The sequence below is a fragment of the Salmo salar genome, chromosome 01, assembly GCF_965601325.2.
Source record: "Salmo salar chromosome 01, fSalSal1, whole genome shotgun sequence".
Taxonomy (NCBI): domain Eukaryota; kingdom Metazoa; phylum Chordata; class Actinopteri; order Salmoniformes; family Salmonidae; genus Salmo; species Salmo salar.
This window is the reverse complement of record NC_138291.1, coordinates 159883858-160028036: the sequence shown is the minus strand read 5'-3', so window position 1 is coordinate 160028036 and position 144179 is coordinate 159883858. Positions and strand designations below refer to the sequence as shown.

At 43.0% G+C, this 144179-nt stretch overlaps 7 protein-coding genes and 2 pseudogenes across 12 annotated transcripts in view; 2 read left to right on the top strand and 7 right to left on the bottom strand.

Moving 5' to 3' along the window:
- LOC106568179 (high affinity cAMP-specific and IBMX-insensitive 3',5'-cyclic phosphodiesterase 8B) overlaps positions 1-2286 on the bottom strand; it is a 99096-nt gene extending 96810 nt beyond the window's left edge. Inside the window, exon 1 of the mRNA XM_014138304.3 lies at positions 2083-2286. Within this exon, the coding sequence (XP_013993779.1) occupies positions 2083-2133 (51 nt within the window). The 5' untranslated portion in view covers positions 2134-2286. The remainder of the gene's footprint in view (positions 1-2082) is intronic.
- Positions 2287-2659: 373 nt separating this feature from the next.
- aggf1 (angiogenic factor with G-patch and FHA domains 1) lies at positions 2660-14393 on the bottom strand. Of its 3 annotated transcripts, XM_082955565.1 has the most exons (16): positions 14310-14393; positions 14161-14222; positions 8339-8547; positions 8127-8226; positions 7785-8012; positions 7391-7518; positions 7110-7310; positions 5758-6190; positions 5425-5536; positions 5202-5253; positions 4982-5083; positions 4727-4898; positions 4488-4567; positions 4024-4151; positions 3779-3878; positions 2660-3556 (listed from the first exon to the last, which is right to left on the bottom strand). In XM_082955565.1, exons 3-16 carry the CDS (start codon positions 8537-8539, stop codon positions 3341-3343), a joined length of 2253 nt encoding a protein of 750 aa, XP_082811691.1. In that variant the 5' UTR covers positions 8540-8547; positions 14161-14222; positions 14310-14393; the 3' UTR covers positions 2660-3340. The 3 variants fall into 3 exon arrangements, with proteins under 3 accessions (XP_082811691.1, XP_082811692.1, XP_082811690.1); XM_082955566.1 differs by lacking the exon at positions 5758-6190 and adding an exon at positions 6597-6666 and having other exon boundaries at positions 14161-14370; XM_082955564.1 differs by having other exon boundaries at positions 14161-14370.
- A 29968-nt stretch (positions 14394-44361) lies between these two features.
- crhbp (corticotropin releasing hormone binding protein) lies at positions 44362-50990 on the top strand. Its single transcript, NM_001173799.1, is given in 7 exon segments — positions 44362-44608; positions 44963-45056; positions 45669-45826; positions 46620-46830; positions 47805-47953; positions 48389-48506; positions 50272-50990. Coding segments are annotated over 7 exon segments (966 nt in total). The 5' UTR covers positions 44362-44527; the 3' UTR covers positions 50427-50990.
- A 15013-nt stretch (positions 50991-66003) lies between these two features.
- On the bottom strand, positions 66004-71090 carry s100z (S100 calcium binding protein Z). Of its 2 annotated transcripts, none has more exons than XM_014138379.3 (3): positions 71008-71090; positions 70619-70794; positions 66004-67084 (listed from the first exon to the last, which is right to left on the bottom strand). In XM_014138379.3, the coding sequence occupies exons 2-3, from the start codon at positions 70757-70759 to the stop codon at positions 66926-66928; spliced, it is 300 nt and encodes a 99-aa protein (XP_013993854.1). In that variant the 5' UTR covers positions 70760-70794; positions 71008-71090; the 3' UTR covers positions 66004-66925. The 2 variants fall into 2 exon arrangements, with proteins under 2 accessions (XP_013993854.1, XP_013993863.1); XM_014138388.3 differs by having other exon boundaries at positions 70619-70791; positions 71008-71025.
- A 5267-nt stretch (positions 71091-76357) lies between these two features.
- ch25hl2 (cholesterol 25-hydroxylase like 2) lies at positions 76358-77278 on the top strand. Its single transcript, XM_014137817.1, has one exon. It carries the CDS (start codon positions 76358-76360, stop codon positions 77276-77278), a length of 921 nt encoding a protein of 306 aa, XP_013993292.1.
- Positions 77279-83932: 6654 nt separating this feature from the next.
- Positions 83933-91292, bottom strand: LOC106567927 (proteinase-activated receptor 2 pseudogene; annotated as a pseudogene). The gene is made up of 3 exons (XR_014392151.1): positions 91087-91292; positions 86052-87022; positions 83933-85832 (listed from the first exon to the last, which is right to left on the bottom strand). The product of XR_014392151.1 is annotated as a proteinase-activated receptor 2 pseudogene (transcript).
- Positions 91293-91906: 614 nt separating this feature from the next.
- Positions 91907-107289, bottom strand: LOC106568208 (proteinase-activated receptor 2-like; annotated as a pseudogene). The gene is made up of 2 exons (XR_014378670.1): positions 107000-107289; positions 91907-95989 (listed from the first exon to the last, which is right to left on the bottom strand). The product of XR_014378670.1 is annotated as a proteinase-activated receptor 2-like (transcript).
- Positions 107290-127214: 19925 nt separating this feature from the next.
- LOC106568234 (proteinase-activated receptor 2-like) lies at positions 127215-136993 on the bottom strand. The gene is made up of 2 exons (XM_014138402.3): positions 136827-136993; positions 127215-133241 (listed from the first exon to the last, which is right to left on the bottom strand). Exons 1-2 carry the CDS (start codon positions 136927-136929, stop codon positions 132115-132117), a joined length of 1230 nt encoding a protein of 409 aa, XP_013993877.2. The 5' UTR covers positions 136930-136993; the 3' UTR covers positions 127215-132114.
- A 2673-nt stretch (positions 136994-139666) lies between these two features.
- Positions 139667-143082, bottom strand: LOC106568217 (proteinase-activated receptor 1). The gene is made up of 3 exons (XM_014138367.3): positions 142819-143082; positions 140669-141562; positions 139667-140527 (listed from the first exon to the last, which is right to left on the bottom strand). The coding sequence occupies exons 1-3, from the start codon at positions 142877-142879 to the stop codon at positions 140106-140108; spliced, it is 1377 nt and encodes a 458-aa protein (XP_013993842.1). The 5' UTR covers positions 142880-143082; the 3' UTR covers positions 139667-140105.
- Between the last annotated feature and the right edge of the window lie 1097 nt (positions 143083-144179).

The window sequence follows — 144179 nt, the reverse complement described above, 5'->3', positions numbered from 1 at the left end:
TTTTTCTTTATTTTTACAATTTTCTACATTGTAGAATAATGGTGAAGACATCAAAACTATGAAAAACCAAAAAAAGTGTTAAACAAATCTAAATCTATTTTATATTTGAGATTCTTCAAATAGCCACCCTTTGCCTTGATGACAGCTTTGCACACTCTTGGAATTCTCTCAACCAGCTTCACCTGGAATGCTTTTCCAACAGTCTTGAAGGAGTTCCCACATATACTGAGCACTTGTTGGCTGCTTTTCCTTCACTCTGTGGTACAACTCATCCCAAACCATCTCAATTTGGTTGAGGTCGGGGGATTGTGGAGGCCAGGTTATCTAATGCAGCACTCCATCACTCCCCCTTCTTGTTAAAACAGCCCTTACACAGCCTGGAGGTGTTTTGGGTCATTGTCTTGTTGAAAAACAAATGATAGTCCCACTAAGCGCAAACCACGTGGGATGGCGTATCACTGCAGAATGGTGTGGTAGCAATGCTGGTTAAGTGTGCCTTGAATTCTAAATAATTCACATACAGTGTCACCAGCAAATGACCCCCACACCATAAAACTTCCTCCTCCATGCTTTACGGTGGGAAATACACATGCAGAGATCATCCGTTCACCCACACCGCATCTCACAAAGACACGGCGGTAGGAACCATAAATCTCCAATTTGGACTCCAGACCAAAGGACAAATTTCCACCGATCTAATGTCGATTGCTCGTGTTTCTTGGTCCAAGCAAGTCTCTTGTTATTATTGGTGTCCTTTAGTAGTGGTTTCTGTACAGCAATTTGACCATGAAGGACTGATTCACACAGTCTCATCTGAACAATTGATGTTGAGATGTCAGTTACTTGAACTCTGTGAAGCATTTATTTGGGCTGCAATTTCTGAGGCTGGTAACTCTAATGAACTTATCCTCAGTAGCAGAGGTAATTCTGGGTCAAACATTCCTATGACGGTCCTCATGAGAGTCAGTTGCATCATAGCACTTGATGGTTTTTGCGACTGCACTTGAAGAAACTTTCAAAGTTCTTGAAATTTCCCGGATTGACTGACCTTCATGTTTTGGACTGTCGTTTCACTTTGCTTATTTGAGCTGTTCTTGCCATAATATGGACTTGGTCTTTTACCAAATAGGGCTATCTAATGTATACCTTGTCACAACACAACTGATTGGCTCAAACGCATTAAGAAGGAAAGAAATTCCACAAATTAACTTTTAACAAGGAACACCTGTTAAGTGAAATGCATTCCAGGTGACTACCTCATGAAGCTGGTTGAGATTTTTTTATTTTTTACCTTTATTTAACTAGGCAAGTGCCAAGAGTGTGCAAAGCTGTCATCAAGGTGGCTACTTTGAAGAATCTCAAATATAAAATATAAATACTTTTTTTGGTTACTACATGATTCCATATGTGTTATTTCATTGTGTTGATTATCCTTGAATGAATATGTGTGTCCAAACTTTTGACTGGTACTGTATATAGATATTAGATCAATGTAGCACAATCATTTTGTTGGACTGATTTAAAGAGTTGAGATGAGACAGATTACATTTTTTTGTTGAGCAATCCAGTGAAAGTGTTGACATTTTCTTGGGTGACATAAAGTGGTTTCTGTGAGAATTACAGGAGGGGGCATTTAACTTCAAGCCACCCTATAACCTGAGCCTAAGGGTCTCCTCTCTGCACCAATAATTAGTTCAGCTGCAATCTCCTGCAAAACTCTTCTCATAGGCTACAGTGTATAACACCAAATCAGGCCAAGGAGAACAATTCTTCCCATCATGACAGATTAATTCGTCAGCCTAGTCATATGGAGCTTTGTCTATGTAAATTATGCATATGGTGCCTATAGTAAAATAGGCTAAATAACATTAGATAAAATACTATACATAAAGTCACCAAATTAATGTCTAGGTCATATCAGCAAAGTTTGTTATCAAGGGCAATTCGTGGTAGGCCTGTATAAAATTCCCGTTATGGGTTGAAGTCGCATGATAAAAATGGCCTAATCAAGTTGTAGTGTTGGAATAGTGTACTTGTACTACATAGTGTTCTCTTCATCATTAATAACTCAAGTTGCCTTACCTTTTGTTGTCCATTGGACAATTCACTTTCTACTGTTGAAATCCGACTCATTTCTTGAACCTGGGTTATGTCCTTTGCGAGTGGTAAAACGTTGGGATGATTAATTTCGGTCTAGAAAAGCGAGAAACTGCATCCGCGGTTCCCGGTCGTTGTCCCCATCGAGTTGAGGAATGGATGGCCCGGGACCCGAGAAATTACTGATTTTGAAGTCGGTTAAACTTCAGAGGAACTTTTTCGGGTCCGCTTCTAGGCGTGCAACCGAAGTACGTCCATGCAGTCCTAGTGCCGCCGGATTTGAAGTTGGTGCTTGTTATGGCCATTAACAAGAGCAAGGTATTGTGTTTCATTTTAAAACAGCATCACATTTTGTAAAAGCAGAATATTTCAGGTCATCCTACCCCCCTAACCTTTGACCCCCTAACAGCTAATTCCATGGGTGAAAGCACATCATTGTTTTTAGACAGACAACATAGCCATGACTCAACCAATCTGAAAAGTGCCCGTGCGTTTATATTAGTTATCTAGCCAGCATGCTCTTCACCCCCTGAAATAAGGACCTTTTGTACTGCAGACAAAATCAAAACAACATTTTATTAAGTATGATTGTACAGTTTCGGTGGATATCACAGGCTGCTCAAAAAACTGTTGTTGCTTTACATTCGTTTTTCTTCAAGAGTAAGACATGTCACACATTTGCAGGAACGAGGTTCTTTGCATATTAAAAAAATGTAATTAAATAAAATAAATTGTGCAGAACCCAATTCTGCTTCCCATCCAATTCAATTCCCCATCCCTCTCTTGGGCAGCAGGTAGCCTAGTGGTTAGAGCGTTGGACTAGTAATCTAAAGGTTGCAAGATGGAATCCCCGAGCTGACAAGGTAAACATCTGTCGTTCTGCCCCTGAACAAGGCAGTTAACCCACTGTTCCTAGGCAGTCATTGAAAATAACAATTTGTTCTTAACTGACATGCCTAGGTAAATAAAGATAAAAATAAAAACCCCACACATTTAATGTTCACACTGCACAGTTCTGAATGACTGGACAGATGGCGCTATGCCACTTTATTGCAGGTTGGAATAAAATCTGAGTACCAGCACCATACTCACTCCACTCCATCCTCATTCCAAGAAGTGGAATCAGGCAGTAAAGATAATGCAATTAGACCACCCTGTGTTTCTGTCTGCAATCAATTACCCACTTCTCCATGGTGGATTGGGCGACTGGCCTTTCTGAGATATAGACTAGAAACATTGGATGTCAATCAGTCACTTCTCCTTTAACCCAGGGTTTGGGTGCTGGGCTCTGCTCCTTCTTGACTGTGGGTGTCTCTGTCTGGCATGTGTCATTAAACCGCTCCCTGGCCTTCTCCCAGTTCCTCTGGGTCTTGGTCCTACTCAGAGACCCAGCCTCGTCCACCGACACAGCAGCTCCCGCCCCAAAGCCTGACTGGGACTTCCGGATCTTCAACTGGATCTACGGGAAAACCAGAATGGTAGGAAATATCAGATGTGTGAGCAAATTGAGAAAGAACTGGGATGAAATCATAACAGGTGGAGGATACTGGTTTGCGGTTTGGTCAACTTAAAAACTATAGCTATTCATTAATCCTAGTTAAATACTGTAGAAAAACTCCCATCTCTGAAAACTGGGAATACTAGGAGAACCCCAATAGAGAGGGGGAAATGTTAAGATTACCGGGTCTTTCATTCCAGCTCCATCTTTGCCCAGGCCTTCTCCTTTCTTCCAGCCCATCTTCTCCAACATCTTCCTTCCCTTGTTGACTTCACTGATCTCACTGGACAAGGAGGGAAACAAGTACAAAAAGAGACAAGACAACTTCAGATCAGTCTAGGACGTGGGAACCACTAGTTCTTACTACATACATGTGCATACGTGGCACACACACTTGCAATGACTCAACCAATCGGATGGCTACGTACACGTGTACAGAGGCGGGTGCATCATCCCGTTGAAAGACTCCCTCGCTGCCCACGGTCTGACGGCGAGACTCGGCCCGGTCCACATACCTGGGGTTCCTCAGGGCTTTATCCTCTTCATACTCAGTGCTCTGTTGGGACAGAGGGAGACAAAGGAGACACTTACTAAACAAAGTAATATACTCACTGCTCTGTTAGCGACAAGGAAAGAAGGTAAACTATGGGACTGCTCAGTCTCTAGCAACTTACATTTCAACAAGACTTGCTTGAGCAAAAACAGAACAGTTTAATTGAATGAAAACTTCTGTCAGATAACATCTTTGTATACACAGAGAAGGTAGGTGGAGATCTGATTGACAAGGACATTTCCAACGAAGGATTACCAATGGACCTTATTCAGCAGTAATAAAACTGCAGATGGGGACAACAGATAAAGTTGTAGTGGTGGTGGAGAACCAGTCACTTACCTTCAGGCCATATTTAACCTTCATCTGTTTCAGTTCTTTCTGTCGGAGCAGCTCCTTGTCCTCTTTGGTTGGAGCTGGACCTGAGGAACAACACATCTGGCTAGTTAGAGACTGGGCCGTGTGTGTGGCATGGGTAACTAGGTGTGTGAGCATTGCATTAGTGTTCGGTCTTATACAGACAACGTTCAAAGATGGATGCAACACATTAGTGTCTGCAAAATAATCAGGTTGTTCGCTACCGGTCTGTAGTGGTTGGTTCCTCTGGTGTTTGCTGAGGTGAGCCATGACCTGTCCAGGTTCACAGCCGTCACAGGTGTCTGTCCCTGCGTGGATGTGAAAGGACAGAACAGTCTCTCCCATCTTCACCTCATCCCCATGGGTCAGAGGGCAAGGGTCACACTTAGCATTGGGCTGATGGGAGGGAAAACAATAGTGTTACTACTTCACTTTCCAACCAAGGTGTGTGTGTGTGAGTGAGTGCGTGTCTGACCCACCTGTAGGATTCGGTTGCCATTGAGGACAGTTCCGTTCTGGCTTCCCTGGTCCACTAGCATGTAGCACTGTTGGTCCTGGTCAAAGTACACCTCTGCATGGAGCTGGAATTTAAATAAAATATATATAACCCATCAATACCATTAAGATTTAATTTGATGGCCTGCAGACTACTAATGCATGTTGCAGAATCTAACAAATAAATGAAATAAGTTGTCATACCTTACTGACTCCCATTTCAGATATACTAATGGCATGGTTCATATCCTTCTCCCTGAAAAGATAGACTTATGTTAAAACAGTATCTCAAAATGCCACAGGTAGTTTAAACTTCCGTTTCAGAAATAATGATCTGAGCTCTCATTCCCCCTGGTGGTTAAATAGATGAACTGACCACGCATGGGCCATTCAATCGAAACAAAGCAGTCTACAGAGCTGTACTGACCTGCCAATGGTGGCTGGAGAGTCAGCTGTGATGATGAAGAGTGTTCCTGTCTGTAACACTGGAGATCTGACAACTGTTACCCTCACACAGGGCGGCCACACCTTCTCAGCAACTGGGAACACACATACACACAATATCACATACACTGACATGGAAATTCTGCTGAGCAATATTTTAACTACAGGAAACATTTAGGAAAACAGATGAAGAAATATCAGGTGATGTTAGACTTTTGTTTCATTTTGCCTTCACCTTTAAAGAAACCCCAGCGAAAAGTGCATAGAAAGCTGACAGGCTGAATAACTCTAAACTGTGTCCGTCCTCGCCTCTCACCTTCCTGACTGTCTATCTCTGACTCTGAGCTGTATTTGGTGGGAGGAGGGGAGGAAGAGGTAGACTTCCATTCTCCCTCCGACTCCGTGATCTCCCCCTCCTCAGGATCATTGTTCCCACTCGAGTCATCACTCCGCGACGCAGACGCTGCTTTAGCCGCCTTCTTTTTCTTGATGAGTTTATCTGATTTAGCCTTCTTCTTCTTCCTCCTCGAGCTGCTCGCATCATCGGAGCGCAACCCGTCCTTCCTCTTCTTCCTCCTCTTCAACGAGCGTTCGGCGCTCTTCGCCTGGCGAGTCTTCAAGGAGCTTTTTTTTTGCAGAGGCGCGTCTGGAGTAAGAGACCGGCCCCTCTGCCTGCGCGAGCCTGCGCCCCTCTTGGGGATTCGCCGCTCCACCCACTCATTAAGGTCCAGCTCCTCCTTTACAAGGCCCTGTCGGCAGACAGGCAATAAATCAGAGGGGAGGATGCACCTGAAGCATCTCTAGAGAACTCCCTTGGCAGACACGGGACACGAGGCTTTCTAGAAATTTGGACAGTGAGCTCTCTGCATCAAAACCTCCCTGTACTGTTTTGAGGTCCTTTTTGGATATGGGTCTCAGTTCTCAAAGACAGTAGGCCTGTACTGCATCACAGCAAAGTACATTTATTGACTCAAGCTGCAATACAATGAAAGTGATCCTCAAAAAAGTACTCTTGACCAGACTAAGCAGCCAAATCCCTGAGGTCTGAAACCTGACTTTTTTTTGCACCAAAGCTGTGGATGCTATACCTCATGTCTGCATGGGGGTCTTTCTGCTGTTAAAGAATTGTTCTAAGTATCTGTGTGAGACATGTACCTCTACGGGAAGCTGAGTTCCAGAAATAGGAAATCTTCATGTTAGCCAGTGAGTTAGTCACGTCTTCTACCTATGACCAGAGGAATAGCATTCAGTCAACTAAACAGCAGCTGCAAGCAATAGCCAAAACCCTGTACTTGACAAATGTATCTGACTCTACAGCAGAAAAAAACTAAACTATAGCTGCTGCAGAAAGTCTATAATCACCCCTGCAAGTATTTGACAACTGAGACCACATAGATCATGGTTAAAATGGATCCTAAGAAGTCAATTACAATCTCTAAACTACTGAAGGTGAGATGCTTCAGGACCATCATCTCTCAGGTCAGCACAAAAACAGTAAGGATAACATTGTTATCAAAGACAATAAGGATACATTGTTGTATACAACAATGAGAAATGTTTAGCTAGTTAAAACATATAAATTATCCCCTCTTAATCATTATTTTTAAAAATGAATTTGCTGTAATTCTCTTGTAGTGTTTCTGGTTCATCTCTGGTACGGTCACCTACCTTATCATCGTGACGGGAGGTTCTCTCTGGAACTTTCTTCCACTTCCTTCCTTTCTTGTCTAGGCTCTTTTTCACCTGGCTGGTCTCTGAGACGGGCTGTACAGTAGGAACCTCTATCCTGGAGTGGAACTGGTACTTGCCACTCTCTGCATCGTAGTAGTAGTACATCCCTGTGTTGTTATCATAGTACAACTGACTGGCCTAGGGGAGGGAGACAGTGACGCAATTAAAAAGAGTGTTAAATAATGACATAGTGATCGTGTGTGTGGGTGGTTTAGTACCGAGTCGTAGTAAAAGCCAGTGCTGTGGTCGTAGTACATCCCTGTGGTCTCATCAAACACAAAGCCAGTCTGTGTCATGGCCTGCTCAGCTGTGGCTCTCAGCATGTCAGCTATGGAGCCCGTATCCACTTCCTGCTGGAACAAACACAAGTAAAGAAAGAAAGTTCCCAAACCGTTTTTACACTGTGTCGGTCATCAACCTTCTAGTATTTCTTGTGCCCTTCCAAATAGACATCATGATCATGTTTCTAATAGTCTTCTTTAGCCACGGCCCATGATGGAGTGATTGTGGTCACGTGTTAGGAAGATCAGCACAAAAAAAAAGGTAGTCTTTTGGAAGACGAGACTCCTCACTGTCCTCAGACTAGAATGAGTGGAGGGACAGTAATCAAACTCGCCTCTGGTTGAGCGTCAGCAATACCACCCTCTACAGACACCTCTGTAATCCTCGCTGTGGCTGTGTCTGTCGTCATGTCTGTAGCTGTGTCAGTGGTTGATTCTGTAGCTGTCATCTCTGAGGCATCAGTGGCTTCCTGCCCCTCAGGTGTCACGGTCCTCTGGGTGTCTGTAGCCACACCATCACCCTGGTAGTAGCCTCCTCCATAGTAGTAGTTGTAATAATCTGCAAATAACACAGAAGGATCAATGTATCTGTAAGGGGAGCAACATAAAATAATTCCTTTGGATCAATCCCAAACTGCTGGTCCTGGGAATGGGTGGTGGTTAGATTGCTCACCAGTTTCTGACCAGGTATATTCCTCTGTCTGTGTCTCAGCTTCAGCTCTCTCTTTCGCCTTTTTCTTTCGTTCATGAATCTCTGCACTAAGCTTGTTGACCTATTGTATCAAATCATGTCAAGGAAAAAAGTATCACCGTAAGTTGTAAATTCACTCATTTGTGCATATCATATACTTATTTAATGATGGCTAGGTTGTTCTTGGTAGCTACCTGTTTCCTCAAGTCTTCATTGTAGCTTTCTGTGCTTTTCTGAAGCCTCTCAGACTTGGTCAGTTGTTTCTGTAATTTGGTCAGTTCTTTTGTGCAGCTTTTCAGTTCTTGCTTTAGCGACTCTACTTTCTGGCGAAGCTCAGCCACCTCGGAATCCGACCCCTCCTCTCCTCCACTCGCCTTCTCTCCATTTGTCGCCATACTTCCGGCTGTCAATGACACACAGGGTTACAACGTGTAAAGTGATTGCTATAACCATAATATGCTAGCTTTATTATTTGTTAAAGTTGGTATGCATTAAAGGATAGGCCAGCTCTCAAACTCTAGGCAGCATTCTGCCTTCTCCCTACAGATCTCGGCCATTAGCTTCGCCCACGACTGCTTCATGTGAACTACAATTCCTATACTGTGTTTTAATGTTTAGAAACGTCAATAACCATCGCTTGCGATATGGCTTTCAAAACATAATGCCCTTATCTTTCATCAGCAAGAAAGAATCCTAAAAATAAAAAAGATACACTTACTGTAGCAGTTTTGGCAGATCCATACAGGTAAGGGTATCTCCATCTGACAAAACTACACTTCCGCTACACTTCTCGAGTTATGCTTACACAAAGGTGTTCGGGGCATACTAGATAGCTAATTAGCACACACCTCTTGTCTGCCGTCTGTTTTCCATAAAAATGCGCTGTAACATGGAGATAGAGTGTGAAATACTTACTTATGAGCCCTTAACCAACAATGCAGTTAAGAAAATAGAGTTAAGATAATATTTACTAAATAAACTTTAAAAATGGTGTACCGGTACCAAGTCAATGTGCATGGGTGCAGTCCGGGTGGCCATTTGATTAATTGTTCAGCTGTCTTATGGCTTGGGGGTAGAAGCTGTTAAGGAGCCTTTTGATCCTAAACTTGGCGCTCCGGTACCGCTTGCCATGCCATAGCAGAGAGAAGTCTATGACTTGGGTGACTGGAGTCTGACAATTTTTTGGGCCTTCCTCTAACACTGCCTAATATATAGGTCCTGGATGGCAGAAAGCTTGGCCCCAGTGATGTACCGGTCAAGCGGTGATGCAACCGGTCAGGACGCTCTCGATGGTGCAGCTGTAGAACTTTTTGAGGATCTGGGGACACATGTCAAATCTTTTCAGTCTCCCGAGGGGGAAAGGCATTGTCGTGCTCTCTTCACAACTTTCTTGGTCTATTTGGACTTGGTGTGTTTGGAGGCGACTCCGGGATGCTGGCCTTCTAGGCAGAGTTGAAAAGAAAAAGCCTCATCTCAGACTAGCCAATAAAAAAAAAAGTTTAAGATGGGCAAAAGAACAGAGGAACTCTGCCTAGAAGGCCAGCATCCCGGAGTCGCCTCTTCACTGTTGACGTTGAGCCAGGTGTTTTGCATGGTACTATTTAATGAAGCTGCCAGTTGAGGACTTGTGAGGCGTCTGTACTTGAAATCTTGCTCAGTTGTGCACCGGGGCCTCCCACTCTTTCTATTCTGGTTAGAGCCAGTTTGCACTGTTCTGTGAAGGGAGTAGTACACAGCGTTGTATGTGATCTTCAGTTTCTTGGCAATTTCTCACATGGAATAGCCTTCATTTCTCAGAACAGGAATAGACTGATGAGTTTCAGAAGAAAGTTCTTTGTTTCTGCCAATTTTTAGCTTGTAATCGAACCCACAAATGCTGATGCCTCAGATACTCAACTAGTCTAAAGCACAGTTTTATTGCTTCTTTAAAATCAGCACAACAGTTTTCAGCTGTGCTAACATAATTGCAAAAGGGTTTTCTAATGACCAATTAGCCTTTTAAATGATAAGCTTGGATTAGCTAACACAACGTGCCATTGGAGCACAGGAGTGATGGTTGCTGATAATGGGCCTCTGTACGCCTACCTAATTAGACATTCCATTTTTTTTTTAATCAGACGTTTCCAGCTACAGTCATTTACAACATTAACAATGTCTACACTGTATTTCTGATCAATTTGATGTTATTTTAAATGGACAAAAATGAGCTTTTCTTTAAAAAACAAGGACATTTCTAAGTGACTCCAACAGTAATGTATTTGCCATATCATATGGAGACCGAAACATAAACCTTTTACCTTATCATAAGTAGACATAATTGCAAATGGTAAAATCCTTCCAATAGAAATAAAAAAACAATTTAGTTACGAATTGAACTTTAATTAAATGAGTTGACTCTTCACATGATTATTTCACTGAACAACAAAAGAAAGGGAATTTGAATGATCCATAGCATCTCCCAAAAATGTTTTCAACATACATCTGTAAAATGATAGTCTAGAAACGAAAGCTTTGGTTGTCTTCCTCTCAGGTTTCCATGTCTTCTCCCTGGACCTCCTTAATGTCCACCTCTTGAACATCAGAGTCTGAGGCCTCATCTTCACTGTCACTTTCCAACCTTGTTGAGGATGGCTCGTTGTCAGGCTCAAAAAGCCCCAAATTTGCCCCAATGGCCACTATTTTTTCAACCCTTGTATTGGTCAGCCTGTTGCGTGCTTTGGTGTGCATCTTCAAAAAACAAGGACCAGTTGCGCTCTGAGGTGGCTGATGTTGGTGGGATTTGGAGGATGATGGAGGCAACAGGGGAAAGAGCCTCAGATCCACAAAGTCCCTTCCACCAGGTGGCTGATGAGATATGTTGGCACAACTGCCATATTGCATCTCCATCCCAAAGCCCTTGCTTGGAAGTGTACTACTCCAGACTGCCAAGAACCTTGCCCTCATCCAGGCCAAGTTGGCGAGACACGGTAGTGATGACACCATAGGCCTTGTTGATCTCTGCACCAGACAGGATGCTCTTGCCAGCATACTTGGGGTTCTACATGTACGATGCGGCGTGTATGGGCATCAGGCAGAAGTCTTCACCCTTTTTGATGTATTTCAGAACTGCAGTTTCCTCTGCTTGGAACAACAGTGAAGTGGGCAGGGCAGAACGGATTTCTTCTCTTACATCTGCAAGCAGAGTCTGAACATCAGACAGGATGGCATTGTCTCCCTCAATCCGAGCAATGGCTACTGCTATAGGTTTCAGGAGTTTAAGTCTGCTTACCAGTCTCTCCCAAAATACATCATCCAGGAGGATCCTCTTGATGAGGCTGTCCATATCGACAGACTGTGATATGGCCATTTCTTGGAGAGACTCCTTCCCCTCCAAGAGACTGAAAAACATGATAACACCACCTCAACGGGTGTTGCTAGGCAGCTTCAATGTGGTTCTCTTATTCTTCTCACTTTGCTTGGTGAGGTAGATTGCTGCTATAACTGGATGACCCTTCGCATTCTTAATAATTTCCTTGGCTCTCTTGTAGAGTATATCCATTGTTTTCAGTGCCATGATGTCTTTGAGGAGCAGATTCAATGCATGAGCAGCACAGCCAATCGGTGTGATGTGAGGATAGGACACCTCCAGTTTAGACCAATCAGCCTTCATGTTCGCAGCATTGTCTGTCACCAGTGCAAATACCTTCTGTGGTCCAAGGTCAGTGATGACTGCATCAGCTCATCTGCAATGTAGAGACTGGTGTGTCTGTTGTCCCTTGTGTCTGTGCTCTTGTAGAATACGGGTTGAGATGATGTAGATAATTATTCCTTGCCCATGAACATTCAACCACCCATCAGAGATGATTGTAATACAGTCTGCTTTCTCTATGATTTGCTTGATCTTCACTTGAACTCTGCATCCAGCAAATTAGTAGATAAAGCATGTCTGGTTGGAGGGGTGTATGCTGGGCGAAGAACATTCAGAATTCTCTTCTGTGAGCATCAGAGGTGAACCAGTTGAATACACAGCTCAAGCAAGACATTCATCAGCATTTCTCTGACTACGTTCCTTCATTGAGTCCAAAAACTTCTGATTCCAGGAGGACCATGAGCTGTTGCTATCGATAAGGTGTCTGATTCATTATTTTCAACTCAAATAAAAGTAGAGGGACTTTTGTCAGAGGTTGCTTGTTGTGAGCGCTGAGGGAACTTTATGCGCTTGGCCAGATGAATCTGCATCTTTGTTGCATTCTTCACATATGATTTGGCACAGTATTTGCACATGTACACAGCTTTTCCTTCTACATTAGCTGCAGTGAAATGTCTCCACACATCAGATAGTGCCAGTGGCATTTTCCTGTAAAGATTAGAAAAAAAGGAGTAAAAAACCCAAATACAATTCATGTACAGATAAATAGTTAAGCAGTTAGAATAAACAACTCCTTGTAAGATAAATGTTTGAAACATGCATGGAAACAGGTGAATTAACACTACTCAGTTAGCAGGCTCAAGCAAGCCAAAACCCACATGGTAGCAAATACTAACTAGCAGAAATTGTTAACAAGTTAGAAATGATTTAAACACACTTTGCTGTAGGCTACTATTTACTAGTTAACAAAAAATGTCATAAAATATATTCACCCCACCCAGTATTGTAATCAAAACTTACCAGAAAGCATGTAGTCCTTGGCTCAGACAGTGTAGCAGTGTGGGCTCAATAGCATCTCATTAGTGTGCAAGATCTTGAGAATCAGCTGAACATGTGATGGAAGAATGCACTGTGCATGCAGAGGGTTGCAATTCCATTGAATTGGGGATAGTTTAACCAAAATATGCCACAAGACCTAGAATTTCCGTATGTGTATCCCACAAAAAAGGTTCACTGTTATAAGCTAAATGTTTTGATGAATTTAAGCAAAATTCCCCAAATTCCCAGGCTTAACTTCCCATGAAAACATTTTGAAAAAATTTGGGAAGGTTTCCGACCCTTTGCAACCCTAGTTTGGACCATGATAGTTTGTTGGTGATGTGTACTCCAAGGAACTTGAAACTCTACCTGCTCCACTACAGCCCCGTCAATGTTAATGAGGACATGTTCGGCCCTCCTTTTGCTGTAGTCCACGATCAGCTCCTTTGTCTTGCTCACGTTGAGGGAGAGGTTGTTGTCTGGGCACCACACTGCCAGGTCTCTGATCTCCTCCCTATAGGCTGTCTCATCATTGCCTAACACTGTTGTGTCGTCAGCAAGCGTAATGATGGTGTTGGAGTCGTGCTTGGCCACACAGTCGTGGGTGAACAAGGAGTACAGGAGGGGACTAAGCATGCACCCCCGAGGGGCTCCCGTGTTGAGGATCAGCATGGCATGTGTTTTTACCAGGATCCAGTTGCAGAGGGATGTGTTTAGTCCCAGGGTCCTTAGCTTAGTGATTAGCTTTGTGGGCACGATTGTGTTGAACGCTGAGCTTGAGCTGATATGAAAGATAAGGGCCTAATGCTTCCAAAACCGTACCGCAAGCGATGTATGTTAATGTTCAGACAGAGCATAGGGGATCTTAACAAAACTCCCTCCTACAGTAGACGCCTTCATCCAATGGCATGTGTAATGTAATGGAACAGAGAGTCATGATCAAGGGCTAGGGTAGGTCTAGTTACTATGGAAAAGCTAGCCTAGTTATCGCCATAATGTCTTGTGGGCTTCCTGACCTAAATAGCTGATTAGGCCAGACTTTAATCCGTTGCTTTTTAATAAAGGTACCTTGTATTTCCAGAATGTTGAATAAACTGTAATTTTAATTTACCTGACGCATGCGCAAACACCATGTACCCAATACTTCAGGTGTGAACAAATCGTGAGAGACACACACAGACCGAATTTTGCTGTAGGTATTGTCTCAAATTACCAAGGACAAACTAGGGTACAACCAGTATGGTAAATTGAAATGAAAGCTTGCACCTTCATTCATTGATATGGTAAGTTAGCGTTAGCAATCTGCTAACATACTGCTAACTAACTAACGTTAGCTGTGGATGGTCTTACCGATTCGTTTGTTTTCTTCGCTTGGACGAACGCCCTCCTTTCTCTCCGCCAACAATATCAACCTGTAAGTTGAACATAAACATCTTGTAATCACCATGCATTGCTGACACACCCGACTACATGTTTTGTTGATAATAAAAAAAAGTTACAATTGGTACAGTTGATGTGTTTACAATCCACTTCGACCGTGGCCGCCATTTTTTTAACAAACGTCATTCTATCTTCCACAGTACAAGATGCCACCGCTGGCTGAGAGCGCCACTCGTGGTTTGGAGTGTGAATAGGTCGAGTATTTGGAAATAACTCATTATCTCTGGTTGAATAAAAAAATACATGTATCGCAGAGGTTTGTGTTATAAATAATATGTGATGGTATCGATTATCAGTCAAAACATGTTATGCTGTAGAAATGTAAATACTACTGCACTCAATTTACTGTCAATAAATACTTCCACATACAGACCAGCAGGGGTCATGACGAGTTTGGCTGTAGAGATTGTGAGCAAAATGTATGCAGTCAGTGTGTGTTGTTTGGAAACTCTGCCAAGCATTGCTTTCCAGCTCTTGACTGTTTCGAAATCCAAACATTAGGAAATTCATTTTTTAAGTGTTGTCTCCATAGTAACAACTTCAACAAATCACACAAATTTACAAAACGTGTGTGTGTGATATAAATGAACACCAACTGGGCCTACAGGTGAGAAACTGCATTAAAAGTGACCCACTTATTTTTCTTAACACCTGTGAAGAACACTTTCCCTCTAAATCAAAGTATCGGCAGCAGTAACACCCTGCCTGGCCCCTAATAAAGAGTCATAAGCCCTATTCACAACCTACTTGTATTACTAGAATGTCGGTTATGTAATTATTACCCCAGCATGTCTGTTTTTTCAGAGGATGGTCAGATGGGATTAGTTTTACCAAAATGCCTCCTGTTATATATTTTTCTCATATAAAATGTACCATTATGCCTGGAGGCTGTTCTAAGCGTGAAGATATTTCAACTTGTCAACTATTATCCTCTTAATGTTTTAAAAGAGAAATAGGCACTGGGAAAGATAATGACAACACATATCATTCATCTGTAGGCCATGTGCATTAGCACTTTGTTTTAAGCATCAATTTGTTCCCATGTTCTTACCCAAACTGTGAGCAGCACCTGTTAAATGCTGTTTTACCCCTCAAAACACAGGGATGATAATTTGCACAGGATAAGTATTATCAGAGGACCTTGAAGTCAGCAGAAAAACAGTAGGTTATTCTGGCTGGAATTATTACTCTCCCTCCATGTGAAAATTACTGACATGGCAGATTCGCACAGGACTAAAATGAAGTATGTGGTGTTTTGTGCTTGTGCACCCGACTTCCCCCAGTAAAACTAATCTCGTCAGAAGAGGGCTTCGCACACACACTAATGAATGTGACTTCCTGTTACTCCCTGAGAGGAAGAAGTCAGCCGTCTTCTAATTGAATGGAAATACAGGCGTAATTAGTTGACTCATTTTACAGGTGGAGATAATGGAGGAAGCATAGAGGGCTGGGGAGCGCACACACACACACTTGAAGTGTGATGATGAGTGATTAATGTCATGCACAAACCTTTAGATTTGATGCACTCCAACTCCCTTAATTAGTATTTTCATTCCAGGCGTAGTGATGACCTTATTGTATTGCTGCTGAACATTCAAGGTGCTTCAAGATACATACAGCCAGGTACCTACCACATGGGCTTCTATCTGTCTCTCTAAATCTCTCACACAGACACACACACGTGCATATTCCTCCATCCCTCCCTATCTCCTTCCACCCCTGTGTCCTTTGGCTCTTTCCCTCCCTCCATACTTCCATCCTTCCCTCAATCCCTTCCTGTCCTCCACACTATGGGGTGTTAATCCCTCTGTTTTCTGCCCAGACAGCAGAAGTGTGTAGATTATGGGTGTTACTCCATAAACAGCTTTTAGTTTCCCTAAATCAGGATTTTGCATGCTGTTTCCTAGTCAAATTAATTCACCACACTTCAGTGGTCCAGATACACTTGGCACTGTGTAGAATTGCATCGCTGGATGTCACATGTTGTGCAGGGATTTTTCTGCCATTGAAATCATTGGAGCTTTTTTGGGGGGGTGACCTAAATCCAAACAGTGTAATATATATAGTACCTCCAAAACACCAGTCTCAATGTCAAGTGAAAGGCGACTCCGTTTTGCTGGCCTTCTAGGCAGAGGTCCTCTGGTCCTCTGTCCAGTGTCTGTGTTCTTTTGCCCGTCTTAATCTTTTCTTTTTATTGGCCAGTCTGAGATATGGCTTTTCTTTGCAACTCCACTTAGAAGGCCAGCATCCCGGAGCCGCCTCTTCACTGTTGACGTTGAAACTGGTGTTTTGCGGGTACTGTTTAATGAAGCTGCCAATTGAGGACTTGCAAGGCGTCTAATGTACTTGTCCTCTTGCTCAGTTGTGCACCGGGGCCTCCCACTCCTCTTTCTATTCTGGTTAGAGCCAGTTTTTGTACGAGATCTTCAGTTTCTTAGCAATTTCTCGCATGGAATAGCCTTCATTTCTCAGAGCAAGAATAGACTGATGAGTTTCAGAAGAAAGGTCTTTGTTTCTGGTCATTTTGAGCCTGTAGTCGAACACACAAATGCTGATGCTCCAGATACTCAACTAGTCTAAAGAAGGCCGGGTTTATTGCTTCTTTAATCAGGACAAAGATTTTCAGCTGTACTAACATAATTGCAAAAGGGTTTTCTAATGATCAATTAGCCTTTTAAAATTAATAACTTGGATTAGCTAACACAACGTGCCATTGGAACACAGGAGTGATCGTTGCTGATAATGGGCCTCTGTACGCCTATGTAGATATTCCATTAAAAATCAGCCGTTTCCAGCTACAGTAGTCATTTACAACATTAACAATGTCTACACTGAATTTCTGATCAATTTGATGTTATTTTAATGGACAAAAAAATTGATTTTCTTTCAAAAACAAGGACATTTCTAAGTGATGCCAAACTTTTGAACAATACAAAATAAAAGACTGTCATGGAAAATTCCAAACAATGAATTTAGCAGTATTGACTTTGTTATTATCTTTGAGCAAAATAACACAGTATTAGGCATGGTAAAAGGCACAGAATTGAAGTTAATTAGCTTTAAAATGGCAAAAATGTATCTCAGCTCCATGGCAAAATGTGTAGAATTGCCGGACATTTGCTTTAAAATGGCAAAAATGTATCTTAACTCCATGGGGAAATTTGTAGAATATCACGAAATTGGCTTTAAAAAAATCTCTACAGCCGGGCCAACCGCCCTGCCACGTCCACCACCTAAGACACTTTTTGATCCAGATAAAACCCTGTTATGGGATGTGTGTGCATGCATGCATGAGTGTTTGGTTGTATTTCACATCAACCTGTTAGATATTAAGGCCCTGATCCCCTGGCCCATAGAGAGAAGTGGAATAAGGGAGGATAGTGGGAGGTAGTGGACGAAAGGTAAGGGGGAGTGCTGACAGAAAACATACAATGATACGTCAAAGGGGTGGAAGCTGGGGGGCTGTGGGAGGGCTGGAAGATCCGAGCTGATACTTTTAACTGAATCGCCCAGAATAGCTGTGTTTAGGGGATTAGGGAGGGGAGAAGCAGCCGTCTGCGTGTGGATGACGTCCTCCGTGCGTAGGACAACTTCTCCTGATGAAAACCAGTGCTACACAATGTGAAAATGCTGGATGGTATCATAACGTTTGCATTTCTGTTTTAAATTGGAAACATTCTCCTTTCAAATTTTTGTGAGGGAAAGGAGATAAGCATCATTGATAGAGAAGCGATAGGTAAGGTCCCTGCGAATCGACATAGATGGCGAGCTTATTGAACTGGTTTTCTGCACAATGGTTTGTGTCTGATAAGCCAGGCTGTTGGCATGTCATTACAGATAGTGTTTGGGATGTATGGTGGGCTTGGAAGTGATTACATCTGAGTGTTATGAAACCTCCAGGTGGTGGTATTGGACACCACCGATGGAAACAAGATGACTGTCCCCCACACACACCATGTTTTTATTTTTATCTGCATAAACAAGTTTTTGGTGGGCTGCCTACGTGTTTTTTATGTCCATCGGTGGCACCAAAAAAACACGTAGGCAGCCCACCAAAAACTTGTTTTTACCCTCTCTATCTCTACCCTCTCTATCCTCTCTACCCTCTCTATCCTCTCTACATTCTCTACCCTCTCTACCCTCTCTACCCTCTCTATCCTCGCTACCCTCTCTACCCTCGCTACCCTCTCTACCCTCTCTACCCTCTCTACCCTCTCTTGTTTTTGGGGCCAAAAAAACACGTAGGCAGCCCACCAAAAACTTGTTTTTACCCTCTCTATCTCTACCCTCCTTATCCTCTCTACCCTCTCTATCCTCTCTACATTCTCTACATTCTCTACCCTCTCTATCCTCTCTATCCTCTCTACCCTCGCTACCCTCTCTACCCTCGCTACCCTCTCTACCCTCTCTACCCTCTCTACCCTCTCTTGTTTTTGGGGCCAAAAAAACACGTAGGCAGCCCACCAAAAACTTGTTTATGCAGATAAAAATAAAAACACGGTGTGTGTGGGGGACAGTCATCTTGTTTCCATCGGTGGTGTCCAATACCACCACCTGGAGGTTTCATAACACTCAGATGTAATCACTTCCAAGCCCACCATACATCCCAAACACTATCTGTAATGACATGCCAACAGCCTGGCTTATCAGACACAAACCATTGTGCAGAAAACCAGTTCAATAAGCTCGCCATCTATGTCGATTCGCAGGGACCTTACCTATCGCTTCTCTATCAATGATGCTTATCTCCTTTCCCTCACAAAAATTTGAAAGGAGAATGTTTCCAATATATATATATATATATATATATATAGAAAATACAGTGCCAGTCAAAAGTTTGGACACACCTACTCATTCCAGGATTTTTCTTTATTTTTACTATTTTCTACATTGTAGAATAATAGTGAAGACATCAAAACCACTAAATAACACATATGGAATCATGTAGTAACCAAAAAAGTGTTAAACAAATCAAAATATATTTTATATTTGAGATTCTTCAAAGTAGCCACCCTTTGCCTTGATGACAGCTTTGCACACTCTTGGCATTCTCTCAACCAGCTTCATGAGGTCACCTGGAATGCATTTCACTTAACAGGTGTGCCTTATTAAAAGTTCATTTCTGGAATTCTTTCCTTCTTAATGTGTTTGAGCCAATGAGTTGTGTTGTGACAAGGTAGGGGTGGTACACAGAAGATAGCCCTATTTGGTAAAATACCAAGTCCATATTATGGCAAGAACAGCTCAAATAAGCAAAGCGAAATGACAGTCAATCATTACATTAAGATATGAAAGTGAGTAAATTCTGAAAATGTCAAGAACTTTGAAAATGTATTCAAGGGCAGTCGCAAAAACCATCAAGCGCTACGATGAAACTGGCTCTCATGATGACTGACACAGGAAAGGAAGACAGAGTTACTTCTGCTGCAGAGGAAATTCCACAAATTAACTTTTAACAAGGCACACCTGTTCATTGAAATGCATTCCAAGTATTTACCTCATGAAGCTGGTTGAGAGAATGCCAAGAGTGTGCAAAGCTGTAATCAAGGCAAAGGGTGGCTACTTTGAAGAATCTCAAATATAAAATATATTTTGAGTTGTTTAACACTTTGTTGGTTACTACATGAGTCCATTTGTGTTATTTCATAGATTTGATGTCTTCACTTTTATTTTAAAATGTAGAAAATAGTAAAAATAAAGAAAACGCTTGAACGAGTAGGTGTGTCCAAACTTTTGACTGGTACTGTATATACAGTGCATTTGTATATAAAGTATTCCTGGCTACCCCTACCCCAGTCAACTGCCCGGCACCCGCCACAGCAACTCGCCCAAGCCTCCCCCATTTCTCCTTCACCCAAATCCAGACAGCTGATGTTCTGAAAGAGCTGCAAAATATGGACCCCTACAAATCAACCGGGCTAGACAATCTGGACCCTCTCTTTCTAAAATGATCTGCTGAAATTGTTGCAACCCCTATTACTAGCCTGTTCAACCTCTCGTATCGTCTGAGATTCCCAAAGATTGGAAAGCTGCCGCGATCATCCCCCTCTTCAAACGGGGAGACACTCTAGACCCAAACTGCTACAGACCTATATCTATCCTACCCTGCCTTTCTAAGGTCTTTGAAAGCCAAGTTAACAAACAGACTACCAACCATTTCGAATCCCACCATACCTTCTCCGGTATGCAATCTGGTTTCAGAGCTGGTCATGGGTGCACCTCAGCCACGCTCAAGGTCCTAAACGATATCATAACCACCATCGATAAGAGACATTACTGTGCAGCCGTATCCATCGACCTGGCCAAGGCTTTCGACTCTGTCAATCACAACATTCTTATCAGCAGACTCGACAGCCTTGGTTTCTCAAATGACTGCCTCGCCTGGTTCACCAACTACTTCTCAGAAAGAGTTTGGTGTGTCAAATCGGAGGGCCTGTTGTCTGGACCTCTGGCAGTCTCTATGGGGTGCAACAGGGTTCAATTCTCGGGCCGACTCTCTTCTCTGTATATGTCAATGATGTCGCTCTTGCTGCTGGTGATTCTCTGATCCACCTCTACGCAGACCACACCATTCTGTATACATCTGGCCCTTCTTTGGACACTGTTAACTAACCTCCAAACGAGCTTCAACGCCATACAACTCTCCTTCCGTGGCCTCCAACTGCTTTTAAATGCTAGTAAAACTAAGTGCATGCTCTTCAACTGATCGCTGCCCGCACCCTCCCGCCCGACTAGCATCACTACTCTGGACGGTTCTGACCTAGAATATGTGGACAACTACAAATACCTATGTGTCTGGTTAGACTGTAAACTCTCCGTCCAGACTCACATTAAGCATCCCCAATGCAAAATTAAATGTAGAATTCCTATTTCGCAACAAAGCCGCATCCTTCACTCATGCTGCCAAACATACCCTCGTAAAACTGACTATCCTACCGATCCTTGACTTTGGCGATGTAATTTACAAAATAGCCCCCAACACTCAGCAAACTGGATGTAGTCTTTCACTGTGCCATCCGTTTTGTCACCAAAGCCCCATACACTACCCACCACTGCGACCTGTACGCTCTCGTTGGCTGGCCCTCACTACATATCTGTTGCCAAATCCACTGGCTCCAGGTCATTTATAAGTCTTTGCTCGGTAAAGCCCCACCTTATCTCAGCTCACTGGTCACCATAGCAACACTCACCCGTAGCACACGCTCCAGCACCTATTTCATTTTTTATTTTGTTTGTACCTTTATTTAACTAGGCAAGTCAGTTAAGAACAAATTCTTATTTTCAATGACGGCCTAGGAACAGTGGGTTAACTGCCTTGTTCAGGGGCAGCATGACAGAGTTTTACCTTGTCAGCGTGGGGATTCGATCTTGCAACCTTTCGGTTACTAGTCCAACGCTCTAGCCACTATTGCACTGGTCATCCCCAAAGCCAACACTTCCTTTGGCTGCCTTTACATCCAGTTCTCTGCTGTCAATAACTGGAACAAATTGCAAAAATCACTGAAGCTGCAGTCTTATATCTCCCTCTCTAACTTTAAGCATTAGCTGTCAGAGCAGCTTACCGATCACTGTACCTGTACACAGCCAATCTGTAAATAGCCCATCCAACCAACTACCTCATCCCCATATTATTACTTACTGGGGTGCAAAAGAGCAAGAGGGTATCTCTACTTGCACATCATCATCTGCACATCTATCACTCCAGTATTAATGCTAAATTGTAATTATTTCACCTCTATGGCCTATTTATTGCCTACCTTCCTACTTTTCTACATTTGCACACACTGTACATAGATTTGACCATTTTTCTTTTCTATTGTGTTATTGACTGTATCATAACAACATGTGGAAAAAGTCAAGGGGTCTGAATACTTTCCGAATGCACTGTATACACACACACACACACACACACACACACACACACACACACACACACACACACACACACACACACACACACACACACACACTGATGACAGCAGCTCCCTGATGGGAAGCCATGTTACCAACCACCCTGGGTGGGGCATCCAGTGGGCTTGGGCTGTATTCTGGGCACTGAGCTGGAGTCAAATCAATCTGCTCTGTCTGTCAGGAGACTTTGACACACGGCTGTCGTCTTCATTGACACTGGGCTGTGGGAGGTGTGTGTTTAGTGTGTGTGTGTGTGTGTGTGTGTGTGTGTGTGTGTGTGTGTGTGTGTGTGTGTGTGTGTGTGTGTGTGTGTGTGTGTGTGTGTGTGTGTGTGTGTGTGTGTGTGTGTGTGTGTGTGTGTGTGTGTGTGTGTGTGTGTGTGTGAACCAATTGGACATGTGAGACTTGAGTTCTTGTCTGGCACTATGCTCTCCAGTGTCCAGACGCCTGAGGCAGTTCATCTTGGTAAGGTGTCAGCTTCTCTGAATAAGCTGTAAGCTGTCAGCTGTATAATGAATATCAACATAATGAATGGGATTGGTTTTTAATACCAGGCATCATGCATAGTCACTTTAACTCTACCTACATGTGCATATTACCTAAATTACCTCAACTAACCTGTGCTGCTGCACATTGACTCTGTACCGGTATCCCCTGTATATAGCCTCACTACTGTTATTTTAATGCTGCTCTTTAGTTATTTGTTATTTAGATTTTTCTTAAAACTGCGTTGTTGGTTAACAGCTTGTAAGTAAGCATTTCACTGTAAGGTCTACACCTGTTGTATTCGGCGCATGTGACAAATAAAATTTGATTTGAATCTTCAAACTCAGTACAATTTACTATCCACAGATAAGGCTGAGCAGCAGCTACTCTGCGCACAAGGTTTTGTTTACGAACATGAAGAAGACTAGTCTACTTCTAGCTCATCAACTCAAGTGTAAATCTGCCTCACAGCTGATCCCTCAAATTCACAACACCTCGGGTGTCTTAACAGTTAGTCCTACTGAAATCAATAATACCTTAAAAAAATCAGACCTTTACACGTTAGAATCACATGAAGACAATTAAATTGTGAATGATTTTCTTGAAACTTTGGAAACTCTTACCATTATTACAGAGAAGAGAGAGGAAATTGATCAACCTTTGCAGTTAGAGGAGATTTATTAATTCAATTACAGAAATGCAAATTGGGAAATCCCCTGGCCCAGATGGCTACTCAATCGAATTCTACAATAAGTTTTCTGCCAAACTGGCGCCACACCTGCTTGAAATGTTTGAAAACGCCCTGGACCAACCCTGACGGAGGCATCGATCACACTTTTGTTAAAACCCGGCAAAGATGTATCTGAGTGTGGCTCATACAGACCGATCTCACTTTCAAAAGCAGATGTAAAAATATTAGCGAAATTGTTTGCCTCTCAAATAGAATCCACTATGACAGACATATCAACGGCTCAGACAGCGTTTATTAAGGGTCGCCACTCCTTTTCTAACATTCGACGTCTGCTTAATGTCATACACTCTCCTGCACCTTTGGACGTTCCCGAAGTGGTTATCTCTTTTGATGCGGAGAAGGAATTTGACAAGGTAGAATGGGAATATTTATTCTCTGTACTGGGAAAATTTGGCTTTGGTGCAAACTTCATTTCCTGGGTCCGACTGTTGTACTCATCACCCAAGGCATCAGTACTTACAAACAAACTTTGTTCACAGTATTTCCCATTATCAAGGGCCACATGCCAGAGATGTCCAATGTCCCCTCTGTTATTTGACCTGGCGATAGAACCCCTTTCTATTATGCTGAAGGACACCCTCAATACATGGTATCTGCAGATGGGGGACTGGAACACAACGTTTCCTTGTATGCAGATGACTTGCTTTTATATATCTTAGACCCTGAAGCATGTGTCCCTGAGGTAGTGGACCTACTGCGTAGGTTTGGTGTGTTTTCGGGTTATAAATATAATTTCTCAAAAAGTGAATATTTTCCTATTAATGAATTAGCATGACAAATCCCACAGGATACTATTCCATTTCGTATGTCCAAAGTCTAGCTTTAAATACTTAGGGATCAATATCACCCATACCTTGTCTTCCCTCCATGATGAGAAATTTACTCCCCTGATTAGCTAACTTAAACTGGACTTCCAGAGATGGAGTATTCTCCATTTTACTTTAGCTGGTAAAGTGAATTGTATCAAGATGAATGTATTGCCCAGATTTCTGTACTTGTTCCAATGTCTCCTTTTTTTTACCAAAGTATTTTTTCACTTCAGTGGATAAGCTTATCTTTTTTTATTGGACAGTGGGAATCCAAAAATACATAAAGCATTCCTCCCGAGAGATAGAACCCACGGAGGAGTAGCCCTTCCTAACTTTATGCATTATTACTGGGCAGCGAATATACAAAATATTATTTATTGGCTTCGCACCCCAGAAACTGACTGGTGTCAAACAGAAGCCAACTCCTGTTTCTCCTCCTCTTTGTCCGCCTTAGTCACCTCCAATCTCCCTCTTTCAGCTTCGCACTACACATCCAATCCAATTGTTGTCAATACTCTTCAAATTTGGACTCAATTCCATCAACATTTTAAATCCTGTGATTTCTCTATTCAAGGTCCTATAAGTAATAATCAACTCCTCCTTCCAGACAAACTGGATTCAGCTTTCAGGCTGTCGCAGAGGAATGGCCTTACTAAGTTTAATTACCTATATATTGATGGCACCTTTGAAAGTTTTGAAGACCTCGCTATCAAATTTAATCTACTCTATTCAAGTTTATTTAGCTATTTCCAAATCTGCCAGTTTATTCGCACTCAAAGCCCAACCTTTCCAATTCTATCACCCGGATCGGGTCTGGATGCCCTTTTGAAAACACCTTTTCAGCTAAAGGGACTCATCTCATATTTTTTAGATAATCATGCCCCTTGATAACCTGTCACTCAATAAAATCCAATCTGAGTGGGAAGGGAAACTTGGTGGAAAGATCATTGATGAAGTCTGGAATGGTGCCTACTTAGGGTAAATTTAAGCTCCTCTTGTGTCCGGCTCAGCCGTATACAGTTTAAGGTACTTCACCATATCCATTTCAGTAAGGCCAGATTGTCAGAAATTCTACCCAAATATTGATGGTACATGTGACAGGTGTAAAGGCCCCTTGGCGGACTAGACCCAGATGTTCTGGTCCTGTCCCTTTCTGGCAGATTATTGGTCCACTATATTTAAACCAAACCAAACAACAATCGTTCTCTGACCAATAGACAGCTGGATGCCATTGCCTTTACCTCCCTGTTATCCTGCAGAAGGATCTTATTTGATTGGAAATCTAGCAATCCTCCCTTAGCCTTTCTTTGGCTCAAAGATCTGATGCTGTTCCTAAAATTTGAAAAAATGTATTATACCATTCGAGGGTCAACCAACTAATTTTACTCCACCTGGGACCCGATGATATCCTATTTTGAACAGCTCCAAACACTTCCTCCAGATTAGTACTCTTGGCCCCATCTCCACCCCTTGAGATTACTGCTATAGGCCTATTGGATCACCTAATCACCTGAAATTGTTAGGCTATTACATTTTTGCTTGTATTGAAGTAACATTGAATACTTTTTGTTTTGTTTTCTTATATGTAACTCAATTACTTTGCCTTTCTTTTTAAATTAGTTTGGAGGCATTCTGGGGGGGGGGGGAGAAGGGTGACAAAAAGGGGAAAAATTTACAATGTCTTTATATTTAATCTTTAATTCATTGTGAAAATAAATATATGAAAAAAGATTATTATTATAATAATAATAATAATAATAATAATAATAATAATAATAATAATAGCTGTATAAGTAAAGATCAGTGGAGGCTCCTCAGAGAAAGTTTTTAGATAAAACTATACTAAATATATTCATGTCACCAAATCATTGTTTAAAACATACTGTTTCGCAATGAAGTTCTACAGTAGCCTCAACAGCACGGAGGACAGCTAGTTTCCATCCTTCTCTGGGTACATTGACTTCAATACAAAACCTAGGAGGCTTGGGGTTCTTATCTCCTTCCGTAGACTTACACAGTAATTATGACAACTTTCAGAGGACCTCCTCCAAACTATCAGACCTCTTTCAGCATGAACTGACATGTCCACCCAATCAAAGGATCAGAGAATGATTCTAGTACTGAATGCATAAGCTACAGCTAGCTAGCATTGCAGTGCATAAAATGTGGTGAGTAGTTCACTCAAAGAGAGAGAAAGACAATAGTTAAACAGTTTTGAACACATTAACTTCTCTTGGGTAGGGGGCAGTATTTTCACGGCCGGATGAAAAACGTACCCAAATTAAATGGCCTACTACTCGGGCCCAGAAACTAGAATATGCATATATGCAGTAGATGTGGATAGAAAACACTCTGATGTTTCTAAAACTGTTTGAATGATGTCTGTGAGTATAACAGGTGGCGAATCGCATCTCTGCATGTCTGGCAGACATATCAGTGTGGATGACGGATCACCACCTCAAGCTGAACCTCGGCAAGACGGAGCTGCTCTTCCTCCCGGGGAAGGACTGCCCGTTCCATGATCTCGCCATCACGGTTGACAACTCCCTTGTGTCCTCCTCCCAGAGTGCTAAGAGCCTTGGCGTGACCCTGGACAACACCCTGTCGTTCTCCACAAACATCAAGGCGGTGACCCGATCCTGTAGGTTCATGCTCTACAACATTCGCAGAGTACGACCCTGCCTCACACAGGAAGCGGCGCAGGTCCTAATCCAGGCACTTGTCATCTCCCGTCTGGATTATTGCAACTCGCTGTTGGCTGGGCTCCCTGCCTGTGCCATTAAACCCCTACAACTCATCCAGAACGCCGCAGCCCGTCTGGTGTTCAACCTTCCCAAGTTCTCTCACGACACCCCGCTCCTCCGCTCTCTCCACTGGCTTCCAGTCGAAGCTCGCATCCGCTACAAGACCATGGTGCTTGCCTACGGAGCTGTGAGGGGAACGGCACCTCCGTACCTTCAGGCTCTGATCAGGCCCTACACCCAAACAAGGGCACTCCGTTCATCCACCTCTGGCCTGCTCGCCTCCCTACCTCTGAGGAAGCACAGTTCCCGCTCAGCCCAGTCAAAACTGTTCGCTGCTCTGGCACCCCAATGGTGGAACAAGCTCCCTCACGACGCCAGGACAGCGGAGTCAATCACCACCTTCCGGAGACACCTGAAACCCCACCTCTTCAAGGAATACCTGGGATAGGATAAAGTAATCCTTCTAACCCCCCCCTTAAAGATTTAGATGCACTATTGTAAAGTGGTTGTTCCACTGGATATTATAGGTGAATGCACCAATTTGTAAGTCGCTCTGGATAAGAGCGTCTGCTAAATGACTAAAATGTAAATGTAATGTAAAATGTAAATAACAGAACTCATATGGCAGGCAAAAACCTGAGACAAATCCAACCAGGAAGTGGGAAATCTGATGCTTGTAGTCTTTTCAAGTCATTGCCTATCTAACACACAGTGACTTAGGGTTCATTTTGCACTTCCTAAGGCTTCCACTAGATGTCAACAGTCTTTAGAACCTAGTTTCAGGCTTTTGCAGTGAACAGAGAGCGAACAAGAAGGCCGGGAAGTTGGTGACTCAGAAAAATGACATGAGTTTTGTGGCGTGCGTTCACGTGATGAGGTAGCTGTGTTCCATAACGTTTTTCAAGACATTGGAATCGTCCGGTTGGAATATTATTTAAGTTTTATGTTAAAAAGGCCCTAAAGATTGATGCTATACAACGTTTGACATGTTTCAATGAATGTAAATATAACTTTCTTTGACTTTTCGTCGTGAAATTCTGGGCGCGCTTCCTACACTTGGAGTAGCTTACTGAACGCGCTAACAACAAGGAGGTATTTGGACATAAAGTATGGACTTTATCGAACAAAACAACATTTATTGTGGACCTGGGATCCCTGGAAGTGCCTTCTGATGAAGATCAACGGTAAGTGAATATTTATAATGCTATTTATGATTTTAGATGACTCCAAAATGGCGGGTATCTGTATTGCCTGGTGTATGTTTCTGAGTGCCGTACTCAGATTATTGCAAAGTGTGCTTTCCCCGTGAAGCTTTTTTGAAATCTGTCTCAGCGGTTGCATAAAGGAGATGGTTATCTATAATTCTTTGAATAACAGTTTAATATTTTATCAACGTTTATGAGTATTTTTGTAAATTGTTGTGCTGATTCACCGGAAGTATTGGAGGCAAAATATTTTCTGAACATCACGCGCCAATGTAAAATGCTGTTTGTGGATATAAATAGGAACTTTATCGAACAAAACATACATGTATTGTCTAACATTGAGTCCTAGGAGTGTCATCTGCTGAAGATCGTCAAAGGTTAGTGAATATTTTAGCTGAATTTCTGTTTTTTGTGACCCCTCTCCTGCTTGGAAAATGTCTGTGTGGTTTTTCTTGTGTTGTCCCTGTCCTAACATAATCTAACTTTATGCTTTCGCCGTAAAGCCTTTTTGAAATTGGACAATGTGGTTACATTAAGGAGAAATGTATTTTTAAAATGGTGTAAAATAGTCGTATGTTTGAGAACTTTGAATTATGACATTTTGTTGTTTTGAATTTGGCGCTCTGATTTTTCACTGGCTGTTGAATAGTGTGAACCGTGGGTGGGACGGTAGCGTCCCACCTACCCAAGAGAGGTTAATTTCTTCAAAAATGAAGGAGAAGCATGAAAGAGAGAGCTAGCTATATTTTGTTATTTTATTTTTCACTTTCATTCACTAGTGAATGCAGCTATCTAGTTTAGCCTACTCAAACACCCGACTCAAATGGAGAGGGATGCTATGTTAGCTAGCTGGCTATGGCAATCCACACTGGAACTCTTCCAAGTCCAGGTAAGCTTTTGGTTTTATTAATTTATTGCCACCCAGGCCCGCCGGTGTAACTACTAAACTGACTGTACTGCATGATTGTAGCAGGTTTACTAACGCGTTAGTTCTAGTAGCCTGTGGCAAAAATTAGGGGACACGAATAACAGGTATAGGCCAATCAAAAAGGTTCTTTATTATAAACCAAAAACTATTCACTTTAAGCAAAGAAAAAGGAATGAGGTGTGGAAATGTCATAATATAGGGTGTATGTAAAGTGCAGGGATGCATGAATCTGTGTGTATGAATATGACTGAGTGGAAACTACGTAAAACTACAAAGGAATGAACAAAACAGGATCATACCTGGAGGAGCAGAGAGAGAGAGAGAAGAGTGGTTAGTGAAGCAGTTTAAATACCCTGAGCCCAGGTGGCTCCAATCACTAACGACCCTCCTCTGCCTGCAGGAGGAACTGCCCAGAGGAGGGGCCGTGACACTATGTTGACTATGACGTTAATATGGTGACAAAAATGTAGGCTGTGTGTAGAGGTTAGTGTTTATGATATGAAAGTTTGGCTTGGGAAGGTTTTTTCGCCTGGTCACAGAGAGCTGATATGCTGTGCACTGAAGTCCATAAGCGAAGAGTAAAGTTGAAAGGAGGAGAGCTCGTAGATGCGAGAAGGAATTATACAATGTTCAAAGGGATCATGCTGTTTGTATGTGGCTGCTATGAAAGTGAACTGTTTTTGTGTGTGATCAGAAGAGTACTCATTCCGTCGATTCTGTTGAAAAACATTTCTTAAACGCACACGGAACAAAACGGGGATAAACATACCATAATTTGTCCAATAGAAACTCTCGTTTCTGAGATGACATATGAGATGAGTAATGTAGGGTATGTAAACATTATATAAAGTGGCATTGTTTAAAGTGACTAGTGATACATTTATTACATCCATTTTTGTATTATTAAAGTGGCTAGAGATTTGATTCAGTATGTTGGCAGCAGCCACTCAAAGTTAGTGATGGCTGTTTAACAGTCTGATGGCCTTGAGATAGAAGCTGTTTTTCAGTCTCTCGGTCCCTGCTTGATGCACCTGTACTGACCTCGCCTTCTGGATGATAGCGGGGTGAACAGGCAGTGGCTCGGGTGGTTGTTGTCCTTGATGATCTTTTTGGTCTTCCTGTGACATCGGGTGGTGTAGGTGTCTTGGAGGGCAGGTAGTTTGCCCTTGGTGACGCATTGTGCAGACCTCACTACCCTCTGGAGAGCCTTGCGGTTGTGGGCGGAGCAGTTGCCCGACAGGATGCTCTCGATTGTGCATCTGTAAACGTTTGAGTGTTTTTGGTGACAAGCCAAATTTCTTCAGCCTCCTGAGGTTGAAGAGGCGCTGTTGCGCCTTCTTCACCAGGCTGTCTGTGTGGGTGGACCATTTCAGTTTGTCCGTGATGTGTACGCCGAGGAACATAAAACTTTCCACCTTCTCCACTACTGTCCCGCCGATGTGGATGGGGGGTGCTCCCTCTGCTGTTTCCGGAAGTCCACGATCATCTCCTTTGTTTTGTTGACGTTGTGTGAGGTTGTTTTCCTGATGTTGGACTAATGATTACACCCTAGATCAGCTAGATGCAGGCAAGAGAGTGCAAGGCGGTATTGAATGTGTCAATGTCTATCACCTTGATTACTCAAATTTCTCTTGAACTGTGCACCATGTTGTAAACTTTCATTCATAGGCTAGGTTGTAGGAACCTCATGATTGGTATAGGGAACATTTTTGTATAATTTAGTAGCCTAAAACTATCGATGTTACATTGAGCTTGATGAATGGAATATGAATGACAGTCATCCGATATCCTGTAATTGAAATAATGCACCGACCGCCACTGGAAAAGATATACAGTGCCTTCGGAAAGTATTCAGACTCCTTGACTAATTCCACATTTTGTTATGTTACAGCTTTATTCTAAAATGGATAAAATTTAAAAAAATCCTCAGCAATCTACACACAATACCCCATAATGACAAAGCGAAAACAGGTTTTTGACATTTTTACAAATTACCTTTGCCTCTCCCGAATCCGTACGGGAGTTGCAGTGATGGGACAAGACTGTAACTACGAATTGGATTCCACGAAATTGGGGAGAAAAATGGGTAATTAAAATATCTTCATTTATTTATTGAAAAAATATTTTAATTACCCATTTTTCTCCCCAATTTCGTGGAATCCAATTGGTAGTTACAGTCTTGTCCCATCACTGCAACTCCCGTACGGATTCGGGAGAGGCAAAGGTCGAGAGCCCTGCGTCCTCCGAAACACGACCAAGCCAAGCCGCACATCTTCTTGATACAATCCCCGCTTAACCCGGAAACCAGCCACATTAATGTGTCGGAGGAAACACCGTACACCTGGCGACTGTGTCAGCATGCATGCGCTTGGCCCACTACAGGAGTAGCTAGTGCGCGATGGGACAAGGACATCCCGGCTGACCAAGCCCTCCCCTAACCCGGACGACGCTGGGCCAGTTGTGCACTGCCCGGTCACAGCCGGCTGCAACAGAGTCTGGACTCGAACCAGTCTATCTAGTGGCACAGCTAACACTGCGATGCAGTGCCTTAGACCACTGCGCCACTCGGGAGGCCCAGAAATACCTTGTGTTCAAGACCCTTTGCTTTAAGACTCAAAACTGAGCTCAGTCCACCTGTGGTAAGTTCAATTGATTGGACATGATTTGGAAAGGCCCCCACGTGTCTATATAGGGTCTCACAGTTGACAATGCATGTCAGTACAAAAACCAAGCCATGAGGTTGAAGGAATTGTCTGCAGAGCTCCGAGACAGGATTGTGTCAAGGCACAGATCTGGGGAAGGGTACCAAAACATTTCTGCAGCACTGGAGGTTGTCGAGAACACAGTGGTCTCCATGATTCTTAAATGGAAGAAGTTTGGAACCACCAAGACTCTTCCTAGAGCTGGCCTGCTCGGCCAAACTGAGCAATTGGGGGAGTAGGGCCTTGGTCTGGGAGGTGACCAAAAACCCGATGGTCACTCTGACAGAGCTCCAGAGTTCCTCTGTGGAGATGGGCGAAACTTCCAGAAGGACAACCACCTCTGCAGCACTCCACCAATCAGGCCGTTATGGTAGAGTGGCCAGGAGGAAGCCACTCCTCATGAGAAACAAGATTCTCTGGTCTGATGGAACCAAGATTGAACTCTTTGGCCTGAATGCCAAGTGTCACGTATGTAAGAAACCTGGCACCATCCCTACGGTGAAGCATGTTGGTGGTAGAATTATGCTGTGGGGATGTTTTTCAGCGGCAGCGACTGGGAGACTAGTCAGGATTGAAGCAAAGATGAACGGACCAAAGTACAGAGAGATCCTTGATGAAAAGCTGCTCCAGAGCTCTCAGGACCTCAGACAGGTGCGAAGGTTCACCTTCCAACAGGATAACGACCCTAAGCACACAACCAAGACAATGCAGGAGTGGCTTCGGGACAAGTCTCTGAATGTCCTTGAGTGGCCCAGCCAGAGCCCGTATTTAAACCTGATCGAATATCGCTGGAGAGACATGCAAATAGCTGAGCAGCAATGCTCCTCATCCAACCTGACAGAGCTTGAGAAGATATGCAGATAAGAATGGGAGAAATTCCCCAAATACAGGTGTTCCAAGCTTGTAGCGTAATACTCAAGAAGACTTGAGTACTGAATACTTACAGTTGAAGTCGGAAGTTTACATACACTTAGGTTGGAGTCAATAAAACTTGTTTTTCAACGACTCCACCAATTTCTTGTTAACAAACTATACTTTTGGCAAGTCGGTTAGGACATCTGCTTTGTGCATGACACAAGTAATTTTTCCAACAATTGTTTACAGACAGATTATTTCACTTATAATTCACTGTATCACAATTCCAGTGAGTCAGAAGTGAACATACACTAAGTTGACTGTGCCTTTAAACAGCTTGGAAAATTCCAGAAAATGATGTCATGGCTTTAGAAGCTTCTGATAGGCTAATTGACATCATTTGAGTCAATTGGAGGTATACCTGTGGATGTATTTCAAGGCCTACCTTCAAACTCAGTGCCTCTTTGCTTGACATTATGGGAAAATCAAAAGAAATCAGCCAAGACCTCAGAAAACAAGTTGTAGCCCTCCACAAGTTTGGTTCATCCATGGGAGAAATTTCCAAATGCCTGAATGTACCACGTTCATCTGTACAAACAATAGTACACAAATATAAACACTGTGGGACCACGCAGTCGTCATACCGATCAGGAAGGAGACGCGTTCTGTCTCCTAGAGATGAACGTACTTTGGTGCGAAAAGTGCAAATCAATCCCAGAACAACAGCAAAGGACCTTGTGAAGATGCTGGAGGAAACAGGTACAAAAGTATCTGTATCCACAGTAAAACGAGTTCAATTACCTGAAAGGCTGCTTAGCCGCCAAACCGCCATAAAAAAGACAGACTACAGTTTGCAACTGCACATGGGGACAAAGATCATACTTTTTTGGGGAAATGTCGTCTGGTCTGATGAAACAAAAATAGAACTGTTTGGCCATAATGACCATCGTTATGTTTGGAGTGAAATAGGGGGATGCTTGCAAGCCAAATAACACCATCCCAACCGTGACGTGAAGCACTGGGTGGCAGCATAATGTTGTGGGAGTGCATTGCTGCAGGAGGGACTGGTGCACATCACAAAATAGATGGCATCATGAGGTAGGAAAATTATGTGGAAATATTGAAGCAACATTTGAAGACATCAGTCAGGAAGTTAAAGCTTGGTCGCAAATGGGTCTTCCAAATGGACAATGACCCAAAGCATACTTCCAAAGTTTTGGCAAAATGGCTTAAGGACAGCAAAGTCAAGGTATTGGAGGGGCCATCACAAAGCCCTGACCTTAATCCCATAGAAAAGTTGTGGGCAGAACTGAAAAAGCGTGTGCGAGCAAGGAGGCCTACAAACCTGCCTGAGTTACACCAGCTCTGTCAGGAGGAATGGGCCAAAATTCACCCAACTTATTGTGGAAAGCTTGTGGAAGGCTACACGAAATGCTTGACCCAAGTTAAACAATTTAAAAGTGATGCTACCAAATACTAATTGAGTGTATGTAAACTTCTGACCCACTGGGAATGTGATGAAAGAAATAAAACCTGAATTGAATCATTCTCTCTACTAATATTCTGACATTTCACATTCTTAAAATAAAGTGCTGATCCTAACTGACCTAAGACAGGGAATTTTTACTAGAATTCAATGTCAGGAATTTTGAAAACTGAGTTTAAATGTAGGTGTATGTAAACTTCCGACTTCAACTGTATGTAAATGTAAATGTAATATTTTTTATTTTTTTTATTTTTAATAAATTAGCAAACATTTCGACAAACCAGTTTTTGCTTTGTCATTATGGGTATTGTGTGTGTAGAGTGATGAAGAGAAAAAAAAAACGATTTAATCAATTTTAGAATACGGCTGTAACCTAACAAAATGTGGAGTCTGAATACTTTCCCGACGGCACTGTATGCTGTTGGATTCTGACTTTTAAACTTGAAACTATGAAATATCCTTATTCATGTCATTTTACCAGGATATGTTTTTGTCAGACATCAGGGATCCAATTGGAGGAGAAGAGACTGGTACGAGTCAACATGACAGCCGTTAGTTGGGGAGGAGTGAGCAATTTGGGGCAGAGGTCAGGTTAGATGAAGTGAGGAAGAACATACATCACTAATCTTCTGGTTAGCACCAGAGGTGTATTGCCTGTTCAGATGTGTAAGGTGGAGCTCAGCATAGGAGAAAGGGTTAAATACCAGTGCTTGTGTGAATATGTTCTTTGTCTTATGCAGCTGGGTGAATAAACTTGGTTTACGCTTTACTAATCGTCCGTGACTTTTACTAGGTTAATTTAGAACCTAACAATGTACTGTAGATGTATTGGATTTCCATCACTTTTAACCTGTTACCCACCTTGTTCTGAACCTCGTGTTCTTTTGTTCTCTGTGTCATGCTCTCATTTAAAAAATGACTAGAAACATAGGAGTTCACAAAACATCACTTATTGTTGGTGCTAATGTGGACGAAGGTGGAAAGGCAGAAACATCAGCACAGTAAATAAGTGATACTTTGTGTGGACAGTGTGTGGGAGGGAGTTTATTGTAGTTTGAACTATTTTCTTCAACACACCTGCAGAGCGACTACCATATGTGTATTTCACAATGTTGTAATAATGTGACCCTCTCCTACAGTGTCCTACAGTAACCTAGAAGGAGTCATCCAGAGCCACAGGGACATGAGGGTGTTTGCACCAGATTGCTTATGATCAATTACTAGACCTATCCATCAGAGCTGGGAGGCCTATACACACACGGACACACACACACGGACACACGTTCAGCCCATCCCCCTGTGTAAGGGACATCTTTGAAGTAGCATCTTCCTGTTTTTGCACTCCATTTAGTTAATTAATAGATAACTAGCCCCGATGTTCACTCACTAACACAGCTTAAATCTTAAATAACATATAGTTTATGTTTGTGTTGTGTGTGAGGGGCCATGTCCAAAACTCATTTAACACATTCGTGTTGATGTTCATCAATCACATCTTAATAGAGAGAGCTATGATCATAGTTTAACTGCGCATGGTGTGAGTGAACTGTGTGTGTGTGTGTGTGTCTGTTGTCCCCTGCAGTGTTCCATAACTCTATGACGTCAGAGTATCAGCTGGGCAAGGGGAGATTAGGGGCGAGGTGTGAAGTTTTATTGGGCCATCGTGTGTGTCATAGGGGCAAGGTGAAAAGTTTAACTGTGCTTGTTTAAATGTGATGTGTCAGATTACAGTGTGTCAGTAAACAGCCATAGGAGTTGATAAAGGGAGAGGTGTGGATGGGTAACGTACCTGTCAGTGGACCAAGTCTTTTATCTGCCCTGCAGGATAAGGCACAAATACTGTCTGGGCATCTTTCAACCACAACGTCCAGCATCGACATGGGTGGATGTAAGCTTGAGTTATCTTGTTTTTATGGCCAATATTTTCTTGACATTTTGATGTATGGGTGGCCCCAGCAGGTCTCAAACCCACGACCCTTTGTGTTGCAAGCACCATATTATACTGACTGAGCCACACAGGACCATCGTACAAAGGTCAGGACTCACCCAGATTGTACTGGCTGGGAGAAAATCGAATATCGTCACCTATAATAAATGTTATGTTTTCATGAACGGCTGCCCGGAAGTCTTGCACTTTTAGGCACAACCATGAAAGGTGAACCAGAGTGCCATCACTCTCCCTTGCATCTCCAAGACTCTGGAATATCCCTCTGCTTAACTCTAAACAACCTTGAAGGAGTCCAGTAGAAACTATTAATGAACTGCATCAATCTCGTTTTGACTTCACTGGACATTTCCTTTGAGTTCCTCAATATATTCCAAATATACCAAGTATTATAGTGAGAGTGTCCAAGTGAGAGGGTTTGGAGGAGTTCTCTTTTCTAATGAATTGAACTCTGGGGGTTGTCTTTTCCAGAATTAATACAAGGTAGCTGGGTGATGTGTGTTTTAAAACAGGTAGAAATATGCAGAAATATACATGTAAGGAAAAACAGCAGACTTTGTTTGTGTTGATAATTAGAATTGAGGTGATGAATAATTATATATCTAACATGATAATGTTAACCACAACTTGTCACTGTAGAGAGAGGACTAAAGGTTATATAATACTGAACTATAGCCATTTGTCCTGATTGCTCCTAAACACACTTCCAGCATGAAATCTATGCTGTTTGTCTCGTAATACTGTGACAGAGGGAACACATTGGTTATAGTTATCCTGCCCTGTGCTTCGTTCAATGTCACAATGCTACAAATTGTCAAAATACCCATCTCTGCTAGTTTATCAAGGTCTCTGTGCCCTGAGAAGATCTGCTATTGTTACGACGCAAACACGCACTCTGTGTGTGGGTCTCTCTCCATCGAAGACTCACCTCTTGTTGAAACCCTATCGTTTCGGTGAGGTGGACAAGGGAAAGAGACACATGAGATAACTGAACTGTGTTTTTGACCTCCAGGCTTTCCTCCTACTCCTTCATCGTATGAGGCAGGATACAATATCATGAGATAGATAGTATATTATAGGAGAGAGTAGAGAGTGAGGGGGAATAGTCTTCTGAAGGATCATGGTGTGTGGACTCATAGTGGATGTGTTGTATTGTCTTGGTAGATTTTGCAGGACGTGATTGTTGCATTTCTCTTCCAATCGCCTTGGTTTGAAGATAACTATATAGTGTTGTTTAGAGCAGGGATAAGCAACTTCGATGGGGTGGGGGCCACAAATAATCCTAACTCATCATGAGGGGCCACAGTTGCTCGAGGGTCTGCGTACCGACATCCATACATACAGTGCATTCGGGAGGTATTCAGACCCCTTGACTTTTTTCCACATTTTGTTACATTTCAGCCTTATTCGAAAATTTTATAAATTGTTTTTTTTCATCAATCTACACACAATACTCCATAATGACAAAGCAAAAACAGGTTTTTAAAAATGTTTACTAATTTATTAAAAATAAAAAATATATAATTTACATAACTATTAAGAGGCTTTACTCAGTACTTTGTTGAAGCACCTTCAGCAGCGGTTACAGCCTCATCTTCTTGGGTATGACACTACAAGCTTGACACACCTGTATTTGGGGAGTTTCTCCCATTCTTCTCTGCAGCTATGTCAGATTGGATGGGGAGCGTTGCTGCACAGCTATTTTCAGGTCTCTCCAGAGATTTTTGTTTGGGTTCAAGTCTGGGCTCTGACTGGGCCGCTCAAGGACATCCAGAGACTTGTCCTGAAGCCATTCCTGCTACAGAGATGGTTGTCTTTTGGGAAAGTTCTATCTCCACAGAGGAACCTTAGAGCTCTGTCAGAGTGACCATTGGGATCTTGGTCACCTCCCTGACCAAGGCCCTTCTCCCCCGATTGCTTAGTTTGGCCAGGCGACCAACTCTAGGAAGACTCTTGGTGGTTCTAAACTTCTTCCATTTAAGAATGATGGAGGCCACTGTGTTCTTGGTGACCTTCAATGCTGCAGACATTTTTTGGTACCCTTCCCCAGATCTGTGCCTCGACACAATCCTGTCTCGGAGCTCTACAGACAATTCCCTCGACTTCATGGCTTGATTTTTGCTCTGACATGCACTGTCAACTGTGGGACCTTATATAGACAGGTGTGTGTCAGGTCCAATCAATTGAATTTACCACAGGTGGACTCCAATCAAGTTGTAGGAACAGCTCAAGGATGATCAATGGAAACAGGATGCACCTCAGCTCAATTTGTAGTCTCATAGCAAAGGGTCTGAATACTTATGTAAATAAGGTATTTTCAGTTACATTTCTTTTGTGGCACCCCTCATGGCAGCAGAGATAAAAAAAATAAAACATTTTAGAGTTCATTTCGTGCAATTCAACACATTTTGCCACTGGGTGTAGAAAAAATGTTTACATTTTTCAATGGGATGAGAGAAGATTTTGCTAATTTATAGCTAATTGCATGCAATTCTACTCCTTTTGCCATGGGGTGAAGAGGAAAATGAGCCGTTTTACAGCTAATCTCCTGCAATTCTACACATTTTGTCATTAGGTGGAGAGAAATGTTTGCAGGTTTTAATATGATATCTGAGTGAGACTGACTAACAAAATCAAGTTTAGATAGCTGGCCGCTAAACTAACTTAACAATAAATAAAACAATTATACTGAACAAAAATATAAACACAACATGCAATAATTTCAAAGATTGAGTTACAGTTCATATAAGGAAATCAGTCAATTGAAATAAGTTAATTAGGCCTTAATCTATGGATTTCACATAACTGGGAATACAGATATGCATCTGTTGGTCACAGATACAGTTCCTTAAAAAAAAGGTAGGGGCGTGGATCAGTAAAGTTGTCTGTATCTGGTGACCACCATTTGTCATGCAGCGCAGCACATCTCCTTTGTAGAGTGGATCAGGCTGTTGATTATGGCTTGTGGAATGTTGTCCCACTCCTCTGCAATAGCTGTGCAAAGTTGCTGAATATTGGCGGGACCTGGAACACGCTGTCGTGCACGTTGATCCAGAGCATGTTCAATGGGTGACATGTCTGAGTATGCAGGCCATGGAAGAACTGGGACATTTTCAGCTTCCAGGATTTGTGTACAGATCTTTGTGACATGAGGCCATGCATTATTATGCTGAAACATGATGTGATGGCGGTGGATGAATGGCACGGCAATGGGCCTCAGAATCTCATCACGGTATCTCTGTGCATTCAAATTGCCATCGATAAAATGGTGCCTATACCATAACCCCACTGCCACCATGGGACACTCTGTTCACAACATTGACAGCAGCAAACTGCACACACAACTCCATACACGCTGTCTGCCATCTGCCCGGTATAGTTGAAACCGGGATTCATCCGTGAAGAGCACAATTCTCCAGAGTGCCAGTGGCAATCGAAGGTGAGCATTTGCCAAATGAAGTCAGTTACGACGCCAAACTGCAGTCAGGTCAAGACCCTGGTGAGGATTACGAGCACACAGCTTCCCTGAGACGGTTCCTGACAGTTTGTGCAGAAATTCTTCGGTTGTGCAAACCCACAGTTTTATCAGCTGTCCGGGTGGCTGGTCTCAGTCAATCCCCAAGGTGAAGAAGCTGGATGTGGAGGTCCTGGGCTGGCGTGGTCTGCAGTTGTGAGGCTGGTTGGACGTACAGCCAAATACTCTAAAACGACATTGGAGGAGGCTTATGGTAGAGAAACAAACATTAAATTCTCTGGCAACAGCTCTGGTGGACATTCCTGCAGTCAGCATGCCAATTGCACACTCTCTCAAAACTTGAGACATCTGTGGCATTGTGTTGTGTGAAAAAACTGTACATTTTAGTGACATTTTTTTGTTCCCTGCTCAAGGTGCACCTGTGTAAGAATCATGCTGTTTAATCAGCTTCTTGATATGCCACACCTGTCAAGTGGATGGACTATTTTTGCAAAGAAGAAATGCTCACTAACAGGGATGTAAACAAATTTGTGCACAACATTTGAGAGAAATAAGCTTTTTGTGCAATTGGGACATTTCTGGGATCTTTTATTTCAGTTCATGAAACATGGGACCAACACTTTACATGTTGTGTTTATATTTTCGTTCAGTATAGCTAACATGGGGTAATTGACTGACTATCGGTGAATGACATAACAAGAGAAAAACTGCTGATGCTCAAACAAATGTCAAAATTGCACCTTGTGTATTCTACTATTCTAACTCACATGAGTAAGTGGAGACCCTGACTGAGTTCCTAATTAAATATATACAGTACCAGTCAAAAGTTTGGACACACCTACTCATTCAAGGGTTTTTCTTTATTTTTACTATTTTTACATAGTTTTGATGTCTTCAATATAATTCTACTATGAAATAACACATATGGATTCATGTAGTAACCAAAAAAGTGTTAAACACAAAGTAGCCACCAAGTAGCTGCCCTTTGCCTTGATGACAGCTTTGCACACTCTTGGCATTCGTTCAAACCAGCTTCACGAGGAATGCATTTCAATTAACAGGTGTGCCTTCTTAAAAGTTAATTTGTGGAATTTCTTTCCTTCTTAATGTGTTTGAGCAAATCAGTAGTGTTGTGACAAGGTGGGGTGGTTAACAGAAGATAGCCCTGATCCGAGGGCCTTCTGGGCCGCCATTTGCCCATCCCTGTTTTAGAGCCAGAAGGTAAGGTCCTTGTCTATACCAGGGGTGATTTAGGATGAAACCAATAGTGTCAGGTTGTTCTAATGGAAACTCTGTCTAGGAAAATTAGGAATATTCTGTATTTGTGGAGAGCTACTCAACCCGAGTTTGCCCACTTGACCAAAGTGCAGAGCTGCTATTGTAATTTCATTTCCTGGTGGTGACAGTATTACAGCTGCTCATCCAGATTACATTTGGTCTCTTACTTAATAAAGTGCACATACTGGAACCTGGTCTCACATTTGACCGTAGCCTTGCCTATTTGACGCTTGCGACAGTTGGACAAATGTCAAGAATTAAAGTGAATTTGTGAGATCAGAACTCACCCCACTGCTACCTTCTCAGACGAATAGGGAGACAAAAGAGACTCATCCTCTCTGGCGAAAACAAGTGAATCTCTCCCGTAATAAACCAGTGACATCATAATCACTAAGCTAATGGCAGCCATTTTAATATCAGAGGTCCATTCCGGACATCATCGGAAGTCATGTCTGACCTAAGTGGACAATGAAACGCCTACCCACTTCTATGTCTTTAGCTTGGTTCCTCTCAAGAAATGGGACAAATTACCTGCATAGATGAGTGATTTACTCCAAATGCTCCAAATAGGAGGATAGCTGGATCTGAATGTAGCTCAGTTGAGAAGATCAAGAGAGTTCAAATCAGTTCAGTCAGCTTCAAACACAATAGGCCTAGTACTCAATGGAAGAGGGTCAAAATAAAAATGCTTCATATTTTAATACAGTAAATATTCTAATGTCTACTTCATAGGTTATACAAAATCCGATGTATTTTAAGGAGCTGTGTATGTACCCCATCGAACACATGACCTTGCAAGCAATTACAGTACCTAACCTCTCAGTAAACATGCTAGGCAGACAGAGAGGCAGCATCATCAGCAATTATGGCTAATAGATGCTAACAACATAATTGACCTTGAAATGGCCATTCAGTCTATGAAAAACAACTGTTTACTCTACTATCAGCTCCCCTCAGGGCCCTCTTGGCATTTGTCAATGAAAGTCCACCAAGGACCCTTATTTTTATGTTGTGTAGGACACAGCCAGAGTACCATGTTTTTATAAAGACAGAAAGAGCCGGTGTACTCAGTGTTTTTACATGGGGCCAGATTTAATCAACTCGATTTTTATTTCATTTCAACATTGGGATACAAACCCCTCTTGGGATTAATCATTTTGCTTCCAAGTGAGTCCACTTACGCTCAGCAAATACCAATTCAAAGCCAACCAAACGAAACTGAGCCTGACAAACCCAACAAGACATAACAATCTTTCCACTGTCAAAGCTCCATAAGGAATGCATTTACGTTTGGACTGAGGCTCACCTGGGTTTACAGAGCATCCCAATCCAGTACTCTGCCTGGCACTCCCTCCGTACGGCAGAGGGAGAGGAAATCACAGGGAACGGAGTGATTTATGGTAAGACAACAACGAGGACCTGCCAAGTGCGTCAGCACTCCAGAAAATCAGCTTTAATAACAATGGAGGGAAGGATTAAACAAGCCAAACACCAGTTAGAATGATTTACCACAGCAATGGTGTGTTGGATCCCGGTGAGGCTCCCCAAGCCTCTCTAAATCACTTGTTAAATTTGGGTCACATTCTGCTAGAGCTGGGGAGGAACTCAGGCAGGCACACAACATGTCTTCTGGACTGGGTGTTTATAGGCTGTTAGGGTGTTGAGGCCCCTGGTCCTCTGTAATGTGAGATGTGGTGTAATGCTCAGTGTGATCATCATGACCCTTCCATAAACTCATGGCACAATACATAGCATCTGACCATGTTATACAATACATCCCATGTGTAGCATATCCAGCTATAGCATGTAACCATGCCAACCCTACCAGGACTGCACACTTCCTCAGTATTGCTAAACAGCTCAGCTTCAACGGTTCAATGGAAACAGTAACTATGAGTCTCAGAAAAGTACAGTGATGTCACGGTGCAAGGATAAGCTAGCTGACGTTGGCTAGGACTCCAGCCATTGTTTAACCCCCTGGCAGTGTTTTGATTGAGAGAGAAAAAGGACAGAAGGACAGGAGGGACAGGTACAGGAAAGACTAAATGCCATGCCGGGATGGAGCTGACCTTTCTAAATGCCTGGGGCGCCAAGTGGCTCGGAGGGATGGGCATGGGAGGGAGCGAGGAGACCGGTAGGGCAAAATGGAAATCTGGTGAGAAGATAGCCAGTCAGTGACATGCATGGTGTGATCGGTGGAGGTCAAACTCGGATAGCCTGGCTAAACTGATACAGCTCAAGTTACTTTGTAGAATGGCAAGACTGGCTAAACTGTGTTAGTTTAACTACAACTAGTAATAATATACAATCACAAGCTGATCTGAGATGTTTCTACAACTGGTAAATTCAATTGATTGGACATCATTTGGAAAGGCACACGCACATCTATAAAAGGTCTCACAGTTGACAGTGTATGTCAGAGCAAAAACCAAGCCATGAGGTCGAAGGAATTGTCCATACTTTGCTCTGGCTGGGCCACTCAAGGACATTCAAGGACTTGTCCCGTAGCCACTTCTGCGTTGTCTTGGCTGTGTGCTTAGGGTCATTGTCCTGTTGGGAGGTGAACCTTCACCACAATCTGAGGTCCTGAGCACTCTGGAGCAGGTTTTCATCAAGGATATCTCTGTACTTTGCTCTGTTCATCTTTCCCTCAATCCTGACTGGTCTCCCAGTCCCTGCCGTTGAAAAACATCCCCACAGCATGATGCTGCCACCACCATGCTTCACCGTAGGGATGGTGCCAGGTTTCCTACATATGTGACGCTTGGCATTCAGGCCAAAGAGTTCAGTCTTGGTTTCATCAGACCAGAGAATCTTGTTTCCAAGTAGGCTATCATGTTTTTCAACACAGGAGTGGCTTTGGGACAAGTCTCTGAATGTTGTTGCCCAGCCAGAGCCCGGACTTTAACCTGATTTAAAATTTCTGGAGAAACCTGAAAAAAGCTGTGCTGCGACGCTCCCCATCCAACCTGATGGAGCTTGAGAGGATCTGCAGAGAAGAACGGGAGAAACTCCCCAAATACAGGTGTGCCAAGCTTGTAGCGTCATACCAAAAAATGACTTCAGGCTGTAATTGCTGCCAAAGGTGCTTCAACAAAGTACTGAATAAAGGCTCTGAATACTTATGTAGATGTGATATTTCAGTTTATTTATTTTTTGTTGCAAAAATAACTTTCTGCTTTGTCATTATGGGGTATTGTGTGTAGATTGATGAGGGAATTTTTTTTTTTTAATCAATTTTAGAATAAGGCTGTAATGTAATAAAATGTGGAAAAAGTCAAGGGATCTGAATGCTTTCCGAATGCACTGTATGTGCTTATCACAGTCCTAAGCGCTCAGGCATCTGTCAAAGTGCTCTCTCTGGCTTTATTTCTTTCTCTCTCTCTCTCTCTCTCTCTCTCTCTCTCTCTCTCTCTCTCTCTCTCTCTCTCTCTCTCTCTCTCTCTCTCTCTCTCTCTGTGTGTGTGCTCATCTGACAGTCACAGGCGCACTGTGATTCCTATTGATTCCTCCTTTGCTCTCGTCACAAACACGCTATCTGGGGCACTGTGTATCAATTGATCTTTACGGAGTGCGTTTTCATTGAGAAGCGTGCGGTGCGTCGACCTATAAGAAGGAGTGTGGCTTTGAGCACTGGACCAGACTTTCCCCAGTTCTGTTCTTGAGGTGCGAGGGAGACTCCAGAGAGAGATACTGAGCAATATGGAGGGGACTTTCCGAGAGCAGCTGTTCTTTGTTGTGTTATGTCTGTCAGTTCTCAAGGGAGACGCCAGGTACATGGAGGTAAGCCTCTGGAAGCACTTGGCCCTTTTTACTGACCTCTTTCGTTCCCACGTGTTTACTCTACTAGACTTTGTAATAAAAGCTCAATTATTGCCATAATGTGTTCTGTGTAAGAAAAGTTGTTGCAACCTTTTGTACTCACTAAAGTAGGCCTAATGTTCACATTGCACACTTCTATGCTACTTAAGACGTCTTTGAACATATTGGCTTGATTTATGCATTCTGTAGCTACTAACATTTACTTAAACCCTTGTGTTATCTTGCTTGATGGTATATTGCTGTCACTTGGCCACATTAGATCTTAACTTTATTTTCTAAATATTATCTAAATGTTTTTCTTTCTTTTTTTTGCAGGAAAATGAGATCACTCCAGAAGGATTATTTTCACTTCTTAATTCAGAACTCAAAAGAGAAATACCAGAGGAATTAATTTACAGCCGACCCCTCCGTAAGTAACTGACTGAAGTAATTTCCTAAAAAACGTTATTCACCATAGGCATATTTTACATTTACATTTGCCATTTCATTTACATGGTTGACTTGTGAAGCAATATTTTTCTGTTGACATTATCACACCTTCTAAAATGCTGTTTTTATTAAGGTGTTTTTCATATTTTCGTTCTCAGAATTTGTAATTCACAATTGTGTATGGAATTCTGAAAATAATTAATCATCCAAAATAATACATGTGGGATTTTAATTTACGTAATTATAATCTGTTTATGGCTTTCATGACGAATACTACTGGATTATATAGAAATGCATATTAATTGATTTGAATTTTTGTCAGAAATACTTCATAATGTAAAATGTAAACCGTCACTGTGCACAGAATGTAATGTTAACCCTGTCTCCATTCTCTCTCCCTTTCAATGTCATCTCTCTTTCTGTCTCTGTATATCCCACTCTCTTTTCCTCCTCTCTCTGTTACCCCCACACCCATCTCTCTCCTTCTCGCCCTCTTCTCTATCTCTTCCCTCTATCGCTCCTCTTTCTCTCTATCCTTCTCTAACCCCTTCCTTCCCTTCGTCCTACATTCCTCCTTTTCTCCCTCTCTCAGGATGTCTGGACATGGTGGCAGCAGAGGGTCAGTTCACCTTTACAGCAGACCGGCCTCATCTCAGCTGTGCTGCTTTCTTCATCGCTGAGCCCAACCAGGTCATCAATGTGGAGTATGATAGCGTTGACATCGACTGCAGAGGTGGAGACTTCATCAAGGTAACCACACACGGACACACACAGTCATGCACAGCACACACACACACACACACACACACACACACACACACACACACACACACACACACACACACACACACACACACACACACACACACACACACACACACACACACACACACACACACACACACACACCAGCTCTTTCACACCCACATACTGTACGTCCCAAATACTCCACTCCCACCGTTACCTTATCTGACATCAGCACCATCAGGTCCAGGGATAGAGGGGCATTTCTGGAACATTGACGGAATGAAACTTCTGGCAGATTCTGTTGTTGTAATTTGTGCCCAGGTCTTAGTCCTCTTCCCCAGCCGAGAGCACCCAAGGCCAGGCATAATCCCTCACCTCACACCCTCAGCCTGGGGACACTCGTTCTTAGTAGTAGATGATTACAGACTTGTAAATAGCCTACCACTAAAATATATAGCCACTTAACAGATGCCGTCACCAGGGGGAAAATCAAGTATTTTCCTGTGTTGTTTTCTTACTTTACTCTGTAAATCCGTGCTAAGGTTACAGTTAAGTCCCACCCTGGATTTAAACACAGACTGACATAACAGAGAGTCACTTCCTGATTAAGACACCGGCTTAAACGGAAATCACCTTTAAAAGTCAATCACAGTGCACAGGTTGTTCATCTGCATTTATTGGAATCCTGGCCATTTTGCTTACAGAGATAACTGGGTTTGATTGAATGGTTTTGATTAAGTCCACATCTCTCTCCTCTCTCCCCTCTCCTCTCTCCTCTCTCCCTCTGCTCTTCCAGGTGTTTGATGGCTGGGTGATGAAGGGAGAGAAGTTCCCTAGTTCCCAGGATCACGCCCTGCCGCTGATGGAACGCTACGTAGACTACTGCGACTCCGGGACTGTCAGGAGAACCGTACGGTCATCTCAGAACGTTGCAATGGTGTTCTTCCGCGTTCACACCGTCGGCAGCTCCTTCACGCTGACTGTCAGGAAACCCATCAACCCTTTCCGTGAGTAGAAACCTGCACCAGCCTGATGGCCAGTCTTACTGTTAATGGCCTTGAGGGTTTTACTTATATACTTAGTGTCCGAATATAGTGTCCGACAATAGTGACTCGATGTATAGATAAACATGCTGAGTTAAATGTGTGTGCTGGAGTACTTTAACAGCTATCATTGATGATAGAACCTAATGCCTGTCTCATCCATTAAGTGTGCTAACATTGGGCAGGATGCCAATGTACTGTTTTAATGCTTTATCACATGCTATAATGCCAGGGTAGTGTGTTAATGCTTTAGTAACACTTTAGGTTGTACAAAAGTGTTATAATGCGAGGGTATGCCAATACTGTCTGTAATAATATTATTGTCGCTGGATCATGTTAATGAGAGATTTCAGAGTAAGTTGTGGCTAAGCATGTGTATTAAGATCAGGGGCGCGCAGCAGGGATGTTTTACTACATTTTAGTCATTTAGCAGATGCTCTCATCCAGAGCGACTTACAGGAGCAATAAAGGTTAAGTGCCTTGCTCATGGACACATCGGCAGATTTTTCACCTAGTTGGCTCAGGGATTCAAACCAGCGACCTTTCGGTTACTGGCTAAATACGCTTAATAGATAGGGTACCTGTTATGGTACAGAGAGTGAAGGCATTTCAAGCACCTAGCAGTGTGTGTTCTCTAGCTGGCATATGTACCAAGCACAAAGCTGCCTACTTCTAAGTCGTACATGTTTCTGTGTTTCTGTGTGTGTGTGTGTGTGTGTGTGTGTGTGTGTGTGTGTGTGTGTGTGTGTGTGTGTGTGTGTGTGTGTGTGTGTGTGTGTGTGTGTGTGTGTGTGTGTGTGTGTGTGTGTGTTTGCATTTGTTTACTAAGCAATTTTACACAAGTACTGTAAATTGATAAATGCTGTGCTATATGAAGATCAACATGTATGAAAAGTCTACAGACACTCATACCCCCCTGCCCACCTCCCCCCCCACAGCCTGTAATATCATCTCCCAGACACCAGAGGGCAGCTTCACCATGGTGATACCCCAGCAGCACAGGAACTGCAGCTTCTCCATCATCTACCCCGTGGAGATCAAGATTGCTGAGCTCAGCCTGGGACACCTCAACGACTTCCCCATCAAGGTGAGCCCTGAGCAGGGACATCACCACATAGAACAGAGCTACTCACATCTGAGCCTGCAGGTCTGCAGCACTGTTATTTGGTTGATTAATGCCACTCACTGATTGGCCAGAGATTCCACTCACCATGCATCACAGGTCTAAATCAAACAGTTCCTGATTAGAGGGTAAGAATAAAGAAAACAGCAGTGCTTCTGTCTTCAAGGTCCAGATTTGAGTAAAGGGGGCTTAGATGTTTAGGCAGTTGTAACGGATGTGGTCTAGTGAACTACCCTGCCAAAGACCTAAAGACTTGTGTTAGCTCCCAGTGATGATGAGGGGATGCTTTGAGTCATCAGAGATAAGTGTGTTGGGATATGTGTAAAGACAGAAAAAAGAAGGGTATGAAGGGAAGTAAAAATGCTTGTTAATCCACTGAGCTGATCTCTCTCTCTCTAGAAGTCCATGCCAGGCTGTGCTGGAGCAGGGGACTTTGTGGAGCTGCTGGGAGGGAACGGGATGGACCCGTCTAAGATGTTCCCAGTAGCTGACCTCTGCTACAACTTCAATGGCCCCGGTGAGCAGCACCCACATCCACACCATCATCCACACCATCAGCATCGCCACCATTATCACCATGCTGACTAGAGTAGAGCTTTACTACCCACACCATCACCAAGCTGACTAGAGTAGAGCTTTACTACCCACACCATCACCATGCTGACTAGAGTAGAGCTTTCCTACCCACACCATCACCAAGCTGACTAGAGTAGAGCTTTACTACCCACACCATCACCATGCTGACTAGAGTAGAGCTTTACTACCCACACCATCACCAAGCTGACTAAAGTAGAGCTTTACTACCCACACCATCACCAAGCTGACTAGAGTAGAGCTTTACTACCCACACCATCACCAAGCTGACTGGAGTAGAGCTTTACTACCCACACCATCACCAAGCTGACTAGAGTAGAGCTTTACTACCCACACCATCACCAAGCTGACTGGAGTAGAGCTTTCCTACCCACACCATCACCATGCTGACTAGAGTAGAGCTTTACTACCCACACCATCACCATGCTGACTAGAGTAGAGCTTTACTACCCACACCATCACCATGCTGACTAGAGTAGAGCTTTACTACCCACACCATCACCAAGCTGACTAAAGTAGAGCTTTACTACCCACACCATCACCAAGCTGACTAGAGTAGAGCTTTACTACCCACACCATCACCATGCTGACTAGAGTAGAGCTTTACTACCCACACCATCACCAAGCTGACTAAAGTAGAGCTTTACTACCCACACCATCACCAAGCTGACTAGAGTAGAGCTTTACTACCCACACCATCACCAAGCTGACTGGAGTAGAGCTTTACTACCCACACCATCACCATGCTGACTAGAGTAGAGCTTTACTACCCACACCATCACCATGCTGACTGGAGTAGAGCTTTACTACCCACACCATCACCATGCTGACTAGAGTAGAGCTTTACTACCCACACCATCACCATGCTGACTAGAGTAGAGCTTTACTACCCACACCATCACCAAGCTGACTAGAGTAGAGCTTTACTACCCACACCATCACCATGCTGACTAGAGTAGAGCTTTACTACCCACACCATCACCATGCTGACTAGAGTAGAGCTTTACTACCCACACCATCACCATGCTGACTAGAGTAGAGCTTTCCTACCCACACCATCACCATGCTGACTAGAGTAGAGCTTTACTACCCACACCATCACCATGCTGACTAGAGTAGAGCTTTACTACCCACACCATCACCATGCTGACTAGAGTAGAGCTTTACTACCCACACCATCACCATGCTGACTAGAGTAGAGCTTTACTACCCACACCATCACCATGCTGACTAGAGTAGAGCTTTCCTACCCACACCATCACCATGCTGACTAGAGTAGAGCTTTACTACCCACACCATCACCATGCTGACTAGAGTAGAGCTTTACTACCCACACCATCACCATGCTGACTAGAGTAGAGCTTTACTACCCACACCATCACCATCCTAATACTGTATATCTAAGCCTACATAGGCAGCCCAATTCTGATCTTTTTTCCCACTAATTGGTCTTTTGACCAATCACATCAGATCTTTTCACATCAGATCTTTTTCAGAGCTGATCTAATTGGTCAAAAGATCAATTACTGAAAAAAGATCAGAATAGGGTTGACTGTTTAAACGCAGCCTAAGAGTAAATCTTTATGATCCATTGTTGAATGGAAAGTCTTATTTTTGCTGACACACTCTCCAACCTGTTATTCATGTCTGCCAGTTTTTTTTCTCTTTCTCCTTTCCTCATCCTTCAGCCCAGATGAAGATAGGTTGTGACAACACGGTGGTGAGAATGGTGTCCAGCGGTAGGTTTGTCAACCGGGTGGCGTTCCAGTACCGGCTGCTGGACCGGCAGGAGCTGCAGAGGATCAAGGTGAACAGTGTGGAGGATTTCTGCTTCACTGGCTGAGCTCTCTCTATCTATCTCTCCACCTCCTATATCTACCACCTAGCTAATGGGGACCACCCATCACTGGCTGCCAAATCTACCATGAGACTGATTACAGAAAAAAATCCAGAGGATTGCCATAATGTTCTGTTCTGTACTCCTTTTTGAATTTAAAGAGATTGATTTATTTTTTACCTCATTAGTTTTTTTTCTTCACTATATGTTAAATGAATTGTGGCTGGCGCTCAAGCTTAATAAAGTGTTATTTTGTGTTTGTGGGCAGTTCTGCTATTGGTTTGATTCTGTCTTTATGTTGTCTAAGTTGTGTGATTATATGAATGCCAGTGAAAACACACCTGTGAGGGTGTTAGCAGGGTGTTTTGGTTCACGTTCTTTACAAGGAAGGGTGTTGAAAAATGGAATGTTTCTTTCTATTTATTTTGTGAGACGATGTGTGTCGTTTTGGGACTGTGGCCGGAGGCAAGTGTTCAATAGAGTATGCTAAATACATGTTCATTGCTGTTATCTATATTTATTTGTATCAAACTATTTTTTTGTAATAAAACTGAGCCGCATGATAAAGCACTCATTGGAGCTGATAATTCATTTAATTTTCTAATCGGTTCAATTATACAGAACTAAACAGGGTTTGCTGTGAGGGAGAATGCTAGGAGGATGGTGGGGGGGACGCAATGAAGAGAAGTGGACGATATCGGCATCAGTCACGTCTCAACCTAACAAGAAAAGCCACTCCAGTTCACCATTACACTGAAATATCCATACATTGATATTGACATTTAATTAGATTTTAATAAGATTTGAATTCTTGAGACTTGAGTTCCCACAAATAGCACTGTAATATCAAAGTCATTCCATATCTTGAAGAGAAATCCTTCCAGTTCATGCTTACATTTAGATTAGAATGTATTAATACTTTAAATTATTCGTACATTGATTTGGAGTATTAAACCACATCGCACATCAAACAAACCAATAACACATTATCTTGATGAGCCATTTTTAGAAGCAGGCTACTTTGAATATCAAGGGTCCAAGGTTAAAAGCTTTATTGTTAATTTAGGGTCGTGTGTGTCTGTATGTATACACATTTATCAGAAAAGAGCTGCTCTTATACATTTCTCAGAGTTAAACTGGGATGCTTTGACTGTCGCTGTTGGACAGAGAGTTGAGATGAGCTGCAAAACTACCCTATGTTATGAAGCTACATATCAATGTCATAACAGTGACTTAACAAACATAATAAACAGCTCTAACCTCTCATACCATTATTATGGAAGAGAATAAGGAGAGGACAAGGGAGGTGAAGAGAAGAAAGCAAAGAGAGCAGAACAGAGGAAAGATGGAGAGCAGGAAAAGAAGAGAGCGAAGGAAGGAAAGCAGAGGAGAGAAGGAGGGGAAGTGAGGAGAGGAGGATGAGAGAGAAAGAGAAAAGGAGGAAGGAAGAGGGGATATAGTTACTTTTAGCTGTTCTGGCGGATAAGCTGCAATTACCAGCTTAGTCATGCATCACAGTTTAACCTCGTGTGTGTGTGTGTGTGTGTGTGTGTGTGTGTGTGTGTGTGTGTGTGTGTGTGTGTGTGTGTGTGTGTGTGTGTGTGCATATAGGGAGGACAGTGGAACATGGTGTTGCTGACAAGCACTGGCTTGATTAAAAGTCAGAGTGTGTATTATCACGGTGAGACACCTGCCGCACCACACAGCCCCACACCACCCCACACCGCACCACACAGCCCCACACCGCAACACCCCCACCACACCACCCCGCACAGCCCCACCCCCACCACACAGCCCCACACAGCCCCACACCACCCCACACCGCACCACACAGCCCCACACCGCACCACCCCCACCACACCACCCCGCACAGCCCCACCCCCACCACACAGCCCCACACAGCCCCACACCGCACCACACAACCCCACACCGCACCACCCCCACCACACCACCCCGCACAGCCCCACCCCCACCACACAGCCCCACACCGCACCACCCCCACCACACCACACAGCCCCACACCGCACCACCCCCACCACACCACCCCGCACAACCCCACCCCACACAGCACTGCCCCAACACACAGCCCCACACCGCACCACCCCCACCACACCACCCCGCACAACCCCACCCCACACAGCACTGCCCCCACCACACAGCTCCACACCGCACCACCCCCACCACACCACCCCGCACAGCCCCACCCCATCACACAGCCCCACACCGCACCACCCCCACCACACCACACAGCTCCACACCGCACCACCCCCACCACACCACCCCGCACAGCCCCACACCACCCCGCACAGCCCCACCCCACACAGCACTGCCCCCACCACACAGCCCCACACCGCACCACCCCCACCACACCACCCCGCACAGCCCCACCCCACACAGCACTGCCCCCACCACACAGCCCCACACCGCACCACCCCCACCACACCACCCCGCACAGCCCCACCCCACACAGCACTGCCCCCACCACACAGCCCCACACCGCACCACCCCCACCACACCACCCCACACAGCCCCACACCGCACCGCACCACCCCCACCATACCACCCCACACAGCCCCACCCCGCACAGCCCCACCCCCACCACACAGCCCCACACAGCCCCACACCACCCCACACCGCACCACACAGCCCCACACCGCACCACCCCCACCACACCACCCCGCACAGCCCCACCCCCACCACACAGCCCCACAACGCACCACACAACCCCACACCGCACCACCCCCACCACACCACCCCGCACAGCCCCACCCCCACCACACAGCCCCACACCGCACCACCCCCACCACACCAAACAGCCCCACACCGCACCACCCCCACCACACCACCCCGCACAACCCCACCCCACACAGCACTGCCCCAACACACAGCCCCACACCGCACCACCCCCACCACACCACCCCGCACAACCCCACCCCACACAGCACTGCCCCCACCACACAGCTCCAAACCGCACCACCCCCACCACACCACCCCGCACAGCCCCACCCCCATCACACAGCCCCACACTGCACCACCCCCACCACACCACACAGCTCCACACCGCACCACCCCCACCACACCACCCCGCACAGCCCCACACCACCCCGCACAGCCCCACCCCACACAGCACTGCCCCCACCACACAGCCCCACACCGCACCACCCCCACCACACCACCCCGCACAGCCCCACCCCACACAGCACTGCCCCCACCACACAGCCCCACACCGCACCACCCCCACCACACCACCCCGCACAGCCCCACCCCACACAGCACTGCCCCCACCACACAGCCCCACACCGCACCACCCCCACCACACCACCCCACACAGCCCCACACCGCACCGCACCACCCCCACCATACCACCCCACACAGCCCCACCCCACACAGCCCCACACCGCACCACCCCCACCACACAGCCCCACACCGCACCACCCCCACCACACCACCCCGCACAGCCCCACCCCACACAGCACTGCCCCCACCACACAGCCCCACACCGCACCACCCCCACCACACCACCCCGCACAGCCCCACCGCACACAGCACTGCCCCCACCACACAGCCCCACACCGCACCACCCCCACCACACCACACAGCTCCACACCGCACCACCCCCACCACACCACCCCGCACAGCCCCACACCACCCCGCACAGCCCCACCCCACACAGCACTGCCCCCACCACACAGCCCCACACCGCACCACCCCCACCACACCACCCCGCACAGCCCCACCCCACACAGCACTGCCCCCACCACACAGCCCCACACCGCACCACCCCCACCACACCACCCCGCACAGCCCCACCCCACACAGCACTGCCCCCACCACACAGCCCCACACCGCACCACCCCCACCACACCACCCCACACAGCCCCACACCGCACCGCACCACCCCCACCATACCACCCCACACAGCCCCACCCCACACAGCCCCACACCGCACCACCCCCACCACACAGCCCCACACCGCACCACCCCCACCACACCACCCCGCACAGCCCCACCCCACACAGCACTGCCCCCACCACACAGCCCCACACCGCACCACCCCCACCACACCACCCCGCACAGCCCCACCGCACACAGCACTGCCCCCACCACACAGCCCCACACCGCACCACCCCCACCACACCACCCCGCACAGCCCCACCCCACACAGCACTGCCCCCACCACACAGCCCCACACCGCACCACCCCCACCACACCACCCCGCACAGCCCCACCCCACACAGCACTGCCCCCACCACTTTGCTTTGGCAAAGTGGGTGGGGTTATATCCTGCCTGTTTGGCCCTGTCCGGGGGTATCATCGGATGGGGCCACAGTGTCTTCTGATCCCTCCTGTCTCAGCCTCCAGTATTTATGCTGCAGTAGTTTATGTGTCGGGGGGCTAGGGTCAGTCTGTTACATCTGGAGTATTTCTCTTGTCTTATCCGGTGTCCTGTGTGAATTTAAATATGCTCTCTCTAATTCTCTCTTTCTCTCTTTCTGTCTTTCTCTCGGAGGACCTGAGCCCTAGGACCATGCCTCAGGACTACCTGGTATGATGACTTCTTGCTGTCCCCAGTCCACCTGGCCGTGCTGCTGCTCCAGTTTCAACTGTTCTGCCTGCGGCTATGGAACCCTGACCTGTTCACCGGACGTGCTTGTTGCACCCTCGACAACTACTATGATTATTATTATTTGACCATGCTGGTCATTTATGAACATTTTAACATCTTGACCATGTTCTGTTATAATATCCACCCTGCACAGCCAGAAGAGGACTGGCCACCCCTCATAGCCTGGTTCCTCTCTAGGTTTCTTCCTAGGTTTTTGGCCTTTCTAGGGAGTTTTTCCTAGGGAGTTTTTCCTAGCCACCGTGCTTCTTTCACATGCTTTGCTTGCTGTTTGGGGTTTTAGGCTGGGTTTCTGTACAGCACTTTGAGATATCAGCTGATGTACGAAGGGCTATATAAAAATAAATTTGATTTGATTTGATTTGACCGCACCACCCCCACCACACCACCCCGCACAACCCCACCCCACACAGCACTGCCCCCACCACACCACCCCACACTGCCCCACACAGCACTGCCTCCACCACACAGCCCCACACCGCACCACCCACACCACACCACCCCGCACAGCCCCACCCCACACAGCACTGCCCCCACCACACCACCCCACACAGCACTGCCCCCACCACACCACCCCACACCGCCCCACACAGCACTGCCCCCACCACACCGCCCCACACAGCACTGCCCCCACCACACCGTGTGGCCACTCTATTTTTATTTTATGTATTTTTATTTTATTTTATGTAACCTTTATTTAACTTGGCAAGTCAGTTAAGATCAAATTCTTATTTACAATGACGGCCTACCAAAAGGTGAAAGGCCTCCTGCGGGGACGGGGTTCTGTGTTTAAAAATAAAAAATAAAAACAATATAAATATAGGACAAAACACACATCCCAACAAGAGAGACAACACTACATAAAGAGAGACCTAAGACAACAACAAAGCATGGTAGCAACACAACATGACAACAACATGGTAGCACATAACATGGTACAAACTTTATTGGGCACAGACAACATCACAAAGGGCAAGAAGGTAGAGACACCAATACATCACACAAAGCAGCCACAACTGTCAGTAAGAGTGTCCATGATTGAGTCTTTGAATGAAGAGATTGAGATAAAACTGTCCTGTTTGAGTGTTTGTTGCAGCTCGTTGCAGTTGCTAGCTGCAGCGAACTGAAAAGAGGAGCGACCCAGGGATGTGTGTGCTTTGGGGACCTTTAACAGAATGTGACTGGCAGAACGGGTGTTGTATGTGGAGGATGAGGGCTGCAGTGGCAGTTCTAGACCATTTCAACTGGGGGGGGGCCAAGCTGGGGCCAGTTGTACTGTTAGAGTGGCCAGTTACATTAGACGTTATTGTTGCCATATTGTTTTCTTCACTGCATTAGCAGGCAAAAGACCATGTTCATAATCATCATCGTTGCCACTGTCTAATAACGGATGTAAAAAAAGAACAATGGCAAAAATTTGTTATGTAAAAATTATTTCATACTCCACATTTAGGGGGGCCACAAGGGGGTCCAAAAATCTTGTCACAGGGGCACTGGCCCCCCCTGCCCCCCCCCCCCCCCCCCCCCTCCCCAGAACCGAGAGTGAGGCCTAAGAGGGTTTTATAAATAAGCATCAACCAGTGGGTCTTGCGACGGGTATACAGAGATGACCAGTTTACAAAGGAGTATAGAGTGCAGTGATGTGTCCTGTAAGGAGCATTGGTGGCAAATCTGATTGTGGAATGGTAAAGAACATCTAGCCACTCGAGAGCACCCTTACCTGCCGATCTATAAATTATGTCTCCGTAATCTAGCATGGGTATGATGGCCATCTGAATCAGGGTTAGTTTGGCATCTGGGGTGAAAGAGGAGCGATTACAATAGAGGAAACCAAGTGTAGATTTAACTTTAGCCTGCAGCTTTGATATGTTTTTTGTTGTTGTTGTTTTTTCCCACCTTTATTTAACCAGGTAGGCTAGTTGAATACAAGTTCTCATTTACACCTGCGACCTGGCCAAGATAAAGCAAAGCAGTGCGACACAAACAACAACACGGAGTTACACATGGAATAAACAGTGTGTGCAAATGGCGTGAGAAGGTAAGGAAATAAATAGGCCATAGTAGCGAAGTAATTACAATTTAGCACATTAACACTGGAGCGATAGATGTGCAGATGATGATGTGCAAGTAGAAATACTGGTGTGCAAAAGAGCAGAAAAGTAAATAAATACAATATGGGGATGAGGTAGGTAGATTGGATGGGCTATTTACAGATGGGCTATTTACAGATGGGCTATGTACAGCTGCAGTGATCGGTTAGCTGCTCAGATAGCTGATGTTTAAAGTTAGTGAGAGAAATATAAGTCTCCAGCTTCAGCGATTTTTGCAATTCGTTCCAGTCATTGGCAGCAGAGAACAAAACGGATGGCACTGTGATAGACTGCATCCAGTTTGCTGAGTAGAGTGTTGGAGGCTATTTTGTAAATGACATTGCCGAAGTCGAGGATTGGTAGGATAGTCAGTTTTACGAGGGTATGTTTGGAGGCGTGAGTGAAAGAGGCTTTGTTGCGAAGTAGGAAGCCGATTCTAGATTTAATTTTGGATTGGAGATGTTTAATATGAGTCTGGAAGGAGAGTTTACAGTCTATGGAGACACATAGGTATTTGTAGTTGTCCACATATTCTAAGTCAGAACCGTCCAGAGTAGTGATGCTAGTCGGGCGGGCGGGTGCGGGCAGCGAACGGTTGAAAAGCATGCACTTAGTTTTACTAGCGTTTAAGAGCAGTTGGAGGCCACGGAAAGAGTGTTGTATGGCATTGAAGCTTGTTTGGAGGTTTGTTAACACAGTGTCCAAAGAAGGGCCAGATGTATACAGAATGGTGTCGTCTGCGTAGAGGTGGATCAGGGAATCACCTGCAGCAAGAGCGACATCGTTGATATATACAGAGAAAAGAGTCGGCCCGAGAATTTAACCCTGTGGTACCCCCATAAAGACTGCCAGAGGTCCGGACAACAGGCCCTCCGATTTCACACACTGAACTCTGTCTGAGAAGTAGTTGGTGAACCAGGCGAGGCAGTCATTTGAGAAACCAAGGCTGTTGAGTCTGCCGATAAGAATACAGTGATTGACAGAGTCGAAAGCCTTGGCCAGGTCAATGAAGATGGCTGCACAGTACTGTCTTTTATCGATGGTGGTTATGATATCGTTTAGTACCTTGAGAGTGGCTGAGGTGCATCCGTGACCAGCTCGGAAATCGGATTGCACAGCGGAGAAGGTACGGTGGGATTTGAAATGGTCAGTGATCTGTTTATTAACTTGGCTTTCGAAGACTTTAGAAAGGCAGGGCAGGATGGATATAGGTCTGTAACAGTTTGGGTCTAGAGTATCACCCCCTTTGAAGAGGGGGATGACCGCGGCAGCTTTCCAATCTTTAGGGATCTCAGACGATACGAAAGAGAGGTTGAACAGACTGGTAATAGGGGTTGCAACAATGGCGGCAGATCATTTTAGAAAGAGAGGGTCCAGATTGTCTAGCCAAGCTGATTTGTACAGGTCCAGGTTTTGCAACTCTTTCAGAACATCTGCTATCTGGATTTGGGTGAAGGAGAATCTGGGGAGGCTTGGGCAAGTAGCTGCGGGGGGTGCGGAGCTGTTGGCCGGGGTTAGGGTAGCCAGGAGGAAAGCATGGCCAGCCGTAGAGAAATGCATATTGAAATTCTAGATTACCGTGGATTTATCGGTGGTGACAGTGTTACTTAGCCTCAGTGCAGTGGGCAGCTGGGAGGAGGTGCTCTTATTCTCCATGGACTTTACAGTGTCCCAAAACTTTTTGGAGTTAGAGCTACAGGATGCAAATTTCTGTTTGAAAAAACTAGCCTTTGCTTTCGTGACTGACTGTGTGTATTGGTTCCTGACTTCACTGAAAAGTTGCATATCGTGGGGACTATTCGATGCTGAGAGAAGGACAGTGCACCGTCTAGCCATACTCCTAAGTACTTGTAACGAGGTGACTACCTCAAGCTCAAAACCCTCAGAGGTAGTAATAACACCTGTGGGAAAAAGGACATTATTTTTACCAAACCGCATGATCTTTGTTTTGGAGGTGTTCATAGGAGGGGTCAGCTCAATCCATCAATCAATCACATTTATTTATAAAGCCCTTTTTACATCAGCCGATGTCACAAAGTGCTCTACAGAAACCTAGCCTAAAACCCCAAACAGCACGAAATGCAGATGTTGAAGCACGGTGGCTAGGAAAAACTCCCTAGAAAGGCCAGAACCTAGGAAGAAACCTAGAGAGGAATCAGGCTCTGAGGGGTGGCCAGTCCTCTTCTGGCTGTGCCGGGTGGAGATTATAACAGAACATGGCCAAGATGTTCAAACGTTCATAGATGACCAGCAGGGTCAGATATAATAATCACAGTGGTTGTAGAGGGTGCAATAGGACAGCACCTCAGGAGTAAATGTCAGCTTTTCATAGCCGATCATTCAGAGTTAGAGACAGCAGGTGCATTAGAGAGACAGTCCAAAACAGCAGGTCTGGGAAAAGGTAGCACGTCCAGTGAACAGGTCAGGGTTCCATAGCCGCAGGCAGAACAGTTGAAACTGGAGCAACAGCATGACCAGGTGGACTGGGGACAGCAATGAGTCATCAGGCCAGGTAGTCCTGAGGCATGGTCCTAGGGCTCAGGTCCTGCGAAAGAAGAGAGAGAGAAAGAGAGAAGAGAGAGAGAGAATTAGAGGAACTTAAATTCACACAGGACACCGGATGAGACAGGAGAAATACTCCAGATATAACAGACTGACCCTAGTCCCCCGGCACATAAACTATTGCAGCATAAATACTGGAGGCTGAGACAGGAACGGTCGGGAGACACTGTGAGTATATGACTGTATCATCTGCCTATAAATGGATGAGAGAGCTTCCTACTGCCTGAGCTATGTTGTTGATGTAAATTGAGACAAGCGTGGGGCTGAGGATCGAGCCTTGGGGTACTCCCTTGGTGACAGGCAGTGGCTGAGACAGCAGATTTTCTGACTTTATACACTGCACTCTTTGAGAGAGGTAGTTAGCAAACCAGGCCAAAGACCCCTCAGAGACACCAATACTCCTTAGCCGGCCCACAAGAATGGAATGGTCTACCGCATCAAAAGCTTTGGCCAAGTCAATAAAATAGCAGCACGATATTGCTTAGAATCAAGGGTAATGGTGACATCATTGAGGACCTTTAAGGTTGCAGTGACACATCCATAACCTGGGCATACCAGAGAGAATACTATACACATCAAGAAAGCCAGTCAGTTGATTACTGACAAGTTTTTCCAACACTTTTGATAAACAGGGCAAAATAGAAATAGGGTCAGATGGTGTTTTGGGGTGAAGTTTAAGGAGCTCCTTTAGCACCTCGGACTCAGTGACTGCCTGCAGAAAGAAACTTTGTAGCGGGGCAGGGGAAAAAGAGGGAGAAGCATCGGGGATAGTCACATTAGAAGGGGTGGGAGATGAGGAAATGTTGGACGGGCAAGAAGGCATGGCTGAGTCAAATAGGAATCCTGACTTAATGAAGTGGTGATTAAAGAGCTCAGCCATGTGCTTCTTGTCAGTAACAACCACATCATCAACATTAAGGGACATGGGCAGCAGTGAGGAGGAGGGTTTATTCTCCAGGTCTTTAACCGTTTTCCAGAACTTCTTGGGGTTAGACCCACAGAGATAGAACTGATCCTTAAAGTAACTAACTTTGACCTTCCGGATAGCCTGAGTGCACTTATTCCCCTGAAAGATAGCCAGTCAGCTTGAGTATGCGTGTGCCGAGCCTTTCGCAAATGCAGTTGTTGAGGTGGAGTAACTCTGCAAGATCACGGTCGAACCAGGGGCTGAACCTGTTTTTAATTCTCATTTTCTTTATGTGGGCGTGTTTGTTAACAATACCATTGAAAATATCAAAAAAGAAGGTCCAAGCGTTTTCGACAGAGGGGATCAAGCTGATTCTATACCATTTTACAGAGGCCAGTTCATGAAGGAAGGCTTGCTCATTAAAGTTTTTTAGCAAGTGTCTATGACAAATCAGGACAGGTCATTTCACTGAGCAGCCATTATGAACTCAGGCTGTAAAACAGTGATCACTAAGGTTATTACAGAAAACACCAGACTGATACCTATCAGGATTATTTGTGAGGATAATATCGAGGAGTGTAGCCTTTTCTGGGTGTTTGGAGTAATACCTTGTGGGATTGGTAATAATCTGAGAAATGTTTAGGGAGTTGCTTTAGGATTTAGGATTTAGATTTAGGGAATTGCTTTAGGACTTGGTCAGGTGTTTTAATCCATAAAGGCCTGATTGGTGGAGTAATGCTGAGATGGTTGTCCTTCTGGTGGGTTCTCCCATCTCCACAGAGGAACTCTGAAGCTCTGTCAGAGTGACCATCGGTTTCTTAGTCACGTCCTTGACCAAGGTCCTTCTCCACTGACTGCTCAGTTTGGTCGTGCGGTCAGCTTTAGGAAGACTCTTGGTGGTTCCAAACTTCTTCCATTTAAGAATGATGGAGGCCACTGTGTTCTTGGGGACCTTCAATGCTGCAGAAATGTTTTGGTACCCTTCACCAGATCTTTACCTCGACACAATCCTGTCTTGGAGCTCTACGGACAGTTCCTTCACCCTCATGGCTTGGTTTTTGCTCTGACATGCACTGTCAACTGTTAGCCCTTCTCTGTTCCCCACTGTGTTTGGGTTAGTAATCATTTGTAGAGTGCCTCTATTTTCCCTCAGCATGCATTTTTTCACTATTCTGAATGTCTAATCCTGAGTCGAATTCAATACTGTGATTGTAATTTTGTCAAATTACCATCATAATAAGAGTTCATAATGGATTATATGTTCTTCTGAAATATGAACACAGAAACATCTTGAACTCGTATTTTGATGGTGACTTGGACTTACATTTTGCTGGTCTCGGTCTTGACTCGGTCTCGCCCCCCTCTGGTTTCGGTCTTGACTCGGTCTCGCCCCCCTCTGGTCTCGGTCTTGACTCGGTCTCGCCCCCCTCTGGTCTCGGTCTTGACTCGGTCTTGACTCGGTCTCGCCCCCCTCTGGTCTCGGTCTTGACTCGGTCTCGGCCCCCTCTGGTCTCGGTCTTGACTCGGTCTTGACTCGGTCTCGCCCCCCTCTGGTCTCGGTCTTGTATCGGTCTTGCTTTAGGTGTTCTCGAACACAACACATTTATTATGTGACTTGTTAAACACATTTTTACTCCTGAACTTATTTAGGCTTGCCATAACAAATGGATTGAATACTTATTGACCAAAGACATTTCCGCTTTTCATTTTTGATTAATTTGTAAACCTATCGAAAAACATAATTCCACTTTAACATTATGGGGTAGGCCAGTGACACAAAACCTCAATTTATTCAATTTTAAATTCAGGCTGTAACACAACAAAATGTTGAAAAGTCAACGGGTGTGAATACTTTTTGAAGGCACTACATCACACATCAACTCGGTACTGGTACTCCCTGTATATAGCCATGTACTCATAATCATTATTGTTAATCATTATTTTTTGTCAATTTTGAGGGTTGAAAAATCATCCCAGTCTGCACTTCAACAGTTTGAACTAATCCAATGTCATCAGGACATTGGATTATCAACATCCATTTTCTCCCTGACTGTTTAAGAGTGTATTTCCACTGTATAACTGGACTTTAATCTCTCTTCCTCCACTGGGTTGTGTCTCTCCTCCTCCTCCTCCTCCTCTCTTCCTCTCCAGTATCACTTGCTATCAGCAGGAGCCATTACAGCTTTTCTCATCTCCTCTCTGGTGTATTTTATCCCCTCTCCTCTCCCGTATCTCTAATTCTCCCTCCCTCCTGACAGTGGCCCCTGTTGTATCTCCCCCGTCCCCCCCCCCCCCCCATTCCCCCGTCCCACCCTCTGACAGAGCGACTCTGATCGGGCAGGGAGAGCAACATGGCCAGGGCCTCCTGGAGCCTTATCTCCAGATAACAGTGTAACCTTACATGCCCTTAATCTGATCCCTGTTTCCATGGTCCTTTATGCCTCACCGATCCCCTCTCAGGACAGGAATGATTCCTGTTGACATTGTTGAAGGACGATAAACGTTCTTCTAATTCTCACTAATTCTTTCTATATATTTTTCATTTGAATAGATATACTCTCTAATTGAGATAAACAATCAGTTGTTTTCTCTCTAAATAGTGCCTTGATTCTCCCATGATGACATTTACCATTTAGTGCAGGTGGAAAAACTGCAGCAATCCTTCCTATTCAATGTCATCAGTCACCACATGACCTCTCAATGGAAACTGTCACATTTCTCCTGCATTAAACAAGTCATAAGAAGTGAAAGTCAGTACAACAGGAATCACAAGGGACATCATAAGTGATATTTAGTCTAAATACATGGCTCTGATAGATCCGAATGGGGATTCTCTTTCTAATAGCCTAGTCTACTTCATTTTATTTCTATTATGGCACCTCTATCCATCTCTTTCTCTCTGCCTGTCATTAGGCCCCAGGGGATGACCTTGCTGTTTGGCAGAACATACCGACTTGTCCTGGAAAACTGTCCTGGAGGCTCGGCCTCACGTGTTGTTTGTGAGCATCATCTTCCATCTGTCGCTGAATTAGAGCACTATGGTGTGGAAACGTCTGAACGATCCGTCTCTCGTCTCTCTTTCCATCCAAAACCCCCGGGAGGAAAATCTCACACTTATTCTCTCTCTCTTTTCCTCTGTCCCTCTCTTTCCTTCTCTTGCTTTCTCACTCTCACCCCCTCTTTCTTTCTCTTTCTCTCTCTTTCCCTCATTACGTTATTTTAAGGGCATATGGAGAGAAACTGTAAAGGACAACCTTGGATTTTGTGGTTTGTGTGTCTTTTTCTAATGGGCTGATATGTATCTTTGAACATAAAGTCCTTAGTCCCCCGTGAAGGAAACATTTCCCTGTATCTGCAGCAGCCTACCGATGGCTTTTTATGTAGTTCTGTCCTTGTGCTGTACTTGTCTATTAATGTTATGTATTATGTAACGTTTTGTGTTTTGTGGAAGAGTAGCTGCTGCTTTAGCAGTAGCTAATGGGGATCCTAATAAAATACTACAAAATACTAAATGGCTGATCCCTGGTCATTGGGATTTAAATAGACCCTGGTTGCAACTATCGCTGACACAGTCAATAAGTACCCTGTCAGGCTTGGTTGTCTTCATTTAGCATTCAGGATTAGAAAGAGAAGGATCACATATCTACTACAGATTATAGCCACCACTAAGAGCTGATCCTCCCATTATGAAGCCCCATTGTGAGGTGAAAGACATGGAGACAAACACAAATACCAAAACCAAGAGACCATCTGAAAGTATTATAGTGTGAGTGACGGGCTGTTGGCTGTGAAAAGAAAAATCTACCATCACAACCCTCCATCTCTCCATCCCGAACATAACATGATGGGAGGGGAGTGATAGATGATTGTAGTTTATGCTTGAATGGCAAAACAAGCCCTTCATGATCAGTTTTGTAGATGTCACAGACTGAGGGTCCGATCAGGGTTTAGAGAGAAGGACAAGGGGAGAAAGAGATAAATGTTGCCACCAAAGAAATAGAGGCTTTCTGACAGTGAGAGAGAAATGTGTATTTGATGGGGAGAGACAGCAGTCAAAAGGAAGGGTGTTTGTGTGTGTGTGTATGTGTGTGTGTGTGTGTGTGTGTGTGTGTGTGTGTGTGTGTGTGCGTGCGTGCGTGCGTGCGTGCGTGCGTGCGTGCGTGCGTGCGTGCGTGTGTGTGTGTGTGTGCGTGCATGCGTGCGTGTTACACAAGGATGGTTCATGTAAACCATGATGTAAAAAATACTATTCTTATAGTCACTTACAGTACACACATATTAAATGAAGAGACTGACAAGCTATGCAATGCATGTACTAGTTCAGCATGCTTCCAATGGAAAGATGACACAACAGCAAACTTTAACTGTGACACCACATCACTCTAAGGGGTTGATAATAACAAAAGATAAGAATGGTGTTACACCGACTACAAGTTCTTTAACAAAGAGAGAATCTATGAATCATGGAAAAATAAGTATAATTTCCAAGTCTCTATGATTACAGCTGTCACAAAAAAAAAGATAATCATCACATAATTTTCCTCCAGGGGGACAGGCTCATTATCTCGCTCAATCACAACCAATCACACAGAAATTAGAAATGAACTTTCTGTGTGTGTGTGTGTGAATGTGTGTGTGTGTGCATGTGTGTGCGTGTGTGTGCGTGTGTGCGTGTGTGTGTGTGTGTGTGTGCGTGCGTGTGAATCCGTACGTACGTAGATGATGGCTCATGAATGTTTTTCCTTCAGGATCCTCAATAACAGATCTCTGTGTTGGAGTAGAGACAGGGGGTTGGGGGTCTGAAAAAAGAAAGGAAGACTTTACTAATTCTTAATGTTATGGTTTCAGCTCAGACAACAGGGGATACTGTTAGGACTGTAGAGATAATTAATGAGGTACTGTATACAGTATGTTGTTGTTGTTAACAATACATTGCTCTTCTATAGCGCTTTTCTAAAACCTAAAGATGCTTTGTTGCTTCTAATGGATCAGAAGGTGGGTGTAAGGTTAGTGTAAAAGCTCAGGTTCAGATTAGGGGTTAAAATCACATTTGTAAAAAATAAAATGTTGTTCTTCTGCACTTTCTAGCGTGGATGCACTTTATGAATCCCCAAGGAAAAACTGCCACTGTGACTGCTTCTGAAGTTGGGATGTCATGAGTCACTTTGACTGACAGGTGGTGAAAGGTCCAGGTGGTTAATGGGGATTGCGTCATCGTCATCATGCGTCATCGAACGCATCACCAGGCGCATTATACAGAGACCATCCAAAAGCACAGCACAACCTCTCCTTGAGAAATATTCAGAAGGACCGGCACATACAAGCACACATACACATACCCTCACACTCGCACGCACACCAACACACTAAGTCTAAAACACACACACTCAAGGTCTTGGGGATTAGAACTTTATTATGCTGTGTTACTGTCACAATATAAAACAAATATTGTCAAGCTAATCATTTTCATATGATTATAGGCTGTCAATGCTGTCAATCATTTACATGTGATGGCAAATTAATTATGAATAAGAAACATGCTCATGCAATTGTAATTAGATTTACATTTCTCATTAAGTGACAGAAAGGGTTGCATGAAACAAGCACATTTTAGAATGGAAGGAACATTCTCAAGTATGTCTCTGATTTACAGGAAATAACCCCCCTCCCTCTTTGCAAGATGTGACACATTGATAGTTACAATACATTGCAAAAATCAATGAAAAGATGGATGAATGACAGAATAAATCAATCATTGAACTAACCAAGCAGACACTTATTCTGATATCACCCAGGCTATGTGACGATAGCTTGGGTACCAGTCTGTTTCGGCTCCAGCCAGATCTTTGTGGTTATGTTCTCTGGCCAGAAGTGTTGTTGAGAGCTGAAACAGTCTGGCACTCAGGGTAGTGTGACACCATGTTTGAAATCATCTGTTTTGATGCGTCGGAGGGACAGAAGTATCCTATCTCTAGCAAAAGTATGTTCATTTATGATTTCGACTTTAGTCTTATCTCCTTCTGCTGTTGACAAACATATAGTGTAGTGGTTTTAGTAGCACTGAGACCATGGGGAATTGCGAAGTGATCACAGTAAATATTCAATGTTCAGCATGATGGGTGTGGTTGTAATTCGTTACTTTCTACCTCTGTTGGTTTCTAATTCTATTTCTATCCACGGGCCAATCTGAAATGGCTCCCTATTCCCTATGCAGTGCACTACTTTTGACCAGAGCCCTATGTAGACCTGGCATAGCCCTATGACGCTTTGGCCAATAGAAGTGCACTAAATAGGCAAGGGGAAGCCATTTCGGATTTAACTGTTAGTTGGCATTCTTCTTCTGCTTCTCCTGGAAGAAGTCGTTGCAGGCTACGGTCAGGGCCGCCACCAGAACCACAAACTCATTGAAGTCCACCTCGTTGTCTTTGTTGGAGTCCAGATCATTCATGATCTTCTCCACCAGCATGGGGTCTTTCTGAGACTGGAAATGAAAAGAAACAACAATTAATCAAAGATCTAACCACATTTACATTTTAGTCATTGAGCAGATGCTCTTATCCAAAGCAACTTACAGTAGTGAATTGCATACATTTCATACAATTTATTTTCCATACTGGTCCCCTGTGGGAATTGAACCCATAACACTGGAATTGCAAACACCATGCTCTACCAACTGAGCCACCAATCAAATCATTTAAAACCTTGATAATCTGAAGGATGGGGCTAGGGGAATGTAACCACTCTCAAATGAATATACAGATCTATGGATGCAAGGACTGACAGTCCATGAGATCAACATCATTTTGAGTCTAAAGATATAGGCATATCTCATAATTAAAACAACAATTGAACAGCAGCAAATATTCTATACTGTAACTCTAATGTATTCTGTTCCACTGAGCTTGCTCCAGGCCTCCGACTCACTCTACTACTCTAATCAACAGGAAATAGACCGTCCTGAATCATGTCTCATGTCGCCCATTGACCGATCTGGATTCAGCTGCTTGGCCAATAAACAAGTCCCCTCATGACAGCAGGCTGCAATCAGGCCCTGTGTCAATCTCCCAGCCAGAGATCTGAGATGGAGATGGGGGAGATCTGAGGAGAGACGCCTCAGGCTCTGAGTCATTGGATTCATGGTGCTGGAGCCCCATCCCGGATATTAGACTGCCAAAGGCACTGACTGGGCACAGCACAGCACAGCAGGGCACCACACCACACAGCCAATGTCCACTGGAATCCAGAGTGACGGTGGCGATAATCAATGAACCATAAGCTGAGAACCATCAGAAGTGTGTATGTGCACTTGTGTGTGTGTGTGAGATGGTGACCGTTGGATGGTTTCTGTCAGTCAAGCCAAGCCAGCCTGTGATACAGAGTAGTGACATGGAGCTAATGGAGGTATGTAGCACACACACACACACACAGCTTGACTGTATATGTACAAATCTCATTGAAATTTATGTGAAAAGTCAGTATTTGGCCCAAGGTAACAACGATGGATCTAATTAAGCAGTAATATCTATCGTCTCAGCATACAGTCTGCCTGTGATCAGTAGAAGAGTGATAGGTTACGGAAATAAACCACGTAATTAGCTCACTGTTGTCCCCAGGATATGAAACTACAGTATGGGTCCCAAATGACGCTACTTGTCAATGGCACTTTGACAAGTAGTGCACTAATTAAGGAATAGGGTGCCATTTGTGGCGTGTCCTGAATGTGTATTCGACTGTTACCAGGACACCGTCTCTATACTTGTCAGAGGCACGTCGGTGGGTGGAGACTAGTGACATCAGAAGAGAGTAGTCCAAGTTTATATTTTGAGGTGATGTGGGTCACTGGTGATGATGCATAGGCACCTGAGGCTTCCTTCCATCAGAGGGAGGGAGAAGATGTAGTGAGAAAAAAAGGAGGGAGGAGAGATTTGTCTCTTCAACCCCTCACTCCATCTCTCATGGTATGAGGCTCATCCATTAGAACACAGACAGGCAGGTTTACTCCCCAAACACACTCGCATACACACAGTCTTGTTTAACTAATCTTGCAGGTACACACAATTTATAACCTTTCAAAATCCTATTTTCCTTAACCTTAACCTTAACCCCCAAACCTAAACCCTAACCCTAAATCTAACCCTAACACTAATTCTACCTTAACCCTAAATCCCCTAGAAATAGCATTTGACCTTTTGGGGACTAACAAAATATGGTCAAAACATTTTTTGTTTACTATTCTTGTAGGGACTTCTGATCTACACACACACCACACACACACACACACACACACACACACACACACACACACACACACACACACACACACACACACACACACACACACACACACACACGAACACTTGTCCACTCCTCTACACCACCACGGGCACTGCAGCATGGTAGGTTATCTACAACAACCTACTACAATCAGACAGGGCAGTGAAGAGGAACTACTATCTTGCCTGCTTTCACAAAATTACAAAAGCAAGAGACTTATACTCAACTTAACCAGAAATCAAAACTTCACAGCGGCTAAACTAATCCAGCGTAATGTAGAAGGAGAAATGTCAAATAAGGTCCCTTTGCGTTAATGTTTCCTTCTTGCCTCCTTTTTGGATAACTAGATAACTCTACCATTCTCTTTATCAACTATGTTCTACACTCCTAGAAAAAAAGGAGCTAACCTTAAAGGGTTATTTGTCTGTCCCCATAAGAGAACATGTTGAATAATGCACTTGGTTGCAGGTCGAACCCTTTTGGTTCCAGGTACAACCCTTTTGGGTTCCATGTAGAACCCTTTCTATAGAGGATTCTACCTGGAACCAAAAAGGGTTCTCCTATGGGGACAGCTAATGAACCCTTTTGGAAACCTTTTTTGTAAGAGTGTAATTGTATGCTTTCTAGCCACTGAGGCATATTGAAGAACAGAAAAACAACATTGCCACGTCTCTAGAGAATCATGTAAATGTTGTGTAGTAGGTCTATAATTGGAACAAATGAACACAACAGACCACATGGATTTGTACAATCCTGACATGAGTGAATCTGATAAATTCAATATGTATTTGGTTGTCTAATTCATCTTTCAAGTCTCAATGGGTAGTCAAGTAGCATCAAAAAGCACCCCAACATATCCACAAATACAGCATAAATATCACTAATGTTCATCATGAAATTAATGCTGTTATGATTTCATCTAAATGTCACAAGAAGGTTTGTAATTCAAGACAGCTAGCTTCTTATTTGAGGTTCAACACACAGCTAAAACAGATTAATATAAATATAAATTATACAGTTGTTTTTTTCTATTCATGCTACTGTGTTTTACAGTTTCCTTGCACTGGCTCTATGCACACTCACTAGACTACACATACTACACTGACACTCCAACACACACAGACATACACACACACACACACACACACACACACACACACACACACACACACACACACACACACACACACACACACACACACACACACACACACACACACACACACACACACACACACCACCACATACGCTCACATAAAAAAAACACACACACATGCATATAGACGCCACACATATACACTCACACATAACATACGCTGTTGCTACGCTGTTTATCATATATCCTGATTGCCTAGTCACTTTTAACCCCTACCTACATGTACCTACTGTATTACCTCAATTACCTCAACTACCTCGTTCCCCTGCACATTGACTTGGTACAGGTACTCCTAGTATACAGCCTTGTTATTGTTATTTTATTGTTTTACCATTTACTTTTTAATTTAGCAAATATTTGTCTTACTTTGTAACTCTGCATTGTTGGGAATGGGCTCGTTAGTAAGCATTTCACTGGAAAGTCTACACCTGTTGTATTTGGAGCATGTGACCAATACATTTATTAACAATTAAATAGTGTTTAGGGGCCTTTCAATTGATAAACACTGTCTAGTGAAGAGAATACCAAAATAATGTCAACATATATTGAGATTGATAAATGATGAGTATTAAACAGCTTGTTTACCATGAGAAAGTCAGTGAGTTCACTGTTCAGTAGCTGTTTCAGCTCTCCCTTGTTGAGCTTGTATTTGTCTCCGTCGTTCCCAGAGTATTTGTAGAAAACTGTTATAAGTGCGTCCATGGCACTCTGGAGTTGGCTTGGCATGGTGCTGATAGGAGGACAATGTCTTTCACAACCTACTGGGGAAAGTGTAAAGGAAAAACAATTTAAAAACAGTTTAAAGTCTACGTTTATTCAAATAAAGGTCAGAGTTAAGTCTAAATCTATGGCCGCAAGTATTCAAAAGCACTCAATAGGCGACATGTACAAATATGAGATATTACTCTACAGACACATAAAACAACATATGGTTAGACATAACAAAAGCTCTGTAGGAGGGGTGGTGTTCCTACCTGGTTAGAATCCTGGGCTGGTGTGATCTGAGAGAGGTTGCAGCATGGCTTGTTTATCTAAAAATCAGTGGCAACATGACGTTTCATCCTTCATCGCCATAGCAATAATTAATTCCACAGGTGAGAGACCCACGGTAACATGGTAACTGTGTCTTCTTGCTCTGCTTTTAATCAAAGGCCCAATGGTGGCGCCGTGAAAAACAAAACATGTTCCCATATAGGCCCTGGTGTCCCCTATGGGTTCACTTTAGTCATAGGAGGCCCTCAGTGTTACTCCAGTGGAGAGATACTGCACCACGCCAGCTGAAAATAGATCTATGTACAATATGTGTCTCAGCTGCATTGAATGGGATTGTACAGGATATGTTCTTTATGAAGAATATGGGAGAACAAGGTGAAGTGGTTTTCAGTTGGAATTTCATGGCGCTACTTCATTTCCCTGTGTTCATCAGTCACTGTTCTGAATGTTGGTTCACCTGTGGATTGGATCACCTTTCTCTCTCTCTCTCTCTCTCTCTCTCTCTCTCTTTCTCTCTCTCTCTCTCTCTCTCTCTCTTCTCTCTCTCTCTCTCTCTCTCTCTCTCTCTCTCTCTCTCTCTCTCTCTCTTTCTCTCTCTCTCTCTCTCTCTCTCTCTCTCTCTCTCTCTCGTACTAACATGCGTCTTTGTCCTGATCATGTCCACATTCTGATTGTGCCCAAATTCTTGGGGGTCTACACATGGTATTACAGTATTACAATTGCTAAAACACTAAAACCCATTGGCTGAACAAAGTTCTCAGTTGCCTGGACTCATTTAGCTAATTATGCAGTCTGTTGTCAATACCTTAAACCATTTCACATGGTAAAACACAATTTGCAGATCTCACTTAGACTTTTCAGCAAAACTCTAAACACATTCTCATTCTCAAAACACATTCTGCACTCTAATGCACATGTCATCCATACTGGTAAACACAAGTGGCAGCAATCAAATACAAATAGAGAACACATGTCATTGATTGAACACAACCACTCAAAATGGATTTAACCTGTTTCAAATGATGCGACACAACCAATATAAGCCAGTTCAGAGAGCAAACAGGTTGTTGAAGGTGGGAAGGAGAAAGTCTGAGAATGGATAGAAGAAACAATGTGAGAGGACGAGGACGAGTGCGTATGCGAGGTGGGCGACGAGGAGGAAGAGGAGGAGGAGGAGGGCAAGAAAGAGGAAGAGGATGACGAAGAGGAAGAGGAAGACAAAGAGTGGAAATATCTGATGAAATTCGAGCAAAAGTTATAGACCATGTTCTTGTCCATGGACTGACAATGAGGGAAGCAGGACTTAGAGTGCAACCCAATTTGAGCCGATTTTCTGTGTCCACCATAGTAAGGACATTCAGAGAAGAGAACAGGTGCAGTATACTACTGTATTTTTGTAATTGCAAATTTACTGTACTACGCTATATGCAGCTGTTTCAAAAGACATTTGTAAAGTTAATCACTGTATGTATTGTGCTGCATGAATAATGTTTTGTAACTGCACAACTACTTTTTGTAGAATTGCGAGGCTGCCACATGCAGGTGGAAGGACAGCTATATTCACTCGGGAGCAAGAGGCCGTTATAGTTGGCATGGTCCTTCAAGATAATGCAATACGACTCAGAGAAATCCAGGAACGAGTGATAGAAGACAACACATACTTCCAGGGAATCGACAGTGTGAGCATTTCCACAATTGACCGTGTCCTCCATCGTAACAGGATGCGAATGAAACAAGTATACAGAGTACCTTTTGAGCGCAACTCACCAAGGGTGAAAGAACTGCAAGCTCAGTATGTGCAAGTAAGTGTACATTCAGAAACATTTACTGTAATCCAGATTGTCTACAGTACTAACACATACTATGTGAATGACATTACTCTTCAGTACATACAATGCATGTGAATCAGAAGTGCATACAGTAGGCCTAATTGTACTCTACAGTATAGCACTGTCTCTGTACGACTTACAAAATCCTACATACAGTATATTGTATTTCTACACAGACAATATTTGACTTGGAATCCTTGGACAGACCCCATGAGTTCATCTTTGTCGATGAAGCAGGCTTCAATCTAACAAAGAGGAGAAGGAGAGGCCGAAACATGATTGGACAGCGGGCCATTGTTGAAGTCCCTGGTCAACGAGGTGGCAATGTCACAATCTGTGCTGCTATCAGCAACCATGGTGTTCTACATCACCATGTTACACTCGGGCCATATAACACCCAGCACCTTCTAACATTTATTGCCAATCTAAGATATATTTTATTTGAGCAGCAGGTTCAAGAGCAGCAGGGTCAAGAGCTAAATGAGAATCCCATCCCCACCTATGTGATAGTGTGGGACAATGTCAGTTTCCACCGAGCTGCTCAGGTAAGGGAATGGTTTAACATCAATGTGCAGTTTATGAACTTGTACCTCCCTCCATACTCGCCTTTCCTGAATCCGATTGAGGAGTTTTTCTCCTCTTGGAGATGGAAAGTGTATGATAGACAACCCTACACCAGAGTCAATCTGCTGCAAACCATGGATTTAGCCTGTGGTGATATAGGTGAGGAATCATGTCAGGGCTGGATACGGCACACAAGAAGCTTCTTCCCCCGTTGCCTCAGGAGGGACAATATTGCTTGTGATGTCGACGAAGTGCTCTGGCCTGACCCAGCCCAAAGACAAGAAGAAGCACATTGATCACATGTTTACTCCTTTGATTTTTGTCCCTTTTAGTATTGTATATTGTAGTACAGTGCATTGTAGACTGTATACTGTACAATGGACAAATTGTATGGCCCTGAACATTGTACTTTCCATTTATTAACAGTACTGACTGCACAATAGATTTTGACTGGTTGCAGGTTCATATCAACAAAGAACAAGAATTACAGTATCACAGAGACAAAGGACAAGTTTGTGAGATGCAGGGTACAGTACTGTACAAATAGGGGTACAAGGAGGAGGAAGAACAAAAAACAAAATTGCAAAGAGCAAAGCAGAGTAGTAATTTCTGATCAATTTTGAGCTACTATGATAGAACATGTTTTCGTTCATCAAAAGACAATGACGGAAAAATATGAATATTTTTTTAGATTAAAAATGTACTTCTCTGTTTTGAACAATGTGTTTTCTATTTCTTCGGTGTATTGTTTACTGACTGCTTGAGAGTGTATATCATTTTGATCACTTTGTTTATGATTTGAGAGCAGTGTTTGATTTTGAACACAGGTAAAACTGTTTTGAGGCGAATGTTTCATTTTGCGAGAGGAGTCAGAGGTTATGTAAATAGTGCTTGAAGATGAGGTTTTGTGTTTAATGTTTTCAGGAAATGGAGCAAAGTTTCAGAAATTGTGTTTTAGCAATTGAGAAAAACTGTAAAATGTGTCTTCTGTCCGTCCACCATGCCCGCATTGTGACCAGATTTCCAGCTCCCTCCCTGCATAGCGCCAGTAGGGAGACCACGCCTCAGGTGCTTCAGAAACGCCGGCTGGTTCCTTGTTTAGCCTTCATGCCCCTACAGACCTCACCTGAGGGAGGGTGGATCTCAGCTGTGTCTTCAACCCTTTATCCGCCCTCCTCTTCCACAACTAAAATGTATTTCTGTTGTTTAGGGTGATGAAACTGCTCCCTTCAGAGTTGGCCAAGCTAAATTAAAAAATGCTACGCAGAAGAGACGTAATGTCTCCATGGAGGGGGTGAGAGGGGAAAAGCATAAGAAGTCCTAATGAAATATCTGTAAACATAATTGAATTACTCTCGCATTGCATAGCGACCACTGAGTCCCCTTCAAAGTTGAAATGAAAATCTGTAAATTGGAGAATTAGATTACTTTGTTGTTGTGTCATGAGGTTATCTTGTTGTTACATTTTTGGTCCCTAAAATGTATGTGGAACAGCTATGGACCAGACAACAGTAATACACAGTAATGTAGGTTCCCATTGAGATACATTCAAATCCTACAATGTGCTGCTCTACACTTCAACTTCTTCTAATGCATATAAAAACAAAGATTAATGGAGCTTCACATCACTCAGTTTCAGGTATTCATGAAAACATTTGAAAAAAGGGAGATTTTCAATTGCAGCCCTCAGAAAAGGGTTGTGTGTCCACAAATGAAATGTTTTGGAATCAAGATTCCAATGATGTAAGTGAAAAAACCCTTCAGAAACAACTATCTACGGTACAGAGTAGAGCCGTCTTTCTTCCAGTGGTACTTGTCTGCCCTCTAGTGGTGCCAGACAGCACAACATCTAGTGGTGCCATTGCACATAAACAGCGTTTATATGCAATTATCATAAACATTTAAGCAGAATTCATTGCCCATTATTAGGTTAATTTATATAAAATGTATATAAAGCCTTGTTTGAGTTAGAAAGGGATTACTTGAGCTCCACCATAGAAACCACCTCTGTGGTGGACCACTTGCCTCTTTTCACTTCCAACTATCAGACCTTATTCTCAGCAGTATGATGCAAGCTGAACCATACAACAATTCAACATTGTATTTTTGTTGCCAAGTGTAATTCAACATGAATAAGTAGAACCTTTGAACGTCACTTCTGACAGCTTTTATGATGTATTACTGTTGGCCCTCACAACAAGCCAATAAGATGAAGAGAGAGAGAAAGAGAGAAATACAAATTAAAAAAGAGAAAAACATCTTTAAAAATGTTGTTTTTAATAAAATAATCAACAGGTTTAACCAAAGTGATTAATTTGACAGATTATCGGCCATTGAGCAAAATTGGTTGAAATACGTCTTTTGGACATCTTTTCAACAAACAATATGTATTTTGAACCAAACCAAGATGTCTTTTCAACGTATTATGCTCATACGACAGTGTCTGCATTAAACAGACTGCACCAAAGTCTTGCTTTTTGACAACAGTGTATTGTTGCTCCTCAATGCCAGTAATGAAAACACACTGCTCTTTTGACAAAGTCAAATTCAAGTCACTTCTGATTGGTGGGAGGCAGCTCTCTAAGATCTAGGTCAGAAATAAGAGCTGCTGTGACTCAGGTCCTGAGTGCTGGCAGCGATCCTCTGGCCAGAGAAAGAGGGGTCTTCACAGACCACCTGCTTTAAAACCCAGGGGGGGGGGGGGGGGGGGGGGGAGGAGGTGGCGCCTCGATGTACATAAAAGGCTAAGATCGACCGCCAACCCAAGTTGGCACGACGGCATCAGATGATTTGCTTTTTGCAGAAAAACAAACATTACGTTAGAGCTGTAAGGATCTATGCTATTCTTGTGGACTCTGCTGCAACCTACCCAGTTATAAATTAATAATCTGTGATTAGTAGACTTTATAGAGAACCACCAATTCTAGTTGTGGTCATAATGAGTGCTGGCGGTTTGTTCAGTGATGTGGCTGTCATCTGGATTTCTCACCTGGATGTAGTTAACACGACCCTGGGTCTGGGGCTCCCGGAGCCGTCCGTCCTTCAGCCAGTGTGGGACTACCTCCTGCAGTACCACCAGGCTGAGCTGCGGAGCCCTCTGTTCCCTGTGGTCATCTCAGTCTCCACCTACCTCCTCCTGGTGACCCTCTACACCCTGTTGGACGTCCTGGCCCCCAGCTGGCCCACCCTCAACCGCTACAAGCTCCACCCAGACAGACCTGTCACATGGGACAACATCTGGACCACGCTCGGCCTCACAGTCTACAACCACCTGGTCTATGTCTTCCCTGCCACCGTGGGCCAGTGGCTGTGGAGGCCACCCATCCCGCTCCCTCGCAAAGCCCCCACTCTAACGAGCTTCCTCCTGGGTATCCTGGGGTGCACAGTGGTCTTTGACTTCCAGTACTACCTCTGGCATCTCCTCCACCACAGAGTCCCCTGGCTGTACCGTACCTTCCATGCCATGCACCACCAGTACCTTCAGCCCTTCAGCCTGGTCACCCAGTACCTGTCCGCATGGGAGCTGATCAGTGTGGGATTCTGGACCACCGTGGACCCCCTCTTGCTGCAGTGCCACTGCTTGACCACCTGGGGCTTCATGATGTTCACCATCTGTGTGTCCACTGAGGACCACTGTGGCTACGACTTCCCCTGGTCGCTGCACCGCCTGGTACCCTTCGGCCTGTGGGGCGGACCCCCCAAACATGACGCTCACCACCAGATGCCTGGGACAAACTTTGCCCCGTTCTTCTCCCACTGGGACTGGCTGGGGGGGACCAACATGGTGCCTACCATCCCTTCCAGAGATACATCTGTTACGAAAGGTCTGCAAGGAAGGAAAGATAAAGGGACTGTTTGAGTCTTGCTTTTTTCTTTCTCCTCTCTCTCTCTGTCTTTTCTCCCCCTTTTGTGTGTACTTCATCCGATATCTCTCCTCTCCTTACTCTCTCTATATTGTCTCTCTCTCTGTGTCCACCTCTCTCTCGTCCCATTTTCCACCTTTTTTTCTGTGTGTTTGTCTTTACTGACTTCATACTAACTGTTGCTGTCTTTCAGATCTCTGGTTTTGTATGTAGTGATACAGATCTTTTTGGTGATTACTCAGTGGTTTTTCATTGGTTTCCATGGCATTCTCAGGTCAGACGTTTGTGCATTTGAAATGTGTGTTTGTTGTGTTTAAGATTTTCTCAAAACAAATATTACATTTAAAAATATATATTTTTGCTATGATGTTTGATATTGAAAGGTTCTTATGTTTCTCTGTATTGAACTCTTTTTGAATAAACTTTTATTGTAAATCTTATGACATACAGTACCACATGGATAATCGGATATAGCTATAACTGGCTGTTGCTTGATGTGAGGCTGGTAAACATAACAAATGTTTTATAGACATTCTAATAACTGATCCTAAATAGTTATTTCCTTGTTTTGAAGTATTTTTGGAATTTTTGGGTTCTGTTAGGAGAATTAACACATGATTACAGCACTGCAATTCAAGAAGGATAATACAAGGGAGTAGAGCACACACACACACACACACACACACACACACACACACACACACACACACACACACACACACACACACACACACACACACACACACACACACACACACACACCAGTGAGCTGAATGAGGGTATTTTCGCTGTGCCCAGTGTGCCTCCAGAGTGATGCGTGGGGCCAATACTAATGTGTCATCCTCTCATTCAGACGATCAATGCTTTTATTGGCTGAGAGGTGTACACTGCCCCTCCCACCTTCTTTGTGATCCATGATCTTCAGCTGTGATCTAAACAAAAACCAAACACAACTATTTCTCTTTTCAAGTGTGCCTTTGGCAGATCACTAAGAATACTTGCTGTTCCTAGAAAGTATGCTTGTTATCTAATAGATGCATAATATTGGAAACTGCAGCGCATTTGTCCTACTGATGATGATTGGAGCAGAGGGCTCATGGAGGGTTAGAGAGCACCCAACACCCAAAGTCAATTCAACGTCTATTCCACGTTGGTTCTAGAAACAAGGTTGATTCTACCAGTGTGTTCCCAGTGGGCAGTATCAAACGCGAGCTGTGTTTTAATTTGAAACAATATGAAACAAATATGAATGTTGATTGTCATTTAAACAAGTCATCATCCACTGTGAGATGAAATCCTTATATTTCAGCACAATACCATCCATTCATAATGTTCATTTGTTCACTGTGCACATGTAGTATCTCATCACAAATACATGCACTTGCACAAACTATCCAACATTTGTCCCCCTAAACATAATGGTCAATTTTAGACACCACAGGTTTGTTGAGAAATGGGAAGAGAAACATACATACACTTACACCTGGACTGCCATATATAGGAAAAGGTCAGACAATAGTTTATATATAAATGTATAACTTACATTACCTGAAGCAGACCACAGGCACAGTGACTTGCTTATTTGAACAGCTGCCAGTTTGTCATGAAGTACAATATTCAAATCAAATCTAAGTTTATTGCTTGCATACACAGTTTAGCAGATTTTATAGCAGGTGCAGTGAAATGCTTATGTTACTAGCTCCTAAATGTCAGACAAGTACACACACAAAAAAATACATGTCAGAACTAATCCAATGAACAACCCAAATAGAACTGTAACAGTAATCCAAATGCAATCTATATGTATATACATCGGATGAATTTACACAAGATATACTACAAATGATACAGTATGTACAGCAGTAGATATATTACAACAGTACCCATTACACACTAAGCAAATATCAGTAGGCCTATGGCATTCATGTAAAATCTCTCTCTGTTATTATTGGAAAAGAGCTGCTACTGTGATTGTGGTTGATAACCTTGGTACAGTATCCCACAATACACTGTGCCTTTGCTTGTTGTTATTCACAAAGTGACGGTACTTGCAGAACTGGTTTGGTGTGTCGAGGCATGCATATAGTCACCTTGTGTTGCAACGCTTGAGTCTATTTTAGAAATACAGGCCATGAGACACTGGCTGAAACAGAGACTGTGTGTGAGTGGGTTAAATTAACCAAATTAGGTGAGTCATGGGATAGAACGAAGTGGCTGTATCTCCCTGGGCACCTCGGGATTACGTTGAAGATAATTAGCCTCAGGACCTTCCTGTCCTACTATCAGCTTGAGAACTACTGTAAACACTTGGCGTGACGTGATCTGTGATCTGATTGACCCAAAAACATGTCACCCCTTTACTCTCTCTCTCTCCACCCTTCCCTCTGCAAATCATCTGTAGTTGTAGAGCCTGCTCTTCTTGTACCCTATGTTCAAATGTATTCACGCACGACAGTAAGTTGCTTTGGATAAATGCGTCTGCCTAATGGCATGTGTTATATTATTATTTTATATTAAATGCAAATGAATCAGCCATTAGGAGAATACTAGTTCCTGTAAACAACTCTCCCTCTCAGGTGATGAAAATCTACTGACATCTGCCTCTTGACAGGAAGGGCATCAGCATACTGTGACCTATCTGACATTTTGGTAGAAAATGAGTTATTTATATAGAGTTTCTCCTTAGGTGGTCATTTATATGTGAGATACAGCATGTCAGATTTGTGAAAAAGTCAATTTCCAATAAAAAAAATTATTATCATCAGAAAGTTCAATCTGCGCAAACACCTTTTACCTTGGTGCTATACGGTTCCATCTGCAATCCAATAACACAACCCACTGGGCACAGATGTCAGTTCAACGTCCAGTTTTTATTTCAATTACTTGAGTTGTCAACTAACAAGAAATCAAAAACAAATGTCACCATGTCATTAAAAAAAATACAAAATTCCCTTAGTTGATGAATTTTCCCACATTGATTCAACTTCATCACATAAAATGTTTTAGTTCAAATGACATGGAAACAACATTGATTCAACCAGTTTTTGCCAGTGGGAATACTGGATTGTCAATCAAAAAGAATTGTATATAAGGTGATATACTTATTGATTCATGAAAGAGCAAGACATCACAAAACAGTTCTGAGATCTGGGACTTGAAAAATACGAATTATCTCAAAACTATACCTTTTGCAGATCAGGGTTGGGTAGGTTACTTTCTAAATGTAATCCATTACAGTTACTAGTTACCTGTCCAAAATTGTAATCAGTAAAGTAACTTTGGGATTACCCAAACTCAGTAACGTAATCTGATTACATTCTGTTACTTTTAGATTACTTTCCCCTTAAGAGGCATTAGAAGAAGACACAAATGTATGTTACCAATTGAATGACATCTATTGCAGGATAAATCAGTGTTAAAGTTTACATAGCTGGCCATATATGGACGTAACATTTTGCTTTATGGGTTGATTACGTAGGCTTCTTCTAACCCATCGCTTTCTACTACATATAATAATAAGATTAAATTATATATTTTCATTAAAAACCCAAGTCTATCAGAATTTTTGTCATTCCAATAAATGTTATACACCTTGATTTTCAAGAATAGGTCTTGGAAATGTGGAAATATAGACTACCCAAATTGTTTTACCTGAGCATGACACCAAAACTAAGTACTTATTAGCCAGCCCTACTCTGTTGTTTATGATTTGGTTGTAATGGAGGACTTATTGAGCTCATTGATTCCAGTTGAAAAATAAATGCTGCGCTCGTGGAATGGCATGCTTTGAGCATTACTAAAAAGTGCTATTTACATGTGAAAAATGAATGCCATATGCTGCATTTGCTATAGGCCTATTGTTTACCTTTTTGTTTGTAACGCTTTGATATCTTGATAATATGCATCTGTTTAAAGGGTAAATCCACAGATGAAACAATAACAAAACAGTCGCCCGCCTCTGTTTTGGTAAAAAGCTGAGGGATGGGCCTGGAGAAATGTAACCACTCTCAGATTAACTCTTAAGGATCCGCCCCTTTTTATAAATTTTTGCCTGAAATGACATACCCAAATCTAACTGCCTGTAGCTCAGGCCATGAAGCAAGGATATGCATATTCTTGGTACCATTTGAAAAGAAACACTTTGAAGTTTGTGGAAATGTGAAAGGAATGTAGGAGAATAACACACAATAGATCTGGTAAAAGATAATACAAAGAAAAAAACAACCGTTCTTTTGTATTTTTTTTTACCATCATCTTTGAAATGCAAGAGAAAGGCCATAATGTGTTATTCCAGCCCAGGTGCAATATACATTTTGGACACTAGATGACAGCAGTGTATGTGCAAAGTTTTAGACTGATCCAATGAACCGTTGCATTTCTGCCCAAATATGGATTTTTATTTTTTATTAATAACTTTTTATCTTCAGAAATGTGCACTCTCCTCAAACAATAGCATGGTATTATTTCACTGTAATAGCTACTGTAAATTGGACAGTGCAGTTAGATCAACAAGAATTTAAGCTTTCTGCCAATATCAGATATGTCTATGTCCTGGGAAATGTTCTTGTTACTTACAACCTCATGCTAATCGCATTAGCCTACGTTAGCTCAACCATCCCGTGGAAGGGACACTGACCCCGAAGAAGCTTTTGACAGAGCTATGGATGCAAGGACTAATCATCCATGATATCAACATTATTGTTTTAACCATGTTATGAGGCTATACAGTGTTTGTTTACATTTACAATGATTACAAAAAAAAACAAGCTTATATTTTGGGTTCTCATGGAGTTTGACAGTTGAACTAAGCTCATGAGGTATTTATAAGTTATATTCTTCAAGAATCAATATATACACTACCAGTCAAAAGTTTGTACACACCTACTCATTCCAGGGATTTTCTATATTTTTACTGTTTTCTATATTGTAGAATAATAGTAAAGACACCAAAACTATGAAATAACACACTTGGAATCATGTAGTAACCAAAAAAGTGTTAAACAAATCAAAATATATTTTATATTCTTCAAAGTAGCCACCCTTTGCCTTGATGACAGCTTTGCACACTCGCGCAGTCTCTCAACCAGCTTCATGAGGTAGTCACCTGGAATGCATTTCAATTAACAGGTGTGCCTTGTTAAAAGTTAATTTGTGGAATTTATTTCCTTCATAATGTGTTTAAGCCAATCAGTTGTAATGTGACAAGGTAGGGGTGGTATACAGAAGACAGCCCTATTTGGTAAAAGACCAAGTCCGTATTATGGCAAGAACAGCTCAAATAAGCAAAGAGAAATGACAGTCAATCATTACTTTAAGATATCACTTTTTTGAACGTTTTTCAAATGCAGTCACAAAAACCATCAAGCGCTATGATGAAACTGTCTCTCATGAGGACCACCACAGGAAATGAAGACCCAGAGTTACCTCTGCTAAAGAGAATAAGTTCATTATAGTTACCAGCCTCAGAAATTGCAGCCCAAATAAATGCTTCACAGAGTTCAAGTAACAGACACATCTCAACATTAACTGTTCAGAGGAGACTGTGTGAATCAGGCCTTCATGGTCAAATTGCTGTACAGAAACCACTACTAAAGGACACCAATAAGAACAAGAGACTTGCTTGGGCCAGAAAACACGAGCAATGGACATTAAACCGGTGGAAGTCTGTCCAAATTTGAGATTTATGGTTCCAACCACTGTGTCTTTGTGAGATGCAGAGTACAGTAGATGAACGGATTATCTCTGCATGTGTGGTTCCCACTGTGAAGCATGGGAATGGTGTTATGGTGCTTTGCTGGTGACACTTTCAGGGATTTATTTAGAATTCAAGGCACACTTAACCAGCATGGCTACCACAGCATTCTGCAGCGATCTGGTTTGCGCTTAGTAGGACTATCATGTGTTTTTCAACAGGACAATGACCCAACACACTTCCAGGTTGTGTAAGGGTTATTTGACCAAGAAGGAGAGTGATGGAGTGCTGCATCAGATGACCTGGCATCCACAATCACCCAACCTCAACCCAATTGAGATGGTTTGGGATGAGTTGGACCACAGTGAAGGAAAAGCAGCTAACAAGTAAGCAGCATATGTGGGAACTCCTTCAAGACAGTTGGAAAAGCATTCCAGGTGAAGATGGTTGAGAGAATGCCAAGAGTGTGCAAAGCTGTCATCAAGGCAGAGGGTGGCTACTTTAAAGAATCTAAAATATACTTTTTTGGATACTACATGATTCTATACGTGTTATTTCATAGTTTTGATGTCTTCACTATTATTCCACAATGTAGAAAATAGTAAAAATAAAGAAAAACCCTGAATGAGTAGGTGTGTTCAAACTGTTGACTTGTAGTGTATATACTAAGGGGAAGAGAGGTGTAAATCACAGCATAGTAATCAGAGGTTGTTCCTGCCTGCCCTCCAGGTGTTCCTACACAGAGACCAGATATCTGTGGGAATCACTTACACCATGGAAACAGAAACACAGCTGTTCAATATTGCTCTAAAACATTCCTCAGCCTAGCCTACCTTAGCTGACTGAAACAGAGAGGGAGAGAGAGTCAAGTCTTCTTAAGAGATGAGAAACTGACAAATCCCTGTAGTTTCAACTTTTGTGTTGATATATGGATCTTCAACAACAGTCAACTGTTCGGAAACAGAAAACATCAGTCTTCAGATTATCACGCTGAAAGGTATTGTGAAATATTACATTAATTCCTTACCATAATCACAGACAATGACTCTTTATTATCCCGGACAATGACTCTTGTAACATCATCTTCCACCAGGCATGTGCTGAGGAGTGATTCAGTCTATCCAGTACTATGAGCACCAAGGCATTGGAATATTAATAAGGATTACGCAACAGACACAAAGTTACACATTAGAGAACAATAAGAACTATAGAAACAAACACCATTAGCTTATCATATTACATACATTTATTTAAGAAATGAACAAACTTAAAACAAAAAACTTTTCATGGCTTCAAAAATTCACGTGAGCTTAAAACATAACGACAATATAGTAAAAACTGAGCAGTGTTAATGTGTACAGCCTACTGCCCTATATAATCTCACAGAGGTAATTATAAAAAGGCATATACCAGTGAAGATATGTAGACCATAGACTTAAAGCCAGTTTACTCCAATACCGCCCCTCTAAAATATGTCACTCATCATTACTGGGGTGGCAGGTAGCCTAGTGGTTAGAGTGTTGGACTCATAACCGAAATGTTGCAAGATCAAATCCCTGAGCTGACAAGGTAAAAATCTGTTGTTCTGCCCCTGAACAAGGCAGTTAACCCACTGTTCCTAGGCCGTCATTGAAAATAAGAATTTGTTCTTAACTGACTTGCTTAGATAAATAAAGGTAAAAAAAATTAAATCATAATACTCAGAACTTTTCACCTAAAGGCATGACATTTGAGTTAATTTACACTGGCACAATGTAAGTCTATATTTTGAGATTTCATAAAACATGTTGACCATGTGCTAGGTAACATCATGTCCAAAATGCACCTCTTCAAATTTAGAATTTCTAACTAAATCTTTACGCATTAGCCCTTTAACAGCCTGCCAAGAACTGTGATAAATACGTTCTGCTTTCATTTCATCCATGAGAGAGATGTCTATGAAAATCACAAAAGAAGTCCAGGATATGGTCATCCATTTTCACTAGTCTGGAGCTCAGCAGTGTCCAGGCCTAATTTAAAACATACTAAAACTCCCCTTGACACTTTGTTACACAGATGAGAAATATAGTTCCTCTTGTGTGGGTTGTTTAGTGTGATGTGAATACATATTTTCTTCAGAATTCCATATCCTTGTGCCCTGGTCCTGTGAGAGGTCAGGTTGTGTGTCTCTGTCTCATAGAGGACACAACACTCACACACCACCGTGTTCCATTTCTTGTAAATGCTGTCTATATCCCAACTGTTATAGGACAGATCCCTCTAGTATCTTTATTTCATAAGGTACATTCAGTGCATCAGTCCACATACATACAGAGAAATATTGTATTATCAATGAGCCTCTCCCAGTGTCTTTACCTAGTCGTCTGAATGGCTCCCATGCGCTATTAGCAGGTACTGCTCTGTGTGTTCTCTGACTCAGACACACAGGCCTTGCTCTTCCTGGAGTACTTCATGGAGCTGAAGGAGACCCTCATCCTCTCCACCGTCCTGCTGCTTCTACACAGCAGTGTGTTCTTCACATGGTCCCTGAAGTCCTCAGACACAAAGTAGTAGATGAAGGGATCCAGACAGCTGTTGAGGCTGGCCAGACACAGGGTGGTGATGTAGAAGCCATAGCCGTTGTTGATCACCCCGTCCTTGAGGAGGGTGTAGTGGATGACTAGCATGGTGGTACTGGAGACAAAACACACCAGGAAGGTGACCAGCACCGTCACGATCAGCAGAATGGCTTTCTGACGGTTCTTCCCGGGGTTCCCGTCCGTCATGGAGTGCCCCAGGGCCTTGAGGAGGAGGATGTAGGCCAAGATGTTGACCAGCGAGGGGACCAGGAAGACGATGCCAGCCACATGAGAACCCCCCTAAACGTAGCTGCTCTGTGTGTTCCCTGAGTCTGATGTGCAGGTACCAAGGTTGGGGTCAATTCCATTTTAATGCCAGACAATTCAGAAAGTAAACCAAATCAACCAATCCAATTCCACATTTTCCTAATCAGTACTTACTGAATTGACCCCAAACCTGGATGGTGTTACTCATCTTGAAGTACTTCAGAGCAGTGAACGAGACCCTCATCCTGATCATGCCCTCTGGCTGCGGCATCTCAGCGTGTTCTTTACTTGCTCCCTGAACTCCTCTGAGATGAAGTAGTAGATGAATGGATCCACACAGCTGTTGAGGCTGGCCAGACACAGGGTGGTGATGTAGAAGCCGTAGTCATTGTGTACTACTTGAGCCAGCAGGAGAGAGTAGGTCACCAGCATCATGATGTTACTGGGGGTGAAACAGACCAGGAAGATGATCAGCACAGTAATGATGAGCACCACAGCCTTGCGCCGATTCTTGGTGATGCTGGCGTTCGTCATTGAGTTCCTCAGGGACTTGAGCATCAGAACGTTAACCACCACGCACAACACGGTGGGAACTACAAATCCCAGGGTTCCCATGGTCAGGAAGAAGCCGGCGGCCATGCTATTCTGGCTGGGCCGGGTGACGTCATGGCAGGTGATGATGTTGAGGTTGGTCACCTTGACTGTCTGGTCGTAGAGGTAGAGAGGGGTGGTCAGCAGCCAGACCCCCACCCAGACTGCGACCGAGACACCGATGGCTACATGGTTGTTCCTACAATCCTGGGAGAGGGGGTAAACGATGGCCCAGTAGCGCTGGACACTGATACAGGTGATGAAGAGGATGGAGCAGTACATGTTCCCATAGAAGAAGCCCACCAGGACTTTACACAGCCTCTCTCCATAGATCCAGTCGTTACCGTTGAAGTGGTAGGCGATCTTCAGAGGTGTCCAGATGACAAAGAGCAGGTCAGACAGAGCCAAGTTGGCCATGTAGATGGCGGCAGGGTGCTTCTTCTTGGTCCTGAACAGGAAGACCCAGATGGCCATGGCGTTGGTGGGCAGCCCCACAGCAAACACCACTATGTAGACGATGGGGAGGAACACCGTGGTCAGACTGCTCCGCAGCGTGTCCGCGGTCACCTTGTCCACTGTGACGCGGTCGGCATCCTGAGGGTCGACCATCCCGATGAACCCACGTTCTATACCTGTGATAAAAAACAGGAGAGAAACATCACTGATAAAGATCTGTAATATTGGACAGTGTGTTGGTGATTCTATAAAAAATGGTTGACAACATTTAACAATCACCTTGAGCAATGCTCTTTTGAGTTTAAACATGTAACACAAATTGCATTGTTAAAAATGACATGAGAAAAATATGATACAAATATAGTTGAATTATGAGGCTATTAACTTTAATTTCCCTCTTATTCATTGGTCTGATTATCACAAACAGGGTCATGTTCTATCTAGGGTACTCATTCTAAAAACACACAAAATACATATTCCAGTCAGGTGAAAGTACATTGACACCTACAATAAATAGGTGAAAGAACATTGACACCTACAATAAATAGCTGCACAATACTTGTTTTTATGTTAAATAATGAGACAGAGTCATTGATGCGAGTCACCAGTTGGTAAATCGATTTGAATTCAATCACTTTTTGACAGCACCCCAAAATATTCAACAGATAAAGGTGCACAAAGTTGGATTTATTTTGCATACCCTACCATACCATGAGACATACAATGTCAAATCACTGGAAAAGATAAAGATAACTTGCTCCCAGCCTATAGACAGAAACTAAAACAGGAAACGCCTGTGCTCAGGTCTGTTCAACGCTGGTCCGACCAATCGGATTCCACACTTCAAGATTACTTCGATCACGTGGACTGGGATATGAATCGGATAGCCTCAGACAACAACATTGATGTATACGCTGATTCAGTGAGTGAGTTTATTAGCAAGTGCATCAGTGATGTTGTACCCACGTCGAATATTAAAACCTTCCCCAACCAGAAACCATGGATTGATGGCAGCATTTGCGCAAAACTGAAAGCTCGAACCACTGCTTTTAATCATGGCAAGGTGACCGGAAACATGACCGAATACAAACAGTGTAGCTATTCCCTCCGCAAGGCAATCAAACAAGCTAAGCATCAGTATAGAGACAAAGTAGAGTCACAATTAAATGGCTCAGACACGAGACGTATGTGGCAGGGTCTACAGTCAATCACGGATTACAAAAAGCAAACCAGCCCTGTCGCAGACACCAACGTCTTGCTCCGAGACAAATTAAACAACTTATTTTCTCGCTTTGAGGACAATACAGTGCCACTGACACGGTCCGCTACCAAAACCCGCGGGCTCTCCTTCACTGCAGCCAACGTGAGTAAAACATTTAAACGTGTTAACTCTCGCAAGGCTGCCAGCCCAGACGGCATCCCTAGCCGGGTCCTCAGAGCATGCTCAGACCAGCTGGCTGGTGTGTTTATGGACATATGCAATCAATCCCTATCCCAGTCTGCTGTTCCCACGTGCTTCAAGAGGGCCACCATTGTTCCTATTCCCAAGAAAGTGAAGGTAACTGAGCTGAACGACTATCACCCTGTAGCACTCACTTCCGTCATCATGAAGTGCTTTGAGAGAGTAATCAAGGATCATATCACCTCCACCCTACCTGACACCCTAGACCCACTCCAATTTGCTTACTGCCCCAATAGGTCCACAGACGGCGCAATCACAATCACACTCCCCTAACCCATCTGGACAAGAGGAATACCTATGTAAGAATGCTGTTCATTGATTACAGCTCAGCATTTAACACCATAGTACCCACCAAACTCGTCATTAAGCTCGAGACCCTGGATCTCGACCCCACCCTGTACAACTGGGTCCTGGACTTTCTGTACAACTGGGTCCTGGACTTTCTGGCGAGCCGCCCCCAGGTGGTGAGGGTAGGAAACAACATCTCCACCCCGCTGGTCCTCAACACTGGGACCCTACAAGGGTGCGTTCTCAGCCCTCTCCTGTACTCCCTGTACACCCATTACTGCGTGGCCATGCACACCTCCAACTCAATCATCAAGTTTGCAGACGACACTACTGTACAGTGGTAGGCTTGATTACCAACAACGACGAGACGGCCTACAGGGAGGAGGTGAGGGCCCTCGGAGTGTGGTGTCAGGAAAATAACCTCACACTCAATGTCAACAAAACAAAGTAGATGATCGTGGACTTCAGGAAACAGCAGAGGGAGCAGCTCCCTAGCCACATTGACGGGACAGTAGTGGAGAAGTTGGAAAGTTCCTCAGCGTACACATCACAGACAAACTGAAATGCTCCACCCACACAGACAGTGTGGTGAAGAAGGCGCAACAGCGCCTCTTCAACCTCAGGAGGCTGAAGAAATTTGGCTTGTCACCGAAAACACTCACAAACTTTTACAGATGCACAATCGAGAGCATCCTGTCGGGCTGTATCACCGCCTGGTACGGCAACTGCTCCGCCCAAAACCGTAAGGCTCTCCAGAGGGTAGTGATGTCTGCACAACGCATCACCGGGGGCAAACTACCTGCCCTCCAGGACACCTACACCACCCGATGTCACAGGAAGGCCAAAAAGATCATCAAGGACAACAACCACCCGAGCCACTACCTGTTCACCCCGCTATCATCCAGAAGGCGAGGTCAGTACAGGTGCATCAAAGCTGGGACCGAGAGACTGAAAAACAGCTTCTATGTCAAGGCCATCAGACTGTTAAACAGCCATCACTAACATCGAGTGGCTGCTGCCAATATACTGACTCAAATCTCTAGCCACTTTAATAATAAAAAAATGGATGTAATAAATGTATCACTAGTCACTTTATATAATGTTTACATACCCTACATTACTCATCTCATATGTATATACTGTACTCTATACCATCTACTGCATCTTGCCTATGCCGCATGGCCATCGCTCATCCATATATTTATATATTATTATTCATTCCTTTACACTTGTGTGTAAGGTAGTTGTTGTGAAATTGTTAAATTACTTGTTAGATATTACTGCGCGGTCGGAACTAGAAGCACAAGCATTTCGCTACACTCGCATTAACATCTGCTAACCATGTGTATGTGACCAATAAAATTTGATTTGATTTTTAAAAGCTTACAAACAGGGTTGTCAAACCATTTAAACAGTTTTTGGGTTGTGTCCGCCATCGGTTGAGAAGTGACATGCTTGAATACAGGGTGGGTGTCATGTTTTGGGTAATAAATGTACTAACATGGGAATAAAATGTACGTTTCAAATTTCAAAGATTGTTGGAGGTCCACACATCAGAGAATGTTGAATTGAATGGGAATATCTGTTGTTTTAAATTATACTGTCAATCCGCCATAAGAAACCTATTGAAATCATAGGAGCGTAGATAATAGATTAGACATGACCATTTAAGTTGACATCGACAGTGTGTGGACCGGCAGCCATCTTTGTCATAGTAATTAGAAGTTATAATTTCAAATCAATTTAAAGTTCAATGGCATACCAGCTAAATTGCAGTGATCTGAAGGTATAGGTTCATTCTATTAATGTTATTTCTATGATTGAAATGACGCCCACCCTGTATTCAAGAGCATGTTGGTCTCAGCTGACTGCCAGCACAACACAAAAACCTCAGATGATGTAAAGTAGGCTTACCTCAGATGATGTAAAGTAGGCTTACCTCAGATGATGTAAAGTAGGCTTACCTCAGGTCAAAATCAAAGTCCTGCACATGCACCACATGTGGACAAAAAAGGAATAACTTATATTTTGACATGAGGTAAGCAGAGAAAAAGTACATCTACAACAGACCCACGTTTGAAAATCTGTTTAATAATACGATCCTTTAGATATTTTATCTCAAATTCCACCCATCATAATGACCAACCTTCCTGCCTACCAGCACAGTAAGTTGAAATGGAATTGTATTTAACTTCTGGCTTCCCATGGACTGTTTTTGTGCAACCCAATTGAAAGCAATGCTAGTGTATATAAATACTTTATCTCCTGAATGTTTTGGCATTCAGGTCTAAAAAGTCACTTCCTGACCACTTCTTCCATGAGCAAATATATATGGAAAGTTATGTTTAAAACAAAAGGGATGCTGTCAAAAAGTGATTGAATTCAAATGGATTTACCACAGTACAAGTACGTTAACTCAACATAATACAATGTGTCTACAAGTAGGCTACTGACAAAGGCATGAGATCAATTAGAAAAGGTAAATCTTACCCATTGTATTGGCTGCACACTCGCAACTGAACAACAATAAGCAGGAAAGTATTTGAGATGAGGTCTTGTCCTTGAACTTTGTACAGTATAAATGATCTGTGTCTATGAATTGTCTTCTCCTCCCAAGGTGAAGATGGTAGTTAACTTACCCTGATGCCGATGCCTTCTTTCTCTTTTACATAAACAGAAGAACACACCGGAAAAACAAGAGACTGACGGAATCAGGTTACCGGTGTAGCCTCCCTCTCTCTCGCTGTCACATGACATGGTTTTGAGTGTCTGTGAATTTACACGGCTCCAACCTGTTTGGTCTTATCCAAAGATGACAAATTGCAGTTGATTCAATGTGAATCTTATAGGGGATATAGATTATTCAACATTTCATGTAGGCCTGCACTTCATGTATTCCCTCTGTATTTTGAAGTAATGTGGTGGCAGCATCATGTCATGAGTATGTTTGTCACCAGCATAGAATGGGGAGTTTGTCGGGATCAAAATAAATATGAAAGGAGCAAAGCCTGGTTTACATATTGCTGTCCATCAATGAATCCCAACCAAATGTACAGAGGGGGAGCAATTTCGACAAAAACAAACAAACAGATATAATTTTGCTCTAAGAGTTGTGCAGAGTTGGTAGAATCTTACTCCAAATTATTTAAAGATGTAATTGCTGCCAAAGATGCTTCCACCAAGTATTAACTCTGGGCTGTCAAGACATAATTTCTATTAACTTAAAAATGATTCTATACTTTATATTTCACTTTGAAAATGTGGAGCAGGTTGTGTAGCTCTGTAAGAAATAATTTAAATGATCTTAATCTCTTTTTAGATTTACTTTAATTGCAGCAAAATGTCATAACTGTTGTGTCTTTGGCATCATTAAAAGTGAAGACTTATTTTATCAAATCAATTCTGTAATTATTATTACATGATTAAACTAATCATGTAAAAGTAATTAACTAGGAAGTCGGGGCACCAAGGAAAATCTTCAGATTACAAAGTTATAATTTTCCTAATATAACTCTTCAGATATTTTAATATCTGATCAATTAGTCTTGTAATTAATTAATTATTATTTACCTCACGTTAGTCTCATTCCAAACATCGTAAATTGTTGGTTATCTGCACGAACCCAGCCTTTACTATGAATCATCCATACACCAATTGCCTTAATCATTTATTTACTAACTAACTAACTAATCACATAAATGCATAAAACACAGTAGATATGGTTACAAGGAAATGATAGGGGAGATTCCCTATTGGGCTAAGCCGATATGACAGCTTGGTGGAAAAAGGGAAGCGAGTGTGGACTGAGAACATGGGAGAAAGACAAAAGGAATCACTACACAGTTGATAATTAGATTAAATGAAATGCTAACCCTTTGCACATGAATGCACACTCATTCGGGAATAATTGCAATCAATATATATTTACGCCCAGTGTGTTGTCGTGATTTCTGTTGGAATCCGGTCCTCCTGCGGAGAGTCAGTTCATCAGCGTTTCTCTCTCTGCTTCCCTGAAGATCAAAGTCTTTTGTGGTTAGAATGGATACTTCAGAGTACCATTCAGAAATGTTACATTTACATTTTAATCATTTAGCAGACGCTCTTATCCAGAGCGACTTACAGTAGTGAATGCATAAATTTCATTTCTTTTATTTATTTTTTAAATATTTTTTTTCTCCTTCTCGGACTGGCCCCGTGGGAATCGAACCCACAACCCTGGCGTTGCAAACACCATGCGCTACCAACTGAGCCACAGGGCTTCTATGTTCTCATAGAATAGATGTTTCGTCAGTTATCGGTATTCACAATCCCAGGTTTACATTTCTGGCTGCAGACTAGTAATTAGGATCTAAGATTTGCTCTTATTCTGTCGGGATCGATAGTATCAGAGTTTAACCATTTCCACCCGTGTAGCCAATGCTCCACCTGGTATGGTTAGGAATTCAACATCCATTGCAACGTTAACTGACACTGAGGTTTTTGTGGTGTGAAGAGGATTTCGTCAGGAGGGGGTTTTATTCGTAACAGTAGAAAGGCAGTTCCATGACGCCAGATCATGTCTGAGCTCACGGGGGCGGGTCAATGACTTAGTTAAACTTTAAAGGGAATACAATTCTCTCACATTAAAGGTTTAACATCACATCATTTCACAAATAGTTTCATCTTTACTCATTCATACACAATCAGAGATATAGTTATGTGTGTTTCCTGTCCTCTCCGAGGTCACCAAAGGAAACGCACTCGTCATACCCGTCACTTGAAACGACTGACTTTTTGTACATGGTCCCCTAAAATGGGGGAACTAAAAGTATTGGAACAAATTCACCAATGTATTTGGTCCGATATTCCTAACACAAATTGGGCACAAAATAATCTGAAACACAAACAAAACAGCAAATGAATCCAATGCTTGATGTAATCATTGTGTGCTAAGAATATGGGACCAAACAAACTTTTGATAACTTTGATACACACAAGTGAACTTGTCACAATACTTTTGGGCCCCTAAAATGGGGGGGGGGGGGGGGGGAGAAAGAGTCCATGTACAAAAAGTGCTGTCATTTCTAAACGGCTCATATGGATGAAAATACCTTCAAATTAAAGCTGACCGTCTGCATCGAAGGTGCTGGAGTACATAGCCAAGACAAAACACACTGTCCCAATACTTTGAGCTCACTGTATCTCTGCTAGAGCTGACCTTATCTGCTATTGTCCCTTCTCAGTGTACAGGGCTTGAGAGGGATGCCTAAGGTAAAGCCAAACATGTTTAATGTTAAAATCTGCTACTCTTTTGGAACGCAGTATTGTCAAGATAACTACTTTTTACCGTGTGTAAAATTGCTTGTTTCATTTGAAAGCTTTTTATAAAAATACAAAAAATGCATGAAATGAAATGTATGCATTCACTACTGTAAGTCGCTCTGGATAAGAGCGTCTGCTAAATGAGAAATGTAAATGTAAATGTAATGTAAACTTAAGTGTCCACGGACCATTCCCACAAGTGGACATTTTGTTTCAATTTCCCATTTTGGGGATTTAGGAGTTTGCCATGTGAAATCCTTTGTTCTCTCTGTGTCTCTGTTTCTGCATGGCAAAGGGGGAGAGAAACTCCGCCAGGACTTTAGGGCCTGAGATAACAGAACCTGGGTGTAGGAGAGCGTGAGAGAGAGGGGGGGATGCCACAACCTATACCAAGAAAGGGCCACGTCATGACACTATACAAGGGGTGTATAGACTTTCACTAGGCACTGTACAGTAGGTCATGTATGGCTCACTTGATAAAGAACAATACCCGTTGCCAGAAGTGAAGGGTCAGTGCGGGGCACTAAGAACTAAGTTAACAGTTTCAGAGAGCTCAGTGCTGGAACAAACATAAAATGGACATCTTTGACTGTCTAAATGTGGAGGATGGATCAGTAACACACTCTTTCTGATTTTGTTTTCTAGGTAAAACCAACAAAATCTGCATTAAAATTGTATGAGGGGCGAGGAGGCAATATAACAAGCACATAATATGAAGTAGTCTGGGGTTGCATCTCAGTTTAAAATAGCTTCTCTCCATTGATGATGATGAAAACAAAATGTTAGGTGAAAGACACATAGTAGATTAAGACCAACCTGGAATTCCCTTTAACCTGTCCAGTTCTTTAAAAACATCAGTACAGCCAACTTTGATCTCCACATGAGAACCCCCCTAAACGTAGCTGCTCTGTGTGTTCCCTGAGTCTGATGTGCAGGTACCAAGGTTGGGGTCAATTCCATTTTAATGCCAGTACAATTCAGAAAGTAAACCAAATCAACCAATCCAATTCCACATTTTCCTAATCAGTGTTTACTGAATTGACCCCAAACCTGGATGGTGTTACTCATCTTGAAGTACTTCAGAGCAGTGAACGAGACCCTCATCCTAATCATGCCCTCTGGCTGCGGCACCTCAGCGTGTTCTTTACTTGCTCCCTGAACTCCTCTGAGATGAAGTAGTAGATGAATGGATCCACACAGCTGTTGAGGCTGGCCAGACACAGGGTGGTGATGTAGAAGCCGTAGTCATTGTGTACTACTTGAGCCAGCAGGAGAGAGTAGGTCACCAGCATCATGATGTTACTGGGGGTGAAACAGACCAGGAAGATGATCAGCACAGTAATGATGAGCACCACAGCCTTGCGCCGATTCTTGGTGATGCTGGCGTTCGTCATTGAGTTCCTCAGGGACTTGAGCATCAGAACGTTAACCACCACGCACAACACGGTGGGAACTACAAATCCCAGGGTTCCCATGGTCAGGAAGAAGCCGGCGGCCATGCTATTCTGGCTGGGCCGGGTGACGTCGTGGCAGGTGATGATGTTGAGGTTGGTCACCTTGAGTGTCTGGTCGTAGAGGTAGAGAGGGGTGGTCAGCAGCCAGACCCCCACCCAGACTGCGACCGAGACACCGATGGCTACATGGTTGTTCCTACAATCCTGGGAGAGGGGGTAAACGATGGCCCAGTAGCGCTGGACACTGATACAGGTGATGAAGAGGATGGAGCAGTACATGTTCCCATAGAAAAAGCCCACCAGGACTTTACACAGCCTCTCTCCATAGATCCAGTCGTTACCGTTGAAGTGGTAGGCGATCTTCAGAGGTGTCCAGATGACAAAGAGCAGGTCAGACAGAGCCAAGTTGGCCATGTAGATGGCGGCAGGGTGCTTCTTCTTGGTCCTGACCAGGAAGACCCAGATGGCCATGGCGTTGGTGGGGAGCCCCACAGCAAACACCACTATGTAGACAATGGGGAAGAACACAGTGGTCAGATGACTGTCCAGAACCATGCAGGCCTCCAGGGAGACCTGCACCCCCGCCGCTGTCTCATCCCCCGTGAAGCCTCGGTCTTCTACGCCAGCATTACACCGCTCTGAGAAAAAAAAGAAACAAGATGAAAATAAATAGGGGTGTTTAAGGAATTCCAAAAATGGGGTTAGAATGTATGGCGTTTGAATACAATAGCCATTTGTGATTTATTGCATACTTCAATTATTACTTTTCTAATTGTTCTTATGCAGTGTTGTGAAGTACATTTTGGGGGGGGTTATCTGTACTTTACTACTTTTATTTTTGACAACTTTTACTCCACTACGTTCCTAAAGAAAATATGTACTTTATACTCCCATTAATTTTCCCTGACACCAAAAAGTAGTCATTACATTATTTATGCTGAGGCAGGACAGCATCATGGTTCAATTCATTGGTTCAATCTAATACTTCGTCATTAGGGTTGCAAAGGGTCGGAAACTTTTCGAAAACTTTCCGGAATATTTCCCGGAAATTTTCCATTGTAAGTTAAGCCCTGGAATTTGGAGAATTTTGCTTAAAATTCATCAAAAAAAAGTTAGCTTATAACAGTGAACCTTTTTTGCAGGATACACATAAGGCAATTCTAGGACTTGTGGCATATTTTGGTTAAACTATCCCCAATTCAATGGAATTGCAACCCTTTGCACACACAGTGCACTCTTCCATCACACATACAGCTGATTCTCAAGATCTTGCACACCAATGACATGCTATTGAGCCCACGCTACTACACTGTCTGAGCCAAAGACTATATGCTTTCTGGGAAGTTTTGATTACAATACTGGGTGGGGTGAATATATTTTATATGACATAGATGATTTTCTGTTAACTAGTAAATAGTAGCCTACAGCAAAGTGTGTTTAAATCATTTCTAAACTTCTTAACAACTTAAGCTAGTTAGTATTTGCTACCATGTGGGTTTTAGCTCGCTTGAGCCTGCTAACTGAGGAGTGTTAATTCACCTGTTTCCATACATGTTTCATTTTTTTAAAAGTCTTACAAATGAGTTGTTTAATCTAACTGCTTAACTATTTATCTGTACATGGAATTGTTTTTGGGGATTTTTTTACTCAACTTTACAGGAAAATGCCACTGGCACTGTCTGATGTGTGAAGACATTTCACTGCAGCTAATGTGGAAGGAAAATCTGTGTACATTTGCAAATACTGTGCCAAGTCATATGTGAAGAACGCAACAAAGATGCAGAATCATCTGGCCAAGTGCATAAAGTTCCCTCAGCGCTCACAACAAGCAACCTCTGACAAAAGTCCCTCTACTTTTATTTGAGGTGAAAATGATGAATCAAACACCTTATCAATAGCAACAGCTCATGGTCCTCCTGGAATCAGAAGTTTTTTGACTCAACGAAGGAACGTAGTCAGAGAAATGCTGATGAATGTCTTGCTTGAGCTGTGTATGCAACTGGTTCACCTCTGATGCTCAAAGGCAATGTGTATTGGAAGAGAATTCTGAATGTTCTTCGCCCAGCAGACACCCCTCCAACCAGACATGCTTTATCTACTAATTTGCTGGATGCAGAGTTCAACAGAGTTCAAGTGAAGGTCAAGCAAATCATAGAGAAAGCAGACTGTATTGCAATCATCTCTGGTGGGTGGTCGAATGTTCGTGGACAAGGGATAATTAACTAGATCATCTCAACCTGTATTCTACAAGAGCACAGACAAGGGACAACAGACACACCGGTCTCTACATTGCAGATGAGCTGATGCAGTCATCAATAACCTTGGACCACAGAAGGTATTTGCACTGGTGACAGACAATGCTGCGAACATGAAGGCTTCTTGGTCTAAAGTGGAGGAGTCCTACCCTCACATCACACCCATTGTCTGTGCTGCTCATACATTGAATCAGCTCCTCAAGGACATCATGGCACTGAAAACAATGGATACACTCTACAAGAGAGCCAAAGAAATGGCTAGGTATGTGAAGGGTCATCAAGTTATAGCAGCAATCTACCTCACCAAGCAAAGTGAGAAGAATAAGAGCACCACATTGAAGCTGTCCAGCAACACCCATTGGGGTGGTGTTGTCATCATGATTGACAGTCTCCTGGAGGGGAAGGAGTCCCCATACCACAGTCTGCCAATATGGACAGCCCCATCAAGAGGATCCTCCTGGATGATGTATTTTGGGAAGCAGCCTGAAACTCCTGAAACCTATAGCAGTAGCCATTGCATAGTTTGAGGGAGACAATGCGGCAGGTAGCCTAGAGGTTAGGGCATTGGACTAGTAACCGAAAGGTTGCTAGATCGAATCCCTGAGCTGACAAGGTAAAAATCTGTTGTTCTGCCCCTGAAAAAGGCAGTTAACCCATTGTTCCTAGGCCGTCATTGTAAATAAGAATTTGTTCTTAACTGACTTGCCTTTTTAAATAAAGATAAAATAAAAAATAAATATGCAATCCTGTCTAATGTTCAGACTGCTTGCAGATGTAAGAGAAGAAATCCGTTCTGCCCTGCCCACTTCACTGTTGCTCCAAGCAGAGGAAACTGCAGTTCTGAAATACATCAAAAAGTGTGAAGACTTCTGCCTGAAGCCCATACACGCCGCAGCGTACATGTTGGACCCCAAGTATGCTGGCAATAGCATCCAGTCTGGTGCAGAGATCAGCAAGGCGTATGGTGTCATCACTACCGTGTATCATCACCTTGGTCTGGATGAGGGCAAGGTTCTTGCCAGTCTGGCGTAGTACACTTCCAAGCAAGGGCTTTGGGATGGAGATGCAATATAGCAGTTGTGCCAACATATCTCATCAGCCACCTGGTGGAAGGGACTTTGTGGATCTGAGGCTCTTTCCCCTGCTGCCTCCATCATCCTCCAAATCCCACCAACATCAGCCGCCTCAGAGCGCAACTGGTCCTTGTTTGGGAAGACACATATCAAAGCATGCAACAGGCTGACCAATCCAAGGGTTGAAAAATTGGTGGCCAACCGGGTAAAACGAGCCATCCTCAACAAGGTTGGAAATTGACAGTGAAGATGAGGCCTCAGAATCTGATGTTCAAGTGGTGGACATTGAGGAGGACCAGGGAGAAGACATGGAAGCCTGAGAGGAAGACAACCAAAGCTTTCGTTTCTAGACTATCATTTTACAGATGTGTTGAAAACGTTTTTGGGAGATGCGATGGATCATTGTTAATCATTCAATATTCCCTTTCTTTTGTTGTTCAGTGAAATTTAACCATTTGCAATTATGTCTACTTATTATAAGGTAAAAGGTTTATGTTTCTGTCTCCAGATGATATGGTAAATATATCCAATGCAAAAAAAAATCTACATTTAAATGGTATTAATATTAATTTGCATATATTTCCATTAATTCCCATCAATTCCCACTTAAAGTTTCCACCTTTGAATATTCCACAAAATGTGAAACCCTAGTTGTCATCCCTACTCTCTCTGATCTGGCAGACTCACTTAACTCAAATACTGTGTTCGTAAATTATGTGTGAGTTCCAGTTGTGTTTTTATTGTGCTGTCTGGTTTGCTTAGTATAAGGAATTTGATAGGATTTGCTTTTACTTTGCACTTCAACTCAATTATGAACATTTTGTAAGTTTTCCACGACTGTACTTAACCTCTCTAGGGTAGGTGGCACCAAATCGTCCCACCTACGTAACAGCCAGTGTAATCCCGTGGCGCGTTATTCAAAAACCTCAAAAATGCAAAAACTTCCAATTTTTCAAACATATGACTATTTTACACCATTTTAAAGACAAGACTCTCATTAATCTAACCACACTGTCCGATTTCAAAAAGGCTTTACAACGAAAGCAAAACATTAGATTTTGTCAGCAGAGTACCCAGCCAGAAATAATCAGACACCCATTTTTCAAGCTAGCATATAATGTCACATAAACCCAAACCACAGCTAAATGCAGCACTAACCTTTGATGATCTTCATCAGATGACAACCCTAGGACATTATGTTATACAATACATGCATGTTTTGTTCAATCAAGTTCATATTTATATCAAAAACCAGCTTTTTACATTAGCATGTGACTAGCATGTGACTAGCATTCCCACCGAACACTGCCGGTGAATTTACTAAATTACTCACGATAAACGTTCACAAAAAGCATAACAATTATTTTAAGAATTATAGATACAGAACTCCTCTATGCACTCGATATGTCCGATTTTAAAATAGCTTTTTGGTGAAAGCACATTTTGCAATATTCTAAGTACATAGCCCAGCCATCACGGGCTAGATATTTAGACACCCGGCAAGTTTAGTACTCACCAATATCAGATTTACTATTACAAAAGTTTGATTACCTTTTGTTGTCTTCGTCAGAATGCACTCCCAGGACTTCTACTTCAATAACAAATGTTGGTTTGGTCCAAAATAATCCATCGTTATATCCGAATAGCGGCGTTTTGTTCGTGCGTTCCAGACACTATCCGAAATGGTAAATAAGGGTCGTGCGCATGGCGCAATTCGTGACCAAAAAAATCTAAATATTCCATTACCGTACTTCGAAGCATGTCAACCGCTGTTTAAAATCCATTTTTATGCCATTTTTCTCGTAAAAAAGCGATAATATTCCGACCGGGAATATCCTTTTAGGTAAACAGACAAAGGAAGAGAAAGCTTTCGGTCGACGCGGGCATGAGCCTGAGTCTCACAGTACTGTAACCAGCCACTACCCAAACGCGCTACGTTTTTTCAGCCAGAGCCTGCAAAGCCACGATTCAGTGTTTTGCCGCCTTCTGAGAGCCTATGGCAGCCGTAGGAAGTGTCACGTTATAGCTAAGATCCTCACTCTTCAATAAACAGAGACAAGAAGAACGACACCTTGTCAGACAGGCCACTTCCTGCATGAAATCTTCTCAGGTTTTTGCCTGCCATTTGAGTTCTGTTATACTCACAGACACCATTCAAACAGTTTTAGAAACTTTAGGGTGTTTTCTATCCAAAGCAAATAATTATATGCATATTCTAGTTACTGGCAGGAGTAGTAACCAGATTAAATCGGGTACGTTTTTTATCCAGCCGTGTCAATACTGCCCCCTAGCCATAACAGGTTAAACAGGAATTTGTAATTCGCGCCACGCCTATCATTCGATATTGGAGCAGGTGTTCCGCTAGCGGAACGTCTAGATGTAAGAGGTTAAAATCAATCTTTATGGTATTTTTAACGTAAAATTGCGATAATATTCCAACCGGACAATAGCGTATTCATTCAAGGAGAAAAAGAAGGAACGGCGTGCTCGCGGGACTGAGCATATCCAATCCCTTTGTTGCCAGGCAGTCCACTCAATAACTGAGCTCCTATTAACTGCCCAGTAACAGGAGAAGGCTGAAACAACTTTCTCAGGGCTTTTGACAGCCAATGGAAGCCTTAGGAAGTGCAAAGTAACCCCACAGATACTGTAGTTTCGAAAGGGACTAGAAAGAAGAACTACAATTCTCAGATACTCCACTTCGTGGTTGACTTTGTCTCAGGTTTTTGCCTGCCATATGAGTTCTGTTATACTCACAGACACCATTCAAACAGTTTTAGAAACGTCAGAGTGTTTTCTATCCAAATCTACTAATAATATGCATATTCTAGTTTCTGGGCCAGAGTAGTAACCTGTTTAAATTGGGTACGTTTTTCATCCGGCCGTGAAAATACTGCCCCCTAGCCCAGACAGGTTAACTTGGGTCAAACGTTTCGGGTAGCCTTCCACAAGCTTCCCACAATAAGTTGGGTGAATTTTGGTCCATTCCTCCTGACAGAGCTGGTGTAACTCAGGCAGGTTTGTAGGCCTCCTTGCTCGCACACGCTTTTTCAGTTCGGCCCACAAATGTTCTATAGATTTGAGGTCAGGGCTTTGTGATGGCCACTCCAATACCTTGACTTTGCTGTCCTTAAGCCATTTTGCTACAACTTTGGAAGTATGCTTGGGGTCATTGTCGTTGCACCAATGTACCTAACCATAAACATCAATGCCTAACAGGAATATTTAGACTTAGCCACCCGTTAGATAAAATACGGAACGGTTCCGTATATCACTGAAAGAAAAAAACGTTTGTTTTCGAGATGATAGTTTCCGGATTCGACCATATTAATGACCTAAGGCTCGTATTTCTGTGTGTTTATTATATTATAATTAAGTCTATGATTTGATAGAGCAGTCTGACTGAGTGGTGGTAGGCAGCAGCAGGCTCGTAAGCATTCATTCAAACAGCCCTTCGCTGTGCTTCAAGCATTGCGCTGTTTATGACTTCAACCTGGGTGGGTATAATTTGTGAAACGTTCCAACAGGAATCTATTCCAAAAACTTCATAAATAACAAGGTTTCCAAAAAACAACGCATACAAAGTTGTATAGCGGCAGAATAAGATACCGGGTAGGGAGTGGTCTATTTCATAGCGTTTTTCACTCATCACGTTTATTCCGAAAAATGTCTGTCCTCACATGTCTGTTTGCCTATGGACAAACATTAAGAATAAGCTACGTGGTGAGTTGATGCCTATTCGGCAGCTAGTTACCTAGGTTTGTATGCGTTGCTACTTTGTATGCATTGTTGGTTGGCAACCTTTTACTTTACGTTTTTTGGAACAGATTCCTGTTGGAACGTTCCACAAATTATACCCACCCCTTCAAGCCTATCAACTCCCAAGATTAGGCTGGTGTAACCGATGTGAAATGGCTAGCTAGTTAGCCGGGTGCACGCTAATAGCGTTTCAAACATCACTCGCTCTGAGACTTGGAGTAGTTGTTTCCCTTCCTCTGCATGGGTAACGCTGCTTCGAGGGTGGCTGTTGTCGATGTGTTCCTGGTTTGAGCCCAGGTAGGAGCGAGGAGAGGGACGGAAGCTATACTGTTACACTGGCAATACTAAAGTGCTTATAAGAACATCCAATAGTCAAAGGTATATGAAATGCAAATCGTATAGAGAGAAGTAGTCCTATAATTCCTATAATAACTACAACCTAAAACTTCTTACCTGGGAATATTGAAGACTCATGTTAAAAGGAACCACTAGCTTTCATATGTTCCCATGTTATGAGCAAGGCACTTAAACATTAGCTTTCTTACATGGCACATATTGCACTTTTACTTTCTTCTCCAACACTTTGTTTTGCATTATTTCAACCAAATTGAACATGTTTCATTATTTATTTGAGGCTAAATTGATTTTATTGATGTATTATATTAAGTTAAAATAAGTATTCATTCAGTATTGTTGTAATTGTCATCACAAAACAAAAATAATCGGCCGATTAATCGGCATCGGCTTTTCCGGCCCTCCAATAATCGGTATCGGCGTTGAAAAATCATAATCGGTCGACCTCTATTCTAAAGCCATGACATAAAGCCATTACATCATTTTCTGGAATTGTCCAAGCTGTTTAAAGGCACAGTCAACTTAGTGTATGTAAACTTCTGACCCACTGGAATTGTGATGCAGTGAATTATAAGTGAAATAATCTGTCTGTAAACAATTGTTGGAAAAATTACTTGTGTCCTAACCGACTTGCCAAAACTATAGTTTGTTAAAAACCTCTTGAGGATACCCTAGGATGGGGGGCGCCACAGTGCATTTTGAAAAAAATTTGTTCCCATTTTCAACGGCCTACTAATCAAACTCAGAAGCTAGGACATGCATATACTTATTATATATGGATAGAAAACACCCTAAAGTTTCTAAAACTGTTTGAATGGTGTCTGTGAGTATAACAGAACTCATATGGCAGTCAAAACCCAGAGACCGATTGAAACAGGAAGTGGAATTCTGAATTGTGGACTCGACTTCATCACTTTGCCTATTAATCACACCGTGAGCAATGGTTCATTTAGCACTTCCTATTGCTTCCACTAGATGTCGCCAGTCTTTTCACAGTGGTTTGAGCCTTATACAGTCGAAACTCAGTGAATGAGACGCATTGGAAATTGGTCACAGGGGATGGGCCATCACCATTATGACGTCGGCGGCCCAGTCTACCCCCACCTTTGGAAACGTTTTAAAACACTCTGCAACCGTCCCCGTCGAATCTTATTGGCTCTCTTGGTGTTACAGGCCCTGAAGATTAATGTTTTACAACGTTTGAACGAACCTAGAGGAGGGAAAAAGTACATTTTCCGAAACTACTGTCCCACGCACGTCGGAGCATTTGGAGACAGCCCTAGGACACGCTACCAACAGCAGGCTAATGGAACATGAAGGATGGACTTTTTCGACCGAAAATACATCTGTTGTGGACCTGGGATTCCTGGAAGTGCTTTCTGATGAAGACAACTAAAGGTAGGCGATTATTGACAATATTATACAAGATCAGATGTGACTTGCGATTGTTCCAAGATGGCACGGCGCTAGTTTTCCTGGCTCATTTTCTGAGTATCGCATCTCCTTTTATCGCAAAGTGTGATTACCCAGTAAAGTTAATTTAAAATCTGGTATGACAGGTGTTCTCAAGAGATATTCATCTATAAATGTTAGATTGACAATATAAATTAAAAAAATAGTTTTCGAATAGTAATAAAGGGAATTATGCACTGTTTCCCGGAACGCATTTGAGGGGAAAATAGTTAGTCAACGTCAGACGCCGATGTAAAATGCTGTTTTTATATATAAATATGACCTTTATTGAACAAAAGAATGCATGCTGTGGGTAACATGATGTCCTAGGTGTGTCATCTGATGAAGTTTGTAAAAGGTTAGTGCTGCATTTAGCTGTCTTCTGGGTTTTTGTGACATTATATGCTAGCTTGAAAAATGGGTGTCTGATTATTTCTGGCTTGGTACTCTGCTGACATAATCTAATGTTTTGCTTTCGCTGTAAAGCCTTTTTGAAATCGGACAGTGTGGTTAGATAAAGGAGAGTCTTGTCTTTAAAATGCTGTGAAATAGTCATATGTTTGAAAAATGGAAGTTTTCGGATTTTAGAGGAATTTGTATTTCGCGCCACGCCCATCATTGGATATTGGAGCAGGTGTTCCGCTAGCGGAACGTCTAGATTTAACAAGATTAACAAGAAATCTGTGGAGTGGTTGAAAAATGAGTTTTAATGACTCCAACCTAAGTGTATGTAAACTTCCGACTTCAACTGTATATCAAAAGTAAACACACTTTTTTTTAATCAACTAATAAGACTCCAGAGGGGTATACTACAAAGCAGGTTCAAGGAGTTACACAGAACCCAAACCGGCTGCGTGCGTGCGCCATCGTCCATAAAGTTATTTTGTCCCCCCCACACCAAACGTGATCACGACACGCAGGTTAAAATATCAAAACAAACTCTGAACTAATTATATTAATTTGGGGACAGGTCGAAAAGCATTAAACATTTATGGCAACTTTGCTAGTTAGCTTGCACTTGCTAGCTAATTTGTCCTATTTAGCTAGCTTTCGGTTGCAAGCTAATTTGTCCAGGGATATAAACATTGAGTTGTTATTTTACCTGAAATGCACAAGGTCCTCTACTCCGCCAATTAATCCACACATAAAACGGTCAACCGAATCGTTTCTAGTCATCTTTCTTCCTTCCAGGCCTTTTCTTCTCTTGACTTGATATTGCGATGGGCAACTTTCATAAATTAGGTGCATTACCGCAACTGAGCTTGTTCGTCTTTCAGTCACACACGTGGGTATAACCAATGAGGAGTTGGCACGTGGGTACCTGCTTCTATAAACCAATGAGGAGATGGGAGAGGCAGGACTTGCAGCACGTTCTGCGTCAGAAATATTATATATTTCATATATATATAATATATATGATTTCTATTTTAGCCCTTGGCAATGCAGACGCTCGTTGGCGCGAGCGAGCAGTGTGGGTGCAATAATTGAATAACATAGATTTCTAAATGTATTTTGCGACGCGAGCGGTGTGGTCAGCCTGTTAGCCTAAACTTTAAATTTCTAGGAAGGATAAGCTTAAAATGGGCATGGTCTATTTAAGGCCATGCACCACAGGCTAAAATAAAATGTTTGCATCTACCTGTTGTTAGTATTTTGGTCCATTAATATTAGTATTTTCAAATGTAAATAAACATTTCAAAAACTTCTAAAACGTATATTTATCATACTACTATCATCAACATTTTAATGAAGTTGAACCACTATAAAATGGACCTACATCAATAATTTCAAAGCTCACTACATTAAATTACACACAATTTAAACGCCCATTTCATAGTGTTACAAATACGACCATATTTAGTACCTTACTTTGAAGAGATGGTGATTGGGTCTAAATAGGTATTTCTTGTTTGGTAATCTAAATTCAGTGTACTTGTCTGTAGCTTCCATTTCCTGAAAGTCAGGCTCTTTCCACACCCCAACTAATTTTTCTCTACTTCAGAAGCATTTGCTTTAACCACATTTTGTGTGCTTAACCTTAGATATATTCTCCAGACTTGCCCATTGAGAAGTGTTGATATGTTGTCCATTTTCTATTCTAGATAACATTTTCTTAGAAAAAATGCGGCAAAAATTCATTTTATCTACGTCTTTAGTATTTTACAGACAGAAAGATTAATAAAGTATTCATCCACAATCTGCTCTGCACAAGTCCTGGAGTGTTTTAACAAAATGAAACCAAATTATTTAGGCTGACTGATAAACGTTGATTGTGATATGATTAGGGGGAAACAATTACCTTTTGATGGTGTGGTCCCTGGCCTTAACTCAGCAACCAAAAACGCATATTTAATTTTAGCTTTCTTTATGAATCAGACAAATAGTTATTTCTGGTTGTTTACCAAATTTAGCTGGCTAACTCATTGCTCCTGCTTTTCAATATACCCTCAGGCTGTCATTTCCCCTTAAAATCATCTCGATTTTGCGAAGAACAGCGTGTCATTGACATGTGGGATGGTGACATCATCGCTCATTGTCTGGTGTGGTTTATAACCACACCAGACATAGCAAATACCATCACAACATAACAAGCAAGTGTATTTTACAGTATCTGTATTCAGTTAGGAATCAGATAGAGGGGATCCGACTCAACAAGTTGTCCATCAAGGCATTAAAGAATATCACAATGTCGTTTATCTGATCGAAGAAAAAAAACTAATAATGAGAGAAATAGAGGGAAAAGGCCTTCTCTTACCATTTTTCTGAGACAGACATAGCTCGGCGCAGGCCAATAAAAACATAAGATTCAACCAATGCAGCTTGAAATTCATGTTAACTTCCACAAAACTTTCCAACAATAATCTAGCTGCGATGTACAAAGAGTGTTGAATGCTGATTCAAGCGTTTGTGTATTCCTTTTGTCTGTGCAACTTTGAAGTCAACTGTAGCCAGTAGATCCGACGCGCTTGCTTATAGCTGCACTAGGGTCAGACAGGCTTCCTGTATAGATTAAGACCCAGCAGTGCCACCGCGAGATATGTCTCAGAAAATGTACATCAATCCAGGGATGACAAATGCGGTGCACTCTGAATTGTCCCTTTATCCCAGTTTTTCTATATCTTAATCTACACAGTAAGCCTGTCTGACCCTAGTGCATCTGTAAGCAAATTGGTCAATCTGCTGGCTACAGTCAACTGAAGAGGTAGGGTACCTCACACAACAGGTGGGAAGAAAAAACCTGTGTGATGTCATAAATCACGTGACCATACATGCCTGTGTTGTTCAGGCTGACTGGCTTGGTGGATTTGTAGGCAGTGGCGCCGCCAACGGGTGGACATGGGGGGCCACGGCCACCCTGATACAATTGCTGGCCCCCTCACTGGCCCCCCCTCGCTAGTCGCAAATGCATAAATGCTTCTGAGTATGCGTAATATGCTTCTATCTGATATGTTACATTAGTACTATTCATTTAAATCAATAATGTATATTTTTCATAATAGTTAATGTGAAAGAAAATAAATGTGTAGCCAGTCAACCACTTTTGACCCTCGTCACTGTGTGACACTCCGACCCCTTTCACCCCTCACCCGGCCTGCTGCTGCACAGTGCACTGCCAGATGACAGTCTGCCTCATGGACAGCAGCAGCTGAGCTCAGCCTCGTGTCTCTGGTGGCATCATCGGAAGCTAGCCTAGCTGGCAGCTGCCTGCAGAGTTTAGATGAGACCACCAGACTGCTAACGGGTAAGTAAGTCATACAATACTACTTATAGTAAAAATAAATATGTATTTAGTAAACTGTTCGCTTTTTGACGGTGTCGAATTACCTAGCTAGGTAGCTAGCTTACGTTAGTTAGCTATCTAGCTAAGTTAGCTAGTTAAATTTGTTATTGGGGGGCTTAGCTAGCTAGCTTATGCCTTAAGGTTACTCTACAGCAGAGAGCGCTAGCTAACTATAGTTAGAGTTATCGTAGCTTTCTAGAAAGATTTTCAAACCACTTGATGAACTTAGGACTGCCAGAGCATCTAGCTAGCTGACGTTATGGGCTGGTATAGCGTTAGCTTACTAGCTACGATTAGTCGCTGTAGCTATGTCAATTTGCAGACAATGAAGAGAAAGTCCACGCATCTCTCTTCTTTCTTTAAGAAGAAAAGTAGTACAGGGGAGACGCAGCCGACAGGGGAACAGCAGTAGAGGGTTAACGTTAGTGAGGATGCAGTCGAAGATGATGATAACGTCATTGAGCAAGCCAATGAACAGGCAGAGGCAGCGAGAGAGCATGACAGAACAGAGGCAGAACATAACAGCGACGAACAAGCACAGGTAGCATCAGTGACAGAGCACAGTGAAGAACAACATACAGCAGCATGGCACAAAAGTGCGGAACGGGCAGCAACAACAGTCACAGAGGTTGACAAACAAGCGAGGCAGGACTCAGCTAGAGCTATTCAACCCGTTCCTGGACCAACAGGTGAAGTTGACGGTGTGACAGTGCCCCTGATAATGAAATAGATGGCTAGAGAGTAACGTTATCTGAATAAATGTATGGTTATAGCGTGTCTACATTGAGTTGAGTCATGACATAATCACATAAAGCCTTCTGATTCATGTTTATTGGTAGCTGAGTTTGAATAGTGAATAGAATTGTATATAGGCCGATATTACAATGGTCATCGGTAATTGCTATGGAGAGTTGTTAGTTACTCATGTTATTATTATTATTTTAAACGATCCTGAGACTAACTGATCTGTTGCCTCTTGTTTCATCCTAGATATATCCCAGTCAAGAGCAGAGGGGTCCAAACAGCCACATCTGAAGTTTTTCCCTCTGACCCTTCAGGGGGATAGAAGACGAGGCTTCACGAAAGAGTGGTAGAGTATGCATAAATGGCTGGAATACTCTCAGAGTAAAGACTCTGCCTACTGCTATGCCTGCCGGCACTTCAGTCTCACCTCCTCAGGTGATTCAGTGTTTACATCTGAAGAGGGGTTCAGAAATTGGATAAAAGCAACTTACAAAGATGGGGGATTTGTAGGTCATGCCAAATCAGATTCACATACTAATGCTATGTTAGCATGGGCAGAATATGAAAAGTTGACTGCAGGCAAATGCTCTCTCTCAGCCTCCTTAAGTTCCTCACAGCTATGCAAAACATTGCACAGAAAGCACAAAGAAACAGGTCAGAATAAAGGAAATTTCCTCTCCATTATGGAAGTGCTAGCCAAGCATGATCACACAGTCAAAAGAAAAATGACAAGTCAAAGAAATGCAACATACCTGGGGCATAGCACACAAAACAAAATAATTGATTGACTGGCTGAAATGGTCCGCACCTCAATAATTTGTGAAGTTGCACAAAGTGAGGCTTTCAGCATTATGGTCAACGAGACCAAAGACATTAGCAAGAAGGAACAGATGTCCTCTGTAATTCGATACTATGACAATGGTATGACAATGGACAATATGTAAACATTTCCTCACCTTTGAAGAAGCAGAGCGCCTGGATGCTGCAGCACTTCACAGAAGATTTGACAAATACTGCAGAAGTATGGCCTTGGCTACAGAAACCACCTAGTAGGGCAAGCATATGATGGTGCCTCTGTCATGAGTGGAAAGAACAGAGGTGTGCAAGCACGCATTAAATCAGAGGCCTCATTAGCTTTTTATGTTCACTGCAATGCACATTGCTTAAATTTAGTATTAGTTGACCATGTGAAATGCATCCCTGAAGCCTATTGTTTCTTTACTCTTTTGCAAAAACTGTATGCCTTTGTGTCAGGGTCATATGTGCATCAAAGTTGGCTAGAGATAGAGGGCGATGTTTCAAATCAAATCAAAGTTTGTCACGTGCGCCGAATACAACAGGTGTAGACTTTACAGTGAAATGCTTACTTACAGGCTCTAACCAATAGTGCAAAAAAGGTATTAGGTGAATAATAGGTAGGTAAAGAAATAAAACAACAGTAAAAAGACAGGCTATATACAGTAGCGAGGCTATAAAAGTAGCGAGGCTACATACAGACACCGGTTAGTCAGGCTGATTGAGGTAGTATGTACATGTAGATATGGTTAAAGTGACTATGCATATATGATGAACAGAGAGTAGCAGTAGCGTAAAAGAGGGGTTGGCGGGTGGCGGGACACAATGCAGATAGCCCGGTTAGCTAATGTGTGGGAGCACTGGTTGGTCGGCCCAACTGAGGTAGTATGTACATGAATGTATAGTTAAAGTGACTATGCATACATGATAAACAGAGAGTAGCAGCAGCGTGAAAAAGAGGGGTTGGGGGGGCACACAATGCAAATAGTCCGGGTAGCCATTTGATTACCTGTTCAGGAGTCTTATGGCTTGGGGGTAAAAACTGTTGAGAAGCCTGTTTGTCCTAGACTTGGCACTCCGGTACCGCTTGCCATGCAACTCTCTCAGGGGGCCCCGAGAGAGTTACAAAGGCTGCTAGAGACACGGTGGGCATGTAGGTACAATGCTTGTAAGACAGTGAGTGACAGATTGCCAGCCATCATACGTCTACTGAAAGAAATATCTGAAGAGAGAAATGGTGACAGAGCTGTAGAGGCAAGAGGTCTATTAGCCCAAATAGATCTACAGTTTGTTGGCCTCCTTGTAACATTCACCAATGTTTTTGGTGAGATAAAACATCTGTCAGATATTTTACAGTCCCTACAACTCAATTTGGGAACGGCTGTTACCCTTGTTGATTCTCTTGTTGACACATTGAACAGTTATAGAGAGGGATCTCTCTTTAATGAGATTTGGGACAATACTGTGACCTTTGCCGAAGCAATGCCTCATCGGTGTTGCACCTCCAGGCCGTCCAGGGTGTTAGATCACACCAAGCTCTAAGCTTGAAGGGTATTACATTTCCACTCCAATAGTTCAAAGACAGGTCAACACAGATAAGGAGTCATTTCGGGCAGGTTCATTCATTCCAATTGGTGATGTGCTTCTCTCTGAGGGGAAGAGAAGATTTTCTAAAGAAAATGTTGTCATAATGCAAGGGATACAAGCCTTGAATCCCTACAGTCACATTTGCCTCACAATACAACTGCAGCACTGAGGATCTAGAATATGAGGTCCCTCAGCTTAAGCGAATTCTTGATAGTAAGCTAACTAGTGGCTTGGAACCACCAACCAGTTTAATAGAGCTCACAGTCTTCCTTGAGCCATGTAGGGAGGTGTTCCACAAGATGTTTAAACTTTCCAAAATTGCACTTACGTTTCCTGTGAGCACTGCAGCATGTGAGCAAAGATTTTCTGTGCTAAAGTTAATCAAGACTGTCTTAAGAAATACAATGAGTGATGAGCAATTGAGCAATTTGGGGTTGTTAAGTGTAGAGTCAAGAAGGGCTAGGGCCATAAATCTTGATGACTTTGTGAATTTGTTTGCCAAAAGACACAGCAACATGCGGATAAAGCTGTATTGAAAATAGTGTATCCTAATAAAGCAGGGATATGAATAGGTTGTGAGTAGGCTATAGTAAAATGTACATTGTCCATGATGATGCTTTTTTTGTTTTGTTTTTAATTTTTGAACATATAATATCTTTGTTTACAAAAAGACACATCAACAGCCGAATAAAGCTGTATAAAATAGTTGGAGGCCTCTGTGTGGTGTTTTTAAACTTGAGTAGGCTTGTTCCCAGTAAATGTTTTGTTCCTTACAATCAATGTACTCCTTCAAATTAAAGCTGTATATTTGTCTTTTTAAGGAAAAGGACAACTAGCCTATTTGAAGAACAATGAATCCCCTAACACATGTATATTCAGATACAAAACACATTAAAACAGGATTGTTGTGGAACTCCAGATGTTAACTGTACTGGTATTAGTCTATGCACATCAGATAATTAGTAACATTAACTGTAAAATAAGAAACCAAAGTATATCAGTATGCAATTCCTTAACTCTCATATTGACATAGTTTTCAACTAGCCTATATACTACAACAGCCTAAAAGAATTCCTGAAATTCAGTTATGGCTTTTGGTTTTGGTGTGCCACCCCAAGATTTTCAGTGGCCCCATCTGGCTATGAAAAATGTCTAGGGGCGCCACTGGCTGTAGGTCTGGATGTTGCCCTCAGACACTGATCTAAGGTCAGTTTTGTATATTTCCACTAAGGCTTCAAGTTAGAATTTGGGGAAGATATAAGCTGACCCTAGAGCTGTGCCTATAGGGGCAACTTCACTACCACTTGCAGAAAAACGGATGTGCAAGTGTGTCTCCTTGACAAGGGTAGCCCTAAGGAAATGTACAGCTCAGCACTGCAGTAGAGTAGGCCTACCAGCATGTGTAGTGGGTAGGCTGGTAAATAGTGGGATAACCTTTTAGTGGAATAGAGTGTATCAAGAACATTTCCCCACAAACCACGTTTCCATCCAGTTTTTTTTACGTGTAAAGTCATACCATATAAAAACGTCACAACAGCTTTAACAGGACGTTTCTGTACATTTTCTAAATGCCCACAGATAATTCCTTTAATCGACATGTTGGAATCTTTTTGTGTAAGTAAAATGAATTATGCGAGATGGCAGTGGACAAGCCTTTATGCACAAATAATGATATAATAACCATCATATGGAAGTTAACTTGGAGTCACATGATGATATGGTGTGTGGTCCTCCCACTACGACTAGGGAAACCATGCAGTTTATTAGACTACAAGTGAAATAATTTATGATGAACTTTACAGTGGTGAAAGTCCACGGTAGCGAGATAAAGACCGTTTCAGGTTGGATAATCAACGTATATTTGCCTGTAGTTTTCCTTACATCCACCAACAGCAGTTAGGGACTGTCAACATATTGACAAATTGAATTTTTCACATTTCAATAGCTCTTTAACCATTACTCCTAAAACCTTCAAAACTGGTTGGAGCTAACCCGATGGCATAGACACACATTGCACACATCTCGCACTATTTTAAATTATTTATTTACATTTTTGAATTTGAATAGCTCTTTGGTCATATGACCTACTGACTTCAAACAAGGTTCAGAATGTACACTCAGTGGGCCTACACATTGCACACCCTTAAGTTTGTCCATTTTCATCTCACACGTTTTACATGAATTTTTCAAACGTTGAGATTTCAATAGCTCCTTGGTAATGTGACCTACTGACTTCAAGCAAGGTTCAGAATGTCCACTGACTACCCTTCTATACTGCACACCTTTTAGTTTGTCCATTTTCATCTCACATGATTTTACATTACATTTTTTAAACATTCTAATTTCAATAGCTCCTTGGTCATGTGACCTACTGACTTCAAATAAGGTTCAGAATGTAGACTCAGTGGGCCTACACACTGCATACCCTTAAGTTTGTCCATTTTCATCTCAAGATCTTACATGCATTTTTCAAACGTTCAAATTTCAATAGCTCCTTGGTCATGTGACCTACTGACTTCAAACAAGGTTCAGAGTATCCACTGACTAACCTTGTTTGAGTCCAGTAGGTCATATGACCAAGGAGCTATTGAAATTACAGATTATAGATTGAATAATTGATAACTGATTGATGTATTTGCATTATTCTCATGATTATGATGAATGGTTATGATGCTAAATGACTCAATCATGATTCATATTGAATTCCTATTGAACTGAATTGCTGAATTACCTAATTATATTAATAATGACTGATTGTTATGATTTGACATTTGTGGTTATGAATTTGATTGGATACATGCTATTCTGTTTCTTTTGTTATGCAGCACAAACAAACTACCCAGTAAACATACCACTTTGTGGTTAAAGGAATTCCTGCCTCAGTCTCCATTCCTCTCACTCACCTGACCCGTGACCACCTGTTCACCTTCACTATTGTCAGTCATCCTACCTGTCTAGCTATCCACACAGATTCCAAAAATCTTTCAATGGTCTTTCAAGTCGGATGATGACTGAACCAAAGACAGGTGAAAAGGAAAAGGAGGAGAAGGAAGAATTGTCTCCACCGGAAGGAAGGAGAGAAGAAGAAGTAGCAGCTGAGGCTAAAGATGAGGGAAAAGTCCTGGAACCAATAAAAGATCCAGGAGCTAAGCCTAAAGCACTGAAGAAGACATCATCCTCAAGCACCAGGAGAACTAGGCAACAAACGAGCAGACAACCACCTGGTTATCTTAAGGATTATGTGGTGGAGTTTCCCCCACCAAAGGGCAAGCCTACTAGAGCTCAAAGCAGTGATGGATCGACTGTACGTTTCAGCCATCAACCATTCTGTCCGAGCCAAGGACCGGAAACTGCTTTGGAAAGGGAGAGTGGTCTACAGGAAGAACCCATGGAAGTGGTAACTCCCACAGCACAGGCCGGCCAGCTCTCCAAGGTGGGCTCCACTCACCCCTCAAGTCATGGGAAATCGTCAAAGCACTCTAGACGGAGTGAGAGTTCGACCGGTGGATACCCCTTTGGAAGTGGCCATGGTAGCCGCCATTCACTAGCCCTCAGCAATCCAACTACTAGTGTTGGAGGAAATTGAGCATCAGATTGAGGAGGAATGACAGGCTGATGAACGATGTCACCTATCGGATGTGCAGACCCGTAGAGCTCTACAGGAAGGGGAATTTATGGCCAAAGACCTGGCACAGCAGCGGCGACGCTGCCGTCAAGCAAGAAAGGAATTGGAGGAGGCACGGATATTCTCATCCTTTCTGGAGAGGAAAGAACAGGGAATTGACCTGACCACCACTCCACATGGACCTGACCTGTCTGCCTTTCTTTCCCAATCTGCTCCTCTGGTACAGCATGGCCTGAGGCTCCGAAGTCAACAGCCAGCACGTACCATGGGGGACAGGCCGCTCCGCCAACGCTCTCTATGCCAGTGACACAAGTTAGCATTCCTCCATCTAGCCAAAGCACCTCTCCTTCGCCTTTCCACCAATTACCAACAGCGGCAAATATTTTTTCTCATTCAGGGCCTGGGCCAGGCCAGTCCTCAACCATCAGGTGGGAGGCCACGGCTGCCCCTGGCGGCGGGACAGTAGGGGACAAGCCCAACGAGGCCACAGTGAGCTCATCAGCAGTCCCGGGTTTATCCTTCACGCAACCAGAAGAGGGAGCCAACATCATGAAACTGTTGGTAGCCTCAACCTATGGAATTCCCAGACCCAAACTAAGATACTTGGAGTGTGGAAGGCAGAGTGATTTTTATCCTCTTGGAAATGGCATTGGAGAGCCCACTGGGTATTCACAGTCATCTGTCAGAACGATACAAATACCAAGTACTGATGGATCACTTGCGGTTTCCAAGTGCATACGAGCTGGCCAAATCCTTTATGCACTCCGCAACACCATACACTGCCGCTCTCCTGGTCCCGAAAGCTAGATATGGTGAGCCATAAGAAGATGGGAACGAGCTGAAATGTGGTTCCCACATAGACAGGCTCTTTGGTGAGCTTCCAGCCTACCTCAGAGACAGTTTCATCAAACATTGTTTGAACAAAGGCATCCTGAAAGAGGGATCATCCTGAAAGAGGGCTCGATCACCAGGCCTCAATCTCAGCCACAGCCTCTGGGGTAAGGAAGGAGTTTGAATGCAAGGAAGGTCAAAAAAGGCCAAATCCCACTACCGTGTACTTAAATAGTAAGCCGGGTAGGAACCCGGGAAGAAGATCTCTCTCGAGAAAGAACATCAAATTCCAGCCCTACTGCCCCTATTGCAATCGTAAGGGGCACTTCCTGGGCTCATGCCCTAATTGAAGGCCTTGATAACTTCAGGTGAGCGATGCTATATGTGTGCATGTAGCCATAAAGCGTAGACCTGCACATTGAGGAAACCTTGCAATCGCTGTAAGGAAATCCATCTCACAGTGTTGCATGATGTAATTCCCCAAGCACCGAAGGAGCAGAGTATGCTCATGGTAGGAGCTGCAAATGAGCTCTACCTCGACCAGCCTAACCAGTCTCCAAGGGTCATGTTGAAGGTAGTAAAGGTCAGGAAAGGTAGTAAAGGTAAAGGAAAAACAAAGGGAGGAGCATGGATACATTCGCCGTTCTAGATGATGGGTGTGAAGAACAATTATTCTCCCAGCTGCTGCCCGGCAACTTAACCTGAAGGGGTCCCCTGAGACCCTTAACCTCAGAATGGTGCATCATGATGTTATCCAAATGAAAGGCTCTGCTGTGACCTTCTGCGTTTTACCTTCAGGACAGAGAGACGTGGCCTACAACTTCACCAATGCCTTCACGGCAGATGGCCTGAATCTCGCAGAGCACTCCTGCCCGGTGAGTGTTCTACAGAAGCAATATCCTCATCTCAGAGGACTGCCTCTTCCCAACATGGCCAGGGTTGCACCACTCATCCTGAACAGGTCACTCTACCCACACCTCGTTACCCCGACCAATCCTATACGAACTGGACCAGAAGGAGGGCCCGTTGCTGTCCATACATCCTTGGTTTGGGCCGTGCAGGGTCCAGCCCATCTACTTCTCTCCACACAAGCTGTACAGTCACAGCAAGTCCTCTTTACCAGAAGCAGTCCAGCTCCATCTCCCTGTCCAGATGCTCTGGAAGATGGACACCTACTCCAACCGCAAGCTAAAGGAGATCACCCGCTCAAAACATGATTCCTATGCATTAGACCTCCTGGAGTAGCACACCACCACCACTGAAATGGATGGGATTCAGAGGTACACAAACCCGTTGCTATGGGTGCCCAACCATCCTCCTCTGGCAACCACAACACGGGCTGTACTACCACTACTTCGCTGAACGGTGCGGCAACTGGTGAACAATCCTGAGCTTGCTGAAGTTCAAAACCGATTGTGAAGGAAGGATATGTCACCATGGTCATATGGCCATTTCCCTCTTCATGACCGCTCATGAAGAGGGAACCCCCCTCAGCAAATCCTGGTAACTCCCTCACCATGTTATCCAGCAACACAGTGGGAATTACAGACTTGTCTTCAACTGTTCATTCCAAGCCGCTGGTCAAAGCCTGAATGACTGTCTGCTCCCCGGACTGACCTTAGGTCCTTCCTTGCTTGGTGTCCTTCTCCAGTTCCGGCAGCACTCCACAGCCGTCAGAGGAGACATCAAAGCCATGTTTCATCAGATTTGTCTGCTGCCTTCCGACACCACACTGCTCCGGTTCATACGGCGAGAGATGGAATGAGACGCAGAGCCCACAATCTCTGAATGTACTCCCATTTGGCACCACATGCAGTCCTTGCTGTGACATATATGCTCTGCAGACAAACACACGGGAGCACCCAGACAATGACCCAAAAGTCTGGGATTCAGTGGAGAATGCCTTTTATGTGGATAACTGCTTACAGAGCGCCCCATCCGCTGCTGAAGCGAAAGCACTCCTCGACAAAGTCCAGAATCACCTGTTGAAAGGGGGAATCGAGGTCAGACAGTGGGCGAGCAACACAGTAGAAGTTATCCAGCACCTCCCGCCACAAGCCAGGTAAAGTAGCAGTGAACTATGGCTGTCGCTGTCTGGCACTAACCCACAAGAGCCCACTCTAGGACTGAGATGGAGCTGCATACCGGATACCCTGGGGTACAAGCACCGCTCAACCCTGAGCACCAAAACCGCCCCTCTGCGCACCATCTATCGGACCCTGGCCAGTCAATACGATCCCCTCAGGTATATCCTGCCATACACAACCCGAGCCAAAGTCTTGGTCCAGGACCTGTGGCAGATCAAGAGGGACTGGGATGAACCAATCCACCCAGCTGACCTACTGGAATGATGGATCTGTTGGGAAACCGATTTGTCGGAACTTCATGTGTTCTGTGACGCATCAGAGCGGGCTTATGGAGCGGTTTCCTATCTCCGACTGGAGGATGAGGCAGGCCACACCCATGTCTCCATTGTCATGGCCAGGTCCAGGGTCGCACCCAAAAAGCAGTTGTCAATGCCTAGTCTGGAACTCAGCACTGCCCTTTCCAGAGCCCAGTTGGACTCCACCTTGCGAGCCGAGCTCACCTTGTCAATCCAAAGGGTCATCTAGAGTGATTCGACCTCTGTACTGACCTGGCTCAAGTCGGAGTTCTGCAGGTATAAGGTGTTTGTCGGAACTCGCAATGTGGAAATCCAAGACCTAACGGAAGTCAATGACTGGAGGTATGTTGACAGCGTAAACAATCCTGCTAATGACATCACTGGTAAAACCCTTAAGGAACTGGCTCAACCCTATCGCTGGAGCTTGGGACCACCATTCTTGTCCCAACCAGAGAACGAGTTGCTGACAGTGCTCAGACAGTGACTTTTTTGTAGAGATAAAGGTGCTCAAAGTTGACCCATTTTGCATACCCCACTCTACCATGAGACATCGATATCTTCACTGGAAAAGATAAACGGATGAGATTGATATAATTTAAAGCTTACAAACAGGGTTGTCAAACTATTTTATAATTTTTTGAAATGTTTTTTTTAAAACAAATTGTCATTTAACCTTAAACATCAATTATCTAAATATGTGTAAACTGTGTTTATCATCTTTGTATATGTTTTAGCTTAGACCCTATTTTACATAATCTGAGTTTTGTTTTGCTGCACAACACAAAAACAACAACATGCATGGTCTTGTGTCTCTACTGAATACGTGGTGGGTATCATGTTCTCTGATAAATGCACTAAAATGGGAATAAAATGGAAATTTCAACATTCAAATGGTCCATACATAATTATCTTTTTACTTGAATGGGAATATCTGTAGTTTTAAAGTATACTGTCAATCCTCCATAGGAAATTATTGAAATATAGATCATAGAATAGACATGAGCACTTAAATTAGAATTTGACAGTGGGTGGACCAGCGGCCATCTTTGTGGTAGTAATTAGAAGTAACAATTTCAATTCAATTTACATTCAATGGTTTAGGGTTGACCTACCAACTAAATTGCAGTGTTTTGAAGGGATTTGTTTATTCTATGAGTTGTATTTGTATGATTGAAATGGCACCCACCCTGTATTCAAGAGCATGTTGTGTCTCAACCGATTGCGGGCACAACACAAAGGAGTGACTGAGGAGTGTTTTTGTCTGCTCTGCTAACGCTGATACAGAAGTAATAATGGCCTAGTTCAATCATTTTGTGGTCGAAGACATCAAAATTATGAAATACCACATGGAATCATGTAGTAACCAAAAAACTGTTAAACAAATCAAAATATATTTTATATTTGATTTTCTTCAAAAAGTGATTGAATTCAAATGGATTCACCCCAGTACAAGAACGCTAACTCAACATTATACAATGTGTCTACAAGTAGGCTACTGACAAAGGCATGAGATCAATTATACAGTGCAGTATTCAGACCCCTTCACTTTTTCAACATTTTGTTACAACCTTATTCTAAAATGGATTAAATAGTTTTTTCCCCTCTTCAATCTACACAATACACCATAATGACAAAGCAAAAACAGGTAATTCTTTTTTGCAAATGTATTAAAAATAAAAAAGATGTAAATATCACATTTCCATAAGTATTCAGACCCATTACTCAGTACTTTGTTGAAGCACCTTTGGCAGCAATTACAGCCTCGAGTCTTCTTGGGTATGACGCTACAAGTTTGGCACACCTGAATTTGGAGAGTTGCTCCCATTCTTCTCTGCAGATCCTCTCAAGCTCTGTCAGGTTTGATGGGGAGCATCGCTGCACAGCTATTTTCAGGTCTCTCCAGAAATATTCGATCGGGTTCAAGTTCGGGCTCTGGCTGGACTACTCGAGGACATTCAGAAACTTGTCCCGAAGCCACTCCTGCGTTGTCTTGGCTGTGTGCTTAGGGTCTTTGTCTTGTTGGAAGATGAACCTTTGCCCTGGTCTAAGGTCCTGAGCACTCTGGAGCAGGTTTTCATCAAGGATCTCTCTGTACTTTGCTCTGTTCATCTTTTGCTCGATCCTGACTAGTCTCCCAGTCCCTGCTGCTGAAAAACATCCTGCTGCATGATGCTGCTACCACCATGCTTCACCATAGGGATGGTGCCAGGTTTCCTCCAGATGTGACGCTTGGCATTCAGGCCAAAGAGTTCAATTTTGGTTTCATCAGACCAGATAATCTTGTTTCTCATGGTCTGGGAGTTCTTTAGGTGCCTTTTGGCAAACTCCAAGCGGGCTGTCATGTGCTTTTTACTGAGGAGTGGATTCCCTCTGGCCACTCTACCATAAAGGCCTGATTGGTAGAGTACTGCAGAGATGGGAGAGCTTTCCCGAAGGACAACCATCTCCACAGAGGAACTCTGGAGCTTTGTCAGAGTGAGCATCAGGTTCTTGGTCACCTCACTGACCAAGGCTCTTCTCCCCCGATTACTCAGATTGGCCGGGCGACCAGCTCTATGAAGTCTTCTTCCATTTAAGAATGATGGAGGCCACTGTGTTCTTGAGGGCCTTCAATGCTACAGAAATGTTTTGTTACCCTTCCCCATTTCTGTGCCTCGACACAATCCTACCTCAGAGCCCTACGGACAATTATTTCGACCTCATGGCTTGGTTTTTGTCTGACATACACTGTCAACTGTGGGACCTTATACAGACAGGTGTTTGCCTTTCTAAATCATGTCCAATCAATTGCATTTACCAAAGGTGGATTCCAATCAAGTTGTAGAAACATCTCAAGGATGGTCATTGCACTTGAGCTCAATTTCGAGTCTCATTGCAAAGGGTCTGCATACTTATGTAAATAAGGTATTTGTTTTTTTATTTGTAATACATTTGAAAACATTTCTAAAAACCTGTTTTCACTTTGTCATTATGGGAAATTGTGTGTAGATTGATGAGGAAAACAATTTAATAAATTTTAGAATAAGGCTGTAACGTAACAAAATGTGGAAAGGAAAGGGGTCTGAATACTTTCCGAACGCAATGTACAATAATCGCCAGACAACAACAAGACTTTGTTCCAGTCCACTTGTCCCAATGCTGCATTCCAGTATATTCTAGCAGAGGGAATAGTAACAACTTGACATAGTTTTCTTACATGTTATTACATTTATAGTTTAAAATGTCAATTCCTTCTAGCTGAATTGAGGCTACAAAATCCTCAACAGTTACACTTGGAGTATTGTTATATTCTCCTAAAAGAAGAACAGCACCTTTAGGGACAGCTCTAACAACTAAACTCAGCAACAACAAAAAAGAAATGTCCTCTCACTGTCAACTGTGTTAATTTTCATCAAACTTAACATGTGTAAATATTTGTATGAACATAAGATTCAACAACAGACATAAACTGAACAAGTTCCACAGACATGTGACTAACAGAAATTGAATAATGTGTCCCTGAATAAAGGGGGGGGGGGGGGTCAAATCAAAAGTAACAGTCAGTATCTGGTGTGGCCACCAGCTGCATTAAATACTGGAGTGCATCTCCTCCTCATGGACTGCACTAGATTTGCCAGTTCTTGCTGTGAGATGTTACCCCACTCTTCCAGCAAGTTCCCGGACATTTCTGGGGGGAATGGCCCTAGCCCTCACCCTCCGATCCAACAGGTCCCAGATGTGCTCAATGGGATTGAGATCCGGGCTTTTTGCTGGCCATGGCAGAACACTGACATTCCTGTCTTGCAGGAAATCACGCACAGAATGAGCATTATGGCTCGTGGCATTGTCAGGCTGGAGCGTCATGTCAGGATGAGCCTGCAGGAAGGGTACCACATGAGGGAGGAGGAGGTCTTCCCTGTAACGCACAACGTTGAGATTGCCTGCAACCCTCCACCTCCAAATCGATCCCGCTCCAGAGTACAGGCCTCGGTGTAACGCTCATTCCTTTGACGATAAACGCGAATCCGACCATCACCCCTGGTGAGACAAAACCGCGACTTGTCAGTGAAGAGCACTTTTTGCCAGTCCTGTCTGGTCCAGCGACGATAGGTTTGTGCCCATAGGCGACGTTGTTGCCGGTGATGTCTGGTGGCGACCTGCCTTACAACAGGCCTACAAGCCCTCAGTCCAGCCTCTCTCAGCCTATTGTGGACAGTCTGAGCACTGATGGAGGGATTGTGCGTTCCTGGTGTAACTCGGGCAGTTGTTGTTGCCATCCTGTACCTGTCCCGCAGGTGTGATGTTCAGATGTACCGATCCTGTGCAGGTGTTGTTACACGTGGTCTGCCACTGCGAGGACAATCAGCTGTTTGCCCTGTCTCCCTGTAGCGCTGTCTTAGGCGTCTCGCAGTACGGACATTGCAATATATTGGCCTGGCCACATCTGCAGTCCTCATGCCTCCTTGCAGCATGCCTAAGGCACGTTCACGCAGATGAGCAGGGTCCTTGGGCATCTTTCTTTTTGTGTTTTTCAGAGTCAGTAGAGAGGCCTCTTTAGTGTCCTAAGTTTTCATAACCTTGACCTTAATTGCCTACTGTCTGTATGCTGTTAGTGTCTTAACGACCGTTCCACAGGTGCATGTTCATTAATTGTTTGTTTCATTGAACAAGCATGAGAAACAGTGTTTAAATCCTTTACAATGAAGATCTGTGAAGTTATTTGGATTTTTACTAATTATCTTTGAAAGACAGGCTCCTCAAAAAGGGATGTTTCTTTTTTTCTGAGTTTATTTGAAACTCCTCAGGAGTGAATGTAACATCATGTGTTGTCATGAATTCTGAAGAATCATATAGTCCATCATTATTCAATAATTATTAATCCCAGGTAATGCTGTTGTCAAACCAGTTCTGAAAAAACAAGGACTTGTTTTTGTATTTTATGTCTTTATTATTCCAGATTGTATATCTATATGGGGAAAAGTTGTTTGTACATAAGGTTCCAAGTTAGAAGTACTTGATTATGAAAGTTAGCAAGCTTAATAGGTCCCTTACCCACATCAAAGTTGCATTTGATTAAGAACCATCAATCTGTTGGAATATTAAATTAGGGATTATATTTCAAGTGCAATGCTTATTTCTTAAATAGTTTTGTATCCATTTGATTTTAAAGATTATATTATAGGTTTTAAAATCCAGAGCATTTAGCTCTCCCTCACCTTGGGTGCTACATTTGACCACTTTTCTTAAAAAAAATTGGTTTATTCCTCCATATGAAGTAAAATAATTTAGTATCAGCCATTTTAGTTACTGACAGAGGAACATCCAAGGCACAGGAGGTATAAACTAATCTGGACAGACCATCGGATTTTGACAAAAGTACACATCCAGATAAAGATCTCTTAATAACCAGGAGTTAAATCTCTTTCAACTTTCTCTGCAATAGGAAAGAAATTTAAGTTGGCCTTTTCTTTCTGATTTTACATACTGAGTTTAAGTCACCTCTTTTCAACGCAAATAATTCACATTTCCTAATATTCAGAGATGAAACCAGATACATGTGAAGGCATTAATACACTCAATAGCATTCCTGACTTCATTATGATCTTTCAAAAAAAAATGTGTCAGCCAATTGTGAAAATTGTCTCTCTATCTTGTATCTGAGTACCACTAAAACGATCCTTATTGATATGAATTCCATATCTCGGCAAGAACAGGTAAGTTAAAAGATCTATGGCGCCATTTTGTATAGGGATTTTCTGTAACACCCAGAATGGAAACATAGTGATCACATCTGGCATACAAACTGGTAGCTTGAGAGAGTGGTGTGTGTTGCATCAGGTTCAGGTGCTTTTCTCTTGCTCTGATTGTCTTTGTTCAGGTGGAACAGAGGAATGAAATGAAGTGGAATGGTGTTTCGGGGGATGGGACGAGGAAGACAGAAAGTAACATCTGACCTATGGTCTTAAAATCATAATGGAAATAAATCATCTAAATGGAAAAAGATCATCTAAATGAAAAGGTTTTGATGTAGAATTAATTTGGTCAACTACCTGAAATTATGAGACACAAAATTGATGAATGCGTGGATAAACATGTATTATTCAATATTTCGGCGATTCACAATGCCTCTGCATCCATTATTTATCTTTCTTCCATTCATTTTAAAGAAACTAGATGGTAACTTTACTTGTAAAGTTGTGGGGTTTGCTAAAGCTCTTTTTTTAAAGTATTTTAGTGGTAATGGAAGAAGATTTACTTTACTATTCAAAGAAAAGCAGTTACATATAGTCAAAGTTACATTTAGTAAAATAATTGGTCTCATTACTCTGATATAGTAGTCCATCAACCGTATTACTTGTTCAGTGTAAATTAGGTTTGATTTTAGTTGAATGATGATGTAATGATTAGAGTTGTAGGTTTTTATTTGGGGAGATAAATATGGTGGATCTAGTGATGACAGCTCTCAAAATATTTTTTTGTGGTCAGTAGTTGTGGTTAGTAATTGTGGCCAGTAGTTGTGTGGCTCAGTAGTTGTGGTCAGTAGTTGTGTGGTTGAGGTCAGTAGTTGTGTGATTGTGGTCAGTTGGTTAGGTCAGTAGTTGTGTTCAGTATTTGTGTGCTTGTGGTCAGTAGTTGTAGTCAGTAGCCGTGGCTATTGATGGTCAGTAGGTGTGGTCAGTTGTGGTCAGTAGTTGTGGTCAGTAGTTGTGTGGTTGTGGTCAGTAGTTGTAGTCAGTAGCCGTGGTTATTAATGGTCAGTAGGTGTGGTCAGTTGTGGCCAGTAGTTGTGTGGTTGTGGTCAGTTGGTTAGGTCAGTGGTTGTGATCAGTACTTGTATAGTTGTGGTCAGTAGGTTAGGTCAGTAGTTGTGTAGTTGTGTTCAGTATTTGTGTGCTTGTGGTCAGTAGTTGTAGCCATGGTTATTAATGGTCAGTAGGTGTGGTAAGTTGTGGTCAGTAGTTGTAGTCAGTAGCCATGGTTATTAATGGTCAGTAGGTGTGGTAAGTAGTTGTAGTCAGTAGTTGTGTGGTTGTGGTCAGTTCTGGCCAGTAGTTGTGTAGTTGTGGTCAGTAGTTGTAGTCAGTAGTTGTGTGGTTGTGGTCAGTTCTGGCCAGTAGTTGTGTAGTTGTGGTCAGTAGTTGTATGATTGTAGTCAGTGGTTGTGGTCAGGGGTTGTGGTCAGGGTCTGTAGTTGTGGTCAGTAATTTTTGTGTGGTTGTGGTCAGTAGTTGTGGTCAGCAGTTGTGATTGTGGTCAGGTCAGTAGTTGTGGTCAGTACTTGTATAGTTGTGGTCAGTAGGTTAGGTTAGTAGTTGTGTGGTTGTGGTCAGTAGGCTAGGTCAGTAGTTGTGTAGTTGTGTTCAGTATTTGTGTGCTTGTGGTCAGTAGTTGTAGTCAGTAGCTGTGGTTATTAATGGTCAGTAGGTGTGGTAAGTTGTGGTCAGTAGTTGTGGCCAGTAGTTGTGTGGTTGTGGTCAGTAGTTGTGGCCAGTAGTTGTGCTGATGTGGTCAGTAGTTGTATGATTGTGGTAAGTAGTTGTGTTGATGTGGTCAGTAGTTGTATGATTGTGGTCAGGGGTTGTGGTCAGGGTCTGTAGTTGTGTTGTTGTGGTCAGTAATTTTTGTCAGTAGTTTTGTGGTCAGCAGTTGTGTTGTTGTCAGTAGTTGTGTGGTTGTGGTCAATGTCTAAACTACAGTTGAGTGTGAAAAGTGAAAGAAGTGCGAGGAGAAGCGGTCTGATTAAATATGAAGCGAGTGAACAGACAGCTTCGCTCTACCCAATCAGAGCAGCACCCTTTTCTTTAGACAGGCAAACTACCAAGTTGAGTTATTTAGAGCATGCTCTTAAGACGAAGCTAATGAGTGTTATAAATCTAATCTTTATCAATCTAGGTCGTCCAGACCAGGAAATTATTTGAAATCTTAGCGCTAGCTGTTTGGTCTGAAACAGATCCACAAATCATGGGAATTTGTCACCCTATGAAGAGTTGTCTCCCTCCAGTTAAGGTGTTGCTAAACAAAGGGTGGCTACTTTGAAGAATCTAAAATATATTTTGATTTGTTTAACACTTTTTTGGTTACTGCATGATTCCATGTGTTACCTCCAAGATTTTATTCAAGTTGGATAATCTTTGGACGCCGACTGCAGTCGCACTATTGGAAAACATAGCTTGGACTGTAGCCTATAAAAGCCTATTCCTGCTCTTTTCCCGTGATCCATCAAACACATTTGGTGTGTCGTCATAGTGGTCTCTGACTTGTGGTCAGACTCGTTCAGGTGGCACAAACTTAAACTTGGTCCTTTTTTCAATGCTGATTTGAATGTCATTGACAAAACAGAGAAGTGTCAAAGATTTGTTTTCGTTTTCTTGTAATCCCTTAAATGTAACGGAATACATGGAATCCGTTACTCCCCAACCCTGGGTGTTGGTACTCAGCTCTGGTGAGCTCCTGCCCAAATCAAGCACTGCTTCTTATCCCTTGTGCAAATGACCTACAGCTGTGGCTGTCCCAGACTCATTTGTGCTGAGGGCCCGGAATATTTTATACAATATTGAAAATTCGCTATCACAAGCTATGGGCTGGTCCCATGTTAGGGAAGTGCTCAAAATTTCAGTTTCATAAAAAGTTACGGGAAAAGTTATTGCAGTTACTAAAACAGAAAACTTTTCATCTGAATAATATATTTTTGTTCTGCATACAGATATGATGTTTTGTCTACATTGTTGCAAAGTGGTCAAAGTAGCTGATTTGTGTCAAAAGTTGCATTGTTGCATTTACAGTAAGTAGGATGCCGGAAGTGATGTCACAATGCGTCCTTTTAGAATCTTAAGGAAATGCAATGAAAGTGAATGAAGATGGACATAAAGGACAAAGTTGAATAGTTTACAAAAGTATAAAAGATATCAAAAAGTTGTACACAAACACTATTCCAGACCAATCTGTATGTTTTAAAGTTTGAATGACGTTTCTAGCTTAAACGGTTTAGGAGTAGTAGCGTTGAGAAGAAGTAGTATAACGAAGATATTGGACATTAATAATAAGTCAGAAGTATGTGGATTTAAAGTTGGGACTCTTGCTTAGCAAGCCCTATTAATTAAACCACAAACAATACAAGATCACACACAAACAATTAGATGTATTTATTTGAAACATTTACCATACATTTTTTTGTAATGTTCTGTAACTTTATGGCACAAATACCTTTTAAAATATTTTTTTATTTTTATTATGTTATCCTCCAGAACAAATATAAGTCCCATTTAGTAAATGCAATACTTGTTTGTACTAAATAGGTATGTAGCGCCACCTGCTGTATGTAATGCAGCATGCAGGACTGTGACAAAGTGCTGTAAATGTACTTGACTTGAAGTATGTATAATTCACACCAATAGGGGGCATCACAGCACTACTTACTCTACATTAGCACCCCTAATTTGAGAAATCAAAAAGCTCTTCCATTTCTGAATCCATGGATTGTACATTCATACAAATTGACCTTCAGTAATAATGAGTATGAGCTAAAAAGTTATTGTAGTGATAATATATAGTGCATGGTGTTTCTATACAACATTGACAATGTGCATAGGCTATACATTTCACATTGCTGAGTAAATGTCTCTACATATAAACAATGGTGACAAAATAAACAAAACATTAATTCTACACTACAGGCATAGAAGTGACCTCACTCAGCTTCCGTAGAAAAGCATTTCCTTGTATTGTTCACTGTGAGCGTTTAAGAAATGGTACAATACATGATTGAACAAAGAGTATTTTGTTATTAGGTAAATCCACTTGAATTCAATAACTTTTTGATTTGAATGAAAACTTCCATACATATTTTCTCAGTACTCAGAAAGTAACTTTTTGGAACTGAATGCCAAAACATTAAAGATATAAAGGTGCTCAAAGTTGACTGTTTTGAAAACCCCACCATACAATGAGACATCCACATTGTTATCACTGGAAAAGATAAACAGTTGAGATGTATATAATTTAAAAGCTTCCAAACAGGGTTGTCAAACAATTTTTGAATACAATGTAATTTTTTTACCTTAAATGTAAATTCTAAAAGATTGTGAACTCCATTTTTTTTTAATTTTTGCTTAGAACCTAAATTTACATCTGAGGTTTTGTGTTGTGCGCGCCATCGGTTGAGACACAACATGCTCTTGAATACCGGGTGAGTGTCGTGTTTTGGCGATAAATGTACTAATATGGGAATCAGATGGACATTTTAATTTTCAAATGTTACCACTAAAATGGTTGGAGGTCCACACATTTAAGAATGCTGACTTGATTGGGAATATCTGTTGTTTTAAATTGTACTGTCATTCCTCCATAGGAAATCTATTGAAATAGAAATATAGATAATAGAATAGACATCTGTGGTAGTAATTAGAAGTTCAAATTTCAATGGTGTACCAGTAAAATGGCATTGGTCTGAAGGGATACAGTAGGTCTCTTCTATGAATTCTACTTCAATTATTTGAAAATGACACCCACCGTGTATTCAAGAACATGCGCGAATATGAAAAATATCAGAGTTTGAGTTTAGATAATTGACATTAAAGGTTAAGAAATTACCATTTTTGTTTTGGCATTCAGGTCCAAAAAGTCACTTTCTGACCACTTCTTCCATTGGCAAACAAATATGGAAAGTTTTGTTTAAATTAAAAGTGATGCTGTCAAAAAGGGATTGAATTGAAATGGATTTACCCTTTTCACAGACCATCAAACTTAATAGAAACGGCTTTGGAGACTTTAAACCTGCTTCAATAAACCAACTTCAACGGAAATATATTTAAGATAAAGATTTAAGACGTAATAGAAAGAAAAGAAAATGATCCATTGCAGTTTATTTTTCTCTTACCCTAAATGTATCTTCTTGGTAGTTGGGTGCAGGTCAGAAACAGCTTTGGTCCATGTCAATCAGACCAGCAGCTTCTTGCATGGTCTGAAACAAGGGAAATGTACAATATACATACACAGTGTACAAAACAGTAGAAACACCTGCTCTTTCCATGTCATAGACTTACCAGGTGAATATAGGTGAAAGCTACAGTATGATCCCTTATTGATGTCACCTGTTAAATCCACTTAAATCAGTGTAGATGAAGGGGAGGAGACAGGTTAAAGTATGATTTTTAAGCCTTGGGACAATTGAGACATGGATTGTGTATGTGTGCCATTCAGAGGGTGAATCGGCAAGACAAAGGATTTGAGTGCCTTTGAACGGGGTATGGTGGTACGTGCCAGGCACACTGGTTTGTGTGTCAAGAACTGCAACGCTGCTGGGGTTCTCACACTCAACAACAGAAAGGGAACCATTGCTAAATGCCACTCGGCTGACAAAGCCAAATCATTTTTGTTTTATGTAATTCTATTGAAAAATAAAACATTACACACAATCTGTTATAGACAAATGTAATATGTACAATATTTACATTTTATTTATCAGATGAGCTTCACGAGCATACGCATAGGTGATAGAAATATCATACATTCATGGTTTACAATGCTTAGTGAAAGTCTACACATCCCTTGAACAGTTTTCAAAAGGTTCTGCCTTAAAATTTAAAAAGAAAAAGGGATTATATTCTAGTTTTTTTCCCTACCGATTTACACAACCTGCTCCACATTTTCAACGTATAGGAAATGTAAAAATAAATGTAATATGAAGATGTCTTGATTGTGCAGGTCTTCACAAGTACAGCTGAAAATAATTTTAAGATTCTACCAACCCTCTGTATTTTCAAGTAATGTGGTGGCAACATCATGTTATGGGTATGCTTGTCACCGGCAGATACTGAGGAGTCTGTCAAGATCAAAAGAAAAATGAAAGGAGCAAAGCCCAGGTAAATACAGTGCATTCGGAAAGTATTTAGACCCCTTCCCTTTTTCCACATTTGGTTATCTAAAATTGATTAAATAAAAAAATACTCAATCTACACACAATACCCCATAATGACAAAGCAATAAAATGTTTTCAAATTTATAAAAAAAACAAACAGACCTTTTGCTATGAGACTTAAAATTGAGCTCAAGTACATTCTGTTTCCATTGATCATCTTTGAGATGTTTCTACAACTTGTTTGGAGTCCACCTGTAGTAAATTCAATTGATTGGACATGATTTGGAAAGTTACACACCTGTCTATATAAAAAGGTTCCACAGTTGACAGTGCATGTCAGAGCAAAAACCAAGCCATGAGGTCGAAAAAAAATTGTCCATAGAGCTCTGAGACAGGATTGTGTCGAGGCACAGAAATGGGGAAGGGTACCAAAAAAATGTCTGCAGCATTGAAGGTCCCCAAGAACACAGTGGCCTCCATCATTCTTAAATGGAAGAAGTTTGGAACCAACAAGACTTTTTACTAGAGCTGGCCGCCCGGCCAAACTGAGCAGTCGGTGGAGAAGGGCCTTGGTCAGGGAGGTGATCAAGAACCCGATGGTCACTCTGACAGAACTCCAGAGTTCCTCTGTGGAGATGGGAGAACCTTCTAGAATTCAATTGCAGCACTCCACCAATCAGGCCTTTATGGTAGAGTGGCCAGACGGAAGCCACTCCTCAGTAAAAGGCACATGATAGCCCGCTTGGAGTTTGCCAAAAGGCCCCTAAAGGACTCACAGACCAAGAGAAACAACATTCTCTGCTCTGATGAAACCAAGATTAAACTCTTTGGCCTCAATGCCAAGCATCACGTCTGGAGGAAAACTGGCACCATCCCTACGGTGAAGCATGGTGGTGGCTGCACCATGCTGTGGGAGACTAGTCAGTATCGAGGGAAAGATGAACGGAGCAAAGTACAGAGCGATCCTTGACGAAAACCTGCTCCGGAGCACTCAGGACCTCAGACTGGGGCGATGGTTCACCTTCCAACAGGACAACAACCCTAAGCACACAGCCAAAACAATGCAGGAGTGGCTTCGGGACAAGTCTCTGAATGTCCTTGAATGGACGCTCCCCATCAAACCTGACAGAGCTTGAGAGGATCTGCAGAGAAGAATGGGAGAAACTCCCAAAATACAGGTGTACCAAGCTTGTAGCGTCATACCCAAAAAGATTTCAACAAAGTACTGAGTAAAGGGTCTGAATTCTTATGTAAATTTGATATATCTTTTTTTTGTTGTTGCAAAAAATGTCTAAAAACCTGTTTTTGCTTTGTCATTATGGGGTATTGTGTGTAGATTGATGAGGTGGAAAAAAACGATTTAATCAATTTTAGAATAAGGCTGTAACATAACAAAATGTGGAAAAAGTCAAGGGGTCTAAATACTTTCCGAATGCACTATGTAGAGGAAAATCTGCCTCAGTCTTCTGAATACCTAACCCTGGGATAGGTTTGTTTTTCAGTGGGACAATTACAGAAATCTGAATAACAAGACACACCATAATGGCATTCCAAGAGGTGTTGAGTGTTTCAGAGGGGTTCAGCTTCCATCCTGACTTAAATCTGCTTGAAAATCAAAGACTATGTTTGCCTTCATCAATGATTCCCAACCAAATGCACTGAGTTTGAGCAATTGACAAAAACAATGGATATAATGTTACGCTAAGACTAGGTAGAACATTATTCAAAATAACTTTCAGCTGTAATTGCTGCCAAAGGTGCTTCCATTAAGTGTTAACTATGAGGTGTGAATACAAACAAGACATCTTGTTTATTTTTTTCAAACATTTTCAATACTTTTTCTTCCACTTTGAAAATGTCAAGCAGGTGGTGTAGAAAATGCCATAACTGTGCAAGGGGTGTGTAGACTTTCACTAGGTACTGTAGGTGAATGGCTCACTTAAAGTGAAGGGTCAGTGCAGGGAACTGAGAACTAAGTTGACAGTTTCGGAGAGCTCCGCGCTGGAACAAACTTAATGGACATCGGATTGTCTAAACGTGGAGGATGGATCAGTAACGCAGAATAAAAACAATTTGCCTCATCAGTCTTACTAACTTTTCCCTCTAAATAAAACCCCCAAAATCTCCATGTAAATATCATGTATGAGAGAAGACAAGCCAATATAACCAGCACATAATATGAAGTAGCCTGGGGTTGCATCTCAGTTTAAAATTGCACCTTTTCCATTAATAATGATGAAACAAGTCAGGTGAAAGCAACATGGCAGATGGTCACCAGCTATTCCCTTTCACCCGTCCAGTTCTTTAAAAACGTCAGTACAGCCAACTTCCACATGAGAGCCCTCCTTAACGTAGCTGCTCTGTGTGTTCCCTGAGTCTGATGTGGAGGTGGTTTTTTTCTTAAGAGCGCTGAACGAGACACTCATCCTCGCCACTGTCCTCTCACTGCGGCACCTCAGCGTGTTCTTCACGTGCTCCCTGAACTCCTCTGAGATGAAGTAGTAGATGAATGGATCCACACAGCTGTTGAGGCTGGCCAGACACAGGGTGGTGATGTAGAAGCCGTAGCCATCGTTCACTACTCCGGCCAGCAGGAGGGAGTAGTGCACCAGCAGCATGATGTTACTGGGGGTGAAACAGACCAGGAACATGACCAGCACAGTAATGATGAGCACCACAGCCTTGCGCCGATTCTTGGTGACGCTGGCGTCCGTCATGGAGTTCCTCAGGGACTTGAGCATCAGAACGTAGGCCACCACGCACACTACAGTGGGAACGACAAATCCCAGGGTTCCCATGGTCAGGAAGTAGCCGACGGCCATGCTATTCTGGCTGGGCCGGATGACGTCGTGGCAGGTGGTGATGTTGAGGTTGGTCACCTTGACTGTCTGGTCGTAGAGGTAGAGAGGGGTGGTCAGCAGCCAGACCCCCACCCAGACTGCGACCGAGACACCGATGGCTACATGGTTGTTCCTACAATCCTGGGAGAGGGGGTAAACGATGGCCCAGTAGCGCTGGACACTGATACAGGTGATGAAGAGGATGGAGCAGTACATGTTCCCATAGAAAAAGCCCACCAGGACTTTACACAGCCTCTCTCCATAGATCCAGTCGTTACCGTTGAAGTGGTAGGCGATCTTCAGAGGCGTCCAGATGACAAAGAGCAGGTCAGACAGAGCCAAGTTGGCCATGTAGATGGCGGCAGGGTGCTTCTTCTTGGTCCTGAACAGGAAGACCCAGATGGCCATGGCGTTGGTGGGCAGCCCCACAGCAAACACCACTATGTAGACAATGGGGAGGAACACAGTGGTCAGATGACTGTCCAGAACCATGAGGGCCGTCAGGGAGACCCCCACCCCCTCCATTGTCTCGTTCCCTGAGAATCCTCGGTCGTCAACGACAGCATTAAAACGCTCTGAGAAAGAGGCGAGAAACAAGGGGATTATAAACAGGGCTGTTTAAGGAACTTCCAACAATGAGGTTAGAATGTATGCCATTTGAATACAATAGACATTTGTGACTTATTTACGTCACTGTCAGGTAGATGCCTCAATTATTACTTTTTTATTGTTCATATGTAAACTATATCAAAAGTAAACATTTATTGGAAATCAACTAATAAGACGCCAGAGGGGTAAACAAAAAGTAGGAACAAGGAGAAGCTTAATGGGCAATGTCTACTTAACTCAACAACCAAAAACACATACTGTATTTAAGTGTAGCTTTCTTTATGAACCAGAAAAAGTTATTTCTGGTTATCAAAGTTAGCTGGCTAACTCATTGATCCTGCTTTGTAGTATACCCCTTAAAGTGGTCATTTTCAGTAAAAAATCTCAATAGTGTATATGATGGTGTTCCTGCATGTGGGCATTCCTTCATCTGAGTTTTTCGGGGGCGATTGACACGATCAACCAGTGTCCTAGCTAGCTAGCTACCGGTGTCACTCCCAGTCTGCTTTGTGCCGGAGTCTTCCTAGCTAGCTAGCTCACAGAGTCCTTCGCTCCCGCCTGCCGAACATCTACCCTCGCCGTTGTTAACAGAACTGCGGGAAAGCAGTGCCCGACAGGCAGGGGTGAAGGACACTGTCTACCGGTGTGCTAGCTAGCGATCTCTCCCGCCTGCTGTGTACCGAGTCCTAGCTTACTAACTAGCTAGCACCCAGGTTCCTAAACACCTGCTCTCACCCTTGTTAACAGAACTGCTGGAAAACAGTGCCTGACAGCCTGGGGCAGATGACAGTATCTACCATTGTCCTAGCTAGCTAGAAACTGTTGTTGCCTCCGTCTCTTCTTCTGTGGGGTTTATTGGAAGTTGGCGTCCAACGATATGGTGCATTATTGCTACCTGCTGTACTGGATTCGACCCCGCTATCACTGTGTACCAGAGTCCTAGCTTAAAAATGGACCAGTAGAAGTATCCTATATATAAAAAGGTATGGACACCCCTTCAAATTAGTGGATTCGGCCATTTCAGCCACACCAGTTGCTGACAGGTGTATAAAATCAAGCACACAGCCATGCAATCTCCATAGACAAACATTGCCAGCAGAATGGCCTTACTGCAGAGCTCAGTGACTTTCAATCTGGTACGGTCATAGGATGCCACCTTTCCAACAAGTCAATTTGTCAAATTTCTGGCCTGTTAGAGCTGCCCCGGTCAACTCTATGTGCTGTTATTGTGAAGTGGAAACGTCTAGAACCAACAACGGCTCATCCGTGAAGTGGTAGGGCACACAAGCTCACAGAATGGGGCTGCCGAGTCACGAAGCAAAATCATCCTTCCTCGGTAGCAACACTCACTACTGAGTTCCAAACTGCCTCTGGAAGCAACATCAGCACAATAACTGTTTGTCGGGAGCTTCATGAAGTGGGTTTCCATGGCCGAGCAGCCGCGCACAAGCCTAAGATCACCATGTGCAATGCCAAGCGTCGGCTGGAGTGTCGTAAAGCACGCCACCATTGGACTAGAGCAGTTGCAACGCGTTCTCTGGCGTGATGAATCACGCTTCACCATCTGGCAGTCCGAAAGATGAATCTGGATTTGGCGGGTGCCAGGAGAACGCTACCTGCCCCCAATGCATATTGCCAACGAATATTCGGTCTGGGGCTGTTTTTCATGGTTTGGGCTAGGCCCCTTAGTTCCAGTGAAGAGAAATCTTAACGCTACAGCATTCAATGACATTCTAGACCATTCTATGCTTCCAACATTCAAGTTTGTGGAAGGCGCATTCCTGTTTCAGTATGACATTTCCCCCGTGCACAAAGCAAGGTCCATAGAAATAGTTTGTCGAGATCGCTGTGGAAGAACTTGACTGCCCCGCACAGAGCCCTGACCTCAACCCCCATCGAAGACCTTTGGGATGAATTTGGGACGCCGACTGCGAGCCAGGCCTAATCGCCCAACATCAGTGCCCGACCTCACTAATGCTTGTGGCTGAATGGAAGCAAGTCCCCAGAGCAATGTTCCAACATCGAGTGGAAAGCCTTCCCAGATGAGTTCAGGGGGACCAACTCCATATTAATGCCATGATTTTGGAATAAGATGTTCGATGAGCAGGTGTCCACATACTTTTGGTGATGTAGTGTATAAAGAGGGATTCTAGTGTATAAAGAGGCACCCTATCAAAAACCTCGACTGAGAAAATGTGTGTCTGTGGCCGTGTTCGAGCATCAAAACCGTGATGTATCATGGGTAAAATGTGACTGACTAACTGATCTACAACTAATAAATGAGTCGTTATTGATGATGTCTGTCTGGTTAGACTGTAAACTCTCCTTCCAGACTCACATTAAGCATCTCCAATCCAAAATTACATCTAGAATCGGCTTCCTATTTCACAACAAAGCATCCTTCACTCATGCTGCCAAACATACCCTCGTAAAACTGACTATCCTACCGATCTTTGACTTCGGTGATGTAATGTACAAAATAGCCTCCAACACTCTACTCAGCAAATTGGATGCAGTCTATCACAATGCCATCTGTTTTGTCACTAAAGCCCAATATACTACACACCACTGCGACCTGTATGCTCTCGTTGGCTGGCCCTCGCTTCATATTCGTCGCCAAATCCACTGGCTCCAGGTCATCTATAAGTCTTTGCTAGGTAAAGCTCCGCCTCATCTCAGCTCACTGGTCACCATAGCAACAACCACCTGTAGCACGCGCTCCGCAGGTATATTTCACTGGTCACCCCCAAAGCCAATTCCTCTTTGGCCGCCTTTCCTTCCAGTTCTCTGCTGCCAATGACTGGAACGAATTGCAAAAATCACTGAAGCTGGAGACTTATATCTCCCTCACTAACTTTAAGCATCAGCTGTCAGAGCAGCTTACAGATCACTGCACCTGTAAATAGCCCACCCAACTACCTCATCCCCATATTGTTATTTATTTTTTGCTCCTTTGCACCCCAGTATCTCTACTTGCACATTCATCTTCTGCACATCTATCACTCCAGTGTTTAATTGCTAAATTGTAATTATTTCGCCACTACGGCCTATTTATTGCCTTACCTCCCTAATCTTACTTCATTTGCACACACTGTATATAGACTTTTCTATTGTGTTATTGACTGTACGTTTGTTCATTCCATGTTTAACTCTGTGTTGTTTGTGTCACACTGCTTTGCTTTATTTGGCCAGAACAGAATGAGAACTTGTTCTCAACTGGCCTACCTGGTTAAATAAAGGTGAAAAAAAATGCAAGGTAATTTGTAGATAAGTCAGTAAGCAGTCGCCTGCACTGTCGCTCAAATGTTGAACAAGCCCATTGCCATGTGGGATGATGACATCACTCATTGAAGTCTTGAGGGTTATAACCACACCGACATTGGAAATATCATCACATCTAGGGGTATTTCACAAACTCTGCATTCAAAGGAATCAGATCGAGGGAATCCGACACAATAAATTGTCCAAGGCAATAAAGAATATCATAACGTGTATCTGATTGCGGAAAAAACAAATAACGAGAGAAATAGAGGGAAAAGGCTTTCTCTTACCATTTTTCTGAGACAGACAGAGATCGACGCAGGCCAATAAAAATATAAGTTTCAACCAATGTGGCTGAAAACTCATGTTATCTTCCACAAAACTTTCCAACATTGATCTATCTGCGATGTATGAAGAGTGTTGAATGCTGATACACGGGTTTGTGTATTCCTTTTGTCTGTGCGACGTTGAAGTAAACGGAAAAGGTAGGGTACCACACCCCTTCCTTACATAACAGGTGGGAAGAAAAAACCTGCGTAATGTTATGACACGTGACCATTCACACCTGTGTTGTTCAGGCTGACTGCCTGAGCAGATGTAGTATGTCCAGATGTTGCCCTCAGACACTGATCTAAGGTCAGTTTTATATTTTTCCACCTAGGCTTGAAGTTGGAATTTGAGGAAGGTATATACTAATCCTAGAGCTGTGCCTAGGGGCACCTTCAATACCTGCAAAAAAACGGATGTGCAAATGTGCCTCCTTTACAAGCATAGGCCTAAGGAAATGTACAGCTCAGCACTGGGGTAGAGTAGGCCTACCAGCATGTGTAGTGGGTAGGCTAGTAAATAGTGGGATAACCTTTCAGTGGAAAGAGGAGTGTATCAAGAACATTTCCTCACAGTTAAAGAATATGATTCCCTGTCTGCTGATGTCTCCTGCCCTCTTTCTTCTCTGTCGTTATGTTCCCAGTTGCAACACAGAGCAAAGGTTTATGAGAGTAACGAGAAAGTGGTGTGTCTTGCATCAGGTCCAGTGTACTCAGGGCAGGCTCAGTGTAAGTTACAACAGTTTGATCTTTTTGTTTGACTTAGTCACTAGCATCTCTGTTTGGTCCATAAAACAGAGCAGATGGCTAGTTGCTTGAGGACTCTCGGGTGCTTTTCTCTTGCTCTGTTTTTCTTTGTACTGGTGAAACGGAGGAATGGAATGGAGAGGAATGGTGGTGATGGGAAGAAAGGACAGAGGAGGGGGCAGGAAGTAACAATCGTATCTGATCTTCAAATCATAATGGAAATAAACTATCTAAATGAAAAGGCTTTAATGTGGAATTAATTTTGTCAACTACCTTAAATTATGATGAGACAAAATTGGTGAGTCACTGCCAGTGTGTGTGTGTGCATAAACATGTATTACTCAATATTTCAGCTATTCACAATGCCTCAGTGTCCATTATTTATATTCCTTAAATTAATTTGAAAGAAATTAAACCACAAACAAAATATATATATCACACACAAAAAAAAATCAGATAGCTTTATTTGAAACATTTACCATTGTTTTTTGTAATGTTCTGTAACAGTATGGCACAAATACCTTCTTTAAGACCATTTCTTATTTTTTTCATTTAATGTTATCCTCCAGACCAAATATAAATCCCACGGAATACTTGTTGGTACTAAATAGATATGTAGCGCCACCTGCTGTATGTAATGCAACATGCAGGACTGTGACAAAGTGCTGTAAATGTACTTGACTTGAAGTATGTATAATTCACCCCAATAGGAGGTATCACAGCACTTCTTACTCTCCAAGTAGTACCGCAATACGCTATATTTCGATTGTTGAGTGCGCAAGAGTGTCTGTACGCAGCGTAGTACCTGCTCTGACGTTTTGTCTGGGTATTTCAGTAGTCAAACAGCTCTTCCAATTCTGAATGCAAGATTATACATTCACACAAATGGAACATTTAGTAATAATGAGTGTGAGCTAAAGTTATTGGAGTGATAATATACACACAGTGGTCAGTTTATTAAGGTACACCACCTCATTCACGAAAAGGCTTCGCTCCTACAGACGCCTGTATCACTGGGTGTATTGATACACCATCCAAAGTGTAATTAATAACTTCACCATGCTCAAAGGGATATTCAATGTCTGCTTTTATTATGTTTACCCATCTACCAATAGGTGCCCTTCTTTGCAAGGTATTGGAAAACCCCCCTGGTCTTTGTGGTTGAATCTGTGTTTGAAATTCACTGCTTGACTGAGGGGCCTAACAGAAGATATGTGTGGGGTACAGAGACTCATTCAAAATTCATGTTAAACACTAGTATTGCACACAGTGAGTTCCATGCAACTTGTAATGTGACTTGTTAAGCACATTTTTAGGCTTGCCATAACAAAATAATTGAATACTTATTGAATTAAAAATGAAAAGCTGAAATGTCTTGAGTCGTTTGTAAAAGTTCCTAAAAACATTGCAGCAGACGACCACACCGGGTTCCACTCCTACCAGCTAAAAACAAGAAGCGGCTTCAGTGGGCACACGATCACCAACACTGGACAATTGAGGAGTAGAAAAACATTGCCTGGTCCGACGAATTCCGGTTACTGTAGCATCATGCTGATGGCAGAGTCAGGATTTAGCGTAAGCAGCATAAGTACATGGCCCCATCCTGCCTGGTGTCAATGGTACAGGCTGGCAGCGGTGGTGTAATGGTGTGGGGAATGTTTTCCTGGCAGACATTAGGTCCCTTTATACAAATTGTGCAACCTTTCCATGCCCCAAAGAATTCCGGCTGTTCTGGAGGCTTAGAGGGGTCCGACCTGGTACAAGATGGGTGTACCTAATAAACGCCGTGGTATTTCTTTACAACATTGACAACATAGTGCATAGGCTATACATTTCACAATGCTGAGTAAATATCTCTACGGCCAGCAGGCATAGAAGTGACCTCACTCAGCTTACATCGAAAGCATTTCCTTGTATTGTTCACAGTGAGCGTTTAAGAAATGGTACAATACATGATTGAACAAAGACTCCTTTGTTATTCCCTTATCGCAGACCATCAAACTTAAAAGAAACCGCTTTGGGGAATTTAAACCTGCTTCAATAATACCAACTTCAACTTCCATGGGAAATATATTTATTTTTTATTATCCATTACATTTTCACAAACTTACATTTTCCTTTTCTCTTACCCTAAATATATATTCTTGGTACTGTAGTTGCGTACAGGTCAGAAACAACTTTGGCCCATGCAATCAGAAAAGCAGCTTCTTGCACTGTCTGAAACAACGGAAATGTATATCTCTTCTTCATATTTAGAGTTATATTATTTAGAGTCATAGCTAACCCAGACCTATGGATGAATGTCTGACTGAATTCATCATACAAGTCAAATCCATTCTTTCTCCTCAGAAATAGCCTAGCTTTGGTCCATGTCTATCTGTCAGACCAGAAGCATCTTGCACTGTCTGAAACAGTCTAAATACAGCATATACTAAATATATATTGTTAATTTTAGTCAGTGAAAAAGAAACAGCTCTCTGTGTCTCCATCCATCCATCAGACCAGGAGTTTCTTGTACTGGCTGCTGAGGCTGGCCTGGAAGGTGTCCACTTTAGTAATCCTAGTGCTGGTCCTCGTGCTTATTCTGGTCCTGGTGCTGGTCCTGGAGGAACCAGAGGACGAGGCCAGACTCTTCCTTCCCTCGGCAGATGCCTGGCATCCCAGCGCCCCCTCCAGCTGTCTCTGGCACTGGGACGAGCCAAAATAGTAGACCAAGGGGTCCAGGCAGCAGCTGATGCTCCCCAAACATAGTGACACCAGGTAGGCCACGTGGGTAGTGTCTGGCTCCCCACCCACCAGCCCAGCGATCTGGAGGTAGTGAGCGAGGAGAATGGAGTTGGTGGGTGTGAAACAGACCACGAACACCACAAGCACGGTAACTGCCATCACCACAGCCCGTGCCTTCTGCCTCGAACGGCCTAGATCAGATCAAATTACAATAGAAAATATTATTATCCTCTAATGAGAATTATTTTTTAAACAGACCTGCTGCATCAAGATTAAGAAACAGATTAGCCAAATGAAGTACATTATGTCTGGTTTCCCTGGTTTGTATTTACCTACAACACCACACGGAGCCTTGTTGAGCACCTGCACCACCCGGGAGTAACAGGTCACCATTATGAACAGCGGCAGGAAGTAGAGGGTGCAGGAGAGCGTAGGAAAGAAGAAGACGTATTGCTCCTCTAACAGCTCCAGGTCCTGGATGTCATGGCAGGTGGTGATATCCAGTGGGTTGTAGTAGACTGTCTGCTGTGAGAGGACAAGAGGCAGCGAGCCACCCACAGCCAGGATCCACATGGCGCTACAGGCTAAGGCTGCGTTTCGGGGGCTCCTCCAGGCCAGGGAGTTGATGGGGTAAGCCACTGCCAGCAGGCGGTCCACACTGACACAGGTCATGAGGAGGATGGAGCAGTACATGTTGCAGTAGAAGGCCGCAGTGACCAGGCGGCACAACCCCTCGCTGAAGCCCCAGTCATTGCCATTGTAGTGGTAGACGATCTTGAAGGGCAGCAGCAGGGCGAACAGCAGGTCGGCGGCTGCCAGGTTCAGCATGTAGATCACTGCCGGCTTCATGGGCCGGATCCGTTGGGCAAAGGTCACCATGGCAACAATGTTAAGAGGCACGCTGATGAGGAAGACGATGGTGTAAAGCGTCGGGATGAAAATGGTAGAGAGGTGGCCTGTGAGGAAGTTGTTGGCCACAACAGAGATGGTGTAAGACCAGACTTCTGTAGCATTCCTGGCAGAGCCCAGTTCCAACGGTCTCAGTCTGGACCCATTTATAAACCCAACTCTCTCTCCCGGTCCGGACACATTGTTTAATCCAACTCCAGTCCCATTACTGTCTATGTCTGTGTAGTAGTCCAATAGGTCTAGATCTATTGGCTCGTCTGTGACCGCGGACCCTTCCGTGACTAACCTCCTGGCGAAGGTCCTCACGATGGAGCTGCCTGTGGAGAAAAACAATAGAGAGACCCAAGTCAGTCACACATGGGAATAGGTGTGTGGAGCACTGCAGTCTACATTATAATAGTCATAGAGCTCAGTGTTATGGAGGACCTGAAACAGACTGTTTGAAGTTCCTATAGGATCCCTTTGAAAATGAGATGACTATAATGTGTGTCCTGAAAATGAGAGGTGCTACATGGGTATTGGAATAACTTTCTTTAAAATCTACTTTTCGTTGTTGATAAAATGCTGGTTCTGTCATGGTGTTCAAACATGGTGTTCAAAAAGACCACTTCTAAAATCCTATTGCAATACATTTCAACCTGTTTTGTTGCATCATAAAAAGGAGAGTTATTTCGGACAAGAAAAGCAAAGGATAAAATGTTGGCCTATAATAAAACTTCATAAATATCCCTCATGACTTATACTTAAAAATATAAACGCAACATGCAACAATTTCTAAGATTTTACTGAGTTACAATTCATATAAGGACATTTGTCAATTTAAATAAATTCATTAGAGCTTTATCTATGGATTTCACATGACTGGGCAGGGGTGCAGCCTCACTCCCTCAAAATGTGTGTTGTGTGACGAAACTGGACATTTTGGCGTGACCTTTTATTGTCCCCAGCACAAGGTGCACCTGTGTAATGATCATGCTAGTGTTAGCGGTGGTGCACGCTAATAGCGTTTCAATCAGGTGACGTCACTCGCTCTGAGACTTGAGGTAGTTGCGCGATGGGTAACGATGCTTCGTAGGTGTCAGTTGTTGATGTGTGCAGAGGGTCCCTGGTTTAAGCCCAGGTTGGTGCGAGGAGAGGGACAGAAGCTATACTGTTTAATCAGCTTCTTGATATACCACACCTGTTAGGTGGATGGAATATCTTGCCAAACGATACATGCTCACTAAAAGGGATGTAAACGCTTTTTTTGTGTATGGAACATTTATGGGATTTTTATTTCAGCTCATGAAACATGGGACCAATACCTTACATGTTGCGTTTATATTTTTGTTCAGTGTAGTATTTTATACTTTGGAATATGGAACTGTCTGTAAATGTTTCATGAATACTAGACTTAATACTTTATGTTGCGACGGTTATAAGTCACCGTACCACACCAAACCGCTTATAACCTAGAATGAAACTTTACCAAATAATAGTCTATGGCTATAAGTCAGGTAGGGCCTAAAAGTGTAGGCTACACATTCTTTGTATGAAATACATTTTTATCACGGATCAGGTCAATTCTACTCACCGTTAAAAACGCCAGAAGCCGCATGCACGCCTGCCAGGAATAGAAAAGCTTTAAAAAACATTCTCGCAGAACTGTAATGAAGTCCAATAAAGATGAACAGGTTTACTACCTCGCCGAACTGTAATGAAGTCCAGTAAAGATGAAAAGGTTTACTAATGTAGCCTAAAGCGTTTATTCTAGATCTGAACACGTATTATTATCAACCTGTATGTATGTATGTTTGGTCTCCTTCTCTGTTGCTGCATAGAGAACTAACTGTCGCTTTCAGGCAGTTTACGCCTCCCCAGTCCATCCGTGACGCAGAATATGGAAATTGTCCAGCGTGAGGCGCGTTCCTATCTTCTGATGTCATCACTTGGTTCAACGACTGGACTAACTTTCACATGGGTCGACAGTTAACGTTTAATGGAATTACTGAATGGAGATCAATGCTGTTTTCTTGTTAGGACAACTGTTAAATAGAAAATGTCACTTTTTTTACACTGGCGGTCCCAGTTAGTGCCTACTTTTTATTTGTATTATTATCATTAGAAGGAATGTTCGATATGAACACAGCCAGGTGCAGTACACAGTACACCTATACTCCTAGATTCTGACAAGAGGAGATAATCATATTTTTCAACAATTTCATTAAACTAAAACGCTTTTGAGATCATATGAATATTGAAGAATGCTGTTTGTCAGTTTGATATGTTTTGTTTAGTAAGGTTGTGCTTGCTGATGATAATATAAAGATGTATTTCCTCTATTTTGTGCAGATCTGACGTTGATAATGGTCAGCATCAGGAGTTTCCAGGAAATGCCCAATTGTGATCTTCAATGGACAGGAAGTCATTTGGCGAGGAATTACTTTCTGTAAAAGCAGACTACTAATGGCCTCAAGACAACAGTTGCAGCAGTCTCCTGTGGTACTGCAGAGCACATTTCTAACAATGATTAAATCAGTGGTCCAACGCTGTGGGACAACACATTATTGTATAATGTACTTGATAATGTCATTTTTAAATCAAAATGTCTGGGTTTAGTGTGATTCTTGTAAGAGCCAATTTATGCTTAATCCGAAAATGTGGTCGAGGCGCCATTGAGTTCCATAGCGCATCGCCGTGCGCCTCACATTTTGTAACAATAGGGAGGGCTCTATATACTGTAGCTCTGCATTGACATTAAGTTCTGTATATTCTCAAACTCACTTCCTTGACAACTTCCTTTGCATCAATTCCGCGCTGCTCCGCAAAGCGCAAGAAGTATGAATACCCTGACATCTGCAGAGGCCGTAAATGCTGCACAGACAATGCAGACAGCAGATTGACCATGTAGCCCTCTAAGAGGAATGCATTTGATGTTGACCTCGCTCAAGCATT

Excerpts from the sequence above, each read along its gene's own strand:
- aggf1 (XM_082955564.1), bottom strand. The coding sequence starts at position 14,257 with ATGGTGATTACAAGATGTTTATGTTCAACTTACAGGTTGATATTGTTG. Across the intron at positions 8,227-8,338 it reads ATGAAGACTTGAGGAAACAG|GTCAACAAGCTTAGTGCAGA; the intron begins GTAGCTACCAAG and ends TTGATACAATAG. Across the intron at positions 5,537-5,757 it reads AGAGATAGACAGTCAGGAAG|TTGCTGAGAAGGTGTGGCCG; the intron begins GTGAGAGGCGAG and ends GTGTGTTCCCAG.
- s100z (XM_014138379.3), bottom strand. The coding sequence starts at position 70,759 with ATGCCAAGCCAACTCCAGAGTGCCATGGACGCACTTATAACAGTTTTC. Across the intron at positions 67,085-70,618 it reads AACTCACTGACTTTCTCATG|TCTCAGAAAGACCCCATGCT; the intron begins GTAAACAAGCTG and ends TTTCATTTCCAG.
- ch25hl2 (XM_014137817.1), top strand. The coding sequence starts at position 76,358 with ATGAGTGCTGGCGGTTTGTTCAGTGATGTGGCTGTCATCTGGATTTCT.
- LOC106568234 (XM_014138402.3), bottom strand. The coding sequence starts at position 136,929 with ATGTTGGAAAGTTTTGTGGAAGATAACATGAGTTTTCAGCCACATTGG. Across the intron at positions 133,242-136,826 it reads CTGTCTGTCTCAGAAAAATG|AGCGTTTTAATGCTGTCGTT; the intron begins GTAAGAGAAAGC and ends CCTCTTTCTCAG.
- LOC106568217 (XM_014138367.3), bottom strand. The coding sequence starts at position 142,879 with ATGTTTTTTAAAGCTTTTCTATTCCTGGCAGGCGTGCATGCGGCTTCT. Across the intron at positions 141,563-142,818 it reads GGCTTCTGGCGTTTTTAACG|GCAGCTCCATCGTGAGGACC; the intron begins GTGAGTAGAATT and ends TTTTCTCCACAG. Across the intron at positions 140,528-140,668 it reads GGCTCCGTGTGGTGTTGTAG|GCCGTTCGAGGCAGAAGGCA; the intron begins GTAAATACAAAC and ends GATCTGATCTAG.